Raw genomic sequence first — 121,896 nt, 5'->3', positions numbered from 1 at the left:
TGTTCCAGTATGTTTCAGGTGAATTTGATTTACCTGTCATTTCCCAAAAGCACCGCAACAGGGTTATAGGTTTTCACCCATCCATGTTAAGACGGCCACTGCGTGGGCAAATGTTTGTTATCTTTGGTTTCAGCTGGAGGTTTGGTGTCTCTCTGGGACTGGTAGACGTGCATACCAGGACAGACCAGCAGGGCCCTCCCATTACCACATGGTGACCAGGGATATGTTCCATAGGAGTCATGTGACCGCTAGTGTCCTCTTTCCCAGTGTATCCCATTCCGAAATATTGATGTCAATGCAAACTTTACAGTCATTGTAATTATGACAGTATGTTCAACGCAATGCTACTCTTGGAAATAATGCATGCTATTTTTAATCAGTCTACAGTACTCAATGAGTCATGCTTGGACGAATCTCTGGAAAGCTTTCATAAACCAGTCAAACCGCATCCAAAAATCAAAAGAGAATCAAATCAAATAATAAAAAATATTTCATTTAATTTTATATTCTATTTTTTTTAATGTAAAATTTTTTAATAACAGTACTTTTTTTCATTGTGACATTATTTTGTATATTTTTTGTTCCTCGATTTTCATTTATATATTGCAAAAAACAGTTTGCATAATGCAAAAAAAATTTTTTTTTTAATTATACTAATAAATTGATATTTAAATTCTATTTCTACATCATGGTTTTGTTGTACTCCCTTTAATTTTGAATAATTTATAGTAAATAATTTATATATTTATAAAACTTTGTAAATTATACAAATTAAAATTGACTGTTGCAGTAATGAGAATTTTATTGATCATCACTGAGAATAATGAAAATTTGAAATCAGATATTAAAAGTGAAATATCAAGATACATTTTGATAATGAGAATTAGTTTTGAAAATGTCACAATTGCTAAAAAAAAGAAAAAAAAAAAAAAAAAAAAAAAAGAACCTGCATTTTCTTTTTAGACAAAATTTTACCTGGGCATGTTTCTGTGGTTATTATATAAAATAAACATTAACTGAAATAAAATATAAAAACATTTTTATCTAAATAATTCATGCATAATAAATAATTTATATTTAATAATTAGTTTCGGCTAGTTGCCAACATTTCTCATTTTTAAGTGCTAAAATAACTAAAAAAAAAATCAAATAAAATCTAATTCAAGCCCAAACTATAACACTGAGTATGCCAAAGATACTAAAAGAACTGTGAGATGCTGTGAGATTTACCTTTTTGGCTACAGAGATGTCGCATCCCCAAGAACAGTATGCTCTTTTCCTGTCAAATACAAACTGAATTTCATCTAAATTAAATGAATCTTGATGAAAAGGTGCAATATCTTTCTGTAAGGGGCAATAATCCTGGGCACTTGTGCCAAGGCCAACAGAGGCATGCATGTCATTGATACTTTCATCTAAATATACACGAGACTGACGGCAGCAGGTGAGGGGCGCTGCCAGACGCTCGCGCTGAACCATCACGCATACGCTGCTGGTGTACCCAAGTGTCTGTGTGTGCGTGTGTGTGTGTGTGTGTGTGTGTGTGTGTGTGTGAGTGTGTATGTCCTTGTTGGGTGCGGTTGGGGCTAGGATGCCATCTCCTCTTCACTGTGGATCAAGATCTGATCTAAACGCAACCCAATTTTGGGTTTCTCTTCAAAGCCAGCTGGTCTGGCTTGATTTTCTTTAGCCTTTTTTGACATATTAACAATCTCTTTTTTTCTTTTTTTATTACAAAGACTGGCCCACAGCAGGTGCTGTAGGGTTGACCTTCCTGGAGAAGAACGTTATCGGACTGGTAAGTGACCAAAAAGCGTCCAAACTGAACGATTGTGAAAAAATGAGGTGTCTGTGGTCGAACACAAGTCAATAAAGTGTGTGTGCTAGCATGACACGGTGTTTCAACACGTCTCTTTGGGGAATGCAGACCTGAGAATAGAAATAGAAAGATACAAATTTAGAGAGGTGGGCTTTTTTTCGGGACATGGTTTGCCTTTGGAAATAGATATGTTTGTTTAGGAGATGAATGCGGGAGAGGATCGCCAGTGACTAATATTGAGTCAAGCTTGTTTAAGGCTCCTTTATGACAAAAAAAGCTTTGAGGTGAATGTCACAAATCGTCTGAGCACTTTATCAAGCGACTATATGTTTAAACCATATGTTGTGAAAGATTTTTTTCCTCCCAAAAATGCTAGCTGATATTATCCCATTGAACTAGAACTAACTGACAACTTAAAAAAATATATTGTTTTCAGTCTTTTTGATTGATTCTCTGTGCTTATGCATCTTAAATTAAGCAAACATTGCCAAATTTTCCCACAAATAATGTTCCAAAATAAAATGCAAAACCTGTGAAAATTGTTAGAAACCAAGCATTTTATATTATTACCAAATCTGGGATTCTTGTATCTTTTTGTCAACTTGTTTTCTTAGAAGTTTACAAGCAATTTTTAAAAGGTCATTCATTTTTTCCCCAGTAACACCAAATTAGTTAAAGGATTTTCAAGCTCAGCACAAAGGTTAAATGTAATTTTCAGTTCCTGTATTTGGTACCAGTGTACATAAAAGATCAAATCAAAAAGATAAATCGAATAAAAGAGAAATATGTGAGAATATAAGAGAAATGGCAAGTAACATTATATTAAGCTTAACATTTTTAAGTAGAAAAACTGAAATAATATTTTCCTGTAAGATGTACTCAGATAAGTTTTACTTACGACATGCAAAAAAAAAAAAAAAAAACATGATGTACATGATATTGAAACAAAAAGATTTTTTTAAGATTTAATAAGTGAGCGGACTGTGCACATCTCTCCAAGTGAATGTTCTTTACTGGTGCTAGATCCCCTTGTTTCTTTCTCTATAAAGGCCACAGCTGTAGGGTATCCATCAAGAGTGTCTGAGATAATGAAAGACACATCAAGGGCATTTGAGGTGCCCACAAAACCACTGATTCCTGCCCACAACCACTGCAACCTTCTCCTCTTACAGCTTCGGTTTCAAAACAAGACGCTGTGATAATGCTATCCTTATGCACTTGTGAGTGTTTGCGCCAGTGTTTATACAGTTTCTCTGGCTTTCCCGATGGTTGATGCTCTAAAAAAGCTGCATGTGTTAGAGGAGGAAGCGCAAACTGACCCACTTTGGATGTTGAACATCAATGCAGCTAGATTTGCATGTTCAGCTGCACCGAGCTCAGGTTTTACTGCATGAGTTTGTATTTTGACTTTGTGTAATCAGCCTGGTTATTTTAATAGAATATTATTCTATAGTAGAATATATTAAAGAGAAAATATTGTATTCGAATTACATTGCTATATTTAAAAAAAAAAAATAATAATAATAATAATAAAAACCTTTGGATAAAAGTCAGCAAATTATATTTAATATAAAATAAAAAGGCTACATTCAGTGTAACTGCAATATGAATTGCTTAAAAAAAATTTTTTTAGATTAACAAATATTTTAGGGTAGGGTGTATTTTAATTATTTATATTCATGTATGTGTGTGTGCATAATATATAGAAAATATACACAATATACAAAATATATCAATCACATATAATGTATAAATATAATACATGAAACATGGTTTCTGTGATTAATTTGATAAATGCCAAAAATGCTCTCTTATAATGTAATTCTTACAATTTTTTTACACTGTTTAAGAAATTATACTGTGTGTGCTTATGTAATGTATTTGTATATGTGTGTGTGTATTTATGTATGTAAAATATATAATATATAAATATTTAAAAACATGGCTTTTCACATTCATTTTATATATTGTATAAATATAAAATGAAAATTGTATATAATACAATATATATATATATATATATATATATATATATATATATATATATATATATATATATATATATATATATATATATATATATATATATATATATTTTGCTGTATTTCTGCTGATGCTGTGCTTTTGTACATAGGTTTTATGCAACATCATAAATATAATGTAACATTTTGGTTATAATGTGGTGTAATATGAGATATCTATTTTAAAAAGGCATACCTGTAAGCATAGATATCAGGTAACATACTCTTGGTTGACGTGCCTTTAGGGCAGGTCTAGAGATAGGAACTTGTCAGTTGAGCAACATAATGCAGCACGATTTGAAGTGAGTTTTGCATGCTAGGACTCTCCCAGTGAAACCAGAGGGTAAACTACAACAATAGAAAGCATGTTTTCTGTTTTCAGGCTTATGTGTTGTGGTTTACAGGTGTCTAGCCGTGAGCCGTGGCCTCAGTGACACATGCAAACAACTATAGTCTAATATGTGAATGTGTAAAACACCAATAGTGAATTTTGCAGCACTGTTACAACAAAATAGGCTAGATTGAGAAAAATTACTGGTAGCCTACTTTACAGGAAACTCAGCTTTAAATAAATAATTGTAGTAAAAATAAAAATGTGGTCAATATTTACTCACCCTCATGTTGTTCCGAGCCTGTATGAGTTCTTCCTTCATTCTGTTATTCAATTAGCACAAAAATATTCACTTTGTCCAAAAAAGTTAAAGTTAAAATATTTGTCTTTTCAATGCAAACCTGTTGTTTGCTTTAAAATAGAACATGAAGTGTGCTTCAAGACAGGCTGTTTATTTTATCTTTTGACTGGGGACTGTCTGTCTCTCAGTAGGGTCTAATGGATTTTTTTTTTTTTTTATGGCAGCAGGTAAAAAGTGTGCAGCATCTCTGCTGAGTTACTCATTTTCATGTTGATATGAATTTGATTGAGCATTCATGGAAATGCGTGGACCTTAGGCTACATGCACACTGTAAAGTTTCAGGAGTGACCTCACATTTAATACTGGAGTGAATCCCCTACAGTTTCTTGTGTGTACGGAACATAACTCACTCTCAAAATTGACTGACAACTCGCGCTTTTGGTAGCTGCTATTTTTGAACAAAGTAACACGTTATGTTTTTAACTAATTCCCCGTCGACATCTTATTTTATTCTTTTTGGAAGGTTTGCACTCTTTAAGTGTTGCCATGTCCACATATTATAAGCGATGCAAAGCCTACGTGTCTGTCAGCTTGTTGTTTGGTCTCCGCTCATGAAGTGATAAAATTTACATAGCCCATTCAATAAACTAGCCAGGTGCAGGTGGCGATATTTATATACCAGCAACTTACTTATTTCAAAGTTATTGCGTTTGCCATTTGGAATGAAGCTGATGTGCTCGTTCTTATTTGCTATTTTTTAGAGCAATATCTGCAACACAAACATACCTTGTTACCTGTTATTTGCACCGCAACTCTGATATGCATTTAAATAAGTCATTCACCTTGGTTCTGTACACACTGCGTGAGAGTGTAAATGTTGTTTCTGTAGGCTAAATGCGATTATAATATTTTTTTCAGGAGTTAATTTGGTTGTAGAATGCGGTGGTCACTCGTGCAAATGTACAGCGCTGCAGTGTGGCCTTAGTTAACACAAACAATTGCCAAATCCTGATAATTACCACCAAAGCTTCACAGACACTTAAGATTACGCTCAAAGTAGGCTTATTGCTAAACTTCACATGGAGGTTTTACCCTTACCCGCACTTGGCAGCTCTAGGGGAAATTGTTCAATGAAAAACATGCCCCCCTCAGAGTGCCCATGCTCCTTTGTGAGTGTCAGTATTAGAGGCCTGCCAGGAAAAGTGTTGGAAAGGTAAAGGGGTTGTCAGTGTTCTGTGTCTATTAAAACACACACATAGCTTTTCTTGGACAAGAGTGGTTAAACTGTTTCCGCTCTCTCCCTAATGCCCAGTTATCGAGACAAACTTTAAAAAACGTTAACAGACCTGGTCTCAGTTGAATGAACAAATACATAAGCCCCTCTGATCGAGCTGTTATGGTTATTGAAAGGATGTGTGGTGTCTGGATTAAAGTGCAATACTCCTACGCGCCACTAGTGAGCGCTGCGGAGTCACAGAGACGCCTGTCACTAAACTCCACTGATGTGTTTGAATTAATGTGCACTTCTAATTTCAGTGATTATTTCCCAGACTAATAACTAATTCATGCAATTTGGTGAATATTTCATTTTTCTAGGTGCCAAACGAAGGACCTGAATGCCTATAAAACTCATTTGATGGAGACACAGAAGCAGTGAGGATTCAGAGGGAAAAGATAGTGAAGTTGAAACAGAAGGATTTGAGCAAGTGATTGGTAAGAAAAATGTATTCATTTTTAAACAAATCAATATATATATATATATATATATATATATATATATATATATATATATATATATATATATATATATATATATATATATATATATTAATATACAATTCATTTTAAATAGCCTATTTTATATTTCCTTATATAAATTGTACAGGCTAGGCTACATAACAAACGTAATAATTGCACTTTATATGTTTAATTAATGTTGCCATATAGTTGTATTTTTCAGTTTAATAATAATTTAAAAATTATACCGTAAGATTAACCAATTAACGTAATTATATGAAATTATAATATACATATATTAATATAACAATTAAAATATTGATTGCAACAATTAGGCTATTCATTAATTAATAATATTGGATTATTTCATGTGTATAGATGTAACTGTAAATGTGAAGAAAAACTAAATATAAAAGATAGTCAAAGAAATTTGCAACTAAGTACAGTATGTTTCCCTGAAAATAACTTGACATGAACTCTTGAGTTCTGTTATTGAAGACGCTTTGGTGATTAGGCGTTCTAGTAGGACGCGTCGCGTCACACGCTCGCGGGTGTGAGTTACAGTACGCGTTAGCCCCGCCCCCTTTACAAAGAGAGCGCGAGACGAAATGATTCTCTCTCCTGTGTGACGAACAGACGCTCGTGAGGATCGTGTCAGTAAACTAGAGGAGATCTCAAACACTGCTCATCCACCCGGGATAACTCTGGACGTCTTCAGTTGTTTTTTTTCTTCCTGTTATTAAAAAAACCCCCACCGCTTTCGCTTCCATCGCTGCATGTGTCAAAACAAATGAGAGACGCGGAGTTCAGCGATCATTCTCACATCACGCGCACATGAAGCGCTTTGACGCGGTTCTGGATTTGGAGAGCGCGTGAGGAGTTCTGGACCGGTTCTTGTTTGACCAATAACACCAGCGAATGCATGCTTTCTGGATCTGACACACTCATGCATCACAAAGTAAGTTGAACTGTCAAAACTAGAAGCTTTTGGGTTAATGGAATAGCATGATTTGCTACTATCGAATACCATAGTATAGTTTAACAAGCAGTTGAATAGTATATACTTAAGTAACAGAAAAGTATACCACAGTAGTAGTATAGAAGAGAACTGTTTTACACATAATACTACTGAAGTACCCTATAGGTAATGTTATATAGTAAAATAGAATAGCACAACTGAAGTATGGAGTAGCTTAGCTTAGTATTGTTTAACAAGCATTAGTATAATATATACTAAAGTAATATAGAAAAGAATAAGCACACAAGAATAGTAATTTACACTTGAATAGTGCACTTTAAAAAGTAATAGTATACACTAGTATAGAAAAGAATGTTTTTAAAGGTAATATAGTATAAGTATTTTTTTTATATTGTATAGCTACTATAATGTAGTTAAAAAAGTAATAGAAAAACATAAAATAGAATCATTTACAAGCAATATTTGTTGAGTATAGAATAGTTTGTCATATAATATTATATACTAGAATAGTATATTTAAAAAGCCGTAGAAAATAAAATAATAGTGTATAATACTGTAGTATGGAATGGTATAACAAGTAACTGATTTTAGAAGTCTAATGCTATTACTATAACTATTTTAGTAATTGTTTTTGATATTTATACATTTTTTTAAATTTAAATGATGTCTGGGGTGCTTTAGGTATAGCAACTTTTCCAAAATGGTGTAATTATGTGAATAGCATGATTAGCATCTCTATTTATACCCCGCTGTGGAAATTGGAGAACTGTAAACAAGTTATTTTATATGGCAGCTCTTACCGAAACTAATTGCTTTACAGTTAACCTGGAATATCCAGGATGGGGTTCCCAGCTGGTTAGATGAGAGAAGTGCTCTGTGCTGGTGCTTGTACAATAATAATGACCAAAGGGTAAAATGTGATCCAGGAAAGCCTATTGCTCCTCCCTAAACTTAATAACATTCATTCTAGCCTTTTTGTGAGAGTTTTTATTTATTTATTTATTTTTTGTATGCACGTTGTTAGTATTGAAAGAGAGGCAAGAACACAAGCTTGTACACAAACAGGAAATGTGTGCCATGGCAATGTGTGCCTCTGCAATGTGCCTCTCAAAGTTTGGCACACACTTCAACTGTTTATTGCCATCAGGAAACTATAAACCTGACGTGTGTTTGCATTAGTTAGCGGTGAATGATGACAACTTAACGGCGACTAAATTATAAAAACAACAGCCACTGTGTTTTCATTCACACAAGCTGTGCACGGAATCACCTGATGGTGCATTGAGTTGATGAATAAATGTTGTAAGTAAAGCTACTCTCGATTTAGATGTTAAGAGAGGCCTGTTGATGATAGTTTCAGGAGCTTCGTCGGTTTGCTGTCGTAATAAGGAAATACTAGCAGTTTCACAAAGAGCTTGACGGGATGAAGTTGTAATTGTGGTGTTATCAGCTAGTAGCATATAGGCTATAGAGACGAGTGCAGTCAGAATATGAGTTGTGTAGGGTTTCCTGCTGGGTGGTCTGAGTGCTGGTCAGACCTCCATGGCTCTTTCCTTGGTTTTCTTCATTAGCCACTGAGTGAAATGCTGCGAATCAAAAAAAATATGTCACCATCATCTTTCTTGAAAAAAAAAAACCAAACAGACAAAAAAACCCCCAAAAAAACAAGCTGTGCCGATTATACCTGTTGAATGAAGACATTTGAAAAAAATGTCATTATAGAAAATATAGAAAAGCAAGGTTTTCTGATGCAAATGTACACATTTTATAATGACAAAGTAACAAAAGCATTATGTTTTAGTTTTTTATATTAAAGATATTTTTTATAAATATACAATACATTATATATATATATATATATATATATATATATATATATATATATATATATATTGCATAAGACTTTTTAAAAATATATAAATATATAAAAAATTTATATGCATTATATAACAGTTTTGAATTTAAGTGTATATATAAAATATAATATATTTATATAAATACACCTATAAAATAAAACTTATAAAATATATATTTTTTTACATATCTAATTATTATAATAGATTTTTTATAAAATATGGATTCTTATGGATTCATACTAAATGAAGAAAACCAGTGTGTGCGTTCATTATATTTGCACTCATATATTTATAATACTCACATATCTAACCTGGTATTTAACCCTAGAAAAGCTCATAAATGAAACCTAATCTCTCCTGGTTTGTGGCTTTGCCGATCGTGCTCTCAAAGCAGTTTTTTGGCACAGCTTGATTTTGCTGAAAGAAAAAAAAACTTCAGATTTTTTCCCTGTCATGTAATCTATCTTTGTCACTGGTGTAAAATGCTCAATTCACTGCGTTACATCCTCCAGTAAGAAGGTTTCGCACAGAGAACTCTTTGTACGGTGGGCCTTGTATAGCGTTAATCAGCGAACACAAACCCCCCCACCCCCAGCTCGATGCGTGCGTCGGGGAATATTTTTAATGGATCATGTGTTCACTTTAGTGTGAGTTTAGTTAAAGTACTTAAGATGTGACTTTTTGGCTCTGAGGTGACAGATACTGCATCCACTGTAACACGGCACTCTGTTTTTCCCATTAATGAAATAGTCAGCCATTTCACTGGGCTCATGGTTCTGTCTATCCATCTTTTGGAATGGGTTTTTATGACATCTGCACACTGACAGGTTTCAAACCAGGTGTCTCTCAAAGGACAAATGCACATTCTTGACCTCCTGAGGATTTTACAGAAGTCCAGCTCATGAAGGACGGTTACCAACAATACTTGATGGCAGGAGTCGAAGCCATTCTTTAACTGGATAATTTTGTTTCTAGATTAAAATTGGTTCATACAGCATCCTAGACAATATATATTTAACAGTTACTACAACATGCAAGTTTTAACTCTGTGGGATGTATGTAATGTAATAATGTATTCTGTGGAAGTCAATGGGGTCCAGTGTTGTTCTTCAGAATATCTTCTTTTGGGTTCCTTTAAAAAGACTTGGCTGAGTATCAATGACAGAACTCTTATTTTTGGGTAAACTATCCCTTTAAGACTCTCTAGACTGTGCTTTATGGTGAAAATCACGTGCCATATTGCTTAAATATAGCGCTGACCTCAGCCAAAACCCTCAACTTTTCTCCATCCTCAAAATTACAGAGGTGCAATCCACGTCCGAAGCAAACTTGCATGTTTGTGGCGTTTTTTAGGCCTGACCATGTTGCTCGAATCATGTAAGTTAGTTCTATGATTATGTGACAGAATTTTTCCGCCAATTCCCAGAATGAGGTTTACTTTCAAAATGAGTGTCTAGAGAAGACTAGCATCTCTATTCTGCATTTGAAGACACAGAAAGCATCAAGAGCTATAAATTAAGTAAAGTATGCTGCATTTCCCAAAACACCCCTGATTTGTCCCAGTTTTGATGAGACATCAATTTCAGCCACTGCTTCTGTTGTTCAGGGTAAAAAGTTCATAATTGTATTTTTGGATCTGCTGCGTTTACATGCGCAGTATATTTGGTAGAGGAAGTCTGCGAGGGGGCGTTTGAGGGGGCCGTCGAGCTGAGTACCTGCCGTCATCCTGGTTTGGTTTAAAATGCTCCAGAGTTTCCACGTCACTTCCTCCCCATGAGATCGTTCCCATGCTGCTGTAAACACCCACACCCAGACCTCCAGACCGCCAGTGCCAGATCAAATCCAGTTCTTTTGATGCAGAGACTGGGTGAGTTAACAGATCTAGTGAAGCCAGTCAATTTCAGGAGCCGGATTCACAAAAACCCTAAGAAAGGCGTTAAGATGTTTCGTAAGATAAATCCTAAAGAATGTTACTATGTGGAATTCTTGACAAATACTTAAAGGGATAGTTCACCCAAACATAAAAATTATCCGATTATTTACTCATCCTCAAGCCATCGTCTATATTAGTTTTTTTTTACAATCGGAGTTATATTATAAAATGTCCTGGCTTTTTCAAGCTTATAAAGGTAGTGAATAGTGGTCAAGATTTTGAAGCCCAAAAAAGTGCATCCATCCATTCATCATCAAAATGAAAAAAAAAATGTATTTGATTTTTAAAGAATGTTTCGTGAATTTGGCCTCTGGTCTTTCTAGTCTTAATCTTTATATCTTAATCTCCCTGTGAGCTGTGGAACATAATGCATCTCAGTCCATTAGAAAATTAACTCACCGTATTCTTAACGTAAGAGTGGGCGTCCATTTGTAACTTCAGTGTGTGAGGCTTCGGGTGTCATTCACTTCCAGTTATATTTAGCTGTACAAAACAGCTTGTTTTGCTGCATGATATTGCAAATTGGTATTGTTATTCTTATTATTAACTCAGTGGTTTGTACCGTAAATAGTTTTACCATTTTTGTACTGTTATACTTCTGTTTATTTACCTATTGTGGCCAATGAAACAAAAATCTCACACAATCACGATCAAAGAAAATAGCTTACTTCCACATTTCAAAATCTGGTGGATAGGCTAGCATCGTTATTACTGCTGACTTTGCTTAAGGTTAAGGATGTAAACAAACCACCGAAATGAAATATGAAACTTTAGGGTGTAATTCAAGGGATCAGAGTTAGAAACGGCCACCTGCTTTCTTCAGGTCACTCACCTGCTGCGTGAGAGTGTGGTCCTGTACTCACTGCCAGCGGCTCTGAGTGCCAAGAGCAGAGAGATCAGCCTGCACCGTGAGACTCGCTCTGATGTCAGAGCCAACCAGCTGGCGAGATCTGTTCTCCACGTCGGGCAGCCTGCCAAAAACACTTAAGGATATCGATCACAGGTCTATGTCTAAGCCGTGAACTGCTAACAGCAGGGCAAGTATGCATTTACTCTTGGCAAATAATATACAGACGGATTTGACATTAAAAAAAAACCCATTATACTAGACTATACTATATTATACTATACTATAAAAATACAGTAAAATCAGTAATATTGTGAAATATTATAACAATTTTAAGTAACAGTTTCCGTAATAAAAAGTAATATATTCTTGTGATAGAAAGTTGAATATTTAGAGAAATCATTCTAATATGCTGAATTAATGATCAAGGAAAATGTCTTATTATTATCAAGGTTAAAATCAATTGTACTGCTTAATATGTTTTTGGAAACCATGATACATTTTCAGGATTCTTTGAATATAACGTTTATTTGAATTAGATGATCATGTTTTGTAATATTATAATTTCTTTGCTGTCACTTTTTATTATAGCTGTAGTATACTTCATTATTATCATAACATATAAACTAGCTTTCTGTAATACTTGATTCTTGAATTTATGTGTTCATCAGGGAGAATTAATGTATGCAAAAACTGTATATTGTAAAAAAAAGAAAACATTTAAAAAACAGATAAAAAGTGTAGAATTAAATGATCATATACTGAGCAGCACAGTATTGATGTCATGAATGCACTGCTTTAAAAAAAAATGTATCAGAATACAGAAGTGATATCTTAGCATGTGGCTATGAATGGCCACTGAGTTTCAGTTGGCAGGGTGTATTGGTTAGCGGTGAAGCACAAACGCGGCGCACACACACTGAGAGAACACAGCTGTGACACACATCTCCACAGCAAAAGGAAGCCATGCAAATGAGCAAACAACTATGAGCAATGTGACAAAATGCCATGTGCTCTCGCTGTCATAGTTGAGAGTTATTCGACAGAATATTAACCGAATTGTTGCTAATAGCTCGATCGTAGCTGACAGTGATTGCAAGCTTAGCTTTTGTAATTAGGTCAATGAAAGGCCTGCAAAAAAACTAGGACATAATTTGAGATTTTCCATTGATTTGGGCATATAAGGAAGTGTAGCATACCAGGCTGAGCTAAACTTGTTTTCAGAGAAAATGTCTTGAATAGGTTAATTTTCCTTTATTTTTACCCCATTAGCTTTTTTTCCCCATGTGTTAAAGTGTAAATGTAATATAATTCTGTGACGTTTATGCGATAATAGGTTTAAGCGTAATTAAAAGTGATTTTTTTTTTACATTTAGTTGCACGGATATACAGTTTTGCCATTATTTAGAATTTTTCTCTTTTCCCCCTGTAATTTGATTTATTTTATAATAATTCATTATTAATGTAATTTATTAATTTTATTAAAATGTAATTTTATTTATTAAATGCCATTTTAGTATTTTTTTATTATGTCTATATAGGTTTTATACATTTTTCATTTATTAGTTTAAGTTTATTCCTTTTTATTTATTTTGGTACTCCAAATTAAATGTAAACAAAAATGAGAAATGTTGCATTGGCAATTAGCTGAAATTATCTTTTTTTGTCATTTTAACTATAATAACTAATTCACATTAAAGGAATACTCCACCCCAAACTGAAAATTGTGTCATGTCGTTTCAAACCCGTAAAAGCTTCGTTCTTCTTCGTAACACAATTTAAGATATTTTAGATAAAAACTGGTAAGTCTGTGAATGTCCCATAGACTGCCAAGTAAGTTACACTGTCAAACTCCAGAAAAGTATGAAAGACATTGTCAGAATAGTCCATCTGCCATCAGTGGTCAAACCGTAACGTTACGATACTTTTGTCTAAAAGGATGTGCTGTTTCTACATGTATTTAGCTTTGATTTGAAAGAAAACTGCACGTCCTTGTAGCGTGGCTGATACAGAAGAGCATACGCAGCATATAGTGATACGTAGAGACTCAGAAGAGACTGTTGACAAAGCAATTGTTGAATAAAGTCTTTATTTTTGTTTTCTTCGCTCACAAAAAGTATTCTCGTCGCTTCATAACGTTAAGGTTTAACCACTGATGGCAGATGGACTATTCTTACGATGTCTTTCATACTTTTCTGGAGCTTGACAGTGGAACTTATTTTCCAGTCTATGGGACAGTCACAAGCCTCTCGGTTTGTCTTAAATTGTGTTCCGAAGCCACCAAAGCTTTTACGTGTTTGGAACCACATGGGGGTTAATGACATAATTTTCCTTTTTTTTAATGGAGTAACCCTTTAAATTTAATCTTTCTAATTTCAAGGGTGTGTGTGTGTGTGTGTGTGTTTTACTGAATATGATTATCAGAATAATTTTTTTGTCGTCTGAGCCAAAGTCAGATCTTTCTAATCTCATGCTGAGCATACAGCATCAACCTGGACTCACATGGCCCACGGCTGTTCACGCACAGCACTCCACCAGGAGCCGTGGGTTCAGGATATGGGAATGTAGCGGGGCGTCTGGGAGCTGGTCTCGTTCCGTGTTACGACTAACCTCCACAGCTCGAGTGCTGTCATTGAGAAAGACAAACGCTGTCTCCTCTTTGTCCTTGGGAAGTTTTGAGGTGAGCCGTAAGGGTGGGGCGGAGAGTGACTCGTCCCCATTCCGGCACTGATTGATACAGTCTCTTGACGGCCGCTGCTCTGAGCCGTAGCACACTCCCTTGATAGACAGCAAAGAGATGTAGAAGTCCTCTCCGTGAGATACAGCTGGGGGGAAAGCTGGCAGATTTCCAGTATGTATTTGAAGGCCGCTGGTTCATTGAGGTTGATTTAGCAGTGTTTGCTTAGGTTCTATTAATGCTGCTTATACCTGGATAAACCCCTAAACTCAACCATTAAACACTGTTCTGGCTGCATTCATGAATTAAACCATGAGTCTACCATTACGTTTATAAGTTGTTAGGTGGTAAATATTCTAAACTTATCGTGGCCATTTCATAAAAATGCACTAGCGACCACAGAATACAACATAGCAATGTAATAAAGCATTCAGAACATCTTAGCAACTGCACAGAAATGTTCTAGCAACAAAACCACTCAGAATGCCTTAGGAACTACACACTGTTGCACTGTGCTTTAGATCACTCGAAACACCTTAGCAACCTCATAACAACACCCTAGCAACCACATAATCTAGCACTGTGCTAAAAAACACTCAGAACACCCTGGCAACCGGCTTGCTATCAGACCCTATCTGAGGAAAGCTCATCAGGCCCTTCACAACGATGAGATTTGCCGGTACTTCCCGTTTTCGGTGTTGTGAGGTGGATTATGGGAAGAGGCATCTTTTATTGTTTCTACTCAGTGAGGTCACTTCCTTATGAGGCCTGCGCCGATTTCCTGTCATTATGTCCATTTGTGCGAGCTGATGGGTGTTGTTTGCAGAGAGAGTCAGCTGTCTGACACCTCCGTGGTCTGCCAAGAGCTCTGGGGATCTGCTCCGGCGTGCTTCGACAAGTTCTTCTGCTGCCTGGCATGTCTTCAGCATTTCAGATGCCCTGAAAGATGGTGATTATGAAGTTGTACAGGCTCCAATCTCAATTGTGTTAACTGACTTTAGCCAAGTAATGCCAAAAGCTGTCTTGAAATACTTTTAGATGGGTTTTTGTTTATTTCTGCCCTTTTGAAGTCTTTATTAGCGCTATGAGATCCCCTAACCCTAAAGGTATAGTTCACCCCAAAATGAAGAAGTGCATAATTGGCTCACTTTCAAGGTTTTATTTTATTTTATTTAAAAAATATATATTGCCAATATTAGCTTTTTAAAATTGTTGTTTAATTATTGGCATTGGTCTGATATTGGAAGACTGTATTCTATTTTATTTTGTTTTAATTTAGTTCAATTTAAGTCTCTATGTTTCCAAATTGCGTATTTAATTCAATGCATCGTTTCCCAATTCTTTGTAATTCTTTATGAAATTTACAAGCATTTTCTGAGCCATGAAAGAAAGGCCTTGCCGAAATGTTTCCAACGACACCTGGATCATTTTTATACGCCTTATGTAGGAATAAGAATATCATGAAAAGGTTACAAACAAAAAAAATACAACATTCTTCTGAATACAAGTTGCTTTTTTAATAATATGAAACATGCTGGGACTCAAGCACGCAAAACATTTGTGCCAAATGAGATATGTGAGGCTGTGTTTATTTGTCTAGTGCATTTCCCACATGCCGGCAGTTTCAGTTTCACTTATAGAAATTGTTTAGGCTTGGTGTTGTTCATATGTTATTTATAATTAATTCCTGTTCTGAATACTTCTAAATTTAAAGGCTCTGTTTTGGCAATTATTTACCTAAAATGCTCTAGAAACCATTAAGCATCATGCTAAAAAGACATTAGCATTGTGGCAGTTGCCAGGCACTTTTTCTTCAGAAAATGATAAAATCATGATGATGGGTGTTATCGATAAAGGACGTGGCATGGTTGTTCTGAAATGAATGTAAAACGGGTTTGAATTTACACTAACAGTGAGGTATGTGGTATTGAGGTATTGTGTTAAGCATTTGCGCTAACTGCTAATCTACTACTCTGAGGCATTTTTTAAATACATATTCATTGACTGCACAGTCAGACACAGGATTTGTTTAAAATTGACTTATGTGGGCATGAATGACACATTCCCCTTCAGCTTGCACTTTTACCACAGCTAATTTGCAAAGCACTAGCTGCTAGCTAGGAGGTCTTTCTGCCCTTCTCTGGAAGTTATCCTGGGTCTAATGGCCCCTCAGGAGACTGTCTCAGTCATATCTAGGTGTTATCTCAGCGCTGTTTTATTTCGGTGGCACCATGCCGCTCTTCACAGGACGAGGAGATATCTGTCCTCTCCTGCTGCCCTCGGGAGAAGCAGAGAGGCAGATTAACAAAGTGACTTAATGTTGCACATTACTCTCTGGAGATCCCTGCTCCTGGTTTCTTGGCACCGGGCCGTCCTCCCTCCTACTCAAGTAACATAGCGACTCCTCCCACGCCTGTCTCTCTCTGTCTTTATCTTTCCGTCACATGGGTAAACACACCGGCATCTCTGACCTCTAAGCCATTTTGCCCCGGCATGTCCAGATCCTGTGGGGTTTTTGCAGAGAGCTTATTCACAATTTCAGTACATTTACCTGGCAGTTCCCTCTTTTTTCCAGTGCTTTGGTTCAATGTTGGCAGCAGGATTTTAGGACCACTGTTTTTTTATTATTATTTTTCTTTATTTAAATTTCGATATATATATATATATATCTTTATTTATTTATTTATTTGTTTTATTTTCAGAAAAAATATTATTTATTTAAAAAATATTAATATCTAAAATAAAATAAATATTGATATGCATATGATTAATTATTGCTGGTATGTAATTTTTTTTTATTAAATCGCCATTATTACATAAATAATACTTATATAATTAATAATAATATGCTTATTTTATATTATAATTAATCAAATAAAATAATTGTTATTTTTTTATGTAAGAAAATTATTGCATTTAAAAAAGCATTTATTTTTATATTCCTAAATGGTTAGCATCTTGTCAATTGCACATTTATAATATTTTGTATAACTTTTCTTGTGGTTTACAAATCTGGTTATTGGCCATAACATAAAAATATTTTGGATACCTAATTGCGACTGATTCTGTGCTCAAAAATAGCTGCTGAATTGCATAAGTTACTATCATCAAACAAGACAACAATGTACCCCACAGCATGTACAAGATGTCACTGAATAACTTCTGCTTGAATGCAAATCCTGAAATGAAACTGCTACACATAACCAGACTGATCAGTTAGTTGGAGATGAGTGAACTGGACATCATCGGCCAAGTGGCTAAAGGGAAGTCTGGGTTTAATGGATTACATGTCCTGAACAGCTTAAAGTTACGCAAGGTCTGCCGTCCATAACACTGTAAGCTAAGTTGGATAAGGTAGATGTAGTATCTTGAGTACATATAATAGGATTAATAAAAGTCAATAAGAAATATTGTTTTGTGGGACTTTGAATGCAGATTTTACGCATACCAAAAGACACTCAGCATTTGATCTCCACTGTCTTGAATTTACTGTAAGTTTCCATTTTTATTGGCATACTCTCTTATCCGCGCTGAGCTTGCCAAGGCTTTTATCATTTGGTATGCTTTTCAAATTCAAATGAAAAGCTGTCACAACATTCCTGTAACTTCCTCTTCTGATGTATCATCTGCTTTTTCCATCCCTCCTGCATAAATTCTTCACATCTCTCTGGCTTTTATCAGTCGGCTTGAAGCATAATCAAAAGGTCACATGTATTGCCGAGTTGTTGACCATGTCTAAGTGAAGTGAAGCACTTGCCCCCTGAAGATCTGTGCTATTGGTTTTCCGGTTTCTGTACAGGCCGCGTGTTTTCCCTGTCTCTCATTTTAAGCGAGCATTTGACCTCTACTCCCCAAAGCTCTCTGCTTTCTCTTATTTGCATTGTGGGTTGCCCTTGAGTTTTATTTCCTCTTGTGCTGGCTTCTCTGGTCTCCAGCTGGGTACTTGTGCTCTCTGAGGACCGCTGACGACCACAGCCATCTGTGTGAACTTGTAGGGTTAATGCAAACCCTGTAGCACTAATGAAAACCTATTTATAATAGACGTGTGTAAGTCATAATGTTCCTAAAATATGACTATTGACTTAGACTTTATTGATCTCCTAGGGGAAATTAAGGAAATTAAAGTTTACAAATATAATTTGTACATTAAATGTATATTTAAGCATAAAAATAGCAACAAAAAAAATGTACGATAATTATGTAAAAAAACAAAACTTAGTTCAAGATATTTTATCTGAAACACATTTTTTATTTCTCAAGTACATTTCCGGTTCAAATGTAATAATTGCATTAATATAGATTCTTTTTTTTTCACATTTTATTTTTGTTTAAATATGGCAGAAAGTTTTCCAAAAAAGTCCCATATATATATATACACACACACACACACACACATATATATATACACTTGATTTATTTAAACTTGCTGCCATTTCCATATTTAAATAATAAAATGTAAAAATGTAAACAATAAAATCAGAATCAGTATAAAATCTGAAAAATTCAATTAAATTCAAAATTTATATATGTATTTTTTTGTTTTTAAATATTATAAATGTCCTCTTTTAATAAATAAATATATAAACATTAATAATATTTTAAAGTTATTTTTTTGCTATGTTAAACGTTTTATAAATCAGTTGTGTTTTCCAAAAAGTCTTGAATTTGTATGCTGTTTACCAAGACGCTCCTTGTTTTCTCACATTCAAGCATATGAGCGATATCACACATCCGTCTGATAAAATCTGTGTCTCTTTCTCTGTTTTGTCTGTTCAGGAACGAATGCCGGAGTCTTTGAAATAAGAGGAACGAGCAAAGAGGAAAGACTGCGCTGAGGATCGGAGCGAGAGCGAGAGCGAGAGAGGAAGGAAGACAAGTGTACAGTACTTTTGGAATAGGAAGGAATACCAGACCGAAATAATGGGGAGGAAAAAGATTCAGATTGCGAGGATAATGGACGAACGCAACAGACAGGTAAAAGAGATGTTATCTTAATGGAAACAATGGAGATATGGCGCTCACTTCACAACTATGCAATAAATCTTAAGCACATACTCTCTCTCTCACACACACACACACACACATACACACAAACAGAATGCATCACTTAAGGAAGTGCCAGCAGCTTCTGACGCCAGCGTCACAAGACACTCACAAGCTGGATTCTCACTTTGGCCTGGCTGCTTTCGTTTTTGCATGTGCGTTGCGTGTTTGTGTGAATGTGAAATATAATTGTCCTAAATCACCATAATTGCTGTTTTTAATACTTCTTTAATTGCTGTATTTAATGCATTGCCTCTGCATTAGAGGATATGATGTGGAGAGTCTGAATAATTGAGGTTTGTAACGGAGTAGAGGAAACCGTGCCTTTACCAGCGGGTGTGTCATTCACCACAGCTAGCGCTTTCCAAACTATTAATCACCCGGGCTATTAGACGAGCAGGATCTGGACACTTACCATCCCGATCAAACCAGCTTTTCCCTGTCATGCCTGATGTTGTGATTTGTGGCATGGGTTTACATGGTTTATTTCGTAAATTAGGTTTCTGCAGCTTTTTTTTTATATTTATATTTACCGTTTATAAATCTGGGTATGTGTTGTGCAGGAACACTAGCGCAGGGCCCAAATCATGATTTGGAGCAGGATCTTTTTGATTTCATGGCTAACGCTGATAGCTGCAGCCATCAAGTATCCATGAGAATTGAACTCACCGTCTTCAGGTTTCAGCCAGGATGAACTCAGTTAAACTCTTGTTGGAATTTAAACTGGAGTGACGGGAAGGTGAATTTACTGACTTGCAGTTCAAAGAAATTTAACTTGTGATAAATTCTAGGAAATGAAGTTTTTGAGTTTTTGATCTTTGTACTTTTAACAAAACTTGCCTTTACAAATTTACAAGTATGTACATTTCCTTGAATTTCAGTTTTAATTCTACTGACATTCAAATTTTAATTCTGCCTCCTGTTTGGTACCTTAATTCAATATATTTAATTCAACGTATTTTACGAGGTGGCTTATTCGTACGAATTTGTACGAATTTGTACTCGTATGATTTTATACGATTTGTCTAAACCCCAGTAATGGTTACGAATTGTGAAACTCGTAAAATACATACGATTTGGCAACAATCGTATGTATTTGTATGAGTGTGGTCGTACGAATTTGTACGAATAAGCCACCTTATGAAAAATGTACGAATTGCCGTGAGATCGGGTTGGTAAAAGCAGTAATATTGTGAAATAATATTACGATTTAAAATAATCGTTTTCTATCGTTATATATTTTTCAATGTAATTTGTTCCTGTGATGTGGAACTGAATTTTCAGCATCATTACTCCTTTCTTCAGCGTCACATGATCTTTCAGAAATCATTCTAATATGCTAGCTTGACCTCAAGAAACATTTCTTATTATCAGTGTTGTAAACTGTGGAATATTTTTGCGGAAACGTGATACATTTTTTTAGGATTCTTTGGTGAATAGAAAATTAAAATGGGCATTTATTTCCAAAATAGTAATCTTTTGTAACATTATAAATGTCTTTATTGTCCCGAATGGTCAGTTTAATGCTTCTTTGCTAAATAAAAGTATCCATTCTTAAAAAACAAAGTTTGATTGGAAGTGTATAAACAAGCCCAAAACCAAAAAAGATCATCTGAAGGACCTATAATTGTAACATCAAGATCATTAGTCAACTCATGAATAGCTATAAAAAATTACAATTAAGAGCCTCCATTCAAGAACCTTTTAAATAAGTGTACAGGTTTTCCACTTGAGAAGAAAGGTTAAGTGTTCAGCCTGTTGCTTTACATGTTGTTCTTTGCTCCAGAACAATGCTATAGTGTTCAAGTGGACAGCAGCTCATGGTGCAGGATAAATGGTTGCCTGTCATCTATGTTTCCTCCCCCCACCTGTCACCCCCCCGCCCCCCCACTTCAATGACCAACATAGGGCCGGAAGCCGAGGCAAAGCCATTGTGGAGGGAAAGCCATTGGACCCTTCCTGTTATGACAGGAAATGCGCTCAAATGTGCTTCCTGACCCCCAGTGCAGTGGCACGATTAACCCCCTCTCAGCGCCCACCCTTTCCCGTGTTGTGGTGGTGAAGTTCTCCATGTTTGAGATGTCTTAACTCAAGTCAAATAAACTTTCATGCATCTTTACGGGGAAGCACGGTCGTGTAAATTTAGCTGCAGCCTCAAAGTGCAGTTTAGCATCAGAAAGCATCTAGGAAAATGTAAAATAAAATTGTCTTTGTGACTCAGACTTCTAAGGTAAATCAAGACAGGCTGAACATGGCAGTAAACGCACGCCGTGCGCTAAAGGCGAACGCTTTTTTGTCTGTATGTGTGTGGGGGCGTCTCAGTGAGCATGTGTAAGACATCTGTCGCTCCCGGTGCATGTGTGTGTGAGTGTGAGCATAATCTAAATCATGTGGAGGTGAGAGCATCAGCATGCTGAGCGGTAGGAGTGAGAAGATCACCCTGCTGGAGTTTGTTTGTGACAGAGAGCATGACGTCCGAACTCACGCACAGGGATCAGCGACACACAAACACCACCAACACCATGTAGATTAGATCTTCGCATTCATGTGTATTGCACATTGACATGCATGCATGAAGTATACACTGTTGAAAGAGAGAAAGTGCTCTTGAATATGTCATTTATTTCTCTTAGAAATTAGATTAAATGGAGAACATTCTGCTTTGCAAAACTGTTAAAAAAAGAGTGTCTATTTGGTATTTTATTTCTCCTGAGGAATTTTAAGAAAAAACATTTTTTTTTTTTAGACAAATAGCTCTGGCTTAAACTGCAAAGCATGGTGCTGGCTACGCCAGAGTCATGGGTTCAGTTCCCAGGAATTGCTAAATTCTGAGACATAATTGAAAACTTGAGATATGAAAGAGCAACCTCTGAGCAATAAACTTTTACTGTATTTGAGGATTTGTCTTTTCAGTTGTTTCAGTTCATTCATTCTTTCTCTGGAGAAATATCTGCTGCTTCACTGAGACCTATCTCAGAACTCCATTAAGTCTCCAAAGCTAAAAGCCAACTCTTAGCATTAACATTTCCTTTCTATCTCATTTTGATGCCAGAATTTAATAATCCAGAGTTTAAATATTTCAGGCAGATGCCCAAGAGAGTTCTTCGGGTTTGTGCGGCTGTTTCTCACTCAGTTTCATTGCCATCTCATCACAGATGGAGAGTTTGTTCTGTGAGGGTTTAAATGCTGTCTTTGGGCAATTGTCCTTTCCAAATGGAACTTGCGCTACGCTGCCGGCGTTCCTAGGTGATGCTGGGTCATCATTAGCCAAAGCAATCCTATGAACCCTGCCATCCAGGGGCTGTCAATTTGTGAAGCGTGCTGGGCAGAATTTCACCTTGAACTCCCCAGTCTAAATTTAGCATGGCACGCAGAGCTCTGATAGCTCTCTAACCAGAATACCCTGTCAAACTATTTGGTTTTGGACGGATGGGGCCGTGTACACTCTAGCTATAAGTTTAAATCTAATGGGGCATGCAATTGCCAATGAAAAGAATTGCAAATGCATTTGAAGAGCAAGTCAATAAAGCTAATATTCTATTTTATCAGTTCACAAGAAAATGTAGCTAAATTAGAGCCACTGAGTTTTGGGTAGTAGCTATGTATTTATGTTACGAGCATTTCTTGGGTAGAACTTCCTTTAGAACTTACTTTAGCTCATGCAGAAGACCATTGTTTACAATGGAAAGGTCATGGGTTTGATTCCCTAAGAATGCATGAACCGATAAACTGTATACCATGCAGTGGAAGTCGCTATGAACAAAAGCATCTGCACAATGCCAAAAATGAAAAGTAAATAAGATAGTTAAGAATCCTGGTGAGGACTCAAAATGCTGGTGATCAAGGTTGACAACAGACAACGCTGTCCAACAATTAATACATTTTGTTTGTCATTGTCATCAAATCTATCCCAATTTAACCCTCCCTTTGTTCTTTGGTTCATCAGGTTACGTTTACAAAGAGGAAGTTTGGACTAATGAAGAAGGCCTATGAGCTGAGCGTTCTGTGTGACTGTGAGATCGCCCTCATCATCTTCAACAGCACTAATAAACTGTTCCAGTACGCCAGCACCGACATGGACAAAGTTCTGCTTAAATACACTGAGTACAATGAGCCCCATGAGAGTCGGACTAATTCGGACATCGTGGAGGTGAGTTCCCTTTGACAATAAGCACAATGTTTTTGACAAATACATTCAGGGAATTTGAATCAGATGCCTCACCGTGAGATCAGGTAGGGTTCATTTCTGGTGGTGATTTGTTAGGGAACATGGTCCTTGCAAAACACGTTTGGCACATGCCTTTGTGCTCTATAAGAAGGGATCAGGCTAAAGGACAGGGACAAGGACTGTACCGTATCTCGTCAGGACCAAGTTATGCAACTGGTTTAAGAGGACATGGCAGATGCCACTGTCCAAGCCAGGTGGTCTGCACAGAGACTTAAGATCATGTTTGCTCATCACTGACACCTTTTGTGACATGTGAGCTCCTGAAAAGGTCACGAGGCAAGCGTGGGTAGCTTTAGATAAGGGTTTCCTCGTCCTCTAATCTAAGACTTCAGCATCTTCTGCTGAAATCGCCACCGAAAGACCAAAGAGCAACTGCAAAACTGCTCTCAGCTCCTCCAAACCACCTGTCAAGACTGACTTTGGGAAGAGAGAACTTGAAGGTTCCCACCCCACATGCATGAAAGGCCATGGCGCTCCCATTGGGAGCAGTGGGAAAATATTTCCCCTGGAAAAGTCCCTTTTCCAGTAAAAACACCCGATTGATTTGCGTAGAGGCCTTGTGGTGCCACACATACAAACGCTCTTCTCTTACTAAGTAAGTAAGGGATAAAGAGAAACACACAATAAGGATGAGGAATAACAGGTTGGATGCTGAAAGGGGCGTATTTAAGCACTCAGTTATGGTGAGGGATCTCTTTATCTTTGTGCGTTCGAGCAGGAGCTGGTTATTGTTTGGCAACTCACTTCACTTGCACATAACAAGATGCGAATCCATACTCTATTATTATACTATGACTGTTCAGTCTAGTGTTACATCGTTCGACATGCCATTTGCAACATTGACACATGCATCACAAGCAAAGCCCTGAGGTCAGATTTAGTTGGTTTTTTTATGAGCCTGAGAGGGAAACAGCATGGCTTGCCTCATGGGAGGAGAAACATTAAGTCTGCACGAGGCAAATCTCACGGACACCCTGCCAAGCCAGTAAGGAGCCGGGATAATCCCATTTCCCCGATTAGTGTAATCTGAAAATGCTCCTTTTAATCCTAAAAACTGACAGCGTGCACTGTAACCCCATGTCATCACCCTGAAATGCACGCTTTCCAGACCCCACACCTTTAGATTTCCTCCATACTGAGAATTGTCATCGAGACCGTTAGCGCAAAGGAAGGAAAATGTTAATTATTTCCAAAGGTCGCGTTGTTAATGACTACATGGCCAGCTAATGAGATTGAGCAAAGCTCTGCGTATGGTAGTTGACCTCTTGTGTTTGGTCTTGTGCTGGAAGGCATTGGAGGTGACAACCTTCCCCTCCTCCAATTTCACCCACACAAACCTCTGAGAAAACATGCCTCCAGCGCTTGGCACATCGATCTGATTTCAAATGTAACGAAGAAAACATCGTCAACCTACTTTTATTAACTGGCTCCATTTCAGGCACATTTGCCTCAAACGTATTTCTACTCTCCTAATTTAGATAATTTGTCTTCATGTAGTTGCATGCCAATGCATTCTTAAGCACTTCATTTTGTTTCCCATTCCCAGTTCACTCACAGTTCTCCATGTGAGAAGGTTTGCCTTAAAGTCATTGCTTCACATTCCATTGTGCAGTTTGTTACATCTTTGGCTAAATTTATGTTTAGAAGTGTTTTGATGGGATTGTTTGCTGCGGCAACGGTTGCCTTGTGTATTCGGGTGATGCTGGTTGCATGCACGCATGATGGCTCTTGATCTTCCATTGAACCTTGATGACGATTGACAGATTAAATCCGTGAATCAGATTTGCAGGGCTTATACCTCTCTGTTAACACTGTCACATTGCAGTCACAACATCAAGATGATGCCAGGAACTAGACCTTTTTGCTGTTACAGACAGCTTTTGATCTGATCCGACTTTGATATTTATGTTTATATAAGTATTTTGCTCTGCATTTGATATATATATGTTTATATAAGTATTCAAATACGTTTTTTGTATTTTTTTCCCCCGAAAGAAATCAGTGCCACTCTCATCCCTTCAGGAATTTCACCAAAAGAGAGACGTCTTTGTTTTGCATTCCTTCACCCTGCCTTTTTCACAAATGGGTTAACATGAGTTAACTGCTCCACTTAGTAACAGCGTGTTGTATTTTGCGCTTTTGGCCTGAGACTCGTGGTTATTTATAAGATGGAGTTCTTTCACATTCTTTACCCCTCTGCCTATTTCCGTCCTCTGTCCTGGGCAGAGAGCAGCTGAAGTTCTCATAGCGTTAGAAAATCAGGAGCAGACGCCCAACTTGTGTGCCAGACCTCCTCCCCGTTCCAACCCTTTGTGTTTTTTGTGGTCCTTCCCCATTAAATGCCTGAAAACCGGTAGTTTTCTAAAAATAGAAAGCAGCACAGCTAAAAATAGCACCGGCCCGGCAGTCGTGCCAAGGAAAATGGAGAAGAATAGGCGTGGAGTGCTGGAGAGAGAGAGAGAGAGAGGACAGCCAGGCTTGTCCCACACCCCCCACTCCATTTTCCGAGAAAAACTGACCACAGACGGTGGCGTACTTCAATAAAGCTTAAATCAAACTTGTTAAGATGCCATTTTCACACTTTTAAGAGAGGGAAAGGAGAGTTCTTTTGATAACGTGACTTCTCGTGGCATGCTGACTGTTTCTCGTGTCTGTTTCTGTCGGCTCATATCTGCCATCTGTTCAGCTATGTAAACTTGAAAACATGGTGTGAAATTTGGGCGTGCAGTGACCTCAGCCCACATTTGGGTCATTGTTCTGATCCGCTCATGCTTAGAGTTTGAAACGCAGTATTTACTGCCCTGTTTTCTTCAACCTCGATTGAACGACATCAGAGGGCGGTTTTACATTCCACGATTAATCTGAACCTTGTTGCGTGAGTCAGGTTTTCCAAGACCCAACAGCAAGCCAGCGCAGCACAAAATGCCTCGCTTTTACCAAGACTCTATTCTTTCTGAGAGTGCTAATTGTTCGCTGGTAACAATAACGCTTTTGAAGCCCATTTCCAGATAGGCTACCCTTGATAAGAAGTTCCAGAGACAAATGCTGTTAATTGACGGCGAGGGGGCAATGCTGTATTTCTCACTGCTGTTGCAGCTGATCGTAGAGCGTAAGGTCGGCCGTTATTGTGGCACGCAACGTGTCAAATACAGTTCAGTCTGGTGACTGTGAATGATTGGTGCCCACAAGAGCCCTTTATTGGGCTACAGTGAGAGGCTTTGTGTTAAAAAGGACTTGATCAGTAATAATTTAACATGAATAAGCTCTATAGATGCTGTAATGGAAAAACAAGTCTTTTGAGAGGTCACATGACAACAAATGTAAAGAGATGGCATGCTTGTGTGTGATAATGTGCGATTATTAACAGGAAAGTCCGAGAGGGTATTCATTCAAATTCATAAATGTGGACCTGCTTGACCCCGGGAATGATTTTTGTGAGGAATTCTTGCCTCACGTCAGCTGCAAAGAAGTCGGGAGGTGTCGTTTTCCGAGAACTGACAATCAAACCACCCAAGAACACCAGGGAGCACAGAACGTTCACTTTTCTTTGAGCCCAACTTGGTTTCGGGACACTCTTCCGTTTCCCCGCGGTCGGATTGGATATGCACTGTGCCGGTTACTATCGTAATTACACTCTCAAGTGCGTTTAATACCAAACACGCGGCGCTCAACTGGTGGGAGTAAAAGAGAGGGCCTTTGATTCGTTATTATAGGGTACTGGGAGCATCAAAGGAGGTAAATTACCCAGAGGTCCCCAGTGTGGCATTTTCCAAACATTGCCCAGCTGCTGTGGTCAGAGCAGCTGGTGGAAAGAGCCCTGGAGGAGGGCCAGACAGTGCCACGCATTGACCAAGCGACCTGCCGCAGGAACGGGGGCGTCCCCGCCGGCTCACCCGAATGGCTCTAATAGGATTCTGCCTCTTTGACGGCTTTCGTTTTTCCACCCCAATCCATCTGCTTTTGATAAACTGAGCTTGATATACCAGTGTTTAGGCAGCACGAATCGAGTCTTATTTGCGCTTTTTCTGTGAACTGATTATGTGCCTTTTCCTTTTCTTCAACATGCGTTTCTGTTACGATAGCTGCCGCACTTGTCTGTGCACATGGTATCGTGCTGCCAGTTTTTGTGACTCACTGCATAAATCACCAAGTTTCCACACAGGCAAACATGACACATGCACACATGCATGTCTGAAGAGGTGGAAGAAGTTCTAAGTCTAATATCTCTACTGACACGTGAGACAATAAGGCGACATTTCCTTCAACCGAGCCGCCTTTTTGTGGTCACATGCGCTCAGTTTGATTGCTTTTTTGGGTGGCTTGGATGTGGTCGTGTTTGCTGCTGAATGGTGAAATGCATTGCCACCTTGGCGTATATGTGCATGTTCCTTAAAGGAAAGACATGAGATATCTTTACTGTTTCGATTTGTTAGACAGCGGTGGCGCTAGAGACTTTTTCCATGTTTCCTGCATCTCATATTGTTCAGCTTTTCTATGTTCCTCAAGAAAAACATCTGATATTTAAATACATAAGATCTATGAAAGAACACCTTTTATGCAATACACTCTCCAATCTCAGTTGTTTATAAAATTATTTTATTTCTATCTAGGCATTTAGGAGAAACGTCTTATTCTTAAATGAGATGTAAATGAATCTCTTAAGCAATGAAAAAGCAACGTATGAGTAATATGTTCTTACTGCATGCTAACAGTTAACTAATTTCTTTCAAATTTTCTTTTCATAAGGCATTTGAGAATACTTCGGCAACAAAAGTTGAGGTATAAAGGAAATCTGAATGAGAACTCCGTGAAGTCTCCCGAGCGATGATTGAGCAACCTACAGTATGAGTAATATAATCTTCCTCTGGGTTGGTGTGTGAGCCGTTTGAATGCAGTTTCTCAGACTTTGTCCTTGTTTAAATGTCTCCTGACACAGTGGACTGTAATGAGCCTGGTTTGAGGTGAGGCCGAGACCACCCATGAGGACCTCAGAGGAGGGTACAAGGTGACGTGACGCCCTCAGTCGTTCACTCAGTCAGTCAGCTGCTGGCCAGCAAACGGCATCAGTCAGCTGTCTCCACACGTTACCACCTGCTAATGCACATCCAACATCATCTCTCCGCTGAAGGTTACTGGCTAGCACGCAATATAGGACGCCATGTCTACATGTGGACAGACTGGGGCTGTCTTTGTCATGTGGGAGAGCGATGCAGCACTGGTTTAATTAGGAGCAAGTCTCCGTAGAGTCGACAAGACTAGGAGCAGAAGGAGGCACTGATGGCTGTGTCTCTCCTCTCTTCTCCTCTCTCCTCTCCACCCTCACTTCAACTTTAGTCATAGCTGAATGCATTTTTTTGTAAAGTTGTTGCAAAGTAATGCCAGAAACTTTTTATTGGTAGCCAATGTATTGTAAAAAGTGCTCAGAGGTTGCTCTCTCACAGCAAAGGACAGTTTTCAGAAGTTTTATTTAAGGCCAGAAACATTTGCATTCGCATATTCACATTTTTGGTCTAATAATCAATCGGCTCTCCTATGGTTTTCTTTCAAGTCCTTTGGAGGACATTGAAATTAGACATTTATACGACAGCTGGCAATGGAACGCAATGAAATGCAACTGGAATCTAACTGAAAAAAAAAAAAACATATGCAATTTTTCTTTACATACTCGTGTAGACTGTCTTGGATCTAAGAATGAACTTTGTCTGGGATGTTTGTCCTAAACAAAGTTAAAATATGCATACATGAATCAAGAGTTGGCATACAGTATGAATTTGGAGCTATAAAATGAATCTCGATAGCATATGCCAGAAAATGTGGTCTTGGTTGAAATTGGGAGTTCATAATGAGATCTTGAATTTGTTTTTAAAAATTTGTGCATATTTTGAGACATTGTGTGGAGATCGCATGAACTCCTTTTCCAAGGTGAAAAATCGGACAAAAAAAATGAATTAATCATTTATTTACCCTGTCATTTCAAACCAGTTTTTGGAGAGTACCCAAGAATGTATTGAACGTAATCAGTGTTTACATTTGGGGGGAAATCACGCACATGAACGTAATCTGTGTAATAAACGTTGTTTATGCTTAAGGGAAAGCATGCATACGCATTGTATTACTTTCTAAAATGGCAGAAGATGTAACTCGGGGGAGAAGAATGGTTGAGTAAATTATGTTATTTTAGCAAAACTGAAGTTGACTTTTTTACCATTGTACTTACTACATTTATGGACTTGAGAATATAACAGTTGCGTTGCTGTCTATAGAGGATCAGATAGCCCTCAGATTTCATGAAAAAAATATCTTAATTTGTGTTCCGAAGATCTTACGGGTTTGGAACGACATGAGGGCGAGTAATTAATGACATAATTTTCATTATGGGGTGAACTAACCTTTTAATCTAACTGTCATCTTAAAGTTGAGTCAGGCTCTGGTCGTTGTCCTGTTTTTGGTGTGTGTTGAACTGAAGAGGAATGCTCGGCTGAGCACGACCCTCCCCTGTTGGTCTGGAGCGGTCCGTGCCGGTCTGAATGTTTAGTCTGCTGATGTCAGGTTTTGGGATCCAGCCGTGTTGCTAAAAGCACCGAGCCGGGTCGGACTGTGAGCTGGCGGTGTGATTGGGGGGGATGGCTGGTGTAGGGTTGCTGGGTGGCACTGGGGCAAAAAATAGCCTTCTACGGACATCCCTGGGGTTCGAGGCTGTGATTGGCTGTGGCCCCAGCTCCGCCCTTTCCCCTTGAGCCGAGCAGATTTGTTGGACAGGTGCAAGGGCCCTGACAGGTGGAGATGTCTTGAATGAGTGGAATTGCTGTGGTCCAGCGATGTGGCTGCTTGCCGACGAGTGAAACGCTGAGATCAGGCAGAAAGAGAAACCCAGCTGCATTGCTGTATTTGACTTTAGATCAGCTTTTTACCTTGAATTTAACTCACAAAAACATGGACAGTTCACAAAAAAAAGTGTATTATTCTGACATGGCCATTAAAAACCTAAGATCAAACTTTTAGCTTTTTGTATGAATAATAGTAATAATGTTGTTTTGCATATAGTAGCTCCGCTAATGAGAGCAGAGTGAATAATGCAAATTTGTATTCCGTTTTAAGTCAACGTTTGCTCAAACTGGACTCGGGCTTCAGATGAAAGGATCAGGCTCTTCTGAGGAGTCAAAGGCTCTCTTTTCTCAAGCAGGAAGAGCTTTATTTGTTTTCAAATATAGCCCTCGTGTGGTCAAAAGAGGAAATTGCTCCAGTCCTAAAGGGATATTTGTACAGCATTTATTTAACAGCATCTGTGGCTTGTCCTCTGTTACTATGGAAAATTATTTTGTTTTTAATGCTTAATTTTTTATGCTTAATTCTTTTTTTTTTTATTAATTTATTTTTATTGCATTTTTGTACTATTGTATCTAATTTGAACCCAGATAATGCCTTTTCCTTTTTCATCTGTGAACAATTTTCTGTCTCGATGTGTCTTGGGTATAATCATCTAGAAATATTTCTTTTTTTTTTTTTTACAATATTTCAATGTTTTTGTGTATTTGTTTCAGACTCTGAGGAAGAAGGGTCTAAACGGCTGTGACAGTCCTGATATCGATGCTGAAGATTCAGGCCACAGTCCAGAATCTGGGGACAAATATTGTAAAATCAATGAGGACATTGACCTGATGATCAGCAGGCAGAGACTGTGTGTAAGTGTCACAAACCGAGCTGGAATCTCAAAATAGTCAATTATTAGCAGATTCGTTGACCTGGCTGATAATACACTACATTCAAGATTTTTTTATTTTCCATTTACATACTACATTTATATATTTTTCAATAATTTAATGTTGATTGATTTCCATGCATTTTGATTTATAGGCCATCCCCCAGTCTAATTATGACATGCCCATCTCAATCCCTGTGAGCAACCCCAACAGCCTGATCTACAGCCACCCGGGAGTGTCCCTGGGCAACCCCAACATGCTGCCGCTGGCCCACCCCTCCCTCCAGAGGAACAGCATGTCCCCTGGAGTGACCCACCGGCCCCCGAGTGCAGGAAACACAGGTACCGACCCGCACCGGGCTCTCCACTTTGCCAGGGACTCCTGGTATGATCAAATAATGTTCATTTCCACGCTTTATTGACATCATTAGAGAGGACCACCAACAGCTCCACAGAGGCTATGAAAACACGCCTTGCATGTATTCAAACACCACATCCAGATCATTACATGCGCTCAAATATTTCTTTCAGCCATATTCAACTGTGCCGGGCCGGGCCTGTAATATAAACACTGTGTGCTCGGCAGAACTCCTGAGGCTGTCCCAGAGACGAAAAAAAGTGTCTGTCTCAATGGGAGTTTTGGCTGCTTGTAAAGGAACTCCTGGTTTTCAGCGGGCAAATAAAAATTGAAAGGTCTATGTTTGTGGTCTCGGCTTCATTGAGAGGAAGTTTGGTCAGCTCAGGATTTATCCAAACACATTATCCGTACTCTGAGCACATGCATTTTTTTTTTCTCAAACATTTGTGTAGTTCTCTACCTAAGAAAAACATGGAAGTATAAATAATATGATTTCAATTAAATAAATGAAAGAAGAAGAAAAAAGTTGTTTTTTTCCAAACACATTTGGAAATGACATTTTCTTCAGGGATTACAATAAAATAAAATAAAACTGTATTCTCTTGTGATGCATGTATGCACCTTTGGGTCTTGTAGACAAGTGTGACAGTGTGAAAAGTCTTAGCAGTGTCCACAGGGGCCAAAAGAAAGCTCCAGATATGTGTGTTTAGAATGTATATAGAAAGAGAAAGTGGAAGCAATAGGAAGAAAAATGAACAAAGTGGTAGAAAAAGACAGTCTGTGGTGACATATGTGTGGGAAGCGTAATCCGTCTGTGGGCTTGTTATTATTGTCTAAAAGATCTATTTTGTGCTCTGGTCGGAGTCCTTCTGACCGCAGTGTCTGTCCTGTCATTATCCCTGGCCCTCCTGGAACAATTTGCTTCGTATTACAGGAGCAAAACTAAATATGAGTCTTGGCAGGGACCGCGACGTCTGAAACCGCGCAGGCTTTTCAAAGGTTTTTCTTGGACGGTGGCATCTTCTCCATAGGGCCGAACGGGGTTTGTGGGTTCGGGTAGACTTACAGATGGGGTTTTTTTCACACTGGCTCTCGTACATATATTTCGAGCGGCCCGTCTGGCCGCAGGAAGGAGGCGTCAGTCAGGCGTGGCGTACGTGTTTTGAGTGTCAGTCTTGTTTAATGTCTTCTCTGTCCTATCCTCAGGTGGCCTTATGGGTCCAGACCTCAGCAGCGGAGTGGGCACCAGCGCTGGTAAGAGTCATGTGTATTTACCATACATGTGTGTTTGCTGTCCTAACAGACAGACGGAGCCACTCGGTTTGATTCAAAGCTTCCTTTTGGTTGGCTAGTTCCCCCCCGGATATTTACCCAGTGCGGCGCTTTAGGATGTCGCAGCGAGGGTATATTTAAAGAAGCGTTTCATAAAAAACTTCCTACGGTGAATTCTAATATGATGAAGCCGTCAACACCTTCGAAACATATAACGCAACGTATTCATAGCACGCCGAGATTCGAGGCTCTGATTGCACCACAAAAAGGTCCAAATATCTCAAAGGTGTACCGTTTGTTAGTGAACATAGTTCATTGATGAAAAGGATTAAAAGCCGCTAACATTCGAGCCAACGCATGCATGAAAGAGTTTTAGTGAAGCTCACAGAAAATGGACTTTGCACATTGTACTACTCGCTGGCTTTCAACACCAGCACCGGTTTGGTGCAGAAGACCCAAACAGACCATAATGAAAAGCAAATGTTGAAAACTAGAAGTCTAAATTGACTTAGCAACTTTTTTTCCCCCATTTGCAAGTCTCTGGATATATCGAAACATCTAAAAGTGATTCTTTGTTAGCTGTTGTTAACATCTGAGAAAATGTTCAAGTGAAAGTGCTGTTGAACGTTTATTTTTTTTCCCAATCGTTACTCGTAAGTCAGTTCTGTGGTGTTACTGTGACAGATGGCAACAATTTAGTGACAGCGTCTTGAAAAAGACCACAGAGCTAATATTGCAGCAGACTTCTTAGAAAGCATGTGGTAACGTAAAATATGAAAAGATATAATATCTTGAAAGCAACCACAGATCCAATAACATGTGACATTATTTTTCCTGCGTTTTAGACAGATTTATCAAAAACTGTGACAGCTGTCGGATCCACCAAGTCATTTTAAGGTTCAAGGGACATTTTTTATGACCTCTTCAAACAAGGAATAGTTCAAAAGACCTTTCTGAATATTTTTAAAGATGTGCTTCATAACACCACAGAAGTGGAACCTTCTAAAGGTCAATTTTAATATAAATATATTGTTATTAGCTTTATTATTATACAGAAACTTTTTTATCTATTCTTCTTCTTTATATTATTATTATTATTATTATTATTCTAAAATGATAATAATGTAGATAAGTAGTAGTAGTAGTTGTAGTAATAATAATAATAATAATAATAAGTCATTATTATTACTATTATCATTTATTTGGTTATAAATAACGTTTATTTGGATTTTTTTTGCATTATAAATATATTTGCTGTCACTTTTTATGCTTCCTTACTAATTAAAATAAATGGGAGCACTTTAGTAATAGGGATCAGTTCTCTATATCTAGTTTACTATCTATCTTATTAGCACGCATATTAATAACATATTGGCTGTTTATTAGCATTTATAAAGCACAGATTCTGCATGACCATATTCTACATCCCTAATCCTACACAATACATAAACTTAATAACCACCTTACTAATTATTAATAAGCAGCAAATAAGGAGTTTGAGGCAAAAGTTGTAGTAAATATTTTGTTAATAGTGAGAATTGGATCATAAAATAAAGATTATTTTAATTAACAAATTAATTTCTTTAAAAATATACATTGTATATATTATGCATATATGTAATCTGTTACTTCCACCAAACATATTGTCGGAAGATTACATTTATGTGGGTAAATTGTCAATTATGCAAATGTAGGGACATGATTTGATGACACCTAAAGCTTTATGTTTATTTTTTTTTGTTTTCTCTACTTCATAATTTATAAAAAAGAAATCAAATACATTTCCATAAATCTCCATTCATGTTTTGATGTAAGTTCTATATTGCATTTATGAAATGTGAAATGTGAAATTGCTTTGACGTGTTCTGTATGGTCACTAGGGTTCGACTTACGCGTCCTCTCTGACTGTCCCACAGGAAACGGGTATGGAAACCACCGCAACTCCCCTGGTCTGCTGGTCTCTCCGGGGAGCATGAGCAAGAACATGCAGACCAAATCTCCTCCGCCCATGACCATGAGCATGAGCAACCGCAAGCCCGACCTGCGAGTCCTCATCCCTCCCGGCTCAAAAAACACCATGCCCTCCATCGTGAGTTCACACAACCATTACAAGTTCAGCTGCAGTTAGTTTGATGACCAGCATTGCCAATATGAAACCAATTCAGACCATCGGGTATATGTCATAAAATATGATTTTATTAGGACTAATTAGAATTGTATTCTTTTCCACTGCTCACCAGTCGGAGGATGTTGACATGTTGCTGGTAAGTAGTATCAAAATCGCAGTGAAACACGATTAACCATCAAACAAAGACAAACTAGTTCTTATGTCAAATGCACACAAAACTCATTCCTCTGTTGCCAAGGGGACTGCTTTAGAGGTTCCCATAGCAACAGTGGAACTCTGGCTGGATGTTGGATGAGTGCGGGGTGGAGGGTAGTTACCCGTTATTGGTCACATGATCTATTAAGCAGTTAGATGGGGCAGATATGACACCACCTGCACATTTACTCAGACCAATTCAATTTTGTTGCTGTTGTTTTAAATATCGCATTTGTTTCCCACAGAACCAGAGAATAAACAACTCCCAGTCGGCCCAGTCTCTGAGCACACCGGTGGTGTCTGTAGCCACGCCCACTCTGCCAGGACAGGGAATGGGCGGCTACCCATCAGCCCTCTCTACCTCATACGGTACAGGTAAGAGTCTGATAATACAACACAACACATTACTCCAGTCTTCAGTGTCACATGATCCTTCAGAAATCATTTTAATATGTTGATTTGCTATTATCATCAGTGTTAAAAACAGTTTTGGTGCTGGTTGCGAGATACAGAATCAGAATTTGTAAATAGAAGTATTTTGTAACATTATTGTCACTTTTGAAGAAAAAAAAATTCTTCCCCCAAAGTTTTGAATACTATTGTATTTAAAATTGTATTGTTTATTTTAATTTTATATTTTATTGTGCACATTTTACTATTGTCATTCTTTTTTTTGCATTAACTGTTTATATATTGCTCAGTTCATCTGAACAATATGAAAAGTCTTGAATACACCACCAGGTGGCGCCATTGACTTATTGTTGTTTGAGCATCTTCCTCTTGCTGTCTCCTAGAAGATTGAAAGCAGTCTTTACAGAGATCTTTCTCCCTTTCCTCTCTCCTTCTAGAATATTCTCTCAGCAGTGCAGACCTGTCCTCTCTGACTGGTTTTAACAGCTCGGCTTCTCTTCATCTGGGTTCGATGACCGGCTGGCCGCAAAACATGCAGCATTCTGGTCTTGTACATCTAGGGTGAGCAGAATCCCCCTGACCCAAGCACCCGAAACACACTGGATATCAGCTGAAACGCTCACTATAACCCCAGAAAAATCACTGTAATCACATCATAATGTCATTTATTCAAATTCAAAATGTGTTATTCATTATAATAATTTATTAAAATTCAATGATGTCAAACTAAGAATAATAATCTTAAATGAATGTTAATATTTTCAGTCCAACTTTTTACTAAAATGGTTTTGCTGGGAATCTGAGATTTTATTTTCATTACATCCTCAAAATCAAGTTAATTTTAATAACTTAATATTTCATGTTATTTTAACTTTTCACTTAAATAGTTTTGCTGAAAAAATGGGTTTTATATTAATTATATTAAAAAATTGTAATAAAATGTCAAACTAATATATAATATAATCTCAAATACATGTTAATATTTTCAGTTCAACTTTCACTTTATTTTGCAGGGAATCTGGGTTTTAATTTTTAATTAAATTGCTAATTTTTTTAAATAAAATATCAAACTAATATATAATATATACATTTTCACATCCATGTAAACATTTTTACTTCAGTTTTGCTGTGAATATGGGATTTTATTTTTATTACAACGTAACACTTTGAATTAAAATATGTGAAACCAATATAATACAATACATAACAATCTCAAATTCACTATTTCAGTCTGTTATATCAAAATTTAAGTTCAAATTTCTACTTCAATAATTTTGCTGGTCATGCAATTTCTCATAAAAATATACGTATTAAATCCAAAAAATTTAGCTTAATGAACTTTACTGTTTGAAAAGTATGGAAGGGGCATTAGAAAATAAATAGTTCGGATTAATTTCTAAGAAATAGTGTGAAATTCATCAATCTTTGCAGATGCATTATTTTCCTCTGCGTCTAATGGTGTCTTTTCCCTCCGGCCGCAGGAACTGCACCAGCACGCAGTTATGTCAGAGCTCCACCCTCTCACTGCCATCCAATCAGAGCCTGCACATCAAGTCTGAACCCGTGTCTCCTCCCCGAGACCGGGCCGGAGGCACCCCGGGGGGCTACTCCCAGCCTCCGCCCCAGCAGCAGCAGCAGGGTCAGCTGCGGCAGGACGCGGGCCGCTCTCCGGTCGACAGCCTGAGCAGCTGCGGCAGCTCGTATGAGGGCAGCGACCGCGAGGAGCACCGCGTCGACTTCCACTCGCCCATGGGACTGATGAGACCCTCTCCGGACGAGCGGCAGAGCCCGTCTGTCAAGCGCATGCGTCTGTCCGAGGGCTGGGCCTCCTGATCGCGGACGGCTTTTCTATGCAAAGATTTCACTTTAGTATTATTCTATTTGTTTCTGCGGAGTGTGAGTGCTACATCAAGTATTACAATTGATATATATATGATAAACGGGGCGGGTGGGTGGGTGTGTTTGTGATTTGGGGTCGGGGTACATGGGACATGCATCGCTTGTGCCACGTGTGGGGAAAACTACAAAAGACAAAAAAATGATACATGCAATTTATGCAGTGTATACAAGCATACAGGATTAAAAAGAGAAGTCTGGTACTCTTGTTTGGTAAAGCTATGTTTTAGTTTCAGTAATATATTACGCATAATTAAACTATTAATAGAGGCATTGACGTGTCTCAGGGCTCGTACAAGTAATATTTCCGTACAGACCGGGGCCTTTACGTTCACCGTCAATGCTCACTTGCAAATGTATGTTATCACAGACGTTGTTGTGTTGCAGGTTCAACGTATTTATGTAAATAGATAACAATTAGGCTTTTGGGTAAATGAGCCTGCCAGGATTTGCAGGTTTCTTTACGATTAACAGAGTGAGAGAGAAAGCCATCACGCACCATTTGAAGACTAACACGGGGCCCGGGGCTGAGGAGTTTCCAAATACACAAATTCTCTTGTAGATGTTGTTGATATTTCAGAGCCGGGTTAACAACGTTAAAGTTCTCCGGGCCATGTACTGCCTATCCCCGGTGGAAGAGATGTACAATACATTTTGCTTATATTTTCATAAAAATGCAGAGCATTTGTTGCTACCTGTTGACCACATGAGTCAGAATGTGATTTCAAGCTTTGCCGATGTTGAACAGAAAGGTAAAGCAGTGTGAGCTCCAAAAATAAAGCCATATAAACAATTTCACATTTTTCTGATCTCCTGTTTTTTTTTAATTCATCAGGTTATGGACATTGCGTATGCCTCACCAAGGCTTCAAATATTTGATAAAAAATACAGTAATATTGTTAAATATTTTTACAAGTTATAATAACTGGTTTCTATGTGAATATATCGGAAAATGTCATTTAATCCTGTGATGCAAAGCTGAATTTTTTGCATTATTAGTGTCACATGATCCTTCAGAAATCATTCTAATGTGCTTAGTTGCTGTTTAAACTCTTCTTATTATTATCGATGTTGAAAACTTTTTTTTCTTCTTTTGGTTGTTTCATCAGGTTATGGACTTTACACATAGACTGTAAACGTTTTAAAAGAGAACATTTCATTTTGACATTTTTGCAAACATGGGAATGTTACATTTGGATTTTCCCCACTATATTAACGTTAGGCTACTTTAAGAGAACATTGACAGAACATTGGCCAAATTCTGAAAACGATTCCTGATAGCAAGGTTGGTGCAAAATACTACCAGTCTAGCTCCCTCAGTGTGTAGTCTTTGTAGTGTTTTTTTAACAGTCTTTAAAACACACTTATCAAACTACTGTGGTAAAACGTGCAGCTTCAGCGTCAAAACTAAGAGGCATAAATCCTTATTTTACACCATCATGACATATTCAGCTTTTGAGTTCACTCTCATTTCACAGCCTAAACTGAGATCTTCAACTTCATATTTAAAACATAAGTCTACAGTAAACTTTTTATGAAATTTTTAAATTTGTGGAATATGAAATTGCTATGTTCTGCTATGGTTTGATGGACTCATTCCTATACGTTTATTTTTTCCTTTAATATCCAGATACATCAAATGCTCTTTTAAAATCATTTTGCAAGGACAAACACATTGTCGAAAACATTTATGGTTCTGTTACACATATTTATTGCTGGAAGAATTCAAATGACATTTAACACCTTTAATGACTTAATGTGACGTGATATACAATTAACAATGAAGGCAGGAAGTAAAAGGAACGGACAGAATTTCTGCTTCTATATTAAAATAAAAATAGACTTTTTGGTTCGAAATACAACTGTTTCATAAAGAGAATATGTTTATAAAAGCGCGTTTTTTATTTTTATTTTTTAATTATTAGCCTATTAGAATGGCTGTCGAATCATCCTTATTTTATTATTATTATTTTACAATAATACAAATATCAAGTCGGGTTTGGTAATATGGCGATGTCTCGAGATACACTCAGACAAATCTTCCGTGAAATTAAAATCGTAAAGCTGAAATTAAACAAGAAAACCTACTCCAGTCGACAGCACGAGGAAATGTGAATTAAGTAAATGCACGTTAATGCGTTTTAATATACCATAATATAGATCTTTGTTTATGCCATTAAAATTGCCACCAAAAACGACAAACCAAATAAAAATTATTTTTCACAATCAGAATAAAACATATTTCAGATCACGACCAACAGCAGTAATTACTTCTATAATGATATTTATTTATTTATTTTTATTTTTTTGAGAATAGTCAAATACATATAAAGTACGAACACATCAATAATGTTTAAAGCTTTGCATATATTTAGATATAATCTCTGATAGATAGATAGATAGATAGATAGATAGATAGATAGATAGATAGATAGATATGAATTTTATGAAGAAGTGCAGCTCAAAATATCCTATCAAACTGCTATTTAATCTGCTGTGAAAAATAAGCCTTCGACTGTCTGAAAACTGTGATAAATGAAAATTGCATTACAGTATTTCAACGACAACGATCGTCGATTTTTTTAGCTTCGTGATGGAAAAGCTCCTGTTGGACTGAAGCTGCCGCCAGGTGTCGCTGTAACTCAATAACAGACAGATCTCACACACACACACACACACACACACACACACGACTGGTCAGCTATCCTTGTAGAGACTCTCTATAGGCGTAATGGTTCCTGTCAGAATGAACAACTGTCGAAATATGAAGCTCGAGTAATGCATAACATGTTCTAAAATAAAATACATGAACTGATAAGAAATGCATTTTAAATAAAATGGTAAATAAAATAAGATTAAATGTCTAGGCTAAACTCTCAATTTCGCTTCCAAAATTCTGAGATGGCGAGATGTAGGTTATTTATTTTCTCGGATTTATCAATGTCTATAAAAGTCTCTTACCAAATAGCGGATATCTCACATTCTAACATATATTTAATATATATGGTATTTAATTAATATGGTAGTTCTAGGTACTAAATAGGCACCATATTTTAATTGTTTTATTTTAAGACATTCTTATAAACATTATTTGCGTTCAGACACAAATAATAATTTTAATTTTATCAATGTTATTAATAATTATAATTTTACATTATGGGAAACATGAGAGATGTTTGCGATTTGCTCTTGTGTCCCCGTGATGGACAGACTGAGACATCCACAATCAGCATGAACTCGAGACAGGAGCTGCCGGAGTCACTTCCACCCGGACCAGTGCCTTTTCATGTCAAATCTAGCTTTAGGAATATTGTTGGCTTATTTAGAATACATCATATATATCTTAGTTTATACCATTCCCTTTAGTGTTGATTCATAAATCTACTCGCAAATTAGGGTGCAAAAATCTGGTTGCAATGAAAATTGTCTGACGTTGTAGCATATAATATGCATGTGTTTCTCCTAAACCTAAACTGTTTAATCAAGACAATATTCCTTTTGATTTCCGTGAGAAATAAACCAGAATTAAAAACAAAGAAAAAATAATATTCCAACAAACCATTCTAGACAAATCAAAATACTCACCTGCTGATGAAAGAAAAAGAAAAAAAAACTTTGAGGTGCTTTGAAATTCTCAAAGAATAAGCTCCAGATGAGCTCCTGACGCAAATGAAGCCGCTGTTCTGCCTGGTGACAAACACAAAGACACATCAAGCAGCTGATTATTACACGCGTTAATTTCTAACATGCTCTGATTTCCTTCCAACGGCATTAACATCCAGAATAAAAAATAAACTCATAGACCAACATACTCCCTAGAAAATTATTATTATTATTATTATTATTATTATGCACGAGACATTGTTTCGTCTGAATGTCGTAGTCATTATGGCTTAATTTGCATATTGAGCATCACTAATTTCCTCTGAGTATCTAAATATGGCTGCACGTAACAAACACGATGACGTCACTGAACGTGACCCCCTCCAGTCCTGCATCAAACGAGTCTAAAACCCATAGAGATTAATAGTAATAGAAAGGAAATAGTAAAGTAATTAGAAGAAAAACGCTACTCTTCGTGAGTGGGAAATGTATAATTGTACCCAAATTGTAGAAAATGTCAGTAGATAGGCTACGCATGAAAAACAACACTTGCATGTGCAGACATGCTGGACACACAGATCCTTTTCAGGTGAGTCACACCTGGTCACATTTCATTTGGACATTTTGAAGACCTTCGCGCAACAAGAACTCAACAGCAAGTTGAATTAAATATTAATATCATCGCGCGTATAATGCAGAGGTAGAAGGGGTGGATCATAAATTCACCCCCCCCCCCCACCCCAAACCTCCCCAAACTTGCAGGGTTCACGCCGCACTTTCCATTCGCTCTCAGCCCTGTGATGAAGTTCTGCTCTTCCCTCACACCTTCTCATCCTGTGGATGGAATAAGATGCTTTCAAACGACGATGCCCCGTGCATCTCCAGCAAACAAGTGGTGGAAGGATTTCGTGGATGTGATTTCTAATCGAGGATGCTCGTTTATCCGTTTCACATCCAGATGAGCGGTTTTTCGATGCCATGAGGAGTCCAAGGAGAATGTAAGTAGCCTGTGCTTCTAATTTTGCAAACATGGGCCACGTGAAATCTGTAGCTTTCATATCGTGGATTTTCATGAAAGGAAGAATAATAATTTGTGAAATATTTGGCCTGTGTTTGCTCGGGTGTCCCTTCAAAAAAAAAAGAAAGAAAACTTGTTGATAAATCAAGCTATTTAAAATGTTGTATTATTTTCAAAAATAATGTTTTGCTGATTAAATAATAGGCTTATTTTATGTAATTTTTTTAAAACACTCCTGTCTAACTAAAAGTCGTTATACTTTATTAACACATGCTTCGTTGACCTGCGAGTCACTGGGTGTTCAGCAAAAACGATAACAGATAAATAAGTGTTAATTGTCCTCTGTGTGACGTCACGCCGAACACTAAGTGGTTAATTGCTTCAGGGTGGGTAAATTAAGAGCTGCTGAAAGATAACAGATAAAATGGTATTATGCTTTAAAATGATGTGCTAAATGTTTTATTTCTTTTAAGATCGTGAATTTAAGTCGTTCTGAAGCCTGTAAAATCAAACTAAACCTTTGTTCTACTGTAAAAAAAAAAAAAAAAAAAAAAAAAAGAAATATATATATATATATATATATATATATATATATATATATATATATATATATATATATATATCATTCAGATGTTTAAGGAAATCTTTCTCATAGGTGTATATATTTTCTAGAAGAGTATATGAAAAACATTTAGTCTATATATGTGTGTTTGTATGTGTCGATTGTATGTGGACTAAGGTTAAATATGTACAAAGATAAAATTTATTTAGATGCATTTACATACAGATGTTGCTTTAATTAATTATGAAATACTGGTTAGGCCATTTTGTGCATCTTTCTCGTGACAATATTTTATTTAGCGTTTTTTAATGCTTGTATTACTGTTGACGAGTGAACTGGAATCAGCTGCTGACGAATCTGGTCAGGCAAACTAAAGAACAAAAATGCTTCTAATATTCAGTAATATTGAATCGTTTACAGGCTTGTTTACATTGCAATAGATCAGTGAAGTATTTCTGAAATCTAAGAGACGCGTAATGATTAATTCATTTCAATTCATAATTACAAAAGCAATGCCGTGAAAACTTTGTTGTGCAAAAGAAGTTTAAGTTTCACTCTTGTGCCTAATACTAACCAACTGCACGGAAAAGATGAACTCTATAACAGTATCGTAAATTACTGAGCAATATTTTCCATCTGAAGTTGATTTTCATGGCATTTATGTCCTTTGTGTATAAATATTTATCTTTTACAAAAAAAGAGTAGTTTAGAATATCCTATAAAATGTTGGAAAAGCAGAAGAATTGACATTTTTAAATATGTGGGGTCATTTCATGCAGGCTAGCATTTTATTCCTTCAAGCCCTGGTTAATTTGTGATCCTGGGCTGTATTCATAATTGCACACTGCAGAAAAGGGGCAAGTCGGTGCGCGTCGCCGCGTGCGTCTCCAAATGGACATTTAAATCCGGCGCGACCTCGAAACCTCTGACCTCACGAGGTTTGTGCGCATTTTGGGCACTAGAGATGGAGCCCATTGAGTGCGTCAGTCCTGTCATCCGTGAGCACGTCATCCGTGTGCCATAAGGACGTCATGATGTTACCCGAGCAAGAAGAGCGAAAATGCCTCCGGATCAAACCTGCGCGCATTTTACGCATCATGCGAGAGTGATATTTGAAGCCCATACCCAAGCGAGCATGTGTTTACTCTCCAGCTCTCGCTCTGTGCCCGATGCTGTATTTATGCCTTGCGTTTTTTGCTGCGTGCCCGTTTATTCTCTTGCCTGGATACGCAGGATTTCATGCGCACCGCACTGTAAATCCAGCCAAGCCGAGCTCCGACTGGAATAAAAGCATCCTCGCTGATATGGATGGATGTAGCAGGCTCGCGTCTTGTAGGGTTGCCTTAATCCTTCGAGCCAATAATTAAGAAGTTCAACAATTACGCGCGCGAGCCCAGTTGCACGGGATCTGCCTCATTTGGATGAACTTTCTGGGTTTTTTATTTATTTCATTTTTTTTTTGCGTGCAACTAATTACTCGCATCTGCCCACTTGGAGTAATTTGTGCTTTGACACATCACGTTGGAGGCGTGTTGTTATCTTTGGTTATCTAGCTGTATGAGTGTGCTGGTCGTCATAAAGCTAGATAACCGAAAGTAAGAACCGCTTCTATCAGCATCTCAACGTGGAGCATTAAATATATCAGCGTTTGATGTATTGTTGCACATGTAAACGCTTCAGGATGGTTTGTTTGTTATATTATATTAAAGCTTTTGGATGAAAAGATGCATGCAAAGCACATGGGAGACAAAAGGCGTAAGTTTGTTGTAGTTGTCAGCTCATTGGAACCCACGTGCGTCCGAGGATCGTTGACTCTGGACTTATTCAAGCTCCTCAAATGAAATAATTGGGACATAATGGGATGGAGGAAGAAATCGGCATAGAAACTCATCCTTAATTAATGCGGTCGAGCGCACGTGGGGGAGAAGATGTGAACGCCCGTGGACCCCCATTCCCACGCTCGAGGGCAAGTGGGCAATGTCTTGTCTGGGGCAGAATATGACAGACAGCCCTGTGAGGGGGGGGCCCAAGTGCGCCCTGCTCATCTGCATCTCTGTGGAGGGTGGAACAGCGGAGATGGGGTGAATGGAGGATGCTGGAGAGCCTGTGTGTGACGGGAATGTGGAACGGGATGCTGTACTTACACATCCACACACGACTCGTAAACTATCCACGACTAGGCCGATGTAGAGGCCAAAGAGCTGACAACTGATTTTAGAGGCTCTCTCATACACATCATTAAGCATCTGGCTGTACATTAGGAATATTATTGACAAAAAGTTCTTACCATGTTTTCTTTCACATTCAGTTGACTTTTTATCTTCTATTTTTCTTCTTCTTCTTACAGAAAAAAAGAAATGTATAAATATAAGGTATAAATTACCTCATAGTATTTGGATTTTTTTTGTTTGTAAGTAGTAGTATGAATTACCTTATATTTTTTGTAGAAAATGTAAATGAAATGTACTTTTATGTTTTAGAATTTAAAAAGAATGAATCATTTTATAACTCATTAATGCAGAATGGGGAATTCCCAGCGCAAACCATCAATTTTTTTTTGTTGATTTTATTTAAAAAGTAATTTTTTATTTGTGTTATCATAGTGTTTTGTGCTACAATTCAATAAATAAAATAAATGTGCCAATGCAACCCTTCTGATAGAACAACATCATGAGGGTTTCTGGGTGCTGCTCAATGATATTGACATTGTTTCACATCATATGTGTTGCTGTGTTGTGTATTTTGGCACATGGAATCAGTTGTGATGGTCAGCTTGAACTTGAATTTGAACTTGACCATGAAGCACATGCTGAACTCTGAACTTTGATTCCTTTGGGACAGAGGACATCAGAGGTCAGATGGGTCACCACTTGATGTCACAAAAGGACTCGTGCCAAAAAAAGAGGATAGAACTTGAGAGAAAGAAAAAAACAAACATTAATATTTATTTGTGTTGAGGGATGTTTACACCCGTTTGCTTCACAAGGAAAGAAAACAGAAATGGGCCACTTGGGTTAATCAGAATATTTGCCAGAACAAAATGTAAAATTTTAAAGAAGCGATCTGAAACATATCATCCAAATCATTCATTAGATCACACAGATTGCATAATTTATTTATTTATTTATTTTAAATTCATTCATTCGTTGTTTTGGGGTTGGGAGGACATTAAATGACTTTGGTTAAATTATATAACGATAAAACAAATGTAATATTATCACTGATAATTCTACCGCTTCCTATTTCAACACCTGAACTAAATAAAGAAACTGTAAATGATTTAGTAGTGAAAGAGAGAGAGCACAAGAATATCTGTTAATCAATCTGCAGTTATGATGTGTCCGCCCACTTTTGGCAAATCTGTCATGTGCGATGAGCTCTTGAGCTGATTGGGGTTTCCATGGAGATGATGAGGCGAGCTGACTCTATATGAGCCGGAGGTGCCAGTGTGTCTATAGCTGCAATAAGTGTAATGAGAATCACCTCATGTTACTGTGCTTTAGTCACAGATATATTACTATCTTAGATCTTCTGAGAGCTATTTATAATGAGAACATAATCTGTCATCAACACTGAAGGATATTAAAACTGAACCATATCAGCCTTATAATAAAGATCAGCTGCATTTCCCAGCTAAAACAAGCTGATATTCTTGAATGAATGAATGGGCTACGAATATACGGAGATCAAATCCTGATATCCTCTAATTGTGTTTCCATCTCAGATTTAAAACAACTCTTTTAATATTTTCAACAACAGCTGATAGCGCAATCTGCAAATGACTTTGTACTTCATAAACGTTGAGCCAGCTCATTAATACAACGAGACTGCTAATTTACTGAGAGACTCTGGGATTTTGATGGAGAGACACAAGGAGCCGCTTTTCCTTCAGTTGAGGGCAAACACACAGATGCACGGATAGCAAGACCGAATGCAACAAAATTAACATGGAATTGTTGCAAGCATGAAATCTTGACTGTAATATTTTTTTTGCTTTGTTGTAAAAATCAATGTATTTTTGTATTCCGACAAAACCAAGATTAATTTAACAATCAAATATAAAAATAAAGCTTTTTTGACTGCAGGGAAAGCAATAAAAGCACTGATCTGTGTGACGTTGAAAAGACGTAATCTGAAAATGATAATCTGTACAGTAAGACCCTTTTAATTAACCGTCAGCGGTTCATGGGCATCTCCAAACACGTCATTGTCCACCGTGGAAGCGATGCCTCCTGTTTGCCACCATCTTATGGCTTTGGCAGTGGAGACTGAGAGGGCAATCCCAAAATGTCTGCTGGCACACACACTCACACACACACACCTCGCGCGCTTTGCATATGTGACAGCACAACGGCTGCCTGTTACCATGAATACCAATTTTCTAATTAGCACCATTTTCATTGGTTTAGCACCCTGAGCTCCGGCGTATGATTGGTGGTAATCACACTGCCTGGAGATTCTCAGGAGAGCCACTTTTGATGAACATTTGGCATCTTGTGTTTTGATTCGGCGTCACATGTACAGTATAAAGAGCATATAGATGAAGACATTGTAGTTCTGTGTTTCTTTAGCGAAAACAAAGATGTGTTTAATGACTGCTTTAGCTTACACGCTACTTAACAGTGCACACATTTTAAATATGCTCAACATTTCATTGTGCAGTGATAGGAAAGAGAGGAATTTTGATTACTTTTGAAGTCACATCACTGGCATTCATGAAATATGAACAGAATTAATACAGATAGATAGCAGATATGAGAAACACTGTTAAATAATTCAATCAGATTAAAGATATTCACGCAGTAATAGGTGTCGTTGATAGTTAAGTACTTGTGAAACAAATCTTAAGCATGAACGTATTTAGATTGTGGCCTTTATTCTTTCTTTTAGACTACAATCAAATAACGTCCATTAAAAGTTATTGCATACATTTCCATTAAAACTGCCTGGTATGTTGTAAATAAAAGGGAGCTCAACCAGTAGGTCATGGGTTTGTTTCCCCAGGAATCCAATGTATCGTTTTGAATCCAACTTAAGTTGCTTTGGATAAAAATGTATGGTAAATGTAACCTGTAAATTAGATATACCATATGAGACATTGAGCTCACCATTACGTACAGTATTGTTGCATAGATAAACCACTTTTTGCTTTTATACAATTAAAACAAATGTGTTTTTTAGTTTACATACTCATTTCATATTTCACCCTAATGCATTTATATCAGAACATTGCACACATTTTAAACATGCTCAACATTTCATAGTTTGGTGATACCGAGAGAGGAATTTTGCTTACTTTTCAAGTCACATCAGTGGCATAAATGAAATATGACCAAAATGAGTACAGATAGATGTCTGACATGAGAAACATTGTTAATAATTTACACATTTAAGATGTACATGCAATAATAGTTGCCACTTATACTCATGCACTATAAAAACAATAGAAACATTCCATAGTACAGCGATACCAGAGAGGAATTGTGATCATTTTAGAGTCACATCAGTGGCTTGAGCATAACTTTTTTTCATTTCAACTACGATCAAATACAGTCTAGTAAAATTTATTGCATAAAATGGCATTAAAAATAGTCTGTATCGTGTAATTAAAATGTAGCTAAAACAGCAGGTCATGGGTTTGATTCCCCAGAAATGCATGAACTGATCAAATGTTTTCTTAAGTTGCTTTGGATTAACATGTACAGCAAATGTAATTCATGAATTATAAATATGAGATACTGAGCTCCATTATGTAGTAAAGCTACAGAATAGTATATGCCTTTATTGTTGTGGGTATAATATAAAATCTCTGTGTTTCTCTGTGTGTGTTAGAGGCAGCTGGAGCTCGGAGTCGCCCGCAGGAGGAAGCGGAGGCAGCGCTGCCTCATGAGGCTGATGCAACATGAGGTGAGTGGAGAGCCAGAGGCCAGAAAAAGGGATGTGAACATCCTCGGCAGACCATTCATAGACACATGCACATGTGCGTGTTTGCTCAAGATGCTCGTAGCACATCTGAGATTTGTTTTCCTACTGCATGCATACAAAACCAAAAGCAAAAAGATATGCATTCAAATGACCAAAAACATGAGTGGAAAAAAATTATAATATTGTAATGCTAAGTTGCATTGTTAATGCCAAAGACGTGTTCGAAAAAAGACTTTGCTGCACTATAAGAATTACTTTGGTCAAAGAAAATGTTTATTGAGCCAGAAGACTCAACAATCACGATGTGTGTGTGTGTGTGTGTGTGTCTGAATCAGGGTTCTAAACCAGGCCAAAGGCAACATTAAACCCCTGACCTATTTCTTCAAATCAAGTCAGTCGAATTGGACTGTTACATTAGACTCCCATTGAAGTTCTCTGTGATAGCAGATGCTAATGATGTGAATGACGAAACGGTGGGTCTGCATGAAGCTGAAAGCATTTTGTGTGTGTGTGTGTTTGCACAGAAATAGGATAAATAATAGAATAAAACAGCATGCAAATATCAATAAGCAACAACAAAACAACCCACAAAGAACTATCCATATTTTATCAGCAGCTAATTTGTTGATTGTTGCTAAACATGTACCGCTGTGTAAATATTAGCAGCCCAGCTTTCATCAAAATCTTCCTATCCAACTGCAAATGTGTATTTTTGTGTGTGAGGTGGATTTACATGGGCTCTTTTTTTTTTTCATGGTTCCCACCCAGGGAACAAAAGGCATGTGCATAATAAAATCATGCAAATGCATGCAAATTGCAAAGCCAAAATAGGGGTATGGACTTGGTGCTTTTCTTTGTGATGCAATCACCCCCCTCACTGTGTACTTAAAGTGCTGGGTTAAGCAGGAGACAAAATGCTTTGAATGGACCAGAAAGTAGAACAAAAATGAAAAAAACAGGTGTCCTTTCCTGTGCGCTAATGTTTTTACGTAAAAAAAAGAAAAGGGAAGAAAAAGGAAGAAACATTAAATTATCCTCCTATGTGAAAAATAAATATTGCTAATTCAAAGAAAGAAATTGCACACACACGTTGTATAAGAAAATGTTTGTTCTGTTATAAAAAAAAAAACGGATTCAAAATATTAATAAAAACTATAATAGTATCTCTTATTAAAATCATTCTGATTTATATTTGTTTTTCATTTATATTTGAATACATTTAATTTACATTCAATAAATATTACATTCTTAGACCAGAGTTTTGTTTTAAAATCATAGTCACAAAATGCTTCATATTTAGGCCATATTCTATACGTTTATTGGGACGTCTGTCCTTTGGTACATTAAAGTGGGTTTTCTTACTCCAGACTAGAGGGCTTCTCTCTCAGACACAATATGGCGGGATGTGCACAGCCCCAGCATGCAGACAGACGCCTCACAAGCCTCTTATAATGCGTGTCGACATTAACATTCTTGCATGTCTAATGCCGGGCTCGCAGCAGACACACAGTGTCCAGAGAGCGTGTGAATGAGGCCGTTATAGACAGCACCGTCTTAATGATTTATTAATCTGCACGGGTCTCATCTGAATACTGGAGCCTGGATACTGAGCAGCTCTGCTGGGCAGATGGGCCGACTGCAGACATTCAGTGGAGTGTGTGTGTGTGTGTGTGTGTGTGCATGCATGTCGCAGTGCTGACGGCCATAGAAGCACACACTGCAGAGCTGCACGTTATTTCAAAAGGCAACAGACCAGGCTCTAAAAATTCTGAAATGCGATTCATGTAGTGTGTTTCCAGTGTTATTCGTTAATCAGTTGACACATTACTGAATTACAGTGAGTAGATTGATATGCTGATGTTATGCAATATGCATGCGAAATTAAATTGAAAGGGAAAAGCTTGGATGCAAAGAATTCAACTTAATTGACTGTTTCAGCCCACCAGATCTTGTTAAATGCATTTTGCACAAAAGTTGTGGGCCATTCCATACAGTATGTGCATTGATGGTGTGAAGAGGCACTGTAAAACTGGACTTGAAATTTACAAGCTTTACAAAACCAGGATCACTTTAAACCCATTTTACACAGGGATTTACATCTGAAATATGTTGTGTGAAAGTTTGAATCCAAATCATTGATAAACATGGATGTATGAATGTATGTTTTGGTATAGTATAGCCATTGCACTTTATTTTACAGTACGTGTACTTCCATGTACTTATAGTGCACTTACAGTGTATTTATCTAAGAAAGTTCTGGTAATACAAGGTAACTACATGGGTTAGGGTTAGGTTCAGGGTTAGTACCTAGTTATTACATAGTTATTGCAATTACTATAATAAGTATATAGTATGTACATGGGGAACAGGACTGTAAAATAAAGTGCTACCAGTATAGCTATAACATAACTTAGATTTGATGATATAAACTTCAACAGCAGTTTATGTTGCTGAAATATAGTATAGTATTTAGAGAATTTGAAGTGAAGTGACATACAGCCAAGTATGGTGACCCATACTCAGAATTCGTGCTCTACATTTAACCCATCCAAAGTGCACACACACAGCAGTGAACACACACACACCATGAACACACTCGGAGTATTTGAATAATGTTCAAAAGTATTGGGTTAAGTAATAAATATTAAATTGCAACAATGCATTTAATTGATCAAAAGTGACAGTAAAGAAATGTATACATGTTTTTTTTTTTTCAAATAAATGTTGTTCTTTTGAACTGTCTATAGAATTGTGAAAAGAAACAAAAAAGTAAAGCAGAATAACTTTCAACACTTTTTCATCAAAAATGCAGCAAATCAGCATCTTAAAATTATTTCTAAAGGATCATATGACAAATTTTTTCTTTTTATATTTTGGTTGAATAAACTGCATTTAAACACTCTGCAAAACGTAAATAAGATTAAGAATCATTTTCACTTTATATTCTCGGAAAACCTTTTATGTGCAGAGGATATACCAAAACCATGCTTTAAGGCGCAAAGGCCTTATTTTAGGGATGCTAAATAATTTTGCATGCTTTTTTACAATACTGAAGTTCAAATCCATACTTGTCTTTTTCCAGACAGTTTTCATTCCTCTGTTAATGTCTCTTTGGTGAAGTGAGTGGTGATTAAGCAGCAATATTTCAGCCCTATGAGAGACTCTGCTATCTCTCGGGTCTCATGATTGAGTTCTGTGTTAAGAGTGGCGATGGAGAGAAAAAGTGAAGGAGGGGAGGACAAATTGGAGGGGGCTTACGATGGCCCAGTCAAAGGGTCCATTGTGCTGGGGTGAGGAGCAGAGTTAATCAGGAGACCCAACAGTAATCAACGGTAGAGTTTGGGTCGGACAACTGCTTGGGTAAACATCCATTGTTCTTGGGCTGAGGTACCAAACAATGCCAGCATTGTCCCCAGGTCTCTCATTAGGGTGTGCTGGGGGTTACGAGCTCTCGGCTCGGGCTGTTAAGAGCTTCGGAAGCGGATGGGAACCAGAGGGGTAAAGCCGAGAGGAGGGGGAGAGGAACATGCTTCTCACAGTCCCTCTGCCACAAAATCTTTTGGCCATTGGTCGCACAAGCCGCAGGAAAGAGAGAAAGGCCAAGCTTGTCATGACATCTTCACGTCAAATTCTCACGGAAGGTTCTTGTTGGAGAGGGGGCGGGGGGGCCCCTTCACAACAGGAGAGAATGACATGAAAATCCATTAGAAAGGGAGTTATGGTCATCTATAACCAATATCAATAAAATACAGATGCTATCTACACAAAAAAAAGATCCTTTATTTCATTTTGTGTCTGGTGAAAATATGCTTTTAAAGCAATAAACCATTTGGGGCTCTTAACTTAAAAAGAATACGATAATGCATCAATAATAAAACCGCAATAAACTGCTAAACTTGGTTAGAAAAGAACAAATGTCATTAACGTGGGAGTACACTTAAAGATTTGCAGGCATGTAATTTCTTAACCAATGTTTCTCCGCAAGTAACTTGCAGTTTTATAGTTCAACCGCGAGAGGGCCATGTGCATAGACTGATAGTGGGTAATATATAACGTTACATGAATGTGCATATGAGCAAAGACTGTAGAATACCCTAGACGTGTCACTCGTATTAGTTTTGAATGGGGAAAAATGCAACACTCAATATGGCCGATCTACCGATGGAAGCCCCGCCTTCTGAGTGAAAGAGCCAATCCCGAATCGGTTAAGTCGGCGTGTCACTGCAGCTGCCGTTAGAAGTCCTGGTTGCTATAGAAACAGTCAGCGTTCTTAGACGTGCACTCAGGAACATTTATGAGACAGTTGTTGTCAGATTTCATTGGTGATTTAAAAAATGAAATTAAATCATAAGCTTGGTAAACAGTTTCTGAGAATTTAATCTATCCCCTTGCCCGAGAGGCGTTTTGAAGATGGTCTTGCTTGTTTTTTATGAATTACGGTAATATGAAACATTAATTAGTAATGCAAATATTCAAGTTAAAGATACATATGACAAAGCGATAATTATTAATAGCAAATTAAAAGCTTAAATTGTGTGGAAATATCACAGCATATCATATATTTGGCTATCATTTTTTCCCTCTTTGGTTCTTTATTCTTATTTACACATGAGGTTTTTTAATGGTGCTTCCTGTGTGTATGACACCTCCGGATTCAGAGAATTATGGATTCATCTAAATCCTCGGCACATATGCAGTCGTTCCTATTCTGCAGCACTCAACAGAGAGAGAGAGAAGGGTTCATGTAACACTCTCCCATGAAGAAAGCATGTTACTGTAATTAGACAGCGGATGAGTTTGGCGCAAGGATAATTTCCCCCAAACCCTTTCATCTTCCTGTTCTCTCCACCACCTAATTTTACATAATAGTAAGACACGGCAGGCATAAAATCTCTCCTTAAGTCATGACATGGCCTCTATATGTGTGTTTAATAAGTATGTATGTGCTGAAAATGGGGGTCTTTTGTTCATTTTAGAATCTGGGAAATTTCTAAGCAATGCAAACCATTTATCTACTATTTTGTGTGTGCGAAAATGGACCATTGCTTCCGCTGGTATATCTCTGTTGTCACAGAAAGCACACTGGCCCGAAAACTCATCACTCTTGTTGGGGTAAAATTCGGCTGGTGTGTGAAATGGGAAAAGAGGAACTAGCGTCTGCCACCCCGAGCCATTAGACCAGGACCGGGCTCGGAGAAAGAGAACTTGGCACTCTGCTTTTGTGATTAGCTCAGATAATGGTCTCAGATAATGTTCCCTAATGAGTTCACACGAGCTTTGTTGAACCTTGCGTACAGCCAGAGGTTATAGGGATTCACAAAATCCAGCATAATACAGTGTAAAATACTACATAAGTCTGTGTCAGGGATACAAGACATCGCATTTGATTGGATTGTGAAAAAAGCCTGTGATATTATTGGTTAATTTGATTTACTTCACCTTGGTTGCAACAGAAGAAAGGTGTCAGACAGAAAAAAAGATATTACATTTTGCTAAAAAATGATATGATGTTACAATAACATGCATGCAATGTTGAATCAAAATAGTTTTTAAATCATTTTTTTACGTTTATGACAAACACTTCATGCGCTTTTGAATAATTGGCAAATAATAATAATAATAATATATATATATATATATATATATATATATATATATATATATATATATATATATAAAATCACCATATGATTTACCATATAAAGTCAAATTTAAACATTTGTTTTAAAAAAAACAAATAAAACTTTTTCTCTTATATATTACATGTGTACTTCAAGATCAGAAACACATTTAGTGATTTGATTAAGAATAATGTAAATTAAACTGTCCACATAAGTTACACACACACACACACACACACATATATACAAAAACATACATACATATACATGTATACACATAAATATATAAACAACTATATATTTATATATTAAATATATATATATACAATTATTTTTTGTAAGTGTTTATATTACATTTTTAAATAATTATTTATTCTTTAGAATAATGTGCACTAATAAATAATAAGACCAACAACATTGTAAATAACTGCATAAGTCTGGCCATCAATTTTCCTAAACTAACATAAAATATATTTTATATAAAAATATAACTTTTTTTGTTTTTTTTTTAATAAAAAAAATGATTTTTATTATTATTATTTTATGACATTTATATTTATTTGTTTAAATATACATTATGTATAATCATATATTCTTGCTGCTTCATTTGTTAAATATTTAATCTAAAATATTCGAGAGTTTTATGGCAACACTTCCTGTTGTTGTGACCTCATGGCTCAACATAATTATGACATTTTCTCTAGCTGCCACCGTTTGGACTGCTGTATGGAGGATTCAGACTTGAGAAAATGGCACATGCTAGCAAAGCACAATGAAAAGAAAGGCATGTGTGTGTGTCTCGTGGTGTGTGTGAGTGTGTGTGTCGTGGGAGGGGGTGGTGGTGTTACACTACACCAGTGTTGTATGCGATATGCTGGATTAGAGTGGACAAAAGTATGCAAATATTGTTGCTCTGTTCTTCCAGGCTTTGTGAGACAGTTTGACAGAGAGTAAAAGGAGACGAGATGCATGTGAGGTTTTATCGCCATCTGTGATGCTAACCTTGGGAAACTGTACCCTAATTAGCATAAGAATAATTGATACATTAAATTAGTCTTACAATGTCAGGGCTGTGTGGGAGAGAAGAACAGAGAAGAATTACAGAGAAATAAATCAGAATTGTATGTATGATCAATTAAATACAAACATCAAAAAGACTATAAAACATTAAGAGAATAAAACAACCAATGAAACTAACCAATGACTAAAAACAATCCAAAACTATTTTTTAATTTAAAGAAGAAATCATAAAGAATATTATGTATAATTATGTTTATACTTTTTGTTCATTTTCAGGGTTATAACTAAAACTAAATCTAAAACCTTTTCCCTACTTCAAATAAAATACCTGTTAACTGCAATATATATATATATATATATATATATATATATATATATATATATATATATATATATATATATATATATATATATATATATATATATATAAAAACTTTCAATTTCACAATTTTTTATTTTAATTTAGTTAAAAAAAATTAATTAAAAAAGGCAAAACCACAGCGAAAATATTAAACGTGCAATGAAAATCTAAATGGAAATTATAAAAATAAAAAATGATTTTATATATAAAGGGAACATTTATATGATAATTTATTTCACAAATTATATAATCTCATTGTAACTATACAATTCATTTACTGACTTTTCTAAAATGTTTCATTACTCTTTCTAAATTAAGAATTATAGATTACTAGGAATAAGCATAGCAGAAGGTTTACCTCTAAAGAGATAACATAAATGTCAAGTTATCCATCAGACAAGTATGCAATGATCTGAGAAAAAAATCAAGAGGCAAAAAGCACTTCATATTCATAACGTTTAAGAGATATTTGTGACTCAACTGCATCAAGTAGATTTGTGCATTTTTGTTCACACACACATCTCACTCCCTGAAAGGATGGCGGTGGTTAGGTGTGAAATCACGATGTGTTAACAAGACTGACTCCTCCTGTGAGCACACACACTCTCAGATTCATAACCCTTAAAATAGCATTTGTACCTGTAAAAGCTTCTCAGGTTGGCTTCGGCTAAGCAATATATTTCTCCGTCGCAGTCCAGAGGCGCTTCACACACCTGACACAACACAGGATCCACAGAACTAAAAAAGCATGATACATTGATACATTTATATCCTGACCGTAATTAAAGGAGTAAAGCCATTGCTTTCCCTCATCATGATCAATGTTGGTTTAATTTCCCTCAGAAATGAATATTTCCGAATCTCATTCCCACGTCTAATGTAATGAGTGAATTAACATAGCAAGTTCACCATAGCCAAAGGCCAAATGGACACGATTTTTCACAATAGGATTTTTTTTTAAATAATAATCAGACAAATGCAAAGGAACGGTACTAGAAAATGAGTTTCCACTGATCCATCAAGCTTGTATTTGTCTTTTGTGGAAGTGGATAGCAGTGCATCAGGAATTCAGTTTCCTGTTTCAAATGTCCTCCTGAACTAATCACCGCGTTTTTATTAATTACACGGCGCTCAGTGGATTAGAACATTACTAGAGCCACCACATGTAGACAAACGTCAGCAAAAATCTGATAGCATGCATGTACTTTGAGTGTGAAACTGTTTTTACATTACATTTATAGCTCTTTATTTTTGTCTTTTTAGGGATGGAAGACAAATGAAGGATGCTACAGGAATCATGGGAGAGATGAGATCTAGATTCTTTCAGATCACAAACATCAATCAGAGAAGAAGATGCTTCAATCAAATGGTAAAAAATATCATCTAAATAAAAAAATGTTTTTATGTCATATGTATAAAATGAAAAAAAAAAATATTTGATCCAAATTAATTAATATATATATCTATATATATATATATATATATAGATATAGATATAGATATAGATATATATCTATATCTATATATCTATCTATATATCTATATATATATCTATATATAGCCTATATATTTATCAATATTTTAGAAATTTTACAAATGTAAGGTTTGAAAACATTGGAAACATATTTATAACACAATGCATATTGTTTTTTTTTAAATATGTATATGCATTTATATTTTCATGATGATATATAAAGATTAACACATTTTTAAATAAACAATTATATTTGATCAAAATATGTCAAGTTTCTTTCTTCATGCCACTGTCTCAATCTATCAACTCAATGCTCCAAATATCACAGATCATAAAAGCATGTCAGTTTGCATGAATGAGTGATATGAGTGTAGCCCTCATAACTCCATACACACAATATGTAACAAAACCCATTGAAGCAAAAGGCTTTAGTTTCCATGATTAGTGGGTAAACTTGTGTTTTGCTACTTTGTTTTGCTAATCATATTCAGGTTATTTAGCGGGAGTGGCATTCTTATTCTAGAGAGTGTTTGATTGGACAAAAATGTGCATATATTTATTCCATTCACCCCCCCCCCCCACACACACACACACAGAAGATAACAGTTTTAAATGTATGTGGTAAATGTATTGTAACTCTTTAAGCTTTAAATAAAAATGTATTACAAATTGTGCAGCAAATAATATAATCGTTTACATAAACTTTTAGAAACATGACTGTGTTATGGTAGACTATTCAAATTATTGTCATTAAAATGAAAAGGGATACCTAGATAATTAACACGGGGTTATAAATGATTAGTCAGTATCAGCATCATTAAGTTGAGGGCTCTAGTGTCCGGTCAGTCCTCATGTTAACAGCCTCCTCTCATCTTCTCAGGAGGCCCTTGTTAGACGAGTTGCTGCTAAAATGAATTAACGTGATTCACAATCTACTCCACAGCCTGCAGCTGAAGAGAACCATCATGTCTCTTCATAAAGACTCTGTCTGTCCAATCAGTGTTTCTGAATGCAGTCTTATATTTGCTCTCATTACAAGCCGATTATGATCAAATAACCAGCAGAAGTTAACAACGCTCTTCCAGTAATTAGCTTACTTCTCTTATAAATGGAGAAGCCAGCGGTGAGCAGCACATTAGCTGTCTCTGGAGCAATGTGTGCATGTTTTGTCTTTGTGTATTACTGAAATAATTATGTTTTTGAATCTGTTTATCTGCCTAAATGTTCTAAAGTGGAACATATTCGTTGTATTTCAGGAAAAGTCCAAACGTAATAGCTTATTTCAGCTTGGTGTAAAATCTGACTATGAACTGTACAAATGTTAGCCGTTAATATTTATGCTAATATGTGGGCTATTTAATGCATCATGAAACCCCCTCTATATTGATACTGAACAATCACGCCTCAGGTTTAGAAAAGGGCTCAATACATTTTTCCAAATTATCATTTTCATGCCCTACCCATTACCCAGCATGCATTGCAAAGTTGGGGGCATGTTTACAGATAAATCTTACATGTTTGTATGAGTGTTGTGTCTTACAAATCAATTTCGCCATGTTTTGTAATTATGCCACATTAATGGGTGACTGACAGCAATAATTTTTGTCATATATTATGTTATTATATTATTATATCTTGAATGATCAACATATAGTCAATATAGGTTTAAAAATATCAATAAAAATGTGATAATGTCAATTATCAATTCCGTGTTTTTGTGCTGCTAAGCATGCTGGGTGGGGCTAAAATGTATTTAAAATTATATTTTTATCTATCTATCTATCTATCTATCTATCTATCTATCTATCTATCTATCTAAATACACACACACATATATATACAAAGGTGATTTATAAATTTTGTTTCTAAAATCCTACCTAACATGAATCACAGTGTTTTTATGATGTTTATATATATATATATACACACACAGTAAATATGCATGTCAGGTTTACTTAAGTACACTAGAATATATATTGCCATAAAATAGGCTTGTACTAAACTGTAATTTTGATTTCACAGGTTCTTAAAAGATTTCAATAAACACATTCGCTGTAAAACTACATAAAAGAGAGTTTGGACATGAAAGTGCATATTAACTTTTTGAAAGAGGATTAAAAAGGCATATGATTTCTATGCTAAATTGGCAAGTGTATATCATTTATCTAAACAAAAACGACAACACCTTTCATATTTTCCCATGAGCTACGGGGGAAGCTTAACCATGGCTTAACATATCCAGAGAGCATTAAAGCTGGACATCTCAATGGACAGAGGGTGGGACGGGTGTCTGCTTGTGTGCAGAGCATTTCGGAGACAGACTATTGTCCCGCCACGGTCTCAAACCCCAATAGAGCCCCCCCACCCCCGATTCTTAGAGTCAGACAAGGCTAAGAGGTTTCCACATTCAGGTCCACCTCAACTCGCTCCCCACTTCACCGCAGCAATGCATGATACCAGCTCACTTCAGCCCGCAGAGCAGGCCAGACTGCAGCTGCCCGTCTGAGGGGCTGCGTGAAAGAACGGGGTGTTTTTCGGTTGGGGCGGAGAGGGAAGCTGTGAATGCCCTCCCAAAGAGAGATGAGGCATATTGAAAACTATATTAAATTACCCTGATTAACAATTTAGCCACGAACAGGAGAGACTGGGAGGGGTTCTATTGGCAGAACCAAAGCCTATTCACCACCAGAGCGGCGGGGTCGAAAGGTCCCCCAAGTTCACAGGCTCTGCGGCTTTGTTATGCTAACACACAATCTCAAATCAGCAGCCAAGTGGAGTGTGGAATAGAAATGATTCCTTGAGAACTTTCAGCGAGTTTGTCGTCCACACCACCTCCTCCACCAATACCAGGGGTCTGCCGTCTGCTCCTGCCACGTTAAAAACGACTACCTCCATCCCTGGGATGGAAAACGACTTTGAGGGTCAACTACAAGATGTCAGAACTTCTTCATTAGATTGAATTCAAATTACAAATTTTATTTTTGCATACTTTTGAATATAGAAGCTTGTTTTCACAAGGTAAAAAAAAAAAAGGTAAATGTGACTTTTAATCTCACAATTCTTATTGTTTTCTCACAACTATGAGTTCATATCTCACAATTTTTGAGTTTGTATCTCACGAGTGGTAATTCTAAGTTAGAATTGTGAGATATAAAGACAGTATTGCAAGATATACAGTATGTTCAGAATTGCTAGAAACAAACTCGCGATTCTTACCCTGTTCTCAAAAATGTGAAATTCTCTGGCATCACAGCAACAAAAGAACATCATTTTGAAATGTAAAAAGAACATACATTTGTTTCAGAAAATCCATCATAAAAATTTTAAAAATGTTTAATAATCTTTACTAAGAGTGAAATCATCATAAATAATTTCCATATTTTTTGATTGTGTATGTAAATTACAACAAATGATGAGCTCTCAAGTGTGAAATGGATTCAATCACTGTCAACAGTTTTACTGCTCATAAAGTTTTTTCAAAAGTAAACAACGTCGGTGAACAGCATTAAAATTAAGGTAAATATCACTTGTCGTGTTGTATTCAAGCTGCTGTTTCGTCAAATGATGCAAAAATCATGAACACATTGTTTAATTGTATGTATATAGCATGCACAAAATGCAAGCCATGAAATTAGCCTTGGCAAGAAAAACGTGTTTCTTTTTATTTCATTTCTACCACAAAATGCTATTAAAAACAAAACATGGAAATATCGCAAAAATGTTTAAGACAAAATTACAAAAATGAAGTTTTTCTCCTGCGGTCCATGTATAGCCTAGCTGGACATAGCTAGTAGGCAAAATCAATTATGAAGAGTATGAAAATTGTGTTTTAAAGGAGTTTATTTTAAGGTCCAGAGTGTGCATAGTTAGAGACACATCCTCAAAGTATGGTTATGGTTCGTTTTAAGAGCAAATAGATGTCATTTTAATGTTAAATGTCCACTGGGAGCTGGTTTGTGTCCTTGGGGAGCCATAGAGCATCTCCACACTACAAGTAACTGATGGGTCAACCATTGTTTAAATCCAGGTCAACATGGCTTGCCCTCACAGGTCACATTCAGTGAAAATCAATGGCCCTCTATGATGTGCAGTGGATTATGTCTCTCTTGGGTCTCATTTGTGAAACATTAATTGATAGCAGAAGGTGGGTGTCAGTGTCAGCTATCAAGTCAAGGAGATGCACATCCACTATATGTGACCCTGGAGCATAAAACCAGTCTGGGGTATATTTACCACCATATATACCAATGGGTTTTTTTTTAAAAGCAATAGCCAAAAATACATTGTATGGGTCAAAATTATACATTTTTCTTTTACACCAAAAATCATTAGATTAAAATCATTTTTGATTAGAAAAATATGCTTTGCTAAGAACTTCATTTGGACAACTTTAAAGGCGTTTTTCCCAGTATTTAGATTTTTTTTGCACCCTCAGATTCCAGATTTTCAAATAGTTGTATCTCGGATAAAAATGTTCATATCATAACAAACCATACATCAATGGAAAGCGTATACATCTCAATTAAAAAAAATATTGACACTTTATGACTTGTTTTGTGGTCCAGGGTCACATATGATAAACAATTCAGTCTGAAAATTGAACCATTGTTAGAATAGGTCTATACCTTGTAAGTGCTATTTTAGAATAGTGCGACAACTTAATCACATCAATAAAGGAATAGCTCAACTAATTATGAAAGTATGCTGAACATTTACTCACTATCAGGTTGTCCAAGATGTGGAAGTGTTTGTTTCTTCATCAGAACAGATTTGGAGAAATTTAGCACTTTTTAGCTCACCAATGGATCCTCTGCAGTGAATGGGTGCCGTCAGAATGAGAGTCCAAACAGCTGATAAAAACATCACAATAATCCACAAGTGATACACACAACTCCAGTCCATCAGTTAATGTCTCCTGAAGCAACTGCATATTTGAAAGAAACAAATCCATCATTAAGATATTTTTAACTTTAGATCAGTCCTGTATCCATAATATTGTTCCTGTAGTGAAAAAATTATCTTGTCTGAATTAGGAGAGAAATATGCACAGATCATTCCCGGTTTACAAGTAAAATATTATGTAACAGTTCAAAACAAATTCGGATGTGGGTGGATTGTAATGTGAGAGGACAGGCAATAGATGTTTTCACCAGAGGAAAATTTGGAGTCATTGCCGGAAGCGATGGTTTAAAGTTAAAATGTCTTAATGATGGAACATGCAGCTTCTTACTTCTCAAGGCATTAACTGACCGACTGAAGAAGTTTAGATTACTTGTGGATTATTGTGATGTTTTTATCAACTGTTTGGACTCTCATTCTGACGGCACCCATTCACTGCAGATGCAAATGTAATGCAAAATTTCCTCCAAATCTCTTCTGACGAAGAAACAAACTCATCTACATCTTGGAAGGCCAGAAGATAGGTACACTTTTAGCTAATTTTCATTTTTGGAAAAACTATTCATACATTAGTTAAGAAAAATGGGATTTAAATAAGCGGGTTAGTGGCATTTTCATTGTAATTGGCAATGGTCCTTTTAATATACAATGATTAAAACTAATATGTTAATAACAGGAAGGAATGTCTTAGTTTGTCTTATTTGCTCGCTCTCAGTGTAGACGGGGTGTTATAGCTACCCCCCTATTTCTTTTTACTTTCTCCTCTCTCTCTTTTTTGGGATAATTGCCAGAGAAAATCGCGCAGCAATTTCAGATTTATGTAGCACTTTGAATACATCCTCCCCCACTCAAGTCTGATTGGTATCCAACCGCCTGTTACCATGGTAATGACAAGATCATATTCCTGTAGCTCTTTGTGAGGTGGCCTTTCTCAGACGACAGGTTAAGCAGACGTGCTTGACCTGTGGGGGCAGATCTATTGCCACCCTCACATTATTTTATCTCGCCAAGGAGACGAAATAAGGTGAACAAAATTGCATCAAAAGTTCAAGAATTTACTCACGATTCTAATGAAACGAAACAAGCAGTGAGGCTTCCTCTTACATTTAGCAGTACCATGGTGCAGTAATGGCCTGCAATACCATGCTATCCAAATACTTAAAAAATGCCATGGTACATTGCTAAAATGGTTGGTTGTTTTCTTTCTAAATTATGTTTTTATTGGTTTTCATATTACATAACGAACTGGGTAATGATGGTTACCATGGTAAAATGGTTTTCAATAGTACATTACCATGAGTAAACAACATCATAAATAAGGTTGATATTGTTTTAATAAGAAGTGTGCTCGGTTTAGCCATGCATAAGGAAAGTCACAGCCGTACGTTTACAATCTCCGTAGCAACAACTGGATCTCTTACTGTTTAAAAGGGGCCCTTGGGCCCCCGCTGAGTTAAACCCAAGCCTGGGGCCAACATAATGAGCCTGTGATCAACTCGTCAAACGAGAGCTTCATACCCCGTGAGCTGGAGAACACTGCGGCGAATCTACAGCCGCTACACCATTAGAGCACATGCACCAGAGTTTTTCCACTGGTTTAGCAGAAGCCCAACCAGTTGGTGACACTTTAAAGAAAGAAAAAGCTGCCTATTTGTACTTGTGTTCAGTGTGATTTCATAGAAGAATATCTTTCATGGAAGTCCACTGTATTCCTGCCAATAGTACTGATTACATGTAATCTGGATTATTTAATCAGATTCCAAACATTGGTAACACTTTATTTTAAGGTGTCCTGGTTACACGTTATATGTACTTATTATTATAAAAACAACAAATTATGTATAATTACATACAAGTAACCCAAAGCAAAACCACAATCCTAACCCTAACCATATAGTAAGTACATGTAATTAATTCATATTTCTCAGTACTTACATGTAAATATAATTAGTATAGTATAATTGAACTGTACCAATGACACCTTAAAATAAAGTGTAACCCAAACATTTAGTACTTGTATTTAGAATACATTAGCTGGGTTCAGTAATATTGTAATCTTATAATGTATAACTGCCAAGAATATTTAAAACTTGGTAGGTGTTTGTCCTAGTTATTGCTATTTTTAGGTTTATTGTCTGTTCATGTGATGCAGGGATCAGTCAAATCCCTTTGACTTAAAATATTTCCTTGAAGACCCCTGAGATTTAATATTTCAATAATTTAACAACACTTTTGCATGTTCTCTGTTGTCAGGTAATGGTCACATTGTCATGCAGGTAAACAAATAAAATAATACAATTTAAATCTATAAACAAGTAAGGTCTAAAGTAATATAAAAGTAGATCCAAAAGTAGTCAGAATGCATTTCCTAAAATGAGCAATGTTATATTACAGACTTCCAATTTTTGTAATTTTGTAATCAGTAATAGACTACAATTTGCAGGTAATGTACGCAGCTGGTTTGGAACAAAGTAATCACTTAATATCGACACTCTTGTTATGATCTATAATGTATGGTTCATATGTTGGCACAGGTCCTGACGCAAGCACTCGAAAAGGTGAGAGGTGACATGTCTAAGAAATTTGCAGCCTTCAATTAGCCGTTGAGTAGAGTCAAGTCGTTTAATGCATGAGACTTTGCCATTACCTCTGCAATCTAGATCACACCTAATGGACACTCTAGATTCTGAGGGTGCTTGACGCCCGGCGGAAGTGACATGAGAGATGACGGCCTATTTTTGGTACGGGGACAGTGTGAGGACAAGAACAGAGGTTATATCTGATATATATTGGTATTTTGGTGTCATGGATAAAATGTGTGGCTTTTTTAAAGTTTCAGTATCTGTTAAATGGAAAATGAAAAGGTTTAAATAGATTAAAAAGCATTTAAGATTTTCATGCAGTGTGAGACTTGAACAATGACTTTCAGAGGGGTTGACTTTTGAAGGAAATTTAGATTTAGAATAGTTTTTTTTACGGAAATGTTTGAACTACAGTATGTACAAATAATATGTACTATGTGAGTCAAGCTTGATTATACTTAACATTGTGTATTAATGAATACAATTAGCTGTACGACAGACTTTGGATAATAGTGTCTGCTAAATAAATGCTAAATGCTAAATAAATAGATGTAAGTGTAAATGATACAAATTTGGGTGGGGGAAATTAGCCAAACTTTAAGTCTGCTCTAATACTCAAATTTCATTTGCATATTAAAATCTGGTGATTATTAAACCAATTAGTAAATAAAATTGTGGTTACATTGGAATTTCTTATTTTTCTAAACAAACAATGACTTAAGCTATAAGCTACTGCTACACTGCAAAAATGATTTTTTTCCTTTGTATTTTTGGTTTTATTTTAAGTGCAAATATCTACACATTGCTAAATGAAGACACATTTACTTCAGAAGCAAAATTACTTACAAGTCTTGAAAAGGAAAGTATCAAAATAAATGACTATGCTTCAATCAATTAAGGAAAAACAAATATGTTAATGGGGTTAGAATAATTAACTTAATTTAAAAAGAAAGCAAGTTTATTTTTCTCACCTCACTGGTAGAAAGTCTCTTACTTTTTTATGTTTATCAGAAAACAAGACTTGTTGTCTTCTGTCATTTTGCTTCTCAAAGAAATTTATCTTGATATGAGAATGTCTAGATATTTGTACTTGAAAACTACTAAGATTTTTTCAATGTAATGTGATGAAAAGTGTTATTGACACTATGTAAATACAACCAGTTTGAAACAACAACTAAAGCATGGCTAAACAACAATTCTGTATTTTACCAATGGATAAATGCATCTATGCACTGCAAGTTATTCTTTCTTTCGCAAACTTGGATTTCATGTATGCATTTGGAGCCCTATCCCAGAAATCTGTGTGTCACCGGTCTCACGAATCTGACAGCTTGTGCACATTCCCTCAAAGTGCTGCTTCACAAAAGACCTCTGCAGCAGCTCTACAGACCTGATAGTTCAGAGCAGCCAGTCCTGAGAGTCGAGCCGACCCTCTCTGGCACCCAGTAATCACTGCAGTCGTGACCCAACACAAAACAGACATTTTATGTTGTACAAAGTCAAGTCAAATATTGTCATTTGTTAATATTAGTATGAACTCCACAGGCCTGAGTTTGTACAAATCTTTAGTTTCTAAACATCTCTTGATTAATAGTTTCATGCTCTCAGTGGTCACGAAACACAATGTACTTGGAGTGTTGCATGTGAACCCATGTTTTACGCAATCTGGATTGAAATTTATTTTGCTTTGTGTACATTTCTTCATGGTTTTTGTACCAAGTGACTGCTGCAAAATGTAGGAGGGTATAAATGAACACAGCTTTTTGATGTCAAAAACTAAAAAGTTAGAAAGCATTTTAGTCTCCCTTTTTAAAAGTGATAAGCATAGTTTTTATTACTGTCCTAACTATGTTTGAAAGTATGGTTAGTTTGTACTTTCCTTTTTTTTCTGTTGTACAGTTGAGTACCACTCATTGAAATCATGTACATCATTCAAAAGTTTGCAGTCTGTACGATTAAATGCTTAGAAGTTTCTTATGCATACTGAGGATTAATGAAAAAAAAATGTGTACCATAATAATACAGTAAATTTGTGTGTGTGTGTGTGTGTGTGTGTGTGTGTGTGTGTGTGTGTGTGTGTATATATATATATATATATATATATATATATATATATATATATATACAGAAAAAAATGTACAAAAGTGGTCACTAGGGTGGTACCTTTTAAAAAAGGTAACTTTTTTTACCATTTAGGTACTAATATGTACCTTTAAGCACCGGCGGCGCCAGGGGGCGGTCTTGGATCATCCTCTTCCTGATTAAAAAATGTATCCGGGATAAAGATAAAAAAAATGTTTCTCTTCAAACTACGCAGAACAATAATAAATAATAATTATTTCGACATTTATTCGTACACTGAACCGAGAACCGTTTCTGTCAGACGCGTCCGATTCGAGAACTGACAACTGAGGAGCTGATGATACTGCGCATGTGTGATTCAGTGTGAAGCAGACCGACTCACACAGCATCTGAACCAAACTGATTCTCTTGGTGATTGATTCTGAACTGATTCTGTGTTAATGTTATAAGCGCGGGTAAACCGAAGGCTTGAATGAAGGGCAGTCATCGCCAATGACATTACATCGAGCGCAAAAGAACCAGTGAACCGTTTTTTTTTTCATCTGGTTTATTTGATCGAATTGTCCGAAAGAACCGGTTCACTTGCGCACCTGCTCATTTGCCCCTTAAGTGCCCTTTTGTCAAAACAAAATTCCTCGAATTTTTTTGTTGAATAACATTCCCTTTTGTGAATGCCTGCCCACGCCCAATCATAATATTAGTACAATTTATTAATAATAATTTAGCCATAGATAAAATGATCAACATGATGACCTTTCACCTGATGACGACGAGGTCATTGATGATTCAGTCACCACGCCGCACGCGCATTTTTAATTGTTAGAGGATATTTTCAAAACCTTGGCAGCTGGTAAGTGGTGTTTCATTCTCAGCGAAGTGATTTTGATGTTTATTTACTTATTATTATTTTACAAGAACGATGTGATGTGAGAACATGCAGGTATGTTGTTTATATTGCTGTGTGTGTAGCCTGTAGTGTAGAAGTAACAGTAGCGTGCTGTTTGAAGGAGAAAAGTTTCACAGGCATCGAAGGGTCTGGTCTTTTTTATGTTATTTGACTAAACTTTTATTATATTACAGTACTTATTTATTTTTTAACACGTTGAGTGCCTTAAAAATAGTTATCACAACACAACACGGGTAAGGCTTATTCAGATTTTCTCATTCTCTGAATTATCATTATAAAAATAAAAACGAAATGAATTAAAATATAATTATATTTTAAATGTGACTCAAATATTTTTTTTTCTGCAATAGCAACAGTGTTTACAACAGCAAGACCACTTTAGCCTGTAAACTCAATAATATCTCTCTGGAAATAAATTTAAAAATATCAATGTCAATAAAAAATGCATAATATACCTGACATCAAAGTGCAGTGTGAAGGAGATGAATAACAAATGTAGCCTGTCATTTGTTTACATCGCAAAGGTGTTAAATTTTAGACAACTACAACAGCAATAATAATATTAATCACTATATTCCAGTGTATCAGTTTTTTTGTTTTGTATCAATATTTAAGGTGGACTTATTGATTAGGTGCAAGAGTAGTAGTGATGGTTAAAATAATAGATTAATGCTGAAATAGTAAATTGAGCCTTGTTCCTAGATAGACAGAGAGTGGAAAGTAGTAGATCAAATGAGGAGATGGAGATAGAGGAAGAAAAAGAGGGAGTAGAGGCACAAGTGACAGAAAGAGAGCAGACAACAGCAAGCCAAGAGACAGAGGCTGGTGAGAAAGAGGAAAATGTAGAGGCACAAGTGTTTAGTTTTTACTATAACCGCTGTTCTTAATTATTCTGTAGAACAGAGAAGAAAAAGCCATCAGGTTGGAACAATTTAAGACATTTCAGTATCTAATCCCAGAGCTATTATTATTTTAAACTTAAAATTGTCTTCTCTATTGTTTCTTTTTCAAAACTGCATCAAAGCATTTGCTGCTGTATCAATACATAATCATCCATATCGATACGCGAATCAGCAAGGAATGCATCACAATTTATTGTTGTATTGATATTTTGAACAGCGCCATTTAAACCCTTGTTCCATGTGCCCCTTTTATACTTTGAGCACCTGCCCCTCCAAAGGTCTCTACACGGCCCTGTTCAGAAGGAGTGTCAGCCACGTTAAAAAAGTTAACCGCTTAAGTCATTCGTGGATTAATGCTTATTGGAGACGCGAACCATTTCAAACAATTCAGTTCGATTTGGTGAATTGGTTCAAGAAGATCCGGTTACATCTAATGATTCGTTCGTGAACCGGATATCACTTCACTTAAGTGTTTTGAAATCTCACACAACAGAGACTGAAGAGAAGACAATGCTGAATAAAGTCATAGTTTTTTATATTTTTGGACCAATCAAATCAAAATTGTCTGGAGCCGCTACTGCCTTTAAGGTACCAATGTAGACTCTTTAATTACAAAGGTGTGGCTTTTGAAAAGGTACCGCCCCAGTGACAGCTTTTGTACCTTTTTTTCTGAGAGTGTATTAGTAAATCTATTATTAAATCTAGTAAATCTCTTAAATCTAAATAGTTTTCTATTTGAATATATTTTAAAATATAATTTATTCATGTGATGCAATTTTGACAAAAACCAAGAGCTCTCTGACCCTCCCAGACAACAAGTGTCCTAACACGATCAATGTCCAGAAACGTATCTAAGACATCGGTAAAATAGCCCATATGACTTCATGGGTTCAACCGTAATTTTAGGAAGCTTCGAGAATACATTTTGTGTGCAAAGAAAAAAAAAATTCTCCATCCCGTATGCTGTTGTGTGCTGCCGTTGTGGAGAATATCATAATACTGAACTCCTGATGTCACATCGACTATTTTACCAATGTCCATTCTACCCTTTAATATTTTTTTTCTGGAGTTTTGAATAATAGAAAGTTCAAAAGAACAGCATTTGTTTAAAATATAAATATTGTATAATATTTTGAAAGTCTTTACTGCCACTTTAGGTCCATTTGGATACTTGCTGAATAATAATATATATAAAAAAATCTTACTGACCCCATTTATACATAAATCCAAAGGATTCTGCTGCATCATACCTTAAAGAAAGAATTTGAAAGAAAATAAAAGCAGAAAAAAATGGCCTCACATCCCTCCTCCCTCCAGTTTTGCAAAACCTAAAGGTTTTTAGTGTGTTCGAGACAGAATTGAACACTTCAGCCTGGGTGTATTTCATCAAACACAATGCGTGATTGTAAATTATGACATCAGCAGCCATGCCGCTACATGGCATAACTGTCATAATACATAACAAAATGAGCTGACGGCAGAGACAGATGAAAACCAGGCTGGGCCTTTGCTAGAAATGCCTGCCAGATTTATTTCAAACATCAAGGGCCTGCTTATTTCAGCCAGGCCTCATTCATCAGAGGCATGTCTGGGCTCCAGCACGGCCTCGGCCCGGGAAAGGAGAGTCTGTAGCCGTCGACCCGCTGTCTCTGAGGACAGTTGCCAGGGTACGAGGGCCAAAACCATCTTCCCCCGTCTGGCATCCCACAGCGTGACTCCTGGCATGATCTAGACAAGGTACGGCTGGAGGTATAAAGACTGTCTTTGGAAATGAATGTGGCTGGCGGCGAGGAGGACAAAGAGGCAGGAAAAAGCTGGCGCAGCAGTATAACTGTACTAATGTGTGTACAAGAGAGTGCGTTACAGATCTCTAATGCATTAGCTAAATGTAAAGAGCTTTAAAAAGGCTGCGGCTTCGCACATTACACATTCACATCACACTGTGATTCACGGCCCCCGCCCTGACGTGCACGCTAATTAGCGCTCGGCTAACGAGCTAGGTTCTCCATTAGCACCCTGAGCCTGAGGGTGATTAGCATTATGGGGGATTGTATGACAGCGTCCGGCTTTCTCTCACTCAGTCGCTGATTAAAAGTAGTGATCGACCGATGTATCTGTTTACCGATATTTTTCCCGATATTTAAGCATTTTTCCATAATCGGGTATCGGTTTTGTAATATCGGATTCGCCGATTTACGGCGCCATCTTGTGGCCGTTTTGAGATTTCCGCCATTGCAGCCCGGGTGTCTGAGGAGATCAGTCAACAACAACTCAGTGCACAGGTAAATATATGTTCTACTTGGTTTGCTTTAATTAATCAACTTTATTTAACATAACAGACATGCACAAATGAGATCTGAGACATAAATTCCTGATATAGTTAATTTATGCAGCTTGTTTCTAAACAATTGAGACGAACTCATTGAGTCACGTAGTGTAATTCATCATGTGCCCCAATAAAGACGTATCTTTACATGAATTAAATAAAACAGACATGAATGAGTGCATGTTGAAAATAAAAGCGTTTAATTTAATTCTCTATCTGTTGTATTTGCTCACCATTAGTCTAGAAGAGAAAGTTTGTTCATATTGCTTAGCAACTGACGGATGATCTGGAGGCTTAAGCACGTCGACTGAATGAAACTTTTGACAAGATTATCTTGTTTAAACACCCTAGATTATATTATCATTTACTACATAACAATTATTTCGCTAATACACATATAAATATAGTCTACCGCTTTGTGGAAATTAATTATGATCTCCATGCGCGATCGCGGTTGATTAAGTTATAGTCAAACAGCACTTTGTCAGTTGGCATTTCATGATTTAACGTTAGATTAAATTTAGATCATAAAATGCCAACTGACAAGTGCTGTTTAACTTTATATAGTCTCGGGGAAAAAAGTTCGTTCATATTGCTCAGCACCTGACTGGGTTGATGATCAGGAAGCCTCAAGCAATGCCACTGAATGAAACTTTTGACAAGATTATCTTGTTTAAACACACTAGATTATATTATCATTTACTACATAACAATTATTTCGCTAATACACATATAGGCTACATATACCGCTTTGTGGAAATTAATTATTTATTATCTCCATGCGCGATCGCGGTTGATTAAGTTATAGTCAAACAGCACTTTGTCAGTTGGCATTTCATGATTTAACGTTAGATTGAATCTAGATCATAAAATGCCAACTGACAAGTGCTGTTTAACTTTATATAGTCTCGGGAAAAAAAGTTCGTTCATATTTCTCAGCACCTGACTGGGTTGATGATCAGGAAGCCTCAAGCACGGCCACTGCATGACATTTTTGAAGGAAGCAGGCTTACAAGGCAGAATGCTGAAAGACTCTGTTTTCTACACTAAAACCTAGTTCTGCTTAAAAGGCGCTCGCTCACTCAGCAAAAATGGGTTTTATTTGTTTGGTGTTTACTGCTCTCTTATTGCAGTTGGTGTAGACAAATGTAACATGGGATGTTTCTGGTGATGGAAACCATGCTAGTATTTTCAGTGATTATGCTTGCGTGCACATTAATATTGTGATATTAATCAGAATATGATCAGATTTTATGTAGTCAGTACATTTTTACAGAAATTTACATTTCTGGAAAGCATTGTATTGGCTGAATTTGATTATAACAATCAGCTTAAGGCTGGTTCACACGGCAGGATAATTATTATTTCCCATTAAAAACAAAGCACAAACTATGGCCACTGCATCCTCTTCGTCCGCCATGATTGTTTACTCTAAAGTCACGTTTGATCTCGAGGGATTTTGCGAGATTTCCCGTCTGACCTGGGAATGCTCGGGAGTCAAATCGGTTCGTGTGTGATGTGTTGATATTGCCGTGTGGCTGCACACCACACACGGAGCGACCAAAACTGTTAGACCCGTGATTTTTTATCGCCGTGTGTGGGGTCTCTCAGGTTTGGAAAATCTGCCGACAATTTTAAAATCGTCCCGTGTGAACCAGGCCTTAGCTGGGAGTAAATGGCTATGCACTCCTAAATAGCCCTCCCGCCCCCACCAATATGTTAGAATCATTTTTGTGCTTTATTTTTTTACCTGTTTTTATTTTTTTACCTCATCAAAGCTTTTATTTTAAAACAAAGACACTTAGTAACAGTGCGCTTAAATTTTTTGGACTCAGACCCCTCTATTTATTTGTGTATAAATATAATGTTTTTTTTTTTTGTATGCAAGGGGGGAGTGATTGTTATAAATAAAATGTTTTTTTCAGCTCATTTGTGTTGTAATAATTGTCAGAAACAGAAGTATAACAGTAAATAAATATCGGTTCTGCATATCGGTTATCGGGTACATAAACATACAAATAATCGGTATCGGTATCGGTTATAAAAAACCAATATCGGTCGATCACTAATTAAAAGGCAGCGTGCTTCCTGTCTGTGGGACTCAACTTCCGCCATTATGTTCTGCTGCAGCCTCGATGAAGCTGAGAGGAGACGGTGAGAGAACGCTTTGCTCCCTCTCTCGGACGCAACTCCTTCTCACATACAAAACCTTGTAGGCAAAGAAAGAGAAAAGAAAGCGAGGGATGTTAATTTATGTGAGAAGCAGATGCATCAGCCTCTAAAAATAAACAATGCGGGATCCAAATCGTCCTTACTTGTATGGTGCACATTATGATATGTGTTATCTCTATCTATCTATCTATCTATCTATCTATCTATCTATCTATCTATCTGTCTGTCTATCCCTCGTTTTTTCTTCCAAACTCTCGCTCTGAACTCTGTTTGTCATTCCCTCTCACAAACACTCCATTGAAAACTCCTCGGCTCCTGTCGTGTGTTCCAGAAAAACCCCTTACAGACTCAGCAGGCCGGAAAATTGGCCCACGCTGTCTCAGTTAGCTTAGCTGATCCTTATTATCCACGTTTCCAAGGGAGCTATTGGTGGGTTTTTTATCTAACGTACCGGGGAGACGCCCTGCGACCCAGTGGCTGACTGCAGCAGCCCAAAAGGGAAGGTTCAAACGTTAATGGCAGCTCTCTGCATGGGACAAAGAGCTTTACAACGCGTGGGAAAAAGTGGTCTGTCAGCTTCCTGGTACTGGGAGAGCTCGCACTGACCCAAAAGGTCAGCCAGCGACAATGCTTCGTCCCAACAGGGCTGGTTTGAGACAAAGCCTTTCTTTTACATCTATATTCATCACTCAGGGGCGGTTTCTGTTGCTGTCTGGAGCACAGTCGCTAACACACAAACATACACACACACAAACAATATGAGCATTTTTAGAATAACTTTTTCTGTGATGAACATTTTAATGAACTTTCAACGTTTTAAAGACATTTTAAATGGTCTTTGAGTCGCAGTTCAATGTTCAAATCAAAGTTAATTCACTTCAGCCTTTTAGATTTCAAATACCAATCATTTAATGTCATATAAGTTTACAGGGGCCCATAAATATATGTCGTCCACTTCCCCTCTGACCCCTGGACAACATGCTTTTGACATGTCCATATGGAAAGACAAAGAAGCAGGTCAAGTGAGGTCTGGTGAGCATCTTAATTTTGCTGGTCCACAAAAGTGAAGTGAAGAGACCACAACTCACAGAGAGTCATTGAAGTCCACTTGGTCAACTATTGGTTTGACCTGCTGACCAGCCGGCCTTGTTCATGACCACAACACCCGTCAGTGACAATGACAATGGTAAAATAAACAATTTGCGACTAGTTTTATACACTAGTCAAAGATGTATTCTGTAATAATCTAAAAGTTTAACCCATTCCAAATCTAACGGGGAAAAAAAAAACAAGTTGTGCACATGAACATATTTATTTTCAAAAAGAAAATTCAATGCTTTGTTTTCTTTCGAAGTCCCGTTAACAAAATAAAAATGCTATATAAATAAACAAATAAATAATTTACTTTGCCAAATACTATATATATATATATATATATATATATATATATATATATATATATATATATATATATATATTTTTTTTTTTTTTTATTATATATTTTATATAATTTAATCTAATTTATATATAAATAATAATTCAAAATATTTGTATGTAAAAAAAAAAAAAATCATGCAAAATTTTACGCATGATTAATTACAAAACGAAGCTAAGGTCACAAAATGTACATTTAATAATTTGCTAAATAGTATTAAATACTGTTTCTTGTCAGCAGGATTTACAGACAATAAATGTGTGACTCCGTGAGAAACGAGTGTCCCCCATGGCTGTCTTCCTAAAATGCAAATTTTAACATATTATTAAAACCATCTGTGAGCTATAATTATGCATTGAATGGCTGACAACAGTGTCACCAATATGTTCCCACATTCCTAAAATCCTGCTTGTTCAAAGGTAATTCCAGCTGTTGTGGGAAGTGTGCTCTCAAAATGAACCACAATGCACTGCTTTACCCAGAATCTATCCATTTTGACCACTGTTAAATTGCCCACACCAAATGTTACTTAAAAATAGTTTTTGCATGTGTATTTACCTATTTAAAGTGTCAATCTACTATAATAAATTGTATGTTCTTTCCGATATAAAACAAACAATCCTTAATTAAGTCCGTTCCGTATTCCTTTGTGAAAAGCACAGGCACGGCCAGCGGGAAGTTGTAAACTCAGAAAGGGTTCAGTGACTAGTCCCCTGAAGTGGAGGGCAGGTCTGTTGGTTTTGACTTCAATGGATTAGGCAGGTTGTTAGCGCGTGGAGTGAGAGGGCAGCTGCTCGTGGTACTTTGGTCATTCAGAGCGTATGGATTACAAGGTGCCAGAAACGCTCGGCCCAGCGGTAGGCAGTCCGGCTGCCCTAAGGGAGGTCAGGGGTTAAATGGTTTGTGTCAGAGGGGCCGAAACCCATAATTGAAAATGGACCTTGTCCTCCTTTAGTTCACAAAACCAGCAGAGTGGTTAAGGGCACGGGGTCTGACATATGAAGTCCACTGGGCACGAGGTCACGGCTAAATATATTTATACAAGTTGCATTTCCACATTCAATCAATCATTATAGTTATTGAGAAAATTTTCTTTGCTGCAGTTTTCATGCTCTGCCTGAAGACACACAAATAGTGTAAATGCATCTACATTTAACATCTACATCATCAACTTATATATGTAATGCAAATGTATGATTTTCAGTTTTTAAATGATCCGTGTAGCTACCATAAAGTCTTCTCAATAGTAATTCATATTGTCAAAACAGTATGATATTCTGACTATTACTTCTCGCTCTTTTCATTTGATCTTGTGTTTATTCTGGTTGTGCTGACATCGATTTAATCATTGCTTGGAAAAAAATGTTAATCGTCTGTTCCCTTGATGAAATATTAGTAGGAAGACGTTCTTTCAGGTCTCTTTACTCGAGCCTGCTGGGCTCTATTTGGGCCTTTTGAATGAGGAAAATAAAGAGAAAACTGAGGCAGGAATACGAAGCATATAGAGTCCTTTCTGCTGACCAACTGTGCTGTCGGTGGGCGCTTGTAATCTCTATTGTGCCTCGTCACAGGACAATTAAATCACTCCACCGGAGTCCTGCAGCTCTGTCAGGCCACTAACGCAGGCCTGGGTTTGAACGCGGAGAAATATCGTGATTACAGAAGTGTGTGTTTGAATAAACGCGTTTATCTACAGCTAACAATGTTTTTAAAACAGATAGTTACAGTTCAGTCACGGTAAAACACAAGGAGAAACAAAACCTTGTCGTATTGTTACGGTGTGTATCACTGCGCAGCATTACTAGATGTGTAATATCAACGTTAATGTCTGGTACTATATCTTCTGGCGGAAGAATTAGCCAATTTGGGTTTTTTAAAATATTTTTGTATATTACATTTCAATGGTGTAATTGTTTTATTGTCAACGCGCTTTATAAAATCAAAATTAACACAGCACAGCTTTGAATCCGTGGTAAGGCACAGAGGACTCATTTTCGACATTGATTCGGTGAATGAGGTACTATGATGCCATCTAGAGTAAAAATTGTGAATTGTGTAGTTTTTCTTTGTTTTGTTTAATAATGTTAATTCATTATTAAAGATAATTTAATATATATATATATATATAATTAATTAGTAAATTTTTTATTTATATATATATATATATATATATATAACTTATTACCTAAAAATATATTCATTTTTATTATCTTACGGCTGGAGTAGCCTACACTACACAAGTTTTGCCAAAATTCGAGGTCCAGTCTACAGATTTGTTTTATAGCTTCAGAATATGATTATATCCCAGAATATCTGACATGTATTATATTTTTATGTGATTTTAGAACACATTTCATTTGTAATATGTCTGTCTCAGCCATTTATATTGTGTATGATTGCTTTGGTTTTTAGATTTCATGAGATTTCTTTTTTTAAGAGATGGACTTTAATCTGAATATTCAGATTTATTCCTTAAAATTAAACTCACCACCTTAAATACACAATATTGAAATAATAATATGGTAAGAAATACACAAAGAAATCAAATAGACAAATGACAAAATTCCTTTTATTTGTATATATATTAGAAAACATAATCACTGTATTTTACAAGAACATATTAAATAAGTGCATGCATACCTGATAGTGTAATCTCATTTACATCTTTATGCATATTGTCAGGAAATCATTTTAGAAAAATTCAAAAGCAAAAAGCATTCTTTTCAATTTTGTGATTCCAAATATGAAAATAGTTTTGATACAAAATACCTTCTTTTGCATTTCTTGGTAGTTACTATATTGGACATATATATATAAAATCAGACATAAAGATGTTTTCTCTTGATCGCCCACTCAAATACAACATTTAAAAAGAAAAACCAGTCAGAGTGTAAATTCATAAAGCATATTTGGTCTTTTAAGGCATTTTTTTAACCCGCAGCACCAGTTAGTTTACATGCTTTTTTTCCTTCTCCGCTTGTCAAGCATCACAGGTTTTTAAGTAAAATGTGGTTTTAGTTTGTTTTCAGAGGAAAAACTGTAATAGTGTTTCACATTGCAGAACGCAAACAGTAGTTATGAATCTGGACAACATCACTTCTGTCACCTGGAAAACATTTCATGACAACTGTGGAACGTTTCTTCTCTCTTTATGAAAACGCATCCTGTAAATAAGGGAGTGAAGGTAAACAAACATTCTATCACTGCCTTGTCTGTCTAATGTGCCATCTATGATCAAAAGTAGTTTATAGTGTAACAGAACCGACACATTAAAGCTTTTCAAGTGTGTTTTCCTGCAGTCTATCGGCTGCTGTTGGTCACTGAATACTGAGTTTGGGTCTGCTGCAGAAGTTCAGTGAGTGCCAAGAGTTTTTTCAAGATGTGCTGTGAGAGAAATACAACAATTTCACCCAACATGAGACCACAAGTACTGGCTATCATCATTAAAGGTTTTACTAAGTTCTAATGGTACCTGCTGCGCGCCCCTCTCATTACTGAGCATCCTCAGCTCATCTAAGTGTGTGACACAGAGCTGATGAAGGGCAGCGAGGTCACGGGCCAGGTCAGTGTTAAAGTGCTCTGTGGGTTCAGGCAGCTCTGGGACATTCTGAAAAGAGCAAATGCATGTAAACAGTAAAGACACACTAGACATATGACACAGGGGCATGTGAATATGACTTCATCATTGTGGTTATTTGGAAAATTAATAAGTAAATAAACAAATGCATTTGACTATAATTCCATTTTAACTCATCGCTGAGTATTTCAGTGTAGAAAAATGTGGATAATGAAGTGTTTGCGCCCCCTGGAGGACATCTGATTAATTTCTTGTAAGACTTGAGTTAAACTGTAAAAATAATTTTTTGAAGTTGCAAAAAAACTTCTTTCTGCTAGAAGTTGACAAACCCCAAGTTCGTCCAAAAAAGTGATCATTCTGTCTTTGTTGTTCTTGATGAATGGATTTACTCCTTCCATGTACGGCTCCTGAGATGGGACACAATGAAACATTTAAAGAAAGCAACAATTATAGAACTAGAGAAGTCTTTAAAGACTATTAAAATCCATTTAAAGTGTTTATTTTACTTTGGCACCAAATTCCACCAGGTTGGCCAGATTTTGGACTGCTTTGGCCACTAAGGTGAGTGTCCGGGATGCGACAGGGGAAGGTGGATCTGCACAAATAGATTATTATTATTTTTAAAAGATTTATACATTTCTATATTTAAAGTTTGCCAAAATATTGCTGATGCCTATTTAATAAAAACTGAACAATTTAGAATTGACCAATCACAGCTCACCTGCAATGATGTTAAAGATTCTGGGGTTGACAATAGCAGGACAGATCAATCTGAGGAAGACAAATCCACTGAGAGAAAAAAAAAAAAAAAAAACTTTTGTAAAGCATTTTATTATATAGCTGTTGATAAATTTATACTTTAAAAATATGACATGGTATTAATATTGAATTAAATCCATTATTAAATCAAATTTTGTCCTCCAACACGACTATTTTCATACCTTACAACTCTAGTTCTCATGGTTGTGTTTCTGGGCCACTTCTGCTGTACAGCTTTCTGTAAACATCCATATATGAACCTGAGAGTCCTGCGAGAAAGGAGTGAACATGTCTAAAACTCCATTCTCTCACATTATATCCTTGTTCTGATCACAGAGCTTATAGGCAGAAGTATATTTATATATACAGTGACTCACGGAGGGAGGATTTCAGCAGCCATGAATATTTTCTCCACCAGCTCAGACACAATACTCAGGAGATGAGCGACATTCACATTCACATCCTCATTCTTCTCCAGTTTAGATGGATTAAGCTAATTTACAGTGGAAACAACATGTGTTTGGCAGGCAAATGACATGCAAACATGTTAGCCAGTCATAAATCATAATAGGACATTTCGATTTTTAAATGTTAAAGATTCTGTATAATTTGAAGTGTTAAAGAGATGATGTCAATATCTAATTAAACCTTAACTAACATTATTAGAGGATCTCAGTGGGGGGAAAAAGGAGGATATGGATATTTTGAGCATGATAATCTCTATGCAATTTTAGTTAACCTAAAAAAATCTAAGTAATACCTCACAGGACTGTCTAGACTCCATGATCTTGAGGATGGTGTCTTTAAGAGCATGATGAACGAATGGAGTAGCTGTAGCTTTCATGTACTGCTCCATCAGTGTACTGGCCAGAGTGGTGGCACGAAAAAGAGTCGTCGCTTCATCTGAAAAAAAAACAAGCAACTGTGTGAAAAATTCTGCTGAATTCAGTCATGCAGCATAAGAAGAGGAATAACAGTACCTTCAGCGCTGATCTCACGGTCATTGAGCTCTCGCAGCAGCTGGGCCTCCAGGTTCTCATGTCTAAATATCCTGAGCAGAACGCTGGCCAGCAGAGTGCGGTCCTGTCCACACACGTGGGCCAAAGCACTGATCACGTGCAACTCTTTCAGCAGAACCAGCTGAAAAAGATCAACTATTATATGCTGGAATGAGTTGCTAGTTCTAATATAATGGTCTCTACCAGGGTTACTACTTTTACTAAACAATTAAAAAACAAATTGTGTTAACTGACATACAGCTGAAATTAAATAAATTTTAAACAATTTTGAAATGTTTAACAGAAATAAATGTAAGCACTAAAAATATTAACAGCAAGTTCTGGAATAAAAAAAACCCTTTAAACTAAAAAAAAAAAAAAATTATATATATATATATAAATAATGTGTGTGTGTATGACAAAAGCACAACATAATTACTTAAAATATAACTAAAATTCAAATGAATTCTGAAACTATAAAAACCTAAAAAATGTTTAATAATAGTCCTTTATCAATATAGAAATAATAACCAATGAACTAAACTCAGTCTCAACCACCAGAAATATTTCTCACTGGCCATTACTCGGTTTTTTCATAAATATACGGTAATTTTAAAAGTTATAATTTTTCAAGTGTGACAGTATTTTTTTGTTTCCACCAAAAAATGAAAACTGTAATTGTGGCTTTTTTTCCAAAAAATAAATCAAATTACTTTTTTTCCTTGCATATACAAATTCATATTTTAAAAATGTTAACTTGCAATTCCAAGTTTATTTGATACAATTGCAAAAGAAAAGTCAGAATTGTGAGAAAAAAAAGGAATGTCATGGAATTTGTCAAATTTTGAATTAATCAAAAGTAGTTAATTACACTTAAATCAAATCACGCAGTGTACCTTATATGTAAATATAAAGCCGCAAAAGTCTATTTAAAATTTATCCTGCATGTTCTGCGTGTCTCTGATAATGAATGGTGCAGACGCACGGTTTAATTTTCTACACACTGAAGCGCTCGTGGCGATTTCAGCGTCTGCTGTCTCACTAAATGAGGACGAACACACATGAACAACATCTCCAAAACTACTCTGAGAGTCACTTCATTAGCATTTGATTTGATTAAAAATTGCCTCATATCACATACTTACTTAGCAGCTACCCGTCAAAATAAAAGAATGTACACAGTTTATTACTACTTCTACTACTAAAATGAAACAAACATTATTGTTTAGGATTAATCGCACAACATTTCTTCTTTGTTTAATTTTAATAGTAAACCCCCTTTTTTGCCATAAAATAAAGTTTGCTTAATTTTCAGTAATTAAAAGATAAATGAAATTAATGTTTTATGCTTTAATTTGATAACCAGAAAAATTTAAATACACAACATAGAATATCTGAGGGTTTTTTATACATTCAAATAATCAGAATGTGGTGATTTTAATTAATCATGCTTTTTAATTAACAAAATTTGATTGAGAGTTGAGAAAACGTAAAAAAAAAAAAAAGATTTTTTTCTTGCTGCGTCCCCCAGTTTGGGAACCACTGCTTTATGATTTAAATGGCTCTCTTTTCTTTTAACATTTAAAATGGCAGACAATAAAATGGGCAAAAAAAACGAACTTGCATTGAATAATCAATATCATAAAATATACAGATTTCTTTGTCGCAACTGTCCAGTAACTGAATTTTAGTTCTACGTTGACCGTGTTTATCTATATATCAACTCATGTATGTAACCAACCTCTTTTAACTCGTTGTACACCTCCACAGGCATGATCTTCTCCACAGAGTAGCGCACTCTCAGCCGGAGTGAGCTGGGCGCCACGTTCTTCAGAGCCACGTGGGAACTCAGAGGAAACCACTCGTCAATCATCTGACCCCTTTGTAGCCGACACAGAGGGCAGCACATGAACACTGCGGGAGAAGAGCGTACATTATTCCTTAGACCAAACCATTTTGAAAGTCTGAGCATGACGTAATAAGAAGGAACGTACAAATATCATTCTCTTTGCTTTTCTTTGTCTTGTTGCTGAGGCTGATCTCAAGCCTGTTGATTTCACTGGATAAGTCACTGCAGGAATATTGGGAAACATGAATAAAAACGTTTGATTTTATAGAATTAGTCAATATCTGAGGAAGTGGCTTACTCGAAGATGAACTCCTCTGTCCACACAGGGTTTTGGCCCTCCCGCGGATGGGTTTTTGCTACCTGAATGCTGTTCAGGTAAATGTTGCAGTAGGCATTTGTGAAGTGTTTACTAGGAAGGTGGTGAGCCTCCTCAACATTTAGAAATAAACTACTGACCTGTAAAGATATGTGTAACACATGAGGAGTAAGCGCTGTATTTCATATGACGATAAACAACTGAGAAGCAACGGAGAGTTTACCTGACGCAGGCGTTTGTTTGAGCAGGGATGGCTGGGTTTCCTAAGGTTACTACAAAACGTTTGCAGACATTTCATCCAGTCCTATGCAATTGAAGGGGGTAAGAATACATTGAACAGAATTATATTTAGCGTTCTACAAAGGCAATTTTTCTATCCTCACTGCTGCATGACAATATTACAGCCAAACAGATCATAATCTTATTTTAAAATCAAACTGTAATATAAAACTGTGTATTGTGCTCCTGTTATGTGGTTTTTTTGTTGTCGTTGTTGCAATTATGTATTATAAATAATATTGTATTGTATAACTGTATAAACGTCTGTTCAAAAGTTTGGGTTTCAGTAACATTGTAATCTTTTTGAAAGAAGTCCTTTATGCTGATAAAAATACAGTAATATGAAATATAATTAAGTACAAATTGAAAGAACAGTTTTCTATGTTAATTAATTCCTCTGACGGTAAAGCTGAATTTCCAGCATCATTACTCCAGTCTTCAGTGTCACATGATCATTCAGAAATCATTCTTTTATGCTGAATTGGATCTGCTTCTCAATTTACTGTAATTTAGATCAATTTAATGCTTCCTAGCTGAATATAATAATAAAAAAAATCTGACTGACCCAAAACTTTTGAAAAGTAGTGTATGTTGAGCTGGATTTGGGATGTATGAAATTTCCCTTTGGGACTGAAATCAGATGACTGACAAATGGCGTATTTCATATGTTAAACTCAAGTCAGAAAGTGTTACTCTGATGAAAGTGTATTAGCCAGCATTGCTAATGAAGGCATCGGTACCTGAGATTGTTCTGGGGTCTCTCCAGCAAAGTAAAAGATACACTGCTCCTCGCTAAAGTGCTGTACAACTATCTGGAAACAGTTCGGCCTGCAGGAAAAAAAAAAAAAAAAAAAAAACGCTAAATGTATTTCAATCAAACCTAAAGTCAATCTGTTATCACTGCATGATACAGTGGGAAACAAACCTGCCAAACATGCTGTCATGGACCTCATACACATAACACACACTCAAGTCGATTAAACCCTTTGGTTTAGTTGCTCGCTTCTCACTCTCAAAGTAGATCAGCTGGGAATCGTTTCCCTCAAGGATGAAATATAGATTTTTCCATCTTTTTCCTTTTCCTATAAAAGACACAAGATCTTAGTAAAATGCTGTTGGTAAAGTCTTTAATGTAAAACTACACTGAAACACTGAAAAAGTGGCAATACCTTTACTGAACAGGACATATCCTTTCTTCACAATGTTTTTATAGAAAGCATCCTTGGTCTTTTTACGGATGGTGTTGTAGATTTCTTTGCCTTCGACGGTGTCAGTAAGCACCTGCTCCTGGTGCTGATGAAATCACAGATTTCAAATCACTCACACAATAACATCATTAAAATGAATCAGTGTTTTTGGAAAAAGACATACTTGGACAGATAAAGCATCTTTAAGGTTGTGGCCCTCAACTATCTGTTCCTTCCTGTAGTGTACAATGATGTCATCCATACTGTACAAACACAAGCAATGTGTGTCATGAAACTCAATTTGATACATTCCAAAAGCCATAAAATGCTCCCAAATTGCGTTTACCTTTTGTAGTAACGGCCTCCCATCATAAACTGGTTGCTGGGTGTGGGGCTGATTTTAAAGCGCTGGATGGTCTCAGTGGTGCGGAAGCACAGCGAATAGTCCCCAGGCGTGCTGTCAGATGGGCGCACTAAAAAACTGCCCACCTGCCCAACTGTGGACAGCGATTACAGGAGTTAAGCAGCTGTAACCCTTCACGGTTTATTGCTTTTTTACCTTTTTACTGACCGACCTGTCATTAGTAGGTTGTTAGCCTCTTGCTTGTTGATCTTGCCATGAAACCAGCTAAAAAAGACAGATGATGTTGAGCAGATCATAAGAGGTTAGGCATGAAAATAATCATGTATTTCTATTAATTTTATGCAGTGTAGTATATTTTGTATTACTACCGGAAACTAACACCACTCAATCAAGAATCGAAAATAAATAAACTCACGCTTTCCCCTCATGTGGGTCTTCTTCTCGTCCCTGTGAATATGTCAGTATAGGACACCCTGTCATAATACTGTATATATACATATTCATCCAGTTATGGACATGTGTTTATTTATGTTTTGATTCTAAACAGTGTTTCTACTAGTGCTGTATGATTAATTGAAAAAGTCATAAAATCACGATTTGAGCGTGCACTATTTCTAAATCGCTTTATAGCACAATTTTCCATGGCCCTGACCTACCACACTATGCTGCCTGATCCAATCAAAATGCAGCGCGACTAAATGGAGCACAAGAACAGAACAGATTGGGCATATGCCCACGTAACTCCAGGTTCACACACTCCATCTGTAGTGCATATTGTTTTCAGAGCCCATGTTAATGGATCAGAGCATTCACACTGCACGCGGTAAAAGATGCGAAAGATGTGAACAGAAAAGGTAGAGAGTTGTGAGTGCACAGGACACAGTATGAGCGAGAGGAGACACGTTTTGTCACAACTTTACTTGGTGATTATTTTGACTTGTGTCTGTTCTAGAGACATGTCACAACTTTCTGATAAAGCTCTAATTGGTTCTCTTTTGGAAATATGTTTCAAATTCATACTCAATACATTAATAACTGTAAAGCATCTCTGTGTCTGTCAAAATCGTGATTAAAATCTAAATTGCAAAAATGATCAAAGAAATTGCGATAGATTTTTTTTGTGTATCTACTCACCACTTCCTTCACAAGGTCTTGGACTATTAGACCCTGTTCATCTGTTCGGACATTCGTCACCCACAACCAGCCGTCTTCCAGTTCATTATGGACTATAAATGTGTCGCCTTTGAAGAAACTGTGAGCACAAGAATAATTGAGTAAACTTTCTGAACATACATTAACACGTAACTTATTCATACGATTACATCATTACTCAATTCCAACATGCCAAATAAACATTTCTTATTATAAAAAAGAAAAAAACATTTTTTTTTTGTGGAAACCATAATAAAAAAATAAAAAAAACAGTATTAATTTGAAATATTAATCTTTCATTACATTATAAATGTATGTACTGTCACTTTTGATCAATATGAAGTATCCTTGCTGAATAATGTATACATTTATAAAAAAAAAAATACAAAAATGATAAAGAATATATATATATATATATGTTTGAAAATAAAAATAAAAAATGACCTGATCTCATCAGTTTCAGGCACTTTGGTGTATGGGAGAATTGCTCGCACCCTCCTGCGGTCTTCAACAGGCTTAGAAAACAAAACATTGTTGTTGTTGTTTTGTTTTTTTAAATACTGTAACAAATTTTCTTCTAACAAATTCTACACTAAATGTCTACCTCTGGAGGGGCGACTGGTGATATCAACTTCTCTCCTTTCAGCAGACAGGACTCGTAACTGTAATAACCAATCAGATCCGACAGAGAGGAGAAACGACGGCCTCCAATGTAGTAGTCTCCACACATGGCGATGATCCTGTAAACATTTATTACTCAGGTCACAGATACCATCTCATTATCTAGGCACAAAACCTTGCAGATTAAGATGTAAACACATTGCTAATAAAAATGTGCCATGTCCATTCGTGATTGGTTCAATTTAAAGATGGGTTCGATTCTAAAGCTGGAGAGAAAGATAAGATAAACAAACACCTGAAATGGCTGACTGTGTTGGTCACGCTCAGGAAAGACAACACAAATGAGCCGGGTCGGCGGTCACTCTCCCTGATGAGGTAGCTGCCAGACGTCTTGGCCTGAAGCAAACGCTCCTCTGCGATCATCCGGTCCAGCTTCCCATGATACCACCTGTCCAGTTACAAACTCCATTACAAATCTTTTACTATTTTCATCACAGTTCAAAGTTTAAGGAATACTTTACCAAAAAATTTCAATTTACTATAAACTGACTCCATCCAAGATGTAGAGGAGTTTCATTATTAAAACAGATCCAGAGAAATGTAGCATTACATCACTTGCTCACCAATGGGTCCTGTGCAGTGAATGGTAGGGGTGCTCCGATCACGATCGGCCGATCATTAATGCGCATCTCGTCAGTAAAGCCGGTTTTCTAATCAGCAGTTAATTCCATCAGGTGCGTGATTTCACATAGAGCAGCTGTTACTACACAGAGCCGTTGTTAACTGAGAAGATGCGCCAAAAAACGCTGAAAATGAAGTGGATTTGCGCATCTTCTCTATTAACACCGGCTCTGTGTAGTAACAGCTGCTCTATGTGAAATCACGCACCTGATGGAATTAACCGCTGATTAAATAACCGGCTTTACTAACGAGATGCGCATAACGATCTGCCGATCGTGATCGGAGCACCCCTAGTGAATGGGTGCCGTCAAAATGAGAGCCCAAACAGCTGATAAAACATCATAATAATCCACAACACTCACATCTTGTGAAGAGAAAAGCTGCGTGTTTGTGAGAAACAAATCCATCAAGACTTGTTTAACACCTATCCTCTATCCATAATTTTGCTTAATATAATAGTCTTGTATGAATCAGGAGAGAAATATGCACAGATCACCATTTACAAGAAAAAACAGCCCAAATAAATTTTAAACAAATATGTTGGTGAATTTTGATGCGAGGACAACAGACGATAGATTTTATTATAAAGCGTTATTATGGGTTATGGACTTTGGAAAGAAGCAACAGTTATAATGTAAAACTTTAATGATGCATTTGTTTCTTACAAACATTCAGCTCACTTCATAAGATAATAATTGAGGAAGTTGTGTGGATTACGGTGATGTTTTTATCAGCTTTATGGACTGTCATTCTGACGGCACCCATTCACTGCAGAGGATCAATTGGTGAGCAAGTGACATAATGATACACTTCTCTAAATCAGTTTCGATGAACTCATCTGCACCTTCTATAGCTTATGGGTGAGCTAATTATCAGTCATTGTTTTTATTTTTGGGTAAACTATCCCTTTAAAAACTCACGGGATGCATAAATGGGGATGTCATATTACACAACTCACTGATTAGCAGGTGGCGCGGTGAGGGTTAAAACAACTTCCTCATCCTCCCCAATTTCCTGCACATCAAGAGCATCACCTTCTTCAACGATGCCCAGTGGAAGACACAAAGGGGCCGCTAGGCACTCCTCAGGAATCAGTGATGCAGATGGTATCCAACCGACAGCTCCTTCATGTGGATGATCTGATATCCCCCTACCAAAACCTGAAAAAGACCCCAATATAACATGTCCCGTATTACTACCACCTGCCTTTGAGCCAAACATGACTGTTCCAGGTCTTGGATCCTTTCCAAATACAGTATATGTGACCCCAGGAGGCTGTTTAGGTGGTAAAACCGTGGAATGGACAGACAAAGCGGAGCCCAGGTTCGAGATCTGTATCCTCTGACCACGACAGGCTGGTAAATGTGTGGTCCCATCTCCTCCTGCCCCAGCCATCCGGGTCACCACCGAGAAGGGATCAGGCTCCTCGCTGCCACTATGGGTTGCCATCATTGTCACCCAGGGAAGTTGACAATGAAATCTGACAGTGTTCAGGAGGGTTTCCCCTCCCGAAACACACAACTACACCTTTATTCCCTTTTAGGAGCGTTTCCTCTAATTCACTGTGGTGGTTTGGGTCTAACACAAGACAGACAGCTTCAGATCGTCATTGTTTGCTTTTCTCCTAATCTGAAAAAAAGGACGAACACAGAAAAAACTCAAATACTGAGATATGCCTTAGAAAGTAACGTTATCATTGTTTGCACATGATGCTAGCGCATTTTTGCCTTCGTAATCACATAACGATCTTATTTTTCTGGGAAATAAACATCAGCTGTATTACGAGTAACTGATTTTCGCCTAGAATAAGACTAAACAAAAACCGAATAAAGTTCAATCTGCACACAAATGACGGCTATGTGCGTTAGCTCGTTAGCTTGGTTTGGTTCTGGCCAGGTTTGACACAACAAAAGCCCAGCGTTTAAGGTTTAGTTGAGCGCTAAGGCTTTTGTTACAGTGAGGTAGGAGAGTTAAAAAGTTGGGAAGAGATGTTAAAGATGACGTTAAGGAAGATTTGCGTTAACTTTTGGTTTCACTCACTTCGGCTAGTTTCATGTTGAGAGTTGTGTTGTGAATTCTCGCGCAGCCTTTGCGCCCCTCAAACACTCCCACCTCGCGTGAGCCCGCCCGCCGCGCTCTCCCCACTGCCTTGAGGCGCGTGCCCGTCACATTAAGATGAGGGTTTCTTTTAAATGCAATTAATTTATTTTTAAAGGCAGCGTGGCATCACGTATCACGCATCTGCAGTAACGTTACTGAGGTAATAAAATATCTAGAAATTGATTTATAGAAAAAATTGTCTCGGTTTTATAAACAAGTCACACGTTTTTAATCATTAAAGATAATTATAAGTATACATGGATAATCTGAATATTCGTTTTACTTAGTGTAAGAGCCAATTTATGCGAAATAGCCTACCACATATTTACGGTACTGAGGTAACAGTCTGTAGCAATCTATGCAAAATACGCACATTAATCGGGTTAAAATCATAAATTATTTCAAGGAGGAATAAATATAATTGTCGAATGCTGTTACTTCTTTGGGCCTACAGAGGGCGACAGACACTTCTTTTAAGTCATAATTAATATGTAAATCTATGAATACGCTATATGAAATAGGCTAGTAGCTATATCCTATGTGTAATACATAAACCTTTTGAAATAATTAATAGCACACCAGGGAACACGATTATCTACGATTTAAGATGATAGGCGTGATTTTTTTTTTCAGGTAATAGGCTAGGCTACAATAATCTTGAAAAGAAAGATAAAATATTATCGTGTGATTATAAAACATTAAAACATTTTACATTTGCACGTGGCATTCAGGGATGTTGGAAGTCAAATCAAATAAAGGCCCCTATTTCTACATTTTTTTTTTTGTTTACATTTCTTTTTTGTTGGTTTTGTAAAGTATATCAAGTAAGAACATTTTAATGCACTCAATAAAAGAAAGTTGTGTTTTTCTGAGGATGCATGGCTCAGTGGGCGCGTCTACACTGATGCTGTGAATCCTGCCAGTGTCGGGTCTCCATCATCATCTTCATCACTGCAGTAAGAAGAAGCAGCAGCAGCATCACTGCTCGGAGTCACAGCATCACCGGACATCCTCACTGCGAGTCTCTCTGCCATTATATCTGCATCGCAGCTGAAACACGGGACGCATCGAGGCTGCACAGGAGAAGCAGCGGACATACACAAGTTTCCCCGCGATGGTGCCTTTATTTTTGTTCCTGGTCGTCCGCATTGGCGCGTCCATCCCACATCCGACATCCGCGGGTGAGTTCACGGAACACAACTGTGTGTTTAACATACACCCCACATTTGCACAGAACTAAGTTTATAACACACATCAGAACTTCAAGACAACGTTTGGTGCGTTTATTCACAGCTCGGACATCTGCGGCATCACTTAAGTGTTTTTTATTTGAATGTCCTCAGATATAATTCATGAGGGAGATGGTAATGAGATGTCGGGTTATTTCGGGCATGTGATTTTCTCAGCGCCCTCTAACAGACGCTCAATTAAATATGACATTAATGCAAGCACAGCTGCTTGACACAAAAAGATGGCAATGAATAGTAAAGCGCCTGCTTGTGCATGTAACAGTGTTGTTTTATATGAGCTGGGATATTTGTTTGATGTTACTTTAAGGTGATCCAGAGGTCATCTGCACAATAAATAAACGTTATCATCTGCCAACCTGAAACATCTCCTCGCTTTTTAATAGCTGAGCCCAATGTGATCATGTTAAATGTCATACTGTGCATCTCTGGCTGACCTTTACATTGAATGACTCCGTTTGAACTCTCACTGAGTTTAGAAATCAGCTGCATGGGTCAGTGTTGTTATGTTGTAATATTAGGCTACTTGTTATACCTGTTTTGCATTCCAATAATTTATTACAATTATATTAATAATAGTTATGCTTACAAAAACTGTACTTGGAAACAATAGTTCAGCCTAAAATATCTTATTACAGTTTTTACTGTAAAATATATAATGCATTATGGGATGTCATGTGGTACTGAATGATTATCAAATTAATTTGCAATGTATTGTTATTGTTCTCGGAGTAGTACATTGCCATTCAAAAGTTTGGGGTCGGTATGATTTTGTTTATGTTTTTGAAAGAAATCTCTTATGCTTACCAAGTCTGGTTTTTTATCAAAAAATAGCTATTTTGTGAAATATTATTAAAAATTAAAATTACTGTTTGAATATATTTTTATCTATTCCTGTGATGCAAAGCTGAATTTTGAGCATCATTTCTCCAGTCTTCAGTGTCACATGATCCTTCAGAAATCATTCTAGAATACTGCTCAAGCATTTCTTATTATTGCCAGTGAGAGTTGTGCTGCTTAATATTTTGTGGCAACTGATACATTTGATACATTTTAAGGAAACTTGATGAACAGAACATTCAAAATAACAGCATTTATTTGAAAAAGAAATCTTTTGTAATATTTATGAATGTCTTTATTGTCACTGATCAATTTAATGAGTCCTTAAAAGTATAATCTTACCAACCCCAAACTTTTGAATGGTAGTCCACTTCAAACCATGGAACATGACTCAACAACTATGGTATTACCATAGTAATTGTATTACTTTTTTCTTAGTGAAGTTACCACAGTTTTATTCCAACAGCAATAACTACTTTTTTAGTGGAAACTGAATTACCATAGTACATTAAAACTGTAAGCATTAAGGGGTCATTCATTTCTTTCCCAATTCACTGTGGTATTCATAATCATATTGCCACAAGTTACCAGTGCCAGTGTATCAATGCAGGTAACACAACAAATATCATGGCAGTGTGAAATTCATTGTACTGGAAAGTACCAAGCAATGTGTAGCGCTCTGCTATAATCCTCTGTGAGTTTCATGCCCTCAGGTTGTGTCGGATCAGTGTGAAACAAGACTGCTCCGTCAGCCATGTTTCTTTCCTAACACAAAAGATTTTCTCTAATCTTCCACCTCACTTAACCTTCCTCACTTCTGAAGCACTGGCATTCTGTCATCGGCAAACATCTGCGCTGCATCTTTAACAGTCGGCAAGTGTATTCCAAAGTTCGGCCAACATGTACACCTGTGTAAACACTCAAAGTTTCTCTCCAGATTCCTGTGGCTGAATAATTTAGGCCGAAATGGCTGTGGATATGGCATCACAAACTCTCGTGCATCACTCCGCAACACACTTTTTCCAAGCTGTAGAGGTAACTTGTCTTTGGGAAAAGAAGATCTGTCTCATTTCCTGTTTATATCTCTTCGTGTTTTGTAGGTGAAGTATGCGAACCGGTTCCATGTGAGAACGGTGCTGACTGTCCCAGTACACCAGCTGATGAAAATGTTTCTTGTGAGTCTTTGTCCTTTTGGATTTGAGAACCCCGAAGACCCATGAGATTTCATTTCTTGCGATTTAAAAACACATTTGAAAATGTATGGAGTGATACAGTGTGTGTCTTTGTTGAGCTTTATTTGCCTACACTCTTATCTTAAAATCAAAAATTCTTTATGGTTCCATGAAGAACCTACGTATAACATCCACGTAAGGTTCTTTAGAATATTGAAATGTTCGTCACACTAAGAAAAACAGTGTGTTTTGTGCAAAGAATCCTTATCAAGAATACACTCTTAAAAATAAAGGTTCCAAATGGAGGTTTTTTGTATGCAATAGAAAGAACTATTTTATTTCCCCAAATAACCTGTTTGTGAACAGATCTTAGAAGCAATAAACCCTTATTTCTTAGTGTGTAGAATATTGTAATAATCAAAAGCGTTTTTTTACTAAAGAAAATTTTGGTGGACTGGAAACAATTCTGGGATGTTACAGGTTCTTCATAGAACCATAAATGCCAATACAGAGTCTTCATTTTTGACAGTGAAAATGTATAATAAATTCTAAATTAAATTAGAGTATATGTGTTTCCTGGGAATTGAATCTATAATCTTTTGCGATGCTCTACCACTAAGCCACAGGAACACATAATATGTCAAATGTGGCTTTTTAGAGTTTTTCACCATAAATTATATTGTAATTTACTTGCAAAAATGATATATTGGAGTATTTTACCTCATGCAGTATAATGCAACATATAAAACATATATAATAAGTTAACTTCACATGTTCACAACAAGAATGTTAAATTTAAAATTAAAACAATAAAGATATCAGCATTCAATGCACAATAACACTCTGTTGTGCTTTAAATGCTTGAGCTCTTTAAAGGTCGATTCTGATTGGCTGTCAGTGTTTTTATCATTCATCAGCTGGAAAAAAATCATTCTGATAGTGATTCTAGTGATAGTGTTCGTCCATTGTTATTGTATTTTATATTAAAATTGTATAAAACTATATATATTTCATTATAGTTATTATCTTTGGAGCGAATACCATGTTTTTATTCTAGCATTTAAAAGAAAAAATCCCCTGTAAAAAACATTGCAGAAAATTATGTTTTTCGAGAACTGAATAATAAAAAGTTTGTTGTGAAGCTGTAGAAGATTCTACTGTTTCATCTAATTGGAATCATTATTTATAAAAGAGCAGATGAAATATGTCAGAATCTCACAAATTGTGTGTTCTGTGTGTTTCAGCATCAGGCTGGGAAGAGCAATCTGTAATTGGTGAGTTTGTTTTATGTAGCCTGTTTTAATGGTCTGTTTTCCTCATTTTAAGAAAGGTTCAAGAGCGCTTTGCTCATTGAGACTCCAGATATGAATGGCATATTAAACAGATCGCTCATGTTTGGCTTATGAACCATGAACATAAATGATGCCAGCCTCGATTTCCATTCACTAGTTAATTCATATTTAAACATCTGCTTAGCGTTCATTAGAAACTCACACTTTCTGGAGTCATCTTTTATAGCTAATGCAGTATTTAGTGTGGTGTTCAGACTGAGCTGAAAGACATGAAATAATAATGACCGTGTGGGGAAAGTGCATGCCATCAAGTGCACTGAGCATCAAGTTCACTTACAAATCAACCTGCAATAAACTCTAGCAGGATTTTAAATAGCACTTCAAATGAACCCTGCAGATTTCAGATACTGTGTGTTTCTGTCGTTCAGGGCCCTGCCGCCCAAACCCCTGTCACAACGGAGGGGTGTGTGAACTCAGTGAGACTTACCGCGGAGACAATTTTGTCGGGTATTTGTGCAGGTGCCCTCTTGGCTTCGATGGTGTCCACTGCCAACACAGTAAGAAACTTTGTCATTTTTAGAGACATTTATTTCTATATTTTAATGATAAGAAGAACTTATGTGTGTGTATATGAAATAAAACTTTTTTATTTGGTGGACACACACACACTTTAAAGCCAACATAATTTAAATATGTTTACTTTTTTTATTTATATATTTATTTTCATATTATACACACAAAATATTTAATGATATTAAATAAAATGCCATATATATTCTATTTTATTTTTAATGTTTATTATAATTTTTTTTATTATTCACATATGTGACCCAGGAGCACAAAACCTTAAGTCGCTGGGGTATATTTTTAGCAATTGCCAAAAAAACATTGTATGGGTCAAAATTCATGATTTTTCTTTTATGCCAAAAAACATTAGGATATTAAGTAAAGATCGTGTTCCATAAAGATATTTTGTAAACTTCCTACCTTAAATATATCAAAACTTAATTTTTGATTAGTACAATGCATTGCTAAGAATTCATTTGGACAATTTTAAAGGAGATTTTCTCAGTGTTTTGATGGTTTTTTTTTTTTTTTTTTTGCACCCTCAGATTCCAGATTTTCAAATACTTTTGTTAAATAACTAATTTCTCAAAAAGGTAAAAATATCTAGAAATTATACATCTGAATTTTTTTATAAATAAAAATATATATTCATAAGAATATACATATAAAAATTATAATAATAAAAAAATTGGGTTCAAAAATACATATATTGAATATAGTACACCTTAAAACAATGCAAATTCATATATGTTGAATTTTCATTGCCACAACTCAACAGTCAACATGTTTATATCGACAGTATAGCTACCAGAATTACACATCTAGTTTAATTATACAGACTGAATGAAACTATCGTCCATGAATGAAACTGCTGCCACAGTGATGGAAGAACATATGTCAGGATGGCTCACTTACTTACATTTTAGTTTCACCAGTGTAGAAGCACAATGCACATTAATGTGAATATCAATGTTTTTCTGCCTCAGTTCTTCTCAAAAAAAAACTTCTACTGCATATTGTGCCAGAACACTTATCAAAGTGACAAGAACGTAATTACCAAAGAGCTATTTTTTTATCGGTTTGCCGTCAGAGCTGGTTTTTATTTGTTTTGTTTTTGTCCTGATTCTCTTGTTTCTGTGGTTACCTCACACCTCCTTCATTATGCATGGATTGGGAGAAAGAATATTCAGCTCTGTTCTGCACTGTCTAATACACATCACACATGTGCATCCGTGACCTTAATTTGCACTGTCTCCTGAATTGACTTCTAAGCGTATAGTCTATAATTAATGCCGGAGTGAAAGCACAGCTAAGATAAGACTCCGAGGCTCAGTTAGTAGCAGGGGGCTGGAAAACAGACTGAGCAAAGGCAAAGACAATTTTTTGGTCAGATTTTTGGAGAATGACATACGGCCTTATTATCTGCCCCGAGCCCCATGACCTGCTCAGTTTTTGTCATAATAATTAGACTTCACAACATAATGACCTCATGTAGGATGTTTAGCGGAGTGTGACGTTTAAAAATCCCAGGAATGTCACAACTGTGTTTTGAAAATTGAGGTATAAAGTCAAAATTGCGTCTTATAAAGTCAGAATTGCGAGATATGAATTTGCAATTGTGAGAAAAAAAGAAAGTCAGGTTGCAAGTAAAAAACACAAAATTGTGATTCAGACTTTTTTTCGTAGAATTGCGTGTTCATATCTTGCAATTATGACTTCATTTCTCAGAATGGTGAGTTACAGTATAAATTGCTAGTTTATATCTCACAATTCTGACTTTTTAACTCGCAATTTTGACTTTATAACGCTCAACTGTGGTTATAAAGTCAGGATTGCAAGATATGATCATGCACTTCTGAGAAAATATAATTCTCAGAATTGTGAGATAAAAAAAAATCGGAATTACCTTGTTTTATGTTGTATTCAGTGGCGGAAACGGTTGAAGTATTTACAAGTTGAAGTAATTTGTAAGAAATTGAATTTTTTTCATTACATGTGTAATAAATTTAAATCATTTAACTTAAAAAATTAAAAATCAGACAGAGATATATAAAAAAGGTAAAAAAATAACTTATGTCAGTGGATTTTACCATGAAAAGACAGACGGAAAGAAGCAGATGGGATTTGTTAGAAAAGGAAAAACAGAATAATTTTTTTTAATAAAAGTGATTAAAATTTGAATTATTAAATAAAAAAAATTAAGTAAATTAAGTTAACAAAATTAAATTGAAACAAAATTCTAAGTAAAAAAAAGACTATAGTAAAAATTATTTATTCATTTATGTATTTATAGACCAAGGAAAACTGCACATGTATGTTGGTGACTTTTACCACAAGCAGACAGCAGCAGCAGAAGAGTGAATGAAAATTATAGCACAGGGAGCTGCTCTGAAATAGTTACCCGCTAGAACACAATTCATTTTCAATAAGAGGTTCACAGGAGAGCTGGTGCAATCTGATGAAAGTGTTGTGGAAGAGCGCTGGGAGCGCTGCCATCCTCATCTATATCAACTATGCCACCGCTGGTTCTGACTGAGTGATCATACTGTGTGAAGCACCACTGACTTCATTAACATAGTTGTCTTGGCACAACTTGGCCCAGTGAATTTGCTTTTCTTTAAGAAATGAAATTCTGAAATCAGCATGCATTCAATAATGGCACGGAAATCATTTCCAAGATGGGCTCTGATCAGGAGAAGAGGCAACCAAAAGGAACTTGGGCATCTCAAAGCATCATTTATTAGGTCATATATAAGAAGCGTTCAATACCACAAATCCAGCGTGACAGCTGACCAACCCCCCCTATGTTCCTCACACCAATTTACTTGCATGACTGGCTGGACTTTGGCCCCACGGAGGAAATCCCACCAATCAGGATGAGTTCGTTCTATCGTAACTGACAGGGGTGCTTGGATGCACATGACTGGCATGAAGCTGAATGCCAATGGTCGTTCCTCACTATGAATTCAGCAACATAAAAAACAATGCTTTGTTTTGGGGGTCATATCGGTATTTTTGTTTCTGATCTAAAATAAAAGAGTTACAGAGCCTTTAAAATTTCATATGGGTTTGTAAAATGTCATTTTTTGAAAAAAGTATCTTCTGCTCACTAAGACTGCATTAATATGATCAAAAATACAGTCAATATTGTCAAATATAATTACAAGAACAAAGAACTACTATCTATTTGAATATTTTTTTAAATGTAATTTATGTCTGTGATTCAAGTGTCCCATGATCCTTCAGAAATCAAAATCCTGATGGAAACCTTCCATCATTGTGTCATGAGCAAGACCCACTCCCATTTACCTCAGAAAAATGAAAGTCTGGTTTTGTAATAGCAAATCAAGTTATTTTGCTTATAATTTCTGGCAGACAATAAAGTCTAGTTCCTTTAGCTGTTCTTTTTATTCTGACACCACCCCATGAGAGGATCAGTGCAATCTAACATCAGATCCTTAAATCCCACATTTGTTGTGTTCATCAGTACTTTCGGTGCTCATGAGGTGACCCTGTTTAAGCTGTGGATTTGATGGTTGCCCTCCAGTACTCTTCTGTTGTGGTAAACCCAAAGGTGTGGTTTATATCTGCCAGATACCTGATAGACTTGAGCCTGTGCTCCACCTTGCAGATCCCTGAATTTCTGCTCGGGCGACCCCACGGCTTGCTGTCAGTAACAAGTCTCTCGAGTTCCTTTGGTTCTGCTTAAAAATCAAAGAGAGAGGTCAGTGCAGCAGAACTCGGAGACAGGACGCCATAAGCTCTTCTACCAGGAATCAATCTGTTACAAAGCTTGCTCATAAAATGAGCAACACACTCTCTTTACACTTAGGCTTTGGCATATTGGTGGTGAAATATTACGAATTTGTACAATCACATTTTTATGTTTTCTTTTGATCTGCTTACGTTCCACTGAGTGTTTAGTTTAGAGATGGACTTTTATGCTTAGATTTTTCGCTAAAATATGTATGTTTCCATCCCACTCAAATCATACCAATTCACCAAAATGAACATTTATTACTTTTTACAAGATATTTGAGTGGGAAATGAAAAATGATGAATAAACATCCACCCAATGGTGTTCTTTAGGTTTAATATGTTTTTGCATATTAAGAAAATATTAATATATATATATATATATATATATATATATATATATATATATATATATATATATATATATATATATATATATATATATATAGTTTTTAATATTTTATTATTATAATTGTTTTAATTTACTGATGCTAAGCTTTTGAACAATAGGAAATTTTAATTATTTTATATTCGATTATAATTTATATTTTATTATTCAAACTCACAGTTTATATAGTTTTTATTGTGTTCATAAAACCTGAACTCAAATTTATTTTATACATATTTTATTATTATTTATTTTTTTAAATGTTTTATTTTTGTTTTGTTTACTTTTTTATAATTTGTTTTGGATACAACGACTATAAAAGCCAATTATTTAATTTTAATAGGAAAAAATTTAGTATCACGCATAATAATGCTCAAAATATTACTGTTTTTTCTATATGTTTGATTAAATACAAAATTAAGATATAAAAAAAAACGGACCCTTTGAACTTTTGAACAATTGTATAATTTTATTTTTAATAATATTTTAATTATTTTCTATTCTGTCAAATTATAAGTTAGGTAAATTTGACATATGATTACAAAGAAGAAACATTTTTAACTTGACTTTTATTGTATTTTACTCTAAAATCTACTTCAAATTATTTTTTACACTGTAGTAATCTCATGATTCCTAAAGAAGATATTTTTTTCAAAAATCAAAATCCAACATCTCCAAGATCTTCCATGAACAAATAGACTGAGCTGCTATGTACTGTACATTCATTTTATAGCTTTATACTCTTTCTGTTCTTTAAACATTTGTATCTACATCTGAAACAATTTAGCAAGAGACAGAATTATTGATACTTAAAACATAAAGAATAATCAAAATCTCATGTGTAACACTTAAAAAATTATATATCCCCCGCTCTGTATTAATGCATAATAAATAAGCACTGTTCGATGTTAACTGGTATGATTGTAGAGAGGTTTTTCATCCCTGTGGAAAAATCACCCATAATGAGAAACAATATTTGACCTTTTGTAGCTTTTTCCAGGTTGTCGCATTTAATATTTTCCCGATGTGTCTGTGAATGTCTGCTTGTGTTTTCAGATGTTAACGAGTGTGAGAAAAATCCATGCAAAAATGGAGGCAGCTGCACAGACCTGCGAGCAAACTACACCTGCCAGTGTCCCAGTGAATACATGGGGCAGAACTGTCAGTACAGTAAGTGCGAATCGACTTCATCACCTCATTTAATTAAACCCATGTGCTTAATATTCACTATCAAACCATGGCATCTCTTGAGGAGCAAACTAAAACTGGATTCAGCGTGTATTGGCTTGGGGATGGGAGCCATCTGCCTTCGACAGCTTTTTTGGGAGAATCTGAGTGAATGAGGCCAATATGACATTGACTGAGTAGGGAACCACATCGCTGGTGAAATCCTTCTGTCATTTCCATAAATTCAGGAGGGGGAACTGATTCTATTTTGCTTATTTTTGTCCATGCAATATTTCCTAGACTCATAGTCTACAGAAAGTGTGCCAGAAACCTAACTCGCCATATGCCTGAGAGGTACCAAGACTTGTGTAACTATGATATGCATGATGGTATTTTTTGTGCTGACTCAAAACAAGAATGTCCCAGCAGTATCTTAAAGGGATAGTTCACCCAAAAATGAAAATGTTAAGTTTATCTGCCTAACCCCAGGGCATGCAACATGTAGGTGACTTTGTTTCTTCGGTTTGAGTTAAATATCTCAGTTTGTGTTCTACTTAAGAAACAAAATCACCTACTTCTTGGATGCCCTTTTCATTTTTAGGTGAAGTATCCCTTTAACACATCTATGAACATATAATTAAATAAGTTCAAGATTGCTGTCATGCTTTCTTACTTACACGGCTCTGAGGAGCGTATATAAAGTTACACCCCTCAACAAGGTTTGATTTGCAATCATGCTGTCCAAACACAGCAGCAGAAGCTCCCTACGGGCAAGTCTGAGCAGCCTGCGGCTCCTTTTCGAGTCTCCCCAGTCTATGCGGTCGTTCTGCGGAGATGGTTCAAGTACTCCATTAATGTTCTCCCCGGAGCACCAGCGAGCGGGCGCTATATCTGCAGGTGGACGAACCGATGACAGCAATGACACTAGGGAAGACATCTTAGGCTTCGAGAGTGAAGACAGCATCTCTGTGTGTGAGAGCAAGGACAAGATATCCATCGACGAATCCAAGGACATTGCTTCCAAAACTTCAGACCTGCCAGATGTTTTTGAGGACAAAACAGAGAAAGATGACATTTCAGAGGTCGACACGGATTCTCTGGAGAGAACCAGCGGGAGCAGGAATAATGTTATCATATTATCTCTCGAGACCAAAGAGCACTGCGTTTGTGGTATTCCTTTGAATTGTTTAATCTTCCCTTATTAACAATATTTCTAAGAAGAAAAAAAAAGTATTTTATAGTTCAGGAGACTTTGCTAATTATATGATTTAAATGATAATTTTAATTAAATCAATTATTGCATCATTTTGTGTTTACTTTTTAAAAAGTTTTAATTTAATTACATTTTTAAAATCTTTTAGAGGTGGCATATGCAATCCTTTTGGGTTTTTATACTGTTATTGACTAAAATTAGAATCGTAAAAATGCATTTTTGTTACTTGAAATAAACACAAAATGAAATAGAATAAAATAAACAAAAGTTTTTTATTTCTTTTTGTTGCCAAAAAACATTTCTAATTTTTGAATGGTTTGACTAAATATACTGAAATAATGACAACTAAAATGATGTAAAATCAAGCTATGTAGACATATTTAAATTATTAAGCTTTAATTTGTAATCTGTATATTATTGATTCACTGAAATGAACTGAAAAGTAATTTGTTCTAGAATCTACTAAATTGGTAGAGCTTTTTGTTTTACTAAAAAGAACTGACACATAAGAATCATTCCTTTACAAATCGAATTACACAGGTGGCGCTGTTGTGTTTTGATTCAGTAAGAATTGATTTATAAAAATCATTCATTCAGAAATCGAACTACACAATGCACAGTGCCCTGCAATTGTGCACAACACAACAAAATCTCCACAACACAAGGAAATTAGCACAACACAATGGAAAAAAGCTGCTACACAATTAAATTGGCACACAACAAAATCTCCACAAAACAATGAAATGAGCACAACACAATGAAATTAGCACACAATGAAACCTCTACAACACAACGAAATTAGGACAACACAACAAAATATCTACAACACAACGAAATTAGCATACAATAAAATCTCCACAACACAACAAAATTAGCACAACACAATGAAATTAGCACAAAACAACAAAATCTCCACAACACATCGAAATTAGCACACAACGAAACCTCCACAACACAACGAAATTAGCACAACACAACAAAATCTCTACAACACAATGAAATTAGCACATAACAAAATCTCTACATCACAACGAAATTAGCATAACACAACAAAATCTCTACAAAACAATGAAATTAGCACACAACAAAATCTCCACAACACAACACAATGAAATTAGCATAACACAACGAAACCTCCACAACACAATTAAATTAGCACACAACAAAATCTCCACAACACAATGAAATTAGCACACAACAAAATCTCCACAACACAACGAAATTAGCACACAACAAAATCTCCACAACACAACGAAATTAGCACAACACAACACAATAAAATTAGCATACAATGAAATCTCCAAAACACGACGCCAACTAGCCATAAAACAAAATCTCTGCCAGAATAGTTACCAATATTTGTTTTAAAAATGTAAATGGTCCTGCAAATGAGACAGTTGTTAACACACAGTAAGATTCTGATGTTATAAAATCAAGGTGAACATCTAGTAGTAATATGAAACATTTAAGTTTATATAGAACTATTCAACTTTTTTTTTTTTTTTGAATATGAGACATTATTTAGATATTTCCTAAAACTCTCTTTAGAGAATACAGGACTTCTCTGAGGACAAGCATTTCAGAAGGTTACTTGAGCAAAATCTCTCCATTTAATAGTCTATGAGAATTAAACAATAAATAAAACAATATTTTAAACTTAGAATATTTAAGGCGTGTTACATGTGTTTTTTCTTACATCTTTTTCTCCGTCTGTCCTCTCAGAATGTTCTGGTCCTTTAGGGATGGAAGGGGGGATCATTTCGAACCAGCAGGTAACAGCTTCCTCCACACATCGAGCTCTGTTCGGCCTGCAGAAGTGGTTTCCGTACTTCGCCCGACTCAACAAGAAGGGCCTCGTCAATGCCTGGAGCGCAGCCGAGGGTGATCGATACCCATGGATTCAGGTAATCCTGCAACATTTTTACTGCATTAAATGAAAAAGAAGCTTTTGTACTTTTTTTTTTATAATTGAATATCAATTCATGAGTAGAATAAAAGAAACAGTAATAAAAATGCTTGCTAACAACTAACAAATCACTATAGCATTACTTCAGTGTTGTGTGCCAGCCATCCAACACAGCTTTCAAGGAAAAGCATAAACACCCAACGGTAATTAGTTTATACTAGGAGCCAAATCTCATTAGAGATTTTCGGAGTTCTAAAGGCATGGCTGTGTGAGATTTCATTAGGAGACACAAAGAAAGAACAGTGTGGGTGTACAAAGTATGTTCACAGCCTCTGTAATGACTTAAGTGGTAACCGCACACTGCCACCAGTTATGCCCAAACAACACCAGCATCCTGGCCTTGCTCTGCTGGCGTCCTGTGTGCGCCTGACTCTATTTTTGTACCTTTGAGATTAAAGAGGGCTTTGATGTCCATATGCTTTTAAATAAGATCTCAATTTGTTGCTGGAAAACTGCGCTACCTGTTTGTCTAGTCTTCAGACGTTCTTGCTGCTGCTTTAGAGTTGGTCTTTGCATTGGATGGTGTTTCAACCTAGCATGGATTTTCAAATGATTAGAGGTCAAGGATCCCCAAATAATAATAATAATAATAATAATAAAAAAGATAATTAAGCATGACAAACATTTTGTTTCCAAAATTAAATGATTGGCTTTTATATTGTCGTCATATTGAATCCAAAACTAATTATTAAAATAAATAAGTACAAATTAAATAAATAAATAAATTATATATAATACAAAAAATGTATTGTTGCTCTACTATAATGCGTTCTCGACATTTGACAGGGAAATAATGCCATATTTTGGAAACAGGAGATAAGCTCCTGGTCTAATGCACCACCTGTCTTGAGAAACCCGTTCTCAAAGACTTAACGTTATTTTTAGTCATTATTTTATTTGGGTAACACATATATTCCGAATGCCTTCGGCAGAATTCAAATGAGCCTTTTTAATCTAGATTAATCTAGATTAATTCCAAGATTACAGTGAGATTAATCTAGATTAAACAAATTAATCTATGCCCACCACTAATTAACTTACTATACATACACATACAGACAGACACACAGACAAACACACACACACACATAACCTCCACAAAACCCCTCCAGATGCACGGCCATCATTGTCTCTACCACAGCAATTTCTGATAGGGACAAATTATGACTCTACAGCCCACAAGGCTTCGCTCATTCATCTTGTGAGCTAAGGCCATCGATTTTGTGCTGTCCCCTCACAGATAAATCTACAGCGGAGAATGAGGGTGACCGGACTGATAACACAGGGTGCCAAGCGAATCGGAAGCCCAGAATATGTGAAATCATATAAAGTGGCGTATAGCGACGACGGGAAGGCCTGGAGCATGTTTAAAGTGAAGGACACGGATGAGGACATGGTAAGACAGGGCATGCCGTTCGTTCCAGATGAGATGAGAGAGCCTGAGGGGGATTTTTTTAAATTAAGTTAACTGTTAACTGTTCGCTTAAGAAGTTCTCTGCCAACTCGCCCCTCTTTCCAGTTTTTATTTTTATCAGTCATACTCCGCTGTTTTAGAAATCTGCAAGAAATCTTTTTGTAATGTGGATGCGAACTACTTTATTACTTATATGTAGCATTTATTATAGTGTCTTGAAGTCTAGAGCAGCTAGTTCATGTTTTACAATAATGATAAATACATGTACATAATGATTTGAGTTTACATTAAAATTATAGTAGAGTAATAAATAATTAAAATACGCTATCGTTCAAACTTTTGCGGTCGTTATGATTTTTTTATGTTTTTAAAGAAAGAAGTCTCTCATGCTCATCAAGGCTGTATTTATTATTATATATAAAAAAAAGGAGAAACACTAATATTTTGAAATATTATTAAAATGTTAAATATCTGTTTTCCATTTGAATATATTTTAAATTACAATTTATTCCTTGGTTGAAAATGCAGAATTTTCAGCATCATTCCTCCAGTCTTCAGTGTCACATGATGCTTTTGGAATCATTCTAAGAGGCTGATTTGCATTGCATTGCACTGAACATTTCTTATTTCTTTTGCAGTGTTCCATTTTTATCAATTTAATGCATCCTTGTTGAATTAAATCTTGATAATAGTTTAAAAATAATTTTTAAATATTTTTGCAATTTTTGTAATAGCAAGTTTTATGTTATTTAACTGCAGATATTCACTGGAAATACTGATAATAATGCCCCCTCAGCCAACTCCTTCAGTCCACCAATCGAAGCGCAGTACATCCGCATTTACCCACAAGTCTGTAGGAAGCACTGCACACTGCGAATGGAGCTCCTGGGCTGTGAGCTCACAGGTCTGTGTTTTGAAGCATGCTGTATTTGTCTCCGACAGTAAGTTACAATATTGTTGACTCTTGTGTTTGTATTTTTCAGGATGCTCAGAGCCCATGGGGATGAAGACCGGACACATCCAGGACTATCAGATCACCTCCTCCAGTGTGTTTCAGACCCTGAACATGGACATGTTCTCCTGGGAACCATCCAAGGCCAGACTGGACAAACAGGGCAAGGTCAACGCATGGACATCAGCCCATAATGACCAATCCCAATGGCTGCAGGTGAGACAGATATGAAATGTGTAGTTCAAAGGTTTGTGGGTAAGTTTTCTTTTTAGACATTTATACTTTTATTCAGGAAAGATGGTCAAAAGATTAGTATTGACCAAGTTCAGACGCTGTGGATCAGCATACTATTTTGTGTATTTTCATCAGTTTGCATTTAAAAAAAAAAAACTATCATGGATTTAGAGGGGGAAAAAATATTTTTTTATAATGAATCTTTGAAAATCAAAACCTGGAACACATTTTTACTCAAGTTAATCAAAATGGATTTAATGCATTTTAGAACCAAACTCTTCATGTATGTATATAAATTAGCGCCTAAATCTCCTCTAAAACCAGGCCACAGACCAGGTTGGAAGACCAGCAAACCAGCTCAGACCAGTTATAAGTGTTTTTCACCTACAGTATTTATAAATAAATAATTATTGATTGATTATGTTTCAAAAAGACTAAACAGATCAGCAAGCTACAATACAAGGCTTTTCTTGCTGTGTTTAACTCCGGGTTATCATCATTTTTAACCCAGAGTTAAGAACACTATTAATCCTGATTTTTTGAAGCTCTGCTCTGAAAAGGCGATGCCAAAGGTGCTTGAATAATATGCCGAGTTATTTAGCAACAGAAGACAAATCATGAACAATTTGAGCTTGCCTCATTAAATATTCATGATTTAGTAAAGCTGTAGAAACTTTTCTGTTCAGGTTCAGACTGTGCGTAAGTTAAAAATAACAGTATTATTGTTAAGACAACCAGAGAATATTTATGTGGTGATTTTGGGATTTCTAATTGGGCACCAAATATGTTATACCATATATCACAAAAGCTGTTTCAGCCAGTGGGATCATTTAGGGCTCCAAATGGGCTGATTTTACACAGGATGGATGGTAGGATATGTCATATGGCATCATCCTTGCTCAGTATATGATTTTCCATGCCACATAGGCTAAATACATTTATCCTCATGCATTCAATGCACTGCAGGATAATCTTTAATTTCTGCATATACACCCACACAGGTGAGGCTGAGGTTAACTACTGTACCGCCAACATCACTAATCTAACTAAACCGGTGGGCTGCTGATTGTTTGCTGTTATAACTGACTGTAAATCTGAGCTTGTTCTCAGACCCGAGAGCCGTGATGCCATTAAATGGCTGAGTCTGCTGCCATTGAACTGAGATCGGGAAATTGGATCTGAGAGAACAGGCTAATGTATATATTATATTACACCTGCACACTTGTAGAGCCGAGCCCAGCCGCTCAAATGCTCCTCTGAGATTGCAGAGCTGCTGTGAATGCCGCTCACGTCGGTCCAGGTCAGAAAGCAGAACCCGAGTCTTCATGAAAGAATAATACAGCGAGAGAGAGAGAGAGAGAGAGAGAGAGAGAGAGAGAACCTGTACTGACTGCACAGTTGTGTCCCATTCAGAATATAGCAAACTAAATATAAATACTCATTAAACAGCTGTAGATTTGAATAATATTCCTAAATATTATTGTTTAATACAAATTATCTACACTGAAAAAAGCGATTTTTCAAAGTTGTAAATAAAAACAAAGATTACTGGAGTAAGTTTTACAAGAAAATACTGTTTAAGTCTTTCTGCTTCAATTGTATTATTTAATTAAATATGTTATTTGCCATTTTTGTCTAATTATTTGTGGCATTTACTAACAATTCCTGAGTAAAAATTATTTCTACACCAATTGTTTTTTTTTTTCAGTGCATAAATGTTATCAAATAAGGTATTTCCAGAAACATTAAATTATATAACATTTAAAATTGGAAGTTTACTAATATTCAGACTAATATGTTTTTCCCAACTGAGCAGACATATGTCTGTAAACTAATTAAAATAATTTAAATACAATTAATAAAATGTTAAAATAATAATAATAAAAAAATACAAATATATATTTTTTATTACATGATATTTTATACATTTTAATTCACTCAATTATGTATTAAATAATAATAATTTTGATGTCATCCTTTTTAGTTATGAAAACAATATAGTGCTGTGCAATTAAATTCTGCTTTGGTTATGTTAATTCTTTTTAGAACTCAGTTCAAATAGATTTATTCAAATAATTTGAATTATTGTTATAATAAGTCACATGATTAAGTAATGTGACTAATTATGCCTAAATAATTAAATAAAAAAATAGTCTAAATTACTTTTTTAATTGTTTTAAATACATAACTATTTACATAAACACACCCTGTGGGTGTGGCCAGTTTAATTCATGAAAAAAATTACAAATTCTGAATTTTGCCAACCCTAACCATGCAGAAATGCATAAAAGGAATTTAGAGAAGCATACTGTAGTTTCAGGTCTTTGGGCATCATGTCTTCTTATTTTCATGAGCCACGGCTTATTTTAATAAAAGCCAAGTTCATTAATCAGGCTGGCTGTTTTAGCAAAAATAAGAAGCTCCAGAGCAATTAATTAGAGCAGCCTTGAAATCCTGTAATACCACTAAAATAATAGACTTACAAAATTCAGCGGCCTGAAGATGTTCCTGCGGAGTCAGTGGCGCTGATCACCTCCGCTCCTCCGAGGGGAACTCTGCAGTGCAGACGAGGCCTGGGATTTAGACACCATAACACCCTTTACAATAAAAGCCCATTTCCATCATGGGATACATTTGTTATTATGATAATTTTTTTTTAAAGGTAACCAACTTTTTAATCTTGCAATTCTGAGAAAAAAAATAAATAAATAAAATTGTGCAAAAAAAGAAAAGAAAAGAAAAGCAAGTCAGTTCTGAGAAAAGAAATCAGAATTTCATTTCATGATGTTAATTAGCAATTCTGAAAAAAAGAGAAAAAGATTTGTGACAAACTGACTCTTTGCAGGGAGATTGAATGAACAAACCAGACAGTAGAATAGATTAACTTCGGTGGACTTGAACTTGAAAAATAGTGTACTGATGTATTATACTGACGTATGGTGTACTATACTTTCTATGATTGAAACAAGATACCTTCTGATGATCATTCAGAGTTTATTTCATGATATAACTAGTAAAGAGAAAGAGATGATCGGTTCTTGTGCCACTTGAACTGAGGCGCTGCAGTGATCTGTCATGACACATTAAAGAGCCACAAAATGACAAAGAGAACTGACATTATGTTTCATATCTAACGTAACCTGCTCTGTCTTGTCTGTCAGCACATTGTCAGATTGCTCTTGACTCTGTGATGTGTTTATCCCAGTGTGAGAACACGAGAGTACCATGGCTTGTTGGACACAGCAAAAGTGAGGAAGGGGCGGGTCTTTGCGAAATGTCATTTGTGAGAAAAAGACAGAAGTGTGAGATAAAAAGTCACAAATTATAATTTTTTATTTGATAATTGTGAGATATAAAAACAAAATTGCAAGATGTAAACCCAGAAATCTGAGAATAATTCATAATTCCTAATTCAGATTAGCAATTCTGAGAAAGTAAGTCTGAATTCTTTATTTCTTGCAATGCAGAATTGTGATATAAACACAGAATTGCGAGAAAAGTCACAATTATCTTTTTATTTATTTTATTCTGTGGCAGAAACTGGCTTACATAATTTTTTCAGGAACTGCCATTCAAAATTATAATATATATATATATTTTTCTGTGTGGAGGCTGTAAAATGTACTTCAACAGTAATATATGTGGCCTCAAATGCATTATCTGCTGCTTTCATCACAAACTCTCTCTCTCTCATTATCACCAGATGGATTTGCTGATTACCACCAAAATCACAGGAATTATCACCCAAGGAGCCAAAGATTTTGGGCATGTGCAGTTTGTCGGTTCCTACAAAGTGGCATTCAGTAATGATGGAGAGAAATGGCTCATATATCAGGACGAGAAACAACAGAAGGATAAGGTAGGACACTTGCTGTCTACATAAACATTTGAGGGAGATGACATCATTTTTTTTTTAAGTATTAAGTATTTACAAAGTATTCTAAAGTGCATAATGTATTTATTTAAATGTCTTATATATATATATATATATATATATATATATATATATATATATATATATATATATATATATATATATATATATATAAAATCACCTTACTGATTGTAAGGAATAGATGGAGCTTCTCACACAGACTCCGTAAAGGACATGACATCAGCATTAGCCGTGAGAAACATTTTAACCTCTCAGCATTTTTCTGACAATGTCCCACCTCCAGCTGAAGAATCACCTCCATGCTTTCCATCCGGAGCAGCAGCAGCTGACAAGACCGAAGCTTTCCTCTGACACAAACCTCAGCAAGGAGTCCTTCTGTGGAGAAAAGAGAGACAGTTATTTCGATTTAGAATTCAACATCCATTAGTCAGATACAACTAGACTGAAACTAGTGTTGCACATGGCTGCCAGTGTTGCTATGTGGTACATTTTCGTTTACTGTATATGCATCAATACACGATACATAATAAATATATAAATACATAAGAGTTTGGGATCAGTACGTTTTTTTTTTTTTTAGAAATGATTTTATCCAGCAAGGATCAATTACACTGATTCAAGTGACAGTAAAGACATTCATGATGTAAAAAAAAAAAGATTTCCATTCCAAATAAACAATCCTATATACATATATATATATATATATATATATATATATATATATATATAAAAACAAGTGAAAGTGAAAAAATGTAATATGCTACAAAAAATTTATTTCTGAAGATCATGTGACATTTAAGACTGGAGTAAAGATGCTGGAAATTCAGCTTTGATCACAGGAAAACATTACATTTTAAATTATATTAAAATTTACAACAGATTTGTTTTAATTGTAATAATATTTTACATTATTAATTTTTGTTTACTTTATTATTAAAGTTATGTCTTCAATCAAATAAATGCAGCCTGGATGAGCAAAAGAGACATTTAAAAACATTACAAAGATCCACTTGAAAATAGTAGCTTAGGCCAATATTGTTGTTTATTACTAAAGCTATTAAGTCATACAGATTTACTCATGTGGGTGAATTTAGGTGGACTTTTCTGAATTTTAATTTGTTGGTGAATGTTCCCTTTCACTTTTTTTCAGTCACATGATGTGGCATGATCTTTTCCTCTCATAGTCCTTTCCCTGCTCCCACAACACACGTAGGCACGGTTTTTTTATACAAACACACACACACACACACACACACACTATAGTGGTTGGGGGTTGTTAATGGTGTTGGCTGGGTGATCTATTCCGACAGCGCTGATAAGAAACAGTCTACTGGAATAGATTCTCTCAGAGGAATAATCTGTGAACGATGTCCTTTAACAAGTGCTATTAAAAGAGCTCAGGTTAAGCGTGTTTGAAAGCCACACGTCTGCTTTATACGGCCTATTTTACCGCCACATTATTGTGCACTTTTAAATGACTTTAGGACAGCTGATTCAGCATTTCTTTTAATTCAAATTGTCCTTCTGTCATTGACAGATCTTCCAAGGAAACTTTGACAACGAAACACACAGAAAGAATGTGTTAGATCCACCGATCTACGCCCGATTCATCCGGATTCTTCCGTGGTCGTGGTACAGACGCATCACTATGAGGGCGGAGCTTCTGGGGTGTCCGGAGGAACAGTGAGACTGCGGCACACTGTATGACAGACTGTGGAAAAATTGCATTTCTAATGGTGATCTTTCAAGGATGCTGTTTGGCCTGATTCAAAAATGAAAGATCAAAAATGTGATGACTTTGAATGGATTTGGTTTTGTTTTTTGCTCTGGAAATTGCCACAACTTATCATGATTTTCAAATGTAATTGTCACTGTACAACTGACTACTTTATTTTAGAGTATTATCAGAAATGGGTCAACTGAATTCACTCAGGTCAAAGGTCACACGCTAGAATAGTTCATGTATAAGATATATGAATATTGGGAGGAGCTGAGAACTGTTGTTGCTATTCTTATAAATTTATGTATATTAACTACTAAATGTTGTCATTTGTAATTTATTCAAATTCAATCATGCAAAAGCGATGAATGAGAAGTATAGGAGAGTGGGGTAAACTGTGCCATATATATCTTCAGTTGGAAGGACACAATTTGAGACTAAAGGCTTGTTCACACCAAGATAGATAACTATAACGAAAACAGTAATGTTAACTATATTAGCATCCACCCAATGCATGATATCTTCTCTGTATTATAATCGCACACTGAAGTTTGTCATCAGATCTGCAGGTGTTTAGCTATTTTTTTGTGGGGTAAAATCCACAACTGGGAATTTTGCACGAGGGCCAAAAATGTCCCCACAATGATTTAAGTGCAGTTTCACATTGGCCACACTACAAAACTAAATTTGTATTGATTTATGTATTCTGACTACCAACCATTTGGATGGCACAGTTTTAACATAAAAAACCTGAAAAAAACAATAACCAGGTTTATACATTTATCGTCAATAAAATCAATTGGTTTCAATATCATAAATGTTAAATTGCTCGTTTTTACAGCTAGCTAATTTTTTATTCATGTACATACTTTTTAAGTGAGCAAATTCATTTGATTTCTTAATGAACAAAACTGATTCTAAGCTATTTGAATAAAGGCATTTTGAAAACATGATTATTTAAATGAAATCATATAGATCCAATAGTTAATAATAAGCCATGCCATGATTTCTTTGAGTGGAGTAATTTGACATTTCAAGACATTTATTAGTTTATGTTACAACTGTTTATTTCAAAAGGAATACTTTTTTTATATATATGTATATTTTTATGACTGTACTGAAAATAGAAAATGGACCTTTTTTGCTGCACAATATTGCTAATGACCACACCTTAATACTATAATTATATTTCAGGATGTTGACTGAAATAAGGAATAAGTGTCTAATAATAGAGGTTCAGTTGCCCCATGTTAGGGGTAACCTGTGTAATGTCAAAGGGTATTTTGAATTTTTTTTTTCTTTTTTTTTTCATAAACCACCCCCAAAACAATTACAGCTTATCACTATTCTACAAAAAAACGATGCAGTTTGCTAGATTAGGGGTGACACATCTTACCCCACTCTCTCCCACATACATCTGCAGGTAGAATTACTTCAGTATTTCATATATATCCACAGTCAACAGAAACAACTTAAAGTTAACATGCAATCAAAATGAAATCAGTTCCTCACGGATGAAATCAATTCTGTACCCTTTGACTCAAAATGTGTCACAATACAGACATCAAATGGGTTTTACGCTGAGTTTCATGTTGACTTCAACTTGAAAAAGTGAGAATAAACCAACAATCTTTTTCTTTCTTTCCTTCTTTTGTAGTGTTTTTGAAAACCTGTAAATACAATTCAGTTTAACGCAAGAGCAGTTTGGTATAATCTTATCTATACTAGCTTTCTATTTCATTGCTGTATTCACTGGACAGTTATTGAACAGACCTGATTATACTGGACTATTATATTACAGAACTCTTAATGGTCATTAACAATAAAAATCAAACCGTGAGACCATTCTGGGGAGTTACACTTCTTTATCCACTGAGTCTGAATAAAAAGGACATTTAGTTGCTGCTTTATTCTGTTTTCGCTGATGTTTTCACTTTGCATACTTCAATAACCACAGCACACAGCCTGACCTTGAATGCACAATCCCTGACATTACAAAACATATGCATGGGAAAGTTATATGCATATTCTGCGAAACTTCAGATTCAGAAAGATTAGAGTTATTATAACCATAACGTATGTGATCTACAGTATACAATTTTTTATTAGTTTATTTTTATTTTTAGTAAATTTATATTTAAACATATTTGTTTTAGATAGTTGCAACATTTCTTTCTTCAAAAACATTTTTTTTAGTTTTTCAATTCATTTTTTTTTTTCAGTTTGTTTTTATTATCAAACCTCACTGCTAATAATTTTAGACTGTCTAAATAAACCTCTCTTATGCAAAAACTGATGCCTTATGTGACCTATAAAATTGTGAAAAAAAAATAAAAAAATCTCAGTGAATTTAAATGACAGAGTTCGTCCAACAGAGCTCGGGTGAGGTGATTTAGGAAAGCATCAGATGTTTCTGAGCTTTCAGCGTGGGACTTTAGAGAGCCGTGGTGTGCTTTCTTACTGGTGACATTATCAGGAGATGCAGAAGAAGATTGGCTCATGCATTTTTCATGTGCTTCGGCTCAGAGGAAGAGCCTGGGAGATAACTGTGCGTCTAATTGCTTCAGAAACCTTATGAATTCATTTTAACCTTGGTACAGCTGAGAACTGAAAGAATCTCACATTCTGTGTGATCGCGTTGTTTTATCTTTGCATTGTCGCTTTGCTCGTGTAGATAAAGTCAAAGTCTCCGATTATGTTTGCAGGTGAATGAAGACGAGTGTAGTCTTCAGGAGTTAATGAGACTTTGTTTTTAAGCATTTTAAGATGCTGACAGTCATACTGATTTGCATCTTTGTACGTCTCCCAGAGATCTCATGGAGAGTTTGTCCTGAGAGAGAGTTTAGTAATTAGTACCGAAATCACTCAGATCTTAACACGAACATTTCTCTTCAGACTAAATGATCTGTGCTGCTGTTCTGATCTGTTTGATAAAATGACCCCAGTGTCTGTGAAATCATGAGTGAATGCTGAGTGCTGCAGGAGCGAGGGTGAATTTTAGCCTGTAAATCATGTCGAAAGAGGCCGGTTCCTCAGAGACCAGGCCTCACTAACATCTCCATCACTGTCTGAACCACATAAGCAGCTCTGGAAATAACTTTGCAAACAAGAAAAGGATGAAGCATAAAAATAACATTAAGTGTGAAGTTATCAAAAGTAAATAATGCTTTATTCAATCTTATTTAATCAACAAGACAGAGGATGCAAGAAAAACCGGGTTGAAATTTCGAATAGCTTGATTTAGTTATTGAACTTTTCAATTAAAAAAATAATTTGAACACAATGTATAACAACTATATAAATTGTGCTGATCTATTCAATTGAATGTTGCGCCAGAATTATTATTAGTAACATTATTATTATTATTATTAGTAACAAACTAAACCATAAAAAAACTTTGCATTTCAGCTAATTGCTAAATGTATTTTATTTCAGCTAGACAACAGGTCTTATTTTCATGTTAAAGTACTAAACTAAGAAAACTTAAATCTAAAACTTAAAAACAACATATATAAAATAAATTAACAAACCAAAACCAAAATAAATTACAAAAACACACAAAAAGTGAAAATTAAAAAGTGAAATTAAAATGAAAACAGAAAATATAAAAACATGAAGTGATAAATAAAAATATGTATTAAAGCTATTTTTTTTTTCATTTTAAAAGTGAATTACTAACCTGAATAACTAAAACATAATACAAAGTATAAAAGTATAAATATATTTTAAATAAAAAAATAAAAATAAAACCTAATGCTAAATATTGACAAAAACCATATATGTATAATTGATACTAAAATAACACTGAGTTGTACACCAAGGCAGTTTTATTATTTACTTATTAACTACATTTTACTTATCTTCTATTTTTATTTATTAACCACATTTCTCTATCAATATTGTATTATTATTATTAAGCACTTTGGTCTATTAGTAAACAGTTATTTGAGTCACTTGTGCCACTACAATGATGACAGCAGGCTTAAAAGTGCATTGAGGTCGCCCTCTCGTGGTGATCGATGTCAATTGCAGCAAAGAACACGACTGTCCTCTACTGGTAGTTTCAGGGCGGTTCATATTCATTACACTACATAGCACTGATAGTTTACAACTGCACATGTGAGGTATGTTTTATATATATATATATATATATATATATATATATATATATATATATATATATATATATATTTATATATATATATATATATATATATATATATATATATATTTTTTTTTTTTTTTTTTTTTTGTGTAAGTGTCCGAATATAGTGTTTGAACACTATTAGGAATATTAGGATACTGTCATATCGAGTTGAATGTTGTCACGTCCGCTGACGGGAAACAGTCATGTCTCTGTTAGAGGAGATAGATTTGGCTTCATTCATTCAGCTGTCAATCAGACAGCGAACACCAGGCACCAACACTGGAGACAGGATGTGATGGAGATTCATCTTGTGTCAACAGGAAGTAGGGACAGAGGCTTCTGTGAAAACAAAGAGGCCCTTTGGTCAAGAAAGAGCCCACTTCAAATCAGCCGCCAGACAATAGATTCACTGAGACCTGCTGGATTTGTTTAAAGATAAAGAACTGATAAAGAACAAACAGAGCGCGAGAAAAAGAAGTGATCTCAGATCCGAAACTTTCTAACATGAAACATTAATGTATTAATTACAAACTCACAGAATGCCTGCTAAACTCGCCGATTTGTTAAAGCTGAAGGTATGCTAATACATTTCTGATATGTTTTAAGTGGTTTCTGTGGTGTTACTAGGTGATTGTTCACATTTCGTCTGGCAAAAATTGTATCCTATATAAAACACACACACACACACACACATACACACACACATATATATAAACAAGTTAAAGTGAAAAAATATAATATGCTACAAAAAAAAAAAAAAAAATCACTTTTTTTTTCAGCTGGTTACCAAGGAAATATTTCTTTCTATCTCTTTTTTTTTTTTTAGTTTAATGTATCATTATACCTAAATAACTAAAACTGAAATTAATATTTATAGAATCTACATGAATGTTTGTTTTAACCCTGAAACTAAAAGGCGGCAAAAACACAATATAAACATAAAACAATTAAACAATATTACAAATGACAAAAACATACAAATTTACTAAAACTATTATGAAATAAAATAAAAGATACAATCATAAAATGACATAAAATATATTAAAAAAACACTTTTTTTTTACTGGTTAACTAAGGGCTTTTTTTATTTTCGTTTAACTTAATACACTAAAATACCAATAAAACTTAAAACAGAAATAATAAATGTATATATATATATATAACTAGAAAAGGGGGAAACACTATAGATATATTTAGAAAGTTAAATAAAAATGATAAAGTACATTTTCTCTACATTTCTCATTTTCGTTTAGTTTAAATTGAATAATCGACTTAACTGAAATTAATATAAATTGTATAACAATAACTATTTGGGAAATAGTAATAATAACTAATAACTAATTGTAAAAACACAGGAAAAACAAATCCACTGTGACAACATTGTGATTCATACTGACCTTAGGACAATTTCCCTTCCCTGTACATTAGCTTAAGAAAACCTGAGCTATTCTTAAGAAAGAAAGTCTCGTAGCAGTGGATGTTGGCTGTGTGGCTCTCGAACCCCCCCCCCCCCCCCCAAGGAATGTTTCCTAACACGCGTTCAGCCAACTTTAGCTCAGCGCGGAAATCAGGACAAATAGGCTGTTCATGGCATCCAGTGGCAGAATGTTGATTTTGGGGCGTGTGTTAGCGGAGCTGTTTGACTGGGCTAGTTTCTGTGTAGTCTGTATTAATGGGTGTGTCCACTGGAAAACTGCTGACTACCGAAAGCAATTAACATGAACATCTGGAAAAATCAGCAGAAGTTCTGTGTAGGTCTACTTCCATGTAACAGTCATGGAACAACCACATCCCTGCCAGAGGAACTGTAACGAACAAGAGTTACCCTAATTCACACTCTGAGATGACAGAATTATGCTTTTACGTTGTAAAAATAGTAGTAAGAATAATAATAATAAAACAAATCAAAAGTTAAAGCTGTGGCCTAGCAGTGATCACTCAGGAATGAGCAGCTCTCCAAAACAAGCCACACAATTAGAGCAATCACAAACAGTTTGAAGACATTTTAAAGTGTAAGAAGTCAAAGTGTGCTGGTGAAGACATGGGATGGGCAACAGCAGACACAGGACAGAGCAGTAAAGCACCAGTAAACACACACAACAGTGTTTCATTCTCTCTGACCGGAAGCCACTTCCTATTTGACCATTGTGCCCTGGAGCCATGAAATTTAACCCAGATTGCTGCCACGTGTCTGTTCTACTGAGGACTTTCTGCTACAGGTTTACGTAAGGACGGTCTTCTGCCAATCACTGCCCAATAAAAGCCAGCAAATTGGATCTTTAAGTGACATTAGATGCCACAAGTGATGATTTCAAAATTTGCTCTATACACATTCCTGCCTTTACTGTAACAGGTATTTACGAAACGATATGATTATCTGACCCCAAGAGCCTACAAAGATTTCTGACAGCTTCTTGAACTCCTTAGCAATTTCAGCAGGCGAGGAAGAAAGTAAACCGTCGACCTCAGGGAGCTGCGCTGCGAAATTCCTCGCAGCTCGGTTTTCTAAAATGAATCAGACCTTGTAGCCAGCATACAGTAACGGCTTTCTAAGTGTAAACCTGTGCAATGTGCCTCTTAGAAAAAATGCTTCAAGCAATGGAATGTGTTTCTTTATGTGAGGTACGAACACAGCAGAAAGGTACTCAAGCGTGCATCCCAAAAACAGCACATGTGAAGTTCAGGCATAGAGGAATGTCAAATGTTTTTTGTGGACAGTTGTGAGAGGTGTTGAACTCCAATTGGATCTGCTTTAAAACTGTCAGATGTGTCGTGCGGTTTAATTACTGAGAGCGGCCTTAAAAAGAACAGCTTGGGCAAAAATGAAACTTCTCTCATTTATACTCAGCCTTCTGTCACTGGAACACAAAAGGGGAAATGTAGAAGAATTTTGAGAAGATGGATCGTATCATTTCATAAATATTTCAAATATGCTAGTGGCAGAAATGTGTAGAGAACAAATTCAGTGAGAACCACTGAAGTAAATCATCCTTAATGGCACCCCATTTCACTTCAAGTCTGGTACACTTTTTCTGGCAAGAATCACTGATTGACAGAAGACAAATCTTTTGGAAAGTTACAAATGTTTACAATTTGGCTGATCCATCCATTTAAAGATGTGCGTCTGAAATACAATTAGAGAATTATATAGGCAGGCCAATTTAAAAAGTATAGGATGCTCAACAAATCCCACGAGATTATATCATTGCTAATGTTGTGTATAAATGAGTTGCAGAAATAATAAGAAACAACTGGATTTGTGCATTTTCGGAGTGGTTTGCTCTTGCAAATGTCTCATCAATACCAGACTATTCCATGCAAAACTATTTTCAATTCAAACAATTTTGCTGTGTGATTAATAGGTTGTTTTGGATGGTTGTAACCAATAAAGTCATGTGTTTGTATTTTCTGTAATCTAAACTGCCTAAAACAGCCAATAATTTCTTTGGATACGACCTAGAGTGGAATGAGGTATAATACAATTGGTTGTACGCCAGAGTCAATAAACCTCACAGAGAAGTGGTCAGTTCATCTCCCTGTGGACTGAACTTTTACAGGCTCTGCGTTTGCATTCTCATGTGTTTATGGCCCTCTACTTATGCCTGTGCCAGCTTTTGGCTGGTGGCACAGAAGAAATGCTTTAAAATGAACACGACATATCTTGATCCAAAACAACAATTTCCCTATGTTTTGTTTTTTGGACACAGAAGTGATGCGAGGACTGAAATATCTATGGAATGCCATATTTTCACATTTTGTCTAGTGGTCAGAGAATTAGCTGTCTTGATGACATAAGACCAGTGTGTTGGATCTAGTCTCGCACAGCCAGATTTCTGGCATGAAATGTAGTCAACATAGTGTATTCTGGCCAAAAACCACCCACTTCCAGTTTCATAGTTTCATCATCCTAAATACACACTTTCCCTTATGCATTCATATACATGTTCATAAATATTTTAATAAAATAACAATATTGAAAAACAATGTTTGTTTTAGTTATAAAAATGTGGAAGATGCATATATATTTAATGTTTTTTTTCTGTCCAAAATAAATAAATACTGATTATTTCAAACACAGGTGTAAAGCTGAGACTATGTTGCAACAGATAAACAGATATGTGAACACTGTTACACTGGGTATCCTGCTACATTATGAATTATGAATGATACATTTGTTATTCATACAATCTTATTGTAAGTTCAGAGTGGAATTATTCAGCATTAATCCTTGTTTTGTAGTTACCTCTTAAACATTTACTGAAAGAAGGCTGTCATGGAAACCAGCTGGGTGAAAGTTTCCTTCTAAAGCTAAAAATGTCTTCAGGTGAAAAAAAAAATTGAATGTCCTAATGCTGCCAGAACTCTCCAAGAAACTGTGCTAAATTAAATTACTAAATATAGAGTTGCAACCTTATCTTTATGCCATGAAGGTATTCAAGAGAGCTTTATCTGGGTGAAGCAATGGCATATTAAGATTTTTACCAAATTAGGCTGGATTTAAAACTTCATGCTTTCCAAATTTCAACCATCGTTTTTCATTTTGACCACATCTGGTAACCTGCAGAGAGGATATTTGTGATTTCAGATGATTAAAAACCTATTAAACCATCTAGACATAATGAGCAAAGTGTCCTTAGAGAGTGTGTTTGCGAAGGATATTAACAATGATGGAAAACAGAAGTAAAACAAATGTTATATTTAAAGTCAGAGTTTACAAAGCAATCAAATTCTGTCATCATTTACACACCCTCATGTCCATGCAAACATGTATTCACTATGCATTTCTGTCTTGTGTAGAGCATAAAAATTATATTTCAATAAGAAGCATGTTATGATCGCTGTCCTACTTGACAAGAAACATGTATTAATTATTTCTATATATATTCTTACAGTTAAATTCAGATAAACGTTTTAACATTGAGTTGATAGATAAAAATGTACAAATTAACCTGAATTCCCAATATATAAATAATCGTGAGATAAAAGTAAATAAAACTACTTTTGTTATGTGTTACTGTAACTTTGTAACGTTCTTGATGACGCACATCGTCTCTCTCTCAGCACCTCTCACTGTCAGTGTGTGCGCGCTCGCGCGGGTGCGTGTGTTTTCCCGCGGGGTCTGCCTGCCTCGTTCTGTGACGTGTCTGAAAATCTTCTAGCATTTGTGATGCTGGAGCCCACCAGAGATCATTCAGCAGGACGCAGAGCTCTGCTTCACAAGGTAAGAGCCTGTCATTACACATCCCTTCTTCATTTAGACAGACTGTTCAGTAAATGTACGCGTTTATTAGTAATTATAACACAACATAAGCTGTTTAAGAAAAGACGCGTCAGTTTTGCTACATGAATAAAACACCTGTAGAACAACCGATATTGTTAGTGACCCGACCGTAAACTGTTGCATACGTGAATTTGGAAATACACTATAACTTTCACATAAAAAGTTCGTAAATATGTTGGAAATATCGATGACGTGAGGCTCAGAAAAAATGTAAATGCATTTTATACAAAGTGACTCCTTTTGATATGTTAAGAGGGCTTATATTAAAAAAAGTTTAGGTCTAGTAGCTACATTGGAATAAACTTTTATTATTATTATAAAAAAAAAGATGAGGAAACTTTGTTGAAAATATTAAAATATGAATATTTAAAACGTGTCAGTGTGGTATGACCAACATACCACAAGCGATTTTGTTGTCATGAGACAATAAATCATAATCAAGTATTGGAAAGAAAATATTTAGTGTTCTTCACATTTTAAACCATTTTTTTTTAAGTAGGCCTAAATCAAATGCATTTACAACGACATACAATGTAAAAAAAATAAAATAAAATAATAATTAAAAGCATGTAAACTTGTTTTTCAGTATTATTTACAGATTAATAATATTGTTTCTCAGTATTATGCAACCACTTGAGGTTTAATAAGAACTGCATTCATGTTGGCCGCATCTTGGTCTCACTCTCTCCTTCAATTTGTTTTATCTTTATGGCTGTTTAGTGGTTTACCAGCAGTTGAGTCAATTCATGAATACTCCCATCAACATTAACACAAACAACTTCCCCTTGTTATTTCTCAATGAATTATGAGACAGCCCGGCTCCACAGAGACCAGCAAGTGTAGCCCACATTCGGCAGAGTGAAAAGCCTGCTTGTTGAGTCGATGCAGTAACAGAATGTTCTTACAGAACAAAATAAGATACATACAGAGGGTCCACTTCAATACAGGCAAAAGTGCTGTGAAGGAACTGGTTAAACAAATACTGGGGGCCAAGACTGTGTAAAAGTATAAATTAATAATCTGTGGCTATATTTGACACATGAATGAAGCACTCAGTATTGCATGGAGGGCTGATTTTGCCATCTATTGGTTTGGAGCTTCAGTGAACCACTATGAAGAAACTTGCTATGAAGAAACTTTTTTACCCAAGTTGAAAATAGACAGACCTGGAGCTGAAACAATGCACTTTCATATAATCATGTCATTTATGACATGCTAAAAGTTTACAAATGAATGTACATCTGCAACTACATAGTTTCTTTTCCATCTGCCTGGTCTTTAAGTTTGGCAGCACCATTGTTTCAGCAGTGGTGGTTAACGTAATGCTTGTCGCCTTGTTTGCTATTTAGTGTTGGTTAATCAGATCTGTCTGGCAGCTGTTTGGCTGCTGATCTCAAGGTCACATCGCCAGCTTTCTCAAAGATGTGTCTGGTGGTCTGTGATGACCATGGTTGAACTCTGACTTTTTCCCTCACATGGTTGGCAGAACACGTTAAACCAGCCAATTTTCCAAGTGACCTTTCATCCTCATTCTCCGCAGTGCTGTCATGTAGTGGAGGGCGGCCTGGGGTGATGCAATTCATTTCACCCCTGGTCTCCTCTAGGTTAATGTGTTTCATCATTCAGAGAGTCTGTTTTATCATATTAAACATTGTTCATTTCATGCTTAGACCAGTGCTGTTAACTGGATTAGAGCAAAATTATTGCCGTGTTTAGTCCAGGGATTAATTCTGCAGTGCAGTTTTAGTAAAGAACATCTGGTTTTGAAGAACCATTTTTTCATTGTATTCGGGGGTTATCGATTTTCTGCATGCATTCTATTGTTTAGAGTAACTAGACAGCATTTTGCACCATTCCTTACAGAATTTTTCATTTATCTATTTGGAGATGCAGATAGCAAGTCTAACACTAAGATGTGGGAGTGTATCCGGGTTGTCGAGGCAGGGTGTGGATTGGTTGGAGATGCGGTAGAGAGACGGTTATAGTTTATAAATATGCACTGAGGACTCTTTGTGTGTTAAGGTGGTGCGAGGGTGACGTCAAAACCCACAGAACTCTAATGAGATGCCGGGCTGGTGGGCCGTCACAAACCCGCCCAGTGACACTATAGAAGAAATATTCTCTCAAACTAAAAGTTTATTT

The 121,896-nt window shown here is 36.1% G+C and overlaps 4 protein-coding genes and 1 long non-coding RNA gene across 7 annotated transcripts in view; 4 read left to right on the top strand and 1 right to left on the bottom strand.

Annotated features, from left to right (window-relative positions):
• The first annotated feature begins 1,587 nt into the window (after positions 1-1,587).
• Positions 1,588-38,529, top strand: LOC127966045 (myocyte-specific enhancer factor 2C-like). 3 transcript variants are annotated; one of them, XM_052566866.1, is made up of 12 exons: positions 1,588-1,798; positions 6,069-6,185; positions 19,278-19,475; positions 23,491-23,694; positions 31,314-31,454; positions 31,627-31,813; positions 33,036-33,083; positions 35,018-35,190; positions 35,342-35,365; positions 35,670-35,799; positions 36,273-36,396; positions 37,317-38,529. In XM_052566866.1, the coding sequence occupies exons 3-12, from the start codon at positions 19,422-19,424 to the stop codon at positions 37,666-37,668; spliced, it is 1,437 nt and encodes a 478-aa protein (XP_052422826.1). In that variant the 5' UTR covers positions 1,588-1,798; positions 6,069-6,185; positions 19,278-19,421; the 3' UTR covers positions 37,669-38,529. The 3 variants fall into 3 exon arrangements, with proteins under 3 accessions (XP_052422826.1, XP_052422828.1, XP_052422827.1); XM_052566868.1 differs by lacking the exon at positions 35,342-35,365 and having other exon boundaries at positions 1,591-1,798; XM_052566867.1 differs by lacking the exons at positions 1,588-1,798; positions 6,069-6,185 and adding an exon at positions 6,802-7,167.
• Positions 38,530-41,743: 3,214 nt separating this feature from the next.
• Positions 41,744-59,013, top strand: LOC127966044 (uncharacterized). Its single transcript, XR_008155536.1, has 4 exons — positions 41,744-41,923; positions 42,097-42,332; positions 48,747-48,821; positions 57,105-59,013. It is a non-coding gene; the product is annotated as an uncharacterized LOC127966044 (long non-coding RNA).
• An 18,156-nt stretch (positions 59,014-77,169) lies between these two features.
• LOC127966043 (ras GTPase-activating protein 1) lies at positions 77,170-88,568 on the bottom strand. The gene is made up of 26 exons (XM_052566865.1): positions 88,444-88,568; positions 87,362-88,032; positions 86,018-86,170; positions 85,706-85,841; positions 85,546-85,616; positions 85,084-85,201; positions 84,365-84,396; positions 84,161-84,213; positions 83,932-84,082; positions 83,770-83,848; positions 83,568-83,691; positions 83,324-83,480; positions 83,139-83,226; positions 82,343-82,423; positions 82,102-82,259; positions 81,949-82,025; positions 81,696-81,868; positions 79,937-80,096; positions 79,717-79,859; positions 79,334-79,449; positions 79,139-79,225; positions 78,919-78,986; positions 78,704-78,792; positions 78,527-78,604; positions 78,093-78,227; positions 77,170-78,004 (listed from the first exon to the last, which is right to left on the bottom strand). Exons 2-26 carry the CDS (start codon positions 87,853-87,855, stop codon positions 77,921-77,923), a joined length of 3,105 nt encoding a protein of 1,034 aa, XP_052422825.1. The 5' UTR covers positions 87,856-88,032; positions 88,444-88,568; the 3' UTR covers positions 77,170-77,920.
• An 811-nt stretch (positions 88,569-89,379) lies between these two features.
• On the top strand, positions 89,380-112,169 carry LOC127966040 (EGF-like repeat and discoidin I-like domain-containing protein 3). Its single transcript, XM_052566861.1, has 11 exons — positions 89,380-89,684; positions 91,691-91,765; positions 93,007-93,036; positions 93,483-93,611; positions 98,822-98,935; positions 101,868-102,049; positions 103,352-103,507; positions 104,285-104,429; positions 104,509-104,693; positions 108,415-108,570; positions 110,144-112,169. The coding sequence occupies exons 1-11, from the start codon at positions 89,618-89,620 to the stop codon at positions 110,291-110,293; spliced, it is 1,389 nt and encodes a 462-aa protein (XP_052422821.1). The 5' UTR covers positions 89,380-89,617; the 3' UTR covers positions 110,294-112,169.
• A 7,384-nt stretch (positions 112,170-119,553) lies between these two features.
• Positions 119,554-121,896, top strand: part of LOC127966041 (hyaluronan and proteoglycan link protein 1-like) — a 12,912-nt gene continuing 10,569 nt past the window's right edge. The window contains exon 1 of the mRNA XM_052566863.1: positions 119,554-119,694. The gene's annotated coding sequence lies outside the window, so the exon portion shown is untranslated. The remainder of the gene's footprint in view (positions 119,695-121,896) is intronic.

The sequence above is a fragment of the Carassius gibelio genome, chromosome B10 (assembly GCF_023724105.1).
Source record: "Carassius gibelio isolate Cgi1373 ecotype wild population from Czech Republic chromosome B10, carGib1.2-hapl.c, whole genome shotgun sequence".
NCBI classification, from domain to species: domain Eukaryota; kingdom Metazoa; phylum Chordata; class Actinopteri; order Cypriniformes; family Cyprinidae; genus Carassius; species Carassius gibelio.
This window is presented reverse-complemented; position numbering and strand designations above follow the sequence as displayed.

Bases quoted from the DNA above. Each gene is read 5' to 3' on its own strand.
- LOC127966045 (XM_052566866.1), top strand. From the start codon at position 19,422: ATGGGGAGGAAAAAGATTCAGATTGCGAGGATAATGGACGAACGCAAC. The intron at 35,366-35,669 runs GTAAGTAGTATC...TGTTTCCCACAG, and splicing joins AGGATGTTGACATGTTGCTG to AACCAGAGAATAAACAACTC. The intron at 36,397-37,316 runs GTGAGCAGAATC...CTCCGGCCGCAG, and splicing joins TCTGGTCTTGTACATCTAGG to GAACTGCACCAGCACGCAGT.
- LOC127966043 (XM_052566865.1), bottom strand. From the start codon at position 87,855: ATGATGGCAACCCATAGTGGCAGCGAGGAGCCTGATCCCTTCTCGGTG. The intron at 82,260-82,342 runs GTAAACTCTCCG...ATATCTTTACAG, and splicing joins CAAACAAACGCCTGCGTCAG to GTCAGTAGTTTATTTCTAAA. The intron at 78,987-79,138 runs GTATGAAAATAG...TTTTTCTCTCAG, and splicing joins ATGAGAACTAGAGTTGTAAG to TGGATTTGTCTTCCTCAGAT.
- LOC127966040 (XM_052566861.1), top strand. From the start codon at position 89,618: ATGGTGCCTTTATTTTTGTTCCTGGTCGTCCGCATTGGCGCGTCCATC. The intron at 93,612-98,821 runs GTAAGAAACTTT...TTGTGTTTTCAG, and splicing joins TGGTGTCCACTGCCAACACA to ATGTTAACGAGTGTGAGAAA. The intron at 98,936-101,867 runs GTAAGTGCGAAT...CTGTCCTCTCAG, and splicing joins GGGGCAGAACTGTCAGTACA to AATGTTCTGGTCCTTTAGGG.